Source organism: Leucopleurus acutus (assembly GCF_964270905.1).
Source record: "Leucopleurus acutus genome assembly, chromosome: 20".
In the NCBI taxonomy this organism is placed as follows: domain Eukaryota; kingdom Metazoa; phylum Chordata; class Mammalia; order Artiodactyla; family Delphinidae; genus Leucopleurus; species Leucopleurus acutus.
In genome coordinates this window covers 28,042,326-28,186,504 of record NC_139162.1, presented here as the reverse complement: position 1 = coordinate 28,186,504, position 144,179 = coordinate 28,042,326, and the positions used below count along the sequence as shown (strand labels likewise).

The 144,179-nt window shown below is 42.3% G+C and overlaps 1 protein-coding gene across 1 annotated transcript; it reads left to right on the top strand.

Annotated features, from left to right (window-relative positions):
* Nucleotides 1–32,372: 32,372 nt before the first annotated feature.
* Nucleotides 32,373–134,916, top strand: NUP93 (nucleoporin 93). The gene is made up of 22 exons (XM_082861848.1): nucleotides 32,373–32,436; nucleotides 46,593–46,785; nucleotides 58,709–58,826; nucleotides 95,841–95,903; nucleotides 101,536–101,664; nucleotides 112,594–112,668; nucleotides 115,328–115,417; nucleotides 117,149–117,288; nucleotides 120,794–120,926; nucleotides 122,354–122,511; nucleotides 123,596–123,761; nucleotides 124,032–124,125; nucleotides 124,936–125,127; nucleotides 125,849–125,975; nucleotides 126,088–126,160; nucleotides 126,454–126,498; nucleotides 128,052–128,168; nucleotides 128,924–129,042; nucleotides 129,809–129,926; nucleotides 130,368–130,451; nucleotides 131,910–132,038; nucleotides 134,640–134,916. Exons 2-22 carry the CDS (start codon nucleotides 46,607–46,609, stop codon nucleotides 134,748–134,750), a joined length of 2,460 nt encoding a protein of 819 aa, XP_082717974.1. The 5' UTR covers nucleotides 32,373–32,436; nucleotides 46,593–46,606; the 3' UTR covers nucleotides 134,751–134,916.
* The last annotated feature ends 9,263 nt before the right edge of the window (nucleotides 134,917–144,179 follow it).

Sequence of the window (144,179 nt, the reverse complement as noted above, 5' to 3'; positions counted from 1 at the left end):
ATCCACCTCACTACAAATAACTCAATTTTGGTTTTTTTTATGGCTGAGTAATATTCCATTGTATATGTGTGCCACATCTTCTTTAGCCATTCATCTGTTGATGGATAGTTAGGTTGCTTCCATGTCCTGGCTATTGTAAATAGAGCTGCAATGAACATTTTGGTACATGACTCTTTTTGAATTATGGTTTTTCTCTGGGTATATGCCCAGTAGTGGGATTGCTGTGTCATATGGTAGTCCTATTTTTAGTTTTTTAAGGAACCTCCATACTGTTCTCCATAGTGGCTGTATCAATTTACATTCCCACCAACAGTGTAGGAGGGCTCCCTTTTCTCTGCACCCTCTCCAGCATTTGTTGTTTGCAGATTTTCTGATGATGCCCATTCTAACTGGTGTGAGGTGATACCTCATTGTAGTTTTGATTTGCATTTCTCTAATAATTAGTGATGTTGAGCAGCTTTTCATGTGCTTCTTGGCCATCTGTATGTCTTCTTTGGAGAAATGTCTATTTAGGTCTTCTGCCCAATTTTTGATTGGGTTGTTTGCTTTTATGGTGTTGAACTGCATGAGCTGCTTGTATATTTTGGACATTAATCCTTTGTCAGTTGCTTCATTTGCAAATATAGTACCATTTTAAAAGCCATTTTTCTATTAATAGACACTTAGGCTGTTTACCCATTTCCTTTCTCATGTGTGTTTCTCTACCCAGAAGTGGAATTGCTGGGTCATTGGGTATGTACATTTCAATATCTTTTTTAAATATAATTCTCTTAATTATCAATTTCTTAATATTTCAAAATGTATGTATAGATTTATCGTTTTAAATAGTTGGATTAGCAGTTGTAGCCAGTTTTTTTTTCACTTAACTACATAGTGAATAATTTCCAAGTACAACAGCATTTTCTTTATCCACCTTTTTATAAGCGTTTTATTATGGAAAATTTCAAACATACATAAAAGTAGAGAGTATAGTAAAATGAAATGTACCCATCCCCCAGCTTCAACAAATGTCAGCATTTTGCCAGACTCTGTATGACACTGCTAACGACGGCGTAATATGCATTGTAAGTGTGTGCTGTAATTTATCAAGCCTAGTCTCTATTGTTGGACAATTAAGACTGTTTTTTCACCATGATAATGGGATTTTAGTATCTTGAATTTAGTGCTGGGAGTAGAGGGGTTTCTTGTCATCCTGTTTTAGGCATTGCCCTGCTCTTTGCTCAGTCCAGCACTGACCCTCTTCTGCCCACAGGCTTCTCTGATTAAAAGCTGGGGACAAGAATTCTGTGCCCGTGACTTTTTGAAGGCGAGAGGGAAACAGAACAGGGAAGGAGGGGGCCCAGCACTGATGTGTTGTCAGGGACTCTCTATCCTTGACCTCTCCTCCTGGGGTGCTCTGGAGCAAAGCTCATACCACTGAATTGTCCTGCTGTGAGCAAGGAGATGGGCTTTTTCCCCTCACATCTGCCCAGGGGTGGGGTGCAATGTGCCAGGCATCTTAGGGGGAGGCAGAGGCCCCAGGGTCAGGTGGAGGATGGTGACAGCCTGTAGGGGGGTCTGGAACACCCACACGCCCACATCCTGCATCGTGAGACCCCGGCTCACACCTGCTGATGAGCGAGGTTTTATAAGAAGCATGTGTGAGGTTAAAGCAAATCTAACCCCCAGTACCTCAGAAGGTGATTATATTTGGAGATAGTCTTCAAAGAGATAATTCAGAGGGAGGGAGGGAGACGCAAGAGGGAAGAGCTATGGGAACATATGTATATGTATAACTGATTCACTTTGTTATAAAGCAGAAACTAACACACCATTGTAAAGCAATTATACCCCAATAAAGATGTTAAAAAAAAAAAAAGAGATAATTCAGTTAACATGAAGTCATGAAGGTGGGCCCTCATCCAATATGACCGGTGTCCTTATAAGACAAGATTAGGACACAGACACGCCCAGAGGAGAAGACAGCCATCGACAAACGAAGGAGAAAGGAGTCAGAAAAAAATCAACCCTGCCAACACCTTGATTTTGGACTTGTGGCCTCCAGAACAGTGAGAAAATAAATTTCTGTTGTTTACGCCAGAAAGAAAAAAGTCTCCAGAGCTCTTGGATTAAACTGGAAGACTTGGGGTTGGAGAGGCAGGGGGGAGGAAATGTATGTGGAGATGCAGAGACCTGGTTTTCTTTAAGTTAGTATATAATCTAAACTGCTACTAAACTCTCCTCTTTTCATATCTGGCTGCAAAGCCCACAGACGCCCAAGCTCAGGCTGCAGCTAGATATGGAACGAGGTGAAAGATTGGGCCACGCGATGGCGCAAATGGAATTTAAGAAAGGAACGAAAAAAAGTATCAGCCAATAAATGGAGCAGGAGGCAGCGGAGGACATGGGGGGACAAAGTGGGAGGCAGATAATCCTAAGATTTGGCAGACGTGCGGGCCTTTGGAAAAGCTGGCGGGGGGCAAAGGAGTACTGAGGAGGGGGTGGTTAGATCCTGGGATGGAGCTACTGACTGTCAGGAAGGAAGGGTGCACGCAGACAGGAGGGCAGTGTGGGACTCTCCTGGCTGCCTCAGAAAGTTCAGGTTCAGTATGCAGGCGAGGGTGGGCTTTTAGGGAGTTAAATATCCTCATCCTTAGAAGACCAAGGCCTGACCTTCTGAAGGTCACTGGCCTGCCATCCACCCTGCTCCAGGAGACCCAGGAGGCAGGGGAGAGCAGACGTTGCAGTCCTCACCCCCGGGGCTGCATCACACCCACACACATTTCACTTGACTGGAATGTGAATGATCAAAATCTTTAAAACTCTGGGTCTCCAGGGACCAGTGCTCCTGCATGGCCCCGATGGGACCATCTCAGTAATGGCTGCCCCCTTTAAAGTGGTCGTGCCACCATCCCCACCACTCCCTAATGTGTCAACCTGCCCCTTTCACTCATTTGCAAGACCTGCCTGGCCCTACAGCAGCTTGTGGCTTCCCACTCACCAAGGCTTTGAGGAGTCCAACCTCAGTTATCTTTTTCTTTTCCTCAGTCATTTTTTGAGGCTCCATATTTCTACCTATGACTACAGCAATTTATCTGATGCCCAGGAAAGCAATGATACAGAGGTGGGGTGGGGGTGGGGGTCAGTGGAAGGCGGAGACCAGCACGGAGGGTCAAGATGTGAGCCCTGGAACCAGGTTATCTGGGTTCAAATCCTGACTCCCCTGATGTCTCAGTTTTCTCATCTATAATATGGGGAAAACAAAATGAATAGATGCATATAAAGCTCTTAGCACTTGTAAAGCGCTCAGTATATCTTAACTATTACTGTGATTCCTAGTGAAACGGAGTCTCCCTAAAACTGAGTTCCTCTGCCGAGTTTATGATTAACCTCTCTATTATTTATTTATTTAAAACGTTATTCCCCTTCTTAATCCACACCTGTTCCTCCTCAGGATTGAGGAGTAATTTTTCCTCCTCAATTGAGGAAACTGTAACCAAGCAGGACTCTATGGGGCCTTCCTGGGACAGAACCCCCATGTCCTCTACCTGCCTCCTGTTTGTAGAAAAACTTTAGCCTCCTTGGCCTCCCCCGAGCTCCAAAGAATAATTTTTTTTTTTTTTTTCGGTACGCGGGCCTCTCACTGTTGTGGCCTCTCCGGTTGTGGAGCACAGGCTCCAGACGCGCAGGCTCAGCGGCCATGGCTCACGGGCCCAGCCGCTCCGCGGCATGTGGGATCCTCCCGGACCGGGGCACGAACCCGCGTCCCCTGCATCGGCAGGCGGACTCCCAACCACTGCGCCACCAGGGAAGCCCCAAAGAATAAATTTAATCAGAGAAGTGAGAAAATGCAGAAACAAAGCAAGCAAGACAAAATAATCGTTTAGCCATTAAAGTCAAGGACCTTCAATTCCTCTTCAAGGGCTATAGATAATCTTCTGAGCCAAATCCTTTGAGCTGTTTTGTAGATACTGAAACCCCCCATCAGGTGGAAATAGTTAACTGCGTGCTGCCCACAAGCACGTAGACCCCAGACCAGCTGGAACCAGAAGATTGATGATGTTGACTCCTGATTACCTCACCACCAACCAATCAGAAGAATGCTGATCACACACCCCACAACTCCCTCTCCTTCACCCTGTCTTTAAACACCTTTCCCTGAAAGCCATGGGGAGTTTGGGTCTTTTAAGCACTTGCTGCCCTGGACTCCTTGCTTGACCCTGAAATAAACGCTGCAGTTTCCTTCACCACAGCCTGGTGTCAGTAGATGGGCTTTACTGCGTGCAGGTGAGCAGACCCAAGTTTGGTTTGGTAACACTAGCCCTGGGTTGTGTTTCCACTGGCCATCAGCTACAAAGATATTCTCCCAGCTACCCTCACCCCTGACCACAGGCCTCTGTGATGGGGCCCTGCCTGTTCCCCCAGAGCCCCTGCAGTAGGCACCAACGTCCCGAGCATTCTTGCACCTACCCACCCGAGGGCCCCCCCCCCGGCAGGGCACTGTGTGCAGTGGACCCAGGCCTCTCTTCCCACCTCCACCCCACACCTTATGGTCCTCTGGAACTCAGGGAGCCAATCCCTTCCAAGCCACACGGCCTTCATGCCTCCCTCTCGAATTCCAGAACTCACATCTATCCTGTCCACCGGCATCAGGACACCCTGAGGAAGGGGGGTGATAAAAATGCCAATTCCTAAGCTGAAAAGTGTCAATTTCCTAGATCCCATGAATCAAAATCTCTGAGACTAGGGCTGGCAATTCATAAACACACTCAGTTTTTGAGATTAAATTACATTTATATTCAGTAAAATGAGCAAAACCTCAACTGCAGAGTTTGATGAGTTTTGACAGATGTACAACAGTCAAGACACAGAACATGTACATCACCCTAGCAGTTCCCGGCCCCCCCAAGTCCGTACCTCTCATCCACCCACAACCACTGTTTGATTTCTATCCCATGTTGGTTTCATCTATTCATGAACTTCGTTTAAATGGAATCCTATAGTAAATATCAATACTTTGTTCTGGCTTCTTTTACTCAGCCCACTGTTTCTGAAATTCATTCGTATTGTTGTGTATATCAATAGTTTATTCCTTCACATCTCTGACTAGTATTCCATTGTATGCATGCCCCACAGTTGGGTTATCCATTCTTCTTGGATGGACATTCAGGTTGTTCCCAGTCTGGGGCTGCTATGGGCATTCTTACATAAGTCTTTCTGTGGACAATATGCTTTCATTTCTCTTGGGTAGATACCTAGCAGTGGAATTGCTGGGTCTTTATTAGAGTCCGCCAAACTTTTCTGAAATGGTTGTAGCCTTTAAGATTCCATCCAGCAGAATACGAGAGTTCCAGTTGCTTCACATTTCTGTCAACACTTGGTATTATCAGGCTTTTAAACTGTAGTCATTCTAGTGGGTATGAAGAAGTGGATCATTGTGGTTTAAATTTAGATTTCCCTGATGACTAAGGATATTGACTATTTTTTCATGTTTATTGGTATTTTTATATGCTCTTTCATGAAGTGCCTATTGAAGTCTTTTGACCATTTAGAAACATTGGATTATCTTTTTAATTATTATTCATAATTATTAATTTTCAGAAGTTCTTTTATATATTCTTGTAGTGTAAGCCCTGACAATTTTTTCTTTTTTGTAACACAGTGCCTGACAAACTTTGATCGCTGAGGCATCCGTTTCAAAGAGGTATCCTCGGCTTCCCTGGTGGTGCAGTGGTTAAGAAGCCAGCTGCCAATGCAGGGGACACGGGTTCAAGCCCTGGTCCAGGAAGATCCCACATGCCACGGAGCAACTAAGCCCGTGCACCACAACTACTGAGCCTGCGCTTTAGAGCCTGCAAGCCACAACTACTGACCCACGTGCCACAACTACTGAAGCCCGCATGCCTAGAGTCCGCGCTCCGCAAACAAAAGAAGCCAACTCAGTGAGAAGCCCGCACAGCACAATGAAGAGTAGCCCCCGCTCACCACAACCAGAGAAAAGCCCGTGCGCAGCAACGAAGACCCAACACAGCCAAAAAAAAAAAAAAAAAAAAAAATTAAATTAAATAAATAAATTTAAAAAAAGAGGCAACCTCTTCGAAGGCAACTATTTAGAGTAAACACACTGCCAGCCCCACGGCAAGATAAACTGCCAGGCTGCCTCCCCCCACCAAGGTGCCTTTATATTTAGAGATCTTGGTTGATTTCAACAACTGACCTTTGGGTTACTTGTTTTTTTTCTCTTCTTGTGCTTTAAAATTCCCGCCTGCATATTTTAAATTCACCAATAAAGAGTGAGTTCAAGAAAACCTAGATCCCCCAACCCCCAAGCCCAGTAAAAGCAGAACCCCAGGCCCATGCATGCTCTCTCTCTCTCTAACCTTGATCTTAGATGTGCTATGTAATTTCTGTGTGGCCCCAGATGTGCTGTGTAATTTCTAGATCTTGTAAGTAAAAAAACCCTCTTTTTTTCAAAGTTTTCTGACGCTTATAGCTGAAGGGTATCTTCAATCATAATAAGAACCATAAGGGCTGGTCCATCCACAGCACTGGTTATTGATAGTCTGAGACCAGTGCACAATTCTGCACATATGTCCTTTGTCCTAAATAACTATTAGGAAAATTTCCTTTCAGTCTATGGCTTGCCTTTTCATTTTCTTATGGTATCTTTTGATGATCAGAAATTTTAATTTTTGATGAAAACCAGTTTGTTTTGTCCTTTTTGATCAGTGCTAGTTTTCTGCCCGAGAATCTTTGCCTACTGACTAGTTTTAGCAAGTTTCTCAGGTGGTTCTGTTTTGCACTAAAATTTGAGGTCCACTGGTCTCAGATAATGGTACACTGTTGGGTATTTTCCCCTGCTGGCACCCTTCCTCCTAATACATGCATGCATGTACACACACACACACACACACACACACACACACACACACACACACACACCTGACACCTGGACAAGGAATCTGGAACTTAAGAACCCAAGATATGATGGGTCAGAGACAATGGGTTTGCCCCCAATATCCACCCTCTTCCTCTTAGTAATAAGAACCCAGCAATTATCTGGGACATGGACATCCAGCTAAGACATTTCCCAGCCTACTTTGCAGCCAGTGATGGCCAGGTAACCAAATTTTGTCCAATGACTGTAAGTGGAAGTGGATATAAAACTGTAGGAATGGGGGCTTCCCTGGTGGTGCAGTGGTTGAGAGTCCGCCTGCCGATGCAGGGGACACGGGTTCGTGCCCCAGTCTGGGAAGAGCCCACGTGCCGCGGAGCGGCTGAGCCCGTGAGCCATGGCCTCTGGGCCTGCGCGTCCGGAGCCTGTGCTCCGCAACGGGAGAGGCCACAACAGTGAGAGGCCTGTGTACCGCTAAAAAAAAAAAAAAAAAAAAAAAACTGTAGGAATATATCTTTAAAGGGAATGAGGAGCTGCTTCAGGTCCCTGACTTCCTTTCTGCTAGCTGCAACCTGGGCATAACAGCTGGATCTTAAGCAACCACCTTGAACAGTGAGGCAGGGTGCTAAGGATGGTGGAGCAACAGTGTAGAAGTGTAGAAGGAGCCTGGGTCCTTGATGACTCAGGAACCACTACCTTGTCTGGATGGGCTCCCTTCAGACTTCTCTTACGTGACAGAGAAATAATGTCTTAGCTTGTTCAGGCCACTAGGTGTTGGTGTTGTTATCATTATTGGCTTTTGTTTGTTTTATGCAGCTGAATTGAACACAAACTTCTACACGTCGCTGTTTTCCTTTGAGGGAGAAGGAACAAATCATCTTTTCATCCTTTGTTAGTGGATGCTGACAAATTTAAAGAAAAAAAGCAAAGCAAAACAAACAAAAAAAACAGACACGAATTAATTTCTCAGGAACTCACCCTATCACATCTTGTTTGGAAAGAAGTTGAGGGATCTGGAACATTTCTACGGCCTCTGATGTTTTCGAAGCACTTCCATGCACATCTTTCCATGGAGTCTCATCGCATCCTGCCAGGTGGGTTGGACTTACACAAGCATTATTGACTGCCCTGACGCATGATGGGGCTCAGATTCAGAAGGCAAGTGATTTGCCCACCCCCCTCCATGACCCAAACAGGCCACAGGCAGCATTGGGATCCCCTGACTTTTTGCCCAGGGCACTGTGGGAATGTCTGAGAACCATGATGGTACAGGGAGGCCACGACATGAAGCGTCTCAGAGGGCAGGGTGAAATCCTGTTCCCCCAATGACAGTGGGGTATGCCAGGGCTAGGGCTCAGGTGAGGCAAGGGGGTGCCCACTTCAGGTGCCACAGGCATGACGCTCCATCCCTCTCTTGCCTCCTCTGAGTCCCTGCTGTGGGATGTGCAGCTCAATTCTTTCTCTCTAAACAGCAGCCCCTTGTTCCTCTACAAAGAGAATGGTACAGTGGCAAGACCCTGGGCTGTGGCATTAGACCAACCTGGGTTCAAATCCTTTTCTGGTTCCTTAGCTACATGACCTTAGACAATTTCCTCTGCTCAGCTTCCTGTCTGCTCTAAAACACGAGGATACTTTGAAAGAGTTGTTGGAAGGATTAAATTAAACAGCATAACTCAAGTGTCTGTCATATGAGTTCCTTTCCCCTAAACTTCCCCTTATGATAATTGGGTTCCCCGGCTTCATAGTCCCAGAGAATCGAGAAACTGTTAATTCATTATAATGATAATTGATATCATTATCAATTACATACCTTCTGGCTATAAAGTATGGTGCTAAGATTATTCATCAGGTAGAGATAAAGCAACCCTGATCCAGCTATCAAGTAAGGAGTTTTCCGGTTGTCAAACACCCATTCCTGGCTTGCTGAATGGAAGACAGAGAACAAAGAGCCCTCTTTGCCAACAGATCCTGATAGATCTTTGTGGGTAAAATGAAACAATGTCCTGAGTCCTGCCCAGTCAAATCCACAACACAGAAGTTATCCCGCTTCTTCTCAGGTCATTGTATTTCTTTCATTCACTTGACACATTTATTACGTACTTATTCTATACAAAGCCTTGCATTGAAATGAACATATTTTAATTTTACTTGCAGGAATTAATTTCAGAAAAAACCAAACAGAAACGTTGATTCTTGCCAGGATAGATTTTTACAAAAACATCATAGAAATTGATGGATGATTTTAAAAACTGAGACCATATTGGATAAAAACTCTCCCTTCAAATCTTCCAGTTTAAACTGAACCGTGAAACTGAAAAGCAGCCTTCTCATCATTTAAAATCAAATGTATTACAAAAAGTAAATGCTGTGAAGACACTTACAGATTAAAAAGGTAAACAAACATATTTTCCATTAAAATTACATTATCAACCAGATGGATAAAGAAAGTTTTGTTCTTCCCTAAATGCCCTCTTCCCTGACTTTTTGAGAACTAATTTTTATTTTCTGCTTTAAAAAAGAATGAGACATCTAAGACAGACTTCAGTCAGGGGCTGTAGCCTGGTGAGTGTGTGTGAAATGGTTTTCATAAGGGTAAACTCTAGCATTGCTTCACTGAAGTCTAAGCGTTCAGCACTCTTCTGTCTCAAGGCAAGATAAGGTCTGGCCACGCCGCTGCTTCAGGAAATGCTTCCAGTGCCCAAGAATGTTACAGAACCACAGACCACCAAGATAGGCCCACAGGTAGGAGCTGGCTCTGCCTCACTATGCCACAGATGCCACTGTTAGCCCTAGTTTGGACCAAATGCTGAGGATGCCCGTTCTATTTGAGAAATTCAGATTCTGTGAGTTCCAGCCGAGTTGATCCGTTGTGAGTGCTGGAGCCTCCATTCTGAGGGTCCGGACTCTGGGGGGTCAGGCTGGTCCTTTTTCAACTAACATTCACTGAGCGCCCCCTGGTGGACATAAAGAGGAACATGTCATGCCGCTGCCCTTGGTGAAAGTTATGGACAGTTGCTATGTCCTGTGATGCGTAGCATGGGGTGAGGGCAGAGGGTAGCTTTGTTCTGGTGAGTCGGAGAAACCTCTACTCAATTGTAGAGCATTGTGGCAACAGGCCCTGCCAGAAATAAAAACAGTTAACCTTTATTGAGCACTTACTCTATGTAAGACTCTGCTCTAAACCCTTAACATGTATTAACGAATTTAATCCTTAGAACAACCCTTCACGGTAGATTGTTATTATCCCTATGAGAATAGTCACAATGTGAAAAAGGTAATTCCCCCCAAAGTTAACCTGCACGTTCTTGGGTATAGTTACCAAAGAAGGGAGAAGGTGTGGTGGAAAGCCCCAATGCCACCCAATATCCACTATTGTCCACCATGCTCGTTTGCTGATGTTAATTTACTCCTGGGTTTTCAAAGAAGGATTAAGTCTTCTAATGTCTAGGAGTGGTAATAGTTAGAAGTCTGTTTCTGTTTTCTAGTTCATTCTTGGGGACAATTTTCTTTTGTCATTTAAGGCTTTTTTTCTCCTGAACCTCCATCTGCAAATGCACTTAATAATCAACCACAACAGAGCCCCTGACAGATGGGCCTCAAAGCAGATGGCTTCATTGAAAGGCAGCAATTGAAAATGGGGGGTAATTTGAACCAATCAAGAAGATGGGGTCTCTAGGAGGCAAAGTTTCTACAGAAACTGTAACCATATCCCCCAAGTTCCTTTGGTGCATTTTTCACCCGCAGATGAGCTTTCCTGGGGGTGGATCCAACTTTTTTTTTTTTTTGACATCTGGAACGTTGAAAAGGAAGAGAGAGAAGCCCTGGGGACTTGTCAATCAAATTCACTTTTCTTTTGGCAAATTCAGCATCAGTGACAAATTGCGCAGTTTGATATAAACAAAGTTGATAGATGTCGGCAAAGCTGTTTTGAAACAGCAGCAACAAAGAGATGTGTAGGATTTTTTTTTCACTCAACAGTTTGTTTAATAACAAATAAAACAACCAGGTGTTTAAAAAATGCTACCACCTTCACAATGTCATCGGAGTGTTAGCTGTTGATTAATGAGAATGTGGGATTTATTCCCTTCCCACTTCAGAAACTTGGCAGGAAAGTCCATTTAATAGTCCAGTGGATAGCTCTTATAGTTCACAAAGTCTTCTAAGTTCACCTCTGAGTCTTTTGTGGACTAGAAAACACTGGCCGTGATATCAGAAGACTTGAGTGTAGGCTCTGGTCTGCCACTACCTCCCTCTGTAACCTTGGATAAATCATTTAATTCTCCCAGAGTTTAGGTTCCCACAGGATGCACAATGATAATCAGCCCTGCCCTGCCCTGCCCTGGATTGTTGCAAGGTTCAAGGCCGATATTAGATGTGAATCACATTTTCTGTAATTTGAAAATTATTAATCTTTTCATTGAGAGATCATTTCATCTGGTAAAGTACACAAATCTTAAATGTACAGCTCAATAAATTTTTACATGTGTGTACACCTGTATTGCCACTCAGATCAAGATAGGATATTCTGGGGCTTCCCTGGTGGCGCAGTGGTTGAGAGTCCACCTGCCAATGCAGGGGACACGGGTTCGTGCCCCGGTCCGGGAAGATCCCACATGCAATGGAGCGGCTGGGCCCGTGAGCCATGGCCGCTGTGCCTGCGCATCCGGAGCCTGTGCTCCGCAATGGGAGAGGCCACAACGGTGAGAGACCCACATATCGAGAAAAAAAAAAAAAAAGATAGTATATTCTGGCACCCCGAAAAGTTCTCTGTGCCTTTGCCAGTCAATACTTCCAAGGAAAAATTACTGTCACCTCTATCACCATAGATTAGCTTTACCTGTTCTTGAACTTAATACAAGTAGAATGGCATAGTATGTATTCTTTTATATCTGGCTTTTAGCTGGCAACGGTTTCTGAGATCCATTTATATCAATTCAGGAATCATAGTTTCTTCCCTTTTTATGCTGAATAGTATCCCATTCTACAGCCATACCCCAGGTGTGTCATTCACTGATGGACACATGGCTGGTTTCCAGTTTGGGGTTATTATGAATAAAGCCACTATGAGCATTTTTGTAAAAGTGTTTTTGTGTAAATGTTTCCATTTTTCTTGGGTAAATACCTAGGAGTAGCATGCCTGGGTCATAGGGTAGGTGTGTGTTTAACTTTTTTAAGAAATTGTTAGTTTTACAAAGTGGTTGTATAGTTTATATTCCCTCTAACAATGTATGAGAACTCTGGTTGCTTTACATCTTCCCCATGCTTGTCACCTTTAAACTATGGTGTCTTTTACAGGGATGGGGGTGTTATTACTATGAGAGAAGAGATAAGTGTAGGAGTTAATATGGAATATAGAGTCTGGAGTCATGTTTGAATCATTGTTCTGTGCTGGGCTGACCATATGGCCTTGAGTAAGCCACTTAACTCTAGCCTCATTTTCTGCATCTTAAATGAGGCTGTCAATAGCATCTCTCTCAAAGGGTTGCTGTGAGGATTAACTGAGAAAAGTCTTGCAGAGACCCTTAGCACAGTTATTGCATACAGCTCAGTTAATGATTGCTGTGGTCTTAAGTTCCTTTGTTTACTCTTTAACAGATCCCAGTTGTAGAGAACGTCTTTCAATGTCCTGTGTCTCTCAGGAGCTCTGACAGAGCCCAAGGATTATGAGCCATCTTATAGGGTAAGAACTGTCTATCCTGTCTGATCAGCAACTCCAAGATGGAGTTCACACCGAGAGGATGACACAGCAGAGAGATGGAAAGTCCCTGGAGACTGTGAGCTGCTGAATCAACCAATCTACCGCCAAACTTCCGATTAGATTAATAACACATTTCCTTATTGTTCAGGCCAAATTCAATTGGTTATTTGGAGCTCAAACATCTTGACTGATACACCAAATGATCTCAACGTTCCTCCACTGAGCCTGGACCTGCTCTCAGCACCCTTAGCACAGGATTTCTGGATAGACCCAACCAATTGTGAACACACAGGAGCTAGTGTTCTAGTCAAAGCCTGTTTGCCATGTCTGATGTCAGGTCACCTTTTGTGCAGCTGAAATTAAATTCATCTGAAGAGCAAAGTAAGAAGCTTCCCTTTTAAGCTTTTAATGACTTTTAAAGAATACTGCTAATCACTCAGCCACAGATCACAAAGCATTATGCAATTTGCTGCCACCCACTAAGAACCCATCTCTGGCAGCAACAGCTCAAGATAGGGGGCAATTGTGGAGCTGAATTCTGTCATTTAAGAAATATTTCTAGCTTTCTTTCCATGAACCGCATGCTAGGGATTGTGGGGGAATACCAAAGAAGTAAAACAAGGTTCTAAACTGCAAATAGTTGAGGGAAGGGAAAGTGATATGAATTCTGGGTAGCAAAACTATCGAATATTCTACAGTGGAGAGAATATTTTACTTTTTTTTTTTTACTTTTTTATAGTATAATGGATAATATATGTGCGGTAAAGTACACAAATCTTAAATGTTCAGCTCAATGAATTTTTAAAAGTGAATATATCCATCCACTCAGCATCCAGATTGAGAAACAGAATATTAACAGACCTCAGAAGATTGTCTCATTTCCCTTCCTAGTCAACAATCCTTCCTCCCTTCAAAATAACTACTGATCTGACAATGTGTCACCATAGATTAGTTTTGTCACATTTGAACTTTATATAAATGGAGTCATACATTTGGGTCTGGCTTCTTTTTCTTACCATGATGGCTGTGAAATTCATTCATGTTGCTTTATGTGGTTGTAGTTCATTCTTTTATTTACTGCAGTATTTTCTTCTGTGACCACACCATAATTTATTTATCTATTATTCTTTTAATGGACATTTGGGTAGTTTCCACTTCTGGGCTAGTACAAATAATGCTGCTATGAACATTGATGTGCATGGCCTTGATGAAAATATGTATACATTTATGCAAAAGATAGATAAAACGTACATACATACATATATACATACATAGAACTGTTGAATCACAGAGTATGTGTATATTTAGCTTTAATATATTTTGCCAGTTTTCCAAAGTGTGTGTTCCTATTTACAATTCCTCTGCAGTATATGATGGTCTCAGTTGCTCCACAACCTTAAAAACTTTTTTTTTTTTTTTTTTTTTTTTGCGGTACGCGGGCCTCTCACTGTTGTGGCCTCTCCCGTTGCGGAGCACAGGCTCTGGACGTGCAGGCTCAGCGGCCATGGCTCACGAGCCCAGCCGCTCCGCGGCATGTGGGATCCTCCCGGACCGGGGCACGAACCCGTGTCCCCTGCATCGGCAGGCGGACTCTCAACCACTGCGCCACCAGGGAAGCCCAAAAACTTTTTTTTTTAAATTTTGGTAATATAGACATAACGTAAAATTAACCATCTTAATTTTCAAGTGTATAGTTCAGTGGTGCTAAATACTTTCATAGTGTGCAATCAACATTACCATCCATCTCCATAACACTTTTCACCTTGTGAAACTGAAATTCTGTACCCATTAAAAAATAACTCCATTACCACCCCCACTCCCCAGCTCCTGGCAACTACCATTCTACTTTATGTCTCTATGATTTTGGCTACTCTAAGTGAAATCATACAGTATTTGTCTTTTTGTTACTGGCTTATTTCATTTAGTAAATGTCCTCAAGGTTCATCCATGTTGTAGTATATGTCATAATTTCCTTCCTTTTTAAAATTTTTTTAATTTTTAATTAATTTATTTTTCTTATTAGTCATCCACTTTATACACATCAGTGTATACATGTCAATCCCAATCTCCCAGTTCATCCCGCCACCACCATCAACCCCCGCCGCTTTCCCCACTTGGTGTCCATACGTTCTTTCTCTACTTGTTTGTCTCAATTTCTGCTCTGCAAACTGGTTCATCTCTACCATTTTCTAGGTTCCACATATATGCGTTAATATCTGATATTTGTTTTCCTCTTTCTGACTTACTTCACTCTGTATGACAGTCTCTAGATGCAGCCACGTCTCTACAAATGACCCGATTTCGTTCCTTTCTATGGCTGAGTAATATTCCATTGTATATATGTACCACATCTTCTTTATCTATTCGTCTGTCGATGGACATTTAGGTTGCTTCCATGATGTGGCTATTGTAAATAGTGCTACAATGAACATTGGGGTGCAGGTGTCTTTTTGAATTATGGTTTACTCTGGGTATATGCCCAGTAGTGGGATTGCTGGGTCATAGGGTAATTCTATTTTTAGTTTTTGAGGGAACCTCCATACTGTTCTCCATAGTGGCTGTATCAATTTACATTCCCACCAACAGTGCAAGAGGGTTCCCTTTTCTCCACACCCTCTCCAGTATTTGTTGTTTGTAGATTTTCTGATGATGCCCATTCTGACCGGTGTGAGGTGATACCTCATTTTAGTTTTGATTTACATTTCTCTAATAATTAGTGATGTTGAGCAGCTTTTCATGTGCCTCTTGCCCACCTGCATGTCTTCTTTGGAGAAATGTCTGTTTAGATCTTCTGCCCATTTTTTGATTGGGTTGTTTGTTTTTATAATATTGAGCTACCTGAGCGGTTTATATATTTTGGAGAGTAATCCTTTGTCAGATACTTCATCATTAGTGTATAGGAATGCAAGAGATTTCTGTGCATTAATTTTGTATCCTGCAAGTTTACCAAATTCATTGATTAGCTCTAGTAGTTTTCTGGTGGCATTTTTAGGATTCTCTATGTATAGTATCATGTCATCTGCAAACAGTGACAGTTTTACTTCTTCTTTTCCAATTTGTATTCCTTTTATATCTTTTTCTTCTCTGATTGCCGTGGCTAGGACTTCCAATACTATGTTAAATAATAGTGGTGAGAGTGGACATCCTTGTCTTGTTCCTGATCTTAGAGGAAATGCTTTCAGTTTTTCACCATTGAGAATGATGTTTACTGTGGGTTTGTCATACATGGCCTTTATTATGTTGAAGTAGATTCCCTCTATGCCCACTTTCTGGAGAGTTTTTATCATAAATGGGTGTTGAATTTTGTCAAAAGATTTTTCTGCATTAATTGAGATGATCATATGGTTTTTATTCTTCAATTTGTTAATATGGTGTACCACGTTGATCAATTTGCATATATTGAAGAATCCTTGCATCCCTGGGATAAATCCCACTTGATCATGGTATATGATCCTTTTAATGTGTTGTTGGATTCTGTTTGCTAGTATTCTGTTGAGGATTTTTGCATCTATATTCATCAGTGATATTGTTCTGTAATTTTCTTTTTTGTATTATCTTTGTCTGGTTTTGGTATCAGGGTGATGGTGGCCTCATAGAATGAGTTTGGGAGTTTTCCTTCCTCTACAATTTTTTGGAAGAGTTTGAGAACGATGGGTGTTAGCTCTTCTCTAAATGTTTGATAGAATTCACCTGTGAAGCCATCTGGTCCTGGGCTTTTGTTTGTTGGAAGATTTTTAGTCACAGTTTCAATTTCATGACTTGTGATTGGTCTGTTCATATCTTCTATTTCTTCCTGGTTCAGTCTTGGAAGGTTATACCTTTCTAAGAATTTGTCCATTTCTTCCAGGTTGTCCATTTTATTGGCATAGAGTTGCTTGTAGTAGTCTCTTAGGATGCTTTGTATTTCTGCGGTGTCTGTTGTAACTTCTCCTTTTTCATTTCTAATTTTATTGATTTGAGTCCTCTCCCTCTTTTTCTTGATGAGTCTGGCTAATGGTTTATCAATTTTGTTTATCTTCTCAGAGAACCAGCTTTTAGTTTTATTGATCTTTGCTATTGTTTTCTTTGTTTCTATTTCATTTATTTCTGCTCTGATCTTTATGATTTCTTTCCTTCTGCTAACTTTGGGTTTTGTTTGTTCTTCTTTCTCTAGTTCCTTTAGGTGTAAGGTTAGATTGTTTATTTGAGATTTTTCTTGTTTCTTGAGGTAGGCTTGTATAGCTATAAACTTCCCTCTTAGAACGTCTTTTGCTGCATCCCATAGGTTTTGAATCGTCGTGTTTTCATTGTCATTTGTCTCTAGGTATTTTTTTATTTCCTCTTTGATTTCTTCAGTGATCTCTTGGCTATTTAGTAACGTATTGTTTAGCCTCCATGTGTTTGTGTTTTTTATGTTTTTTTCCCCTGTAATTGATTTCTAATCTCATAGCGTTGTGGTCAGAAAAGATGCATGATATGATTTCAATTTTCTTAAATTTACTGAGGCTTGATTTGTGACCCAAGACATGATCTATCCTGGAGAATGTTCTGTGCGCACTTGAGAGGAAAGTGTAATCTGCTGTTTTTGGATGGAATGTCCTATAAATATCAATAAATCTATCTGGTCTGTTGTGTCATTTAAAGCTTGTGTTTCCTTATTAATTTTCTGTTCGGTTGATCTGCCCATTGGTGTAAGTGAGGTGTTAAAGCCCCCCACTATTAATGTGTTACTGTCAATTTCCTCTTTTAGAGCTGTTAGCAGTTGCCTTATGTGTTGAGGTGCTCCTATGTTGGGTGCATATATATTTGTAATTGTTATATCTTCTTCTTGGATTGATCCCTTGATCATTATGTAGTGTCCTTCCTTGTCTCTTGTAACATTCTTTATTTAAAAGTCTATTTTATCTGATATGAGTATTGCTACTCCAACTTTCTTTTGCTTTCCATTTGCATGGAATATCTTTTTCCATCCCCTCACTTTCAGTCTGTATGTGTCCCTAGGTCTGAAGTGGGTCTCTTGTAGACTGCATATATATGGGTCTTCTTTTTGTATCCATTCAGCGAGCCTGTGTCTTTTGGTTGGAGCATTTAATCCATTCACGCTTAAGGTAATTATCAATATGTATGTTTTTATTACCATTTTCTTAATTGTTTTGGGTTTGCTTTTGTAGGTCCTTTTCTCCTCTTGTGTTTCCCACTTAGAGAAGTTCCTTTAGCATTTGTTGTAGAGCTGTTTTGGTGGTGCTGAGTTCTCTTAGGTTTTGCTTGTCTCTAAAGCTTTTGATTTCTCCATCGAATCTGAATGAGATCCTTGCTGGGTAGAGTAATCTTGGTTGTAGGTTCTTCCCTTTCATCACTTTAAGTATATCATGCCACTCCCTTCTGGCTTGTAGAGTTTCTGCTGAGAAATCAGCTGTTAACCTTATGGGAGTTCCCTTGTATGTTGTCATTTTTTCCTTGCTGCTTTCAATAATTTTTCTTTGTCTTTAATTTTTGCCAGTTTGATTACTATGTGTCTCGGCATGTTTCTCCTTGGGTTTACCCTGTATGGAACTCTCTGCGCTTCCTGGACTTGGGTGGCTATTTCCTTTCCCACGTTAGGGAAGTTTTTGACTATAATCTCTTCAAATATTTTTCAGGTCCTTTCTCTCTCTCTTCTCCTTCTGGGACCTCTGTAATGCGAATGTTGTTGCATTTAATGTTGTCCCAGAGGTCTCTTAGGCTGTCTTCATTTCTTTTCATTCTTTTTTCTTTATTCTGTTCCACAGCAGTGAATTCCACCATTCTGTCTTCCAGGTCACTTATCCGTTCTTCTGCGTCAGTTATTCTGCTACTGATTCCTTCTAGTGTATTTTTCATTTCAGTTATTGTATTCTTCATCTCTGTTTGTTTGTTCCTTAATTCTTCTATATCTTTGTTAAACATTTCTTGCATCTTCTCAATCTTTGCCTCCATTCTTTTTCTGTGGTCCTGGATCATCTTCACTATCATTATTCTGAATTCTTTTTCTGGAAGGTTGCCTATCTCCACTTCATTTAGCTGTTTTTCTGGTGTTTTATCTTGTTCTTCATCTGGTACATAGCCCTCTGCCTTTTCATCTTGTCTACCTGTGAATGTGGTTTTTGTTCCACGGGCTGCAGGATTGTCCTCTTATTCTTAACTTCTACCCCCTAATCACTCTTATTTCTCCTTGATAGGAGCTTGATGTATCTTCTTGTATCTGTAGCTGCTGATTGATTTTGTAAGCAGATAGGGTAGGGGGAGTCTTCAGAGAAAGAGAACCAGACATGGCTTTCTTGACATCATAATTTCCTTCCTTTTTAAGGCTGAATAATATTCCATTGTCTTTATATACCACATTTGCTTATCCATTCATCTATCATTGGACACTTGGATTGCTTCCATGGTTTGGGTATTGTAAATAATGCTATGTACATGGGTGTACAAATGTCACTTTGTGACCCTGCTTTCAATTCTTCAGAGTATGTATCCAGGAGTGGAATTGATGGATCATACAGAAATTCTATTTTTAGTTTTTGTGGCTCCTCCATAAAGGATGGGTTTTTCTACTTCTGCAAAAATGTCGTAAGGATTTTTATAGGGATTGCATTGAATCTGTAGATCTCTTTGAGAAATGTTGACATCTTAACAATATTGTCTTCTAATCCATGAACATGGGATGTGTTTCCTTTTATTTATGTCTTCTTTAAATTGTTTCAGCTATGTTTTGTAGTTTTAATTGTGCAAGTTTTTCACCTCCTTGGTTAAGTTAATTTCTAAATTATTTTTTCATGCTATTGTAAATGGAGTTGTTTTTGTATTTTCTTTTCAGATTTTTCATTGTTAGTGTATAGAAACGTGACTGATTTTTGTGTGTTGACTTTGTATCCTGCTACTTTGTTGAATACATTTGTTCATTCTAACAGGTTTTTTTGGTGTGGAATCTTTAGGATTTTCTACATATAAGATCCTATCATCTGTGAACAGAGATAATTTACTTCTTCCTTTTTTATTTGAATGACTTTTTTTTTTTTTTTTTTTTTTTGGCGGTATGCGGGCATCTCACTGTTGTGCCTTCTCCCTTTGCGGAGCGCAGGCTCCGGACACGCAGGCTGAGTGGCCATGGCTCATGGGCCCAGCCACTCCACAGCATGTGGGATCTTCCCGGACTGGGGCACAAACCTGCGTCCCCTGCATCGGCAGGCTGACTCCCAACCACTGCGCCACCAGGGAAGCCCTTGAATGCCTTTTATTTCTCTTTCTTGACTAATTGCTCTTCCAGTACTATGTTGAAAAGAGGTAGCAAAAGCAGGCATCCCTGCCTTGTTTCTAATCTTAGAGGAAAAGCTTTCAGCTCTTTGCCTTTGAGTATGATGTTTGCTGTGGGGTTTTCATATATGGCTTGTATTATGTTGAAGTACTTTCCTTCTGTTCCTAGTTTGTAAAGTGTTTTTATAATGACAGGGTGTTGAATTTTGTCAAATGTATTTATGCATCAATTCAGATGATCATGTGATTTTTCTCCTTCATTCTGTTAATGTGGTGTATTACCTTGATCAATTTTCATATGTTGAACCATCCTTGCATTCCAGAAATAAATCCATCTTGGTCATGGTGTGTAATCTTTTAAATATGCTGCTGCAGCTGGTTTGCTAGTATTTTGTTGAGAACTTTTACTTGTGGTATCTTTGGCTGGCTTTGGTGTCAGGGTAATACTGGCCTCATAGAATGACTTGGAAAGTATTCCCTCTCCTTCAATTTTTTGGAAAAGTTTGAGAAGGATTGGTAGTAGTTCTTTAAATGTTTGGTGGAATTTACCAGTGAAGCCGTTGGATCCAAAGCTTTTATTTGTTGAGAGATTTTCTGTTACTGATTCGATCTCATTAGTAATTACAGGTCTACTCAAATTTTCTATTTTTCTTGATTTAGTCTTTGTAGGTTTTATATTTCTAAGAATTTGTCCATTTCATCCATCATTTTTGGGGGTACAGTTGTTCATAGTACTGTTATCTTTATTTCTGTAGATCAGTAGTAATGTCCCCACTTTCATATCTGACTTTAGTAATTTGATATTTCTCTCTTTTTTTCTTAGCATATATAGCTAAAGTTTTGTCAATTTTGTTGATCTTTTCAATCAATCAGTTTCTGGTTTCATAGATTTTTCTCTATTTTTTTTCTATTCTCTATTTTATTTACTCTCTGCTCTAATATTTATCATTTCTTTCCTTCTGCTAATTTTTTTTTTTTTTTTTGCGGTACGCTGGCCTCTCACTGTTGTGGCCTCTCCCTTTGCGGAGCACAGGCTCCAGACGCACAGGCTCAGTGGCTATGGCTCACGGGCCCAGCTGCTCTGCGGCATGTGGGATCTTCCTGGACCAGGGCACGAACCCGTGTCCCCTGCATTGGCAGGCGGACTCTCAACCACTGCGCCACCAGGGAAGCCCCCTTCTGCTAATTTTTGATTCTTCCTTTTCTAGTTTCTTAACATATACAGTTAAGTTGTTGATTTGAGATATCACTTGTTTTGTTTGTTTGTTTGTTTGTTTTAAGCAAGGTCTTCTTAGAAGCCCATATGATTTAAATTTATTTATTTATTTATCGCACCACTCTTCATCGCAGTGCGCGGGACTCTCACTATCGCAGCCTCTCTTGTTGCGGAGCACAGGCTCCAGATGCACAGGCTCAGTAATTGTGGCTCACGGGCCTAGCTGCTCCACGGCATGTGAGATCTTCCCAGACCAGGGCTCGAACCCGTGTCCCCTGCATTGGCAGGCAGACTCTCAACCACTGCGCCACCAGGGAAGCCCCACTTGTTTTTTTAATATAAGTATTTATAGCTATAAATTTCCCCTTTACTGCTTTCACTACATCCCATATGTTTTGGTATGTTGTGTTTTCATTTTCATTCATCTCTAGAAAATTCAAGTATTTTAAAATTTTCCTTGTAATTTCTTCTTTGATCCATTAGTTGTTCAATAGTGTGTTGTTTAATTTCCACAAACTAAAAAAATTTTTTTAATTTTTGTGTTGTTGATTTCTAATTTCATCCTGCTTTGTTTAGAGAAGACACTTTGTATAATATCTATCCCTTAAAATCTACTGAGACTTAATCTGTGGCCTAACATGTAGTCTATCCTAGGAAACGTCCCATGGACACTAGAGAAGAATTCTGTTGTTGTTCTGTACATGTCTGTTATATCTAGTTGATCTATTGTGTTAAGTCCTCTGTTTCCTTACTTATCTTCTGTCTTGTTGTACTATCCTTTATTGAGAGTGGGACATTGAAGTCTTCAACTATTATTGTAGAGCTATTTATTTCTCCCTTCATTCTGTCAGTTTTTGTTTCATGTATTTCGCTGGTTTGTTATTATGTATGCAAATGTTTGTAATTGTTGTATATTCTTGCTATGTTGAAACTTTTATTAATATGTAATGTCCTTCTTTGTCTCTTGTCATCTTTCTTGATTTGAAGTCAATTGTGTCTGCTAATAGTATAGCCATGCCCACTCTTTTTTGGTTACTATTTACATGGAATGTTTTTTTCCATCTTTTCACTTTCAATCTATTTCTGCTTTTGGGTCTAAAGTGAATCTCTTTTAGATGGTATATACTTGGATCCATTCTGCAAATCTCTGTCTTTTGATTGGAGAATTTAATCCATTTCTGTTTAAAGTAATTGCTGGTAAGGAGAGACTTCTGTCACTTTACCATCTGTTTTCTGTATGACTTACACTTTTTTTTGTCCCTCATTTCTTACATTACTGTCTTCTTTTGTGTTTAGTTGAATTTCTGTAGTCAAATATTAAAATTCCTTTCTCATTTCCTTTTGTGTATATTCTATGGCAATCTTCTCTGTGGTTACCATGGGGATTGCATTTAACATCCTACAGTTATAATACTGTAATTTAAATTTACACCAGCTTAATTTGAATAGCATACAAAAGCTCTGCTCCTTTATAGCTCCATCCTCACCCCTTTCTGTTGTTGATGTCACAGAATTACTCTTTATGTACTGTGGGCCCCAAAAACTAATAATTCTTTTAAATGCATTAGTCTCTTAAATTATGTAGAAAACAACATGTGGAGTTATAAATCAAAGCTACCATAATGGTAAATTTTAGACTAATAATTTAAAAATATATATTAGTCTCTTAAATCATGTAGAAGACAAAATGTGGAGTTACATTGTTACAATAATATTTGTTTTTATAAGTGCACGTGTATTTACCTTTTGTGATCTTTATTTCTTTACACAACTTCAAGTTACTGTCGATTGTCTTTTCATTTCACCCTGCAGGGCTCCCTTGAGCTTTTCTTGCAGGGCATGTCTAGTGGTAGCAAATTTCCTCGGCTTTTAACCTGGAAATGTCTGAATTTCTCCCTCATTCTTTTGGGTTTTTTTGCGGTACGCGGGCCTCTCACCGTTTTGGCCTCTCCTGTTGCGGAGCACAGGCTCCGGATGCGCAGGCTCAGCAGCCATGGCTCATGGGCCCAGCTGCTCCATGGCATGTGGGATCTTCCCAGACCAGGGCACAAACCCGTGTCCCCTGCATTGGCAGGCAGACTCTCAACCACTGCGCCACCAGGGAAGCCCTCTCCCTCATTCTTGAAGGACAGTTTGCCAGACATAGTATTCTTGGTCGATTTTTTTTTTGTCCTTTTAGCATTTTGAATATATTGGCCTACTGCTTTCTGGCCTCCAAAGCTCCTAATGAGAAATCTACTGATAATTTTATTGAGGATCCTTTGTGTGTGACAAGTTGCTTCTCTCTTGCTGCTCTCAAGATTCTCTCTTTGTCTTTTGAAAGTTTGATTATAATGTACCATGTTGTGTGTCTCTAACTTCATCTTACTTGGAGTTCATTTAACTTCTTGGATGTTTTTCATACCTTCATCAAATTTGAAAAGTTTTCAGTCATTATTTCTTCAAATAGTCTTTCACCCCTTTCTTTCTTTCTCTTCTCCTTCTGGAATTCCTACAATGCATATGTTGGTCCACTTACTCATGTCCCACAGGTACCTTAGGCTCTGCTCACTTTTCTTCAGTTTTTTTTTTCCTCTTCCTCAGACTCCATAATTTCCATTGTCCTAGGTTCAACCTCACTGATTCTTTCTTCTGCTTCCTCAAATCTGCCTTTGAATCCCTCTAGTGAATTTTTCATTTCAGTTATTGTACTTTTCAGAATTTCTGGATTCAGAGCTTCAGAGTAAGCACCAGGATTTCTTTTTGGTTTCTTATAGGTTTTCTGTGTCTTTACCGATATTTCCATTTTGTTCATACATCATTTTTTTGACTTTTCTCACATCTTCCTTTAGTTCTTTGAGTATCTTTAAGGCTTTTGTTTTAAAGTCTTTGTCTAGTAGATCTGCCATTAAGTTTTTTTCAGGGGCATTTTCTGTTGGCCTATTTGTTCCTTTGAATGGGCCCTACTTTACTGTTTCATTTGTTTGTATGCTTTATGATTTTTCTTGTGAAAACTGGACACTTGAATCTAGTAAGGTAGTAACTCCGGAAATCAGATTCTCTCCCTTCCCAAAGGTTTGCTAGGTTTTTGTTTTTATGATTGTTGTAGACTATCTTTGTGCCAAGGGTCAGCCTGAGGTGTGAACTTAAGGTCTTCTCAGGTCTTATCTGAGCCTATGCTTTTCCTTGGGTACAGGTGGTCATTTTCTAATTTCACCCATGTATGTAGTTGTTTTTGAATACTCTAGTCTTTAATGTCTGAGGAAAAGAGAAAAATGAAGGGGGGAAATAGGGCACTGCCCTTCAAATAAGCTGGGACTGACCTCTGCTGGAGTGGAGGGGGAGGGACTTGCAACGATGGGAGAAGGTGTTAACAACAATGACTGCCTTCTCTTTGTCTGCACCTCTGAGATCAGAAGCAGCAATCAGTGATCAGAGCACAGATACCCAAGATTTGGAGGATCTTGGAGGACAGGGCCTTTTTTACCCACGCCGGCTCCTGCAACTGTGTGCAAGCTGCCCCAGGAATATGTGCACAGCTGTCTGTCACATGGCTGGGGGTGGGGGATGGGTGTCTGAGCTTAAATACACGGAAATTAACTTCAATTTACCACCCAAGCCTTCCCCTGGAAGTTGCAAGCTTCAATAGATCCATAGTTCCAAAACAGTTACATCAAACAGATTCTGCCAGTGCAATTGTTGTCCAGGTGTGGACAGATTCCTGATGCTTCTTAGAATCCTCACTTTTCAACCTTTTTAACACTTGGTTTTGTCAATTTTTTAATTTAGCCATTTTCTCAACATTATCAGTAGTCAGAGAAATAAAAATTAAAACTATAATCATATATTCTATACATCTATTAAAGGGGCTCAAATAAAGAAAAATATCTGATAATACCAAGTGTTAGTCAAGTTTGGAGCAACAGGAACTCTTATACGGTGCTAGTGGGAAGGTAACATGGTACAACCATTTGGAAAACATTTTGGCAGCTTCTTATAAAGTTAAACGTATAAATACCATACAACCCAGAAATTCCATTTTTAGGTATTTACAGAAGAGAAATGAAAGCATATGTTCACACAAAAACATGTACAGGAATGTTCCTAGCCAAAAACTGGAAAAAAATCCAAACATTTATCAGAATGAATGGATAAATAAAATGGAGTATATCTACGTAGTAAATACTTATCAATTAAAATGAATGAACTACTGATACAGGTATCAACATGGATGAATATAAAAAAACATTATGCTGAGCTAAAGAAGCTAGACACAAAAGATATGGCATGATTCTATTTACACACAGTTCTAGAACAGGCAAAAATAAGTTATAGTGACAGGAAGCAGATCAGTAGTTTCCTGGGATGTGTGTTAGGGGATATAGAGGAGGTTGACTGTAAAGGGACAGAAAGAAACTTTTTAGAATGATGGAAGTCTTCTATACCTTGATTGTAGTGATGGTCATGCATTTATTAAATACACCTAACTATACTTTTAAAACAGGTCCATTTTTTGGAAGGAGACTGTACTTCATGAAAAATGTAATCATTCTGGCCTGGTGGTTGTTTAACGGTTATTCATTGCAGATTTAATTTGCATTACCCTATGACTAATTATGTTGAGTACCTTCCATATACTTACTGCTATTTTGATATTTTACTAGTCAGGTTTCTCCACAGAAGGCAAACTAGAGACCCAGGAGAGTCTGTAGTAGTTCCAGTCCAGTCCAACAGGCTCAAGGCCCAGGAAAAGTCAATGTTTCAGTTCATGTCTGAAAGCAAGAGGAAAAAACAGTTGAAAGCAGTCACGCAGAAGGAATTCTCTCTTACTCAGCATTTTTGTACTATTTAAGCCTTCAACTGATTGGATGGGGCCCACCCACATTGGGAAGGGCAATCTTCTTTACTCAGTCTACTGATTCAAATGTTAGTCTCTCCAAAAACACCCTCACAGACACACCCAGAATAATATTTGACCAAATATCTGGGCATCCTGTGGCCCAGTCAAGTTGATACATAAAATTAACCATTATAAATATCCTCTTTTGTAAAATACTTATTCAAGTCTTTTGCCCATTTCTAATTGGGTTATCTGTCTTTTCCTTATTGATTTATAGGAGTTCTTTATATATTCTGGATATGTCATAGTTCGAGAAATGTATTGCAAATTTCTTCAGTCTCTCAGTGGGGTCAAATTTATCAGTCTTTTCCTTGTAGTAAATGATTGTTGTGTGTTATTTAAGAAATGCTTGCCAACCCCAGGTCATGAATTCTACTACCTTATCTTTTAGAAGATTTATTGTGCTTTCTTTTCACATTCAGGTCTATAATCCATGTGAAATTTATTTTGGGTATACGGTGTAATGTAGGGATACATTTTTTTTTCCCTATAGCTAATAGGCTCATACTACTTACTGAAAGCCCTATCTTTTCCCCCTCTGAGTCACTTTTGCCATAAATCAGGTAACCATATCAGGTCCACTTCTGGACTCTCTGTTTCATTGGTTTATTTATTTATTCTTGTGCCAATTCTTTTAAAATTATTATAGCTTTAAATAAGTCTTGATATTTGACAGTATAAGTTTCCCTCCCACTTTGTTTATCTTCTTTAAGAAAGTCTAGGGACTTCTCTGGTAGCACAGTGGTTAAGAATTCTCCTGCCAATGCAGGGGACACAGGTTTGATCCCTGGTCCAGGAAGATCCCACATGCCAAGGAGCAGCTAAGCCTGTGTGTCACAACTACTGAGCCTGCACCCTAGAGCCCGTGAGCTACAACTACAACTACAACTACTGAGCCCACGTGCCACAACTACTGAAGCCCACGTGCCTAGAGCCTGTACTCCACAACAAGAGAAGCCCCCACTCGCCACAACTAGGGAAAGCCCGTGCGCAGGCTTGGGGACCCAAAACAGCCAAAAATAAATAAATTAATTAATTTTTTTTGTGTGTGTGCATTTTTTTTTTTAACATCTTTATTGGAGTATAATTGCTTTACAATGGTATGTTAGTTTCAGCTTCACAACAAAATGAATCAGTTATATATATACATATATTCCCATATCTCTTCCCGCTTGCGTCTCCCTCCCTCCCACCCTCCCTATCCCACCCCTCCAGGCGGTCACAAAGCACCGAGCTGATCTCCCTGTGCTATGCGGCTGCTTCCCACTAGCTATCTACCTTACGTTTGGTAGTGTATATATGTCCATGTCTCTTTATCGCTTTGTCACCGTTTACCCTTCCCCCTCCCCATAGCCTCAAGTCCATTCTCTAGTAAGTCTGTGTCTTTATTCCTGTTTCACCCCTAGGTTTTTAAGAATAAAAGAATGTCTAGAAGGAACATTCTTGGCCTTTTACATTTTCAGGTAAAATTTACAATCAGCTTGTTAATTTCCTTTAAAATTTTTTCTGGGATTATAACTTGAGGTATTTGAACCTAAATCACCTTGGGGAGAATTGACATCTTTATAATACTGTCTTCAATCCAAAAACATGGCATATTCCTATGTTTATTTAGGTCTTCTTTTGTTGCTCTCAGCAATGCTGCGTAGTTTTTAGTGTCAAGATCTTGCACATTTTTTGGTAAAGTTTACTCCTCATTGTATTATTTTTATGCTAATGTAATTTATATCATTAAAATTTTTAATTTTCTATTTATTTTTGCTAATATATAGAAATACAATTAGTGTTTTTTGTTTTCGGTACGCGGGTCTCTCACTGTTGTGGCCTCTCCCGTTGCGGAGCACAGGCTCCGGACGCGCAGGCTCAGCGGCCATGGCTCACGGGCCCAGCCGCTCCACGGCACATGGGATCTTCCCAGACCGGGGCACGAACCCGTGTCTCCTGTATCGGCAGGCGGACTCTCAACCACTGCGCCAACAGGGAAGCCCCTCCAATTTTTATACTTAGTATTTCTCTTTCCTGTCATAATGCACTGGTTAAGCCTTCCTGTACAATGTCAAATATAAATGGTAACAACTGACATCTTTTTCTCAGGGGAAATATTTATATTTCATCATTAAGTGTGATGTTTGAGGAAGGCTTTTTAAAACCAAATTAAGTTCCCATCTATTCCTAGTTTGGTAAAAAAAATTTTTATCATAAATGAGTGTTGTATAAAATGCTTTTTTAATGTGTTTATTAAGATACACATTTTTTTCCATACACATTTATGCTGTTAGTGTGGAGAATTACATTATTTTCTAATGCTAAATTAACCTTGCATTTTTGGCAAAAAAAAATCCTTTTTAATTATGGTGTATTATCTTTTGCTGTATTGCTGTATTCGGTTTTCTAATATTTTATTTTGAATTTTTGCCTTATGTTTACTCAGGCTGTTGTCCTATTTCTTTTCTTGTAAGGTTTCTGCCAGGTTTTGAATTCAAGGTTATAAAGTTCTCATTTAACAATTGTAAAGTGTTCTTATTTTTTCTATTCTCTGGAAGAGTTTGTGTAAGACTAGTGTTATTTCATCCATAAATATTTGAAACAATTTGCCAGTGAAGTCATCTGGACTTGGAATTTTTTGTTTTGGGGTGTGTTTATTTTATTTCAGTGGAAGTAAAGGGTGTGTTTTGAAATCCTGTCTGTCCCAGAGACCATGACACTTGCTTGTCCTTCATGTCTCCACATGGCTGCTCCTTCAGCGATTCAGTTCTTTGCTCAAATACCACCTCCTCAGAGATGTCCTCCATGACTGCCCCAGCTAAAGTAGCACCCACTCCTTTCAGCTACAATTTCCATTTTTTTGTAGACTTGTGTTCCCTAAAATTAACCTTTCCAAAAAATTGTTTATTTACTCTCTTGCTCTCCTGTTAGATTTTGAGCTCTGTGGGGCAGGAACCTTGTCAATCTCGTTCCCCTCTGAATCTTTACACTCAGAACATAGCAGTTGCCCAACAAATATTTTTCAAGTGACTAAATGAATAAAAGGAAGCCAGATAGAGATCCTTTCCCCACAAAATTGCCAGAAGACAAGAGCAATGATGAGGATGTTCATCATCAAGTCTTACATTTTTAACAATAAATATCGCCTAGGGTCTCCATCAGACTTAATACAGAAACAAAAATCTGCTATATAATTCTGTCATCTCTGCCAAATTATGATGTCATTTTGAAACAAAATGTAATGAACATAAAAATAAGACTTCTTGGCCTTCCCTGGTGGCGCGGTGGTTGAGAGTCCGCCTGCCGATTCAGGGGACACAGGTTCGTGCCCTGGTCCGGGAAGATCCCACATGCCGCGGAGCGGCTGGGCCCGTGAGCCATGGCCGCTGAGCCTGCACATCCGGAGCCTGTGCTCCGCAACGGGAGAGGCCACAACAGTGAGAGGCCCGCGTACAGCAAAAAAAAAAAAAAAAGACTTCTTCAGTTTCTTTCTTTGAAAATGGAGCTGTTTAATATTTTTTTTGTTTAATGTTATTTTTTAAATGTATAGAACAAAATGGAACATGATGGTGAAAACATTCTTCTTAACATTGTTGAAAGCACCTCCTTACATAGCATGTGAGGGACAACCACATTCAGTTGGGAAAAGCTTTCTGAATTCTGGCCTGCTGACTTTGTAACAAGCATGTTAGATGAGCTGCTGCAAGGGTTCAAGTAATCTTGCATCCTTCAGGATTATTTTGATTATAAGTGACAGAAAACCCAACTGAAAGTGAATTTTTTTTTCTCATGCAACAGAACATTCCAGGGGTAGGGTTAGCTTTAGTTTGATCTAGAAGCTCACATAATGTCATTGGATTCTGCCTCTCTCTCCATCACTACATTGTTCTCTTTTGTAATGGCTTCATTCCTAGGTAGGTTCTTCCCTCATGGCTAATAACTAAAGTTCTAAAAGCTTAATTTCAGGGAGTGAGGACTTCTATGAAAACTCCTTCACAGTTCCAATTCCAGTGGTAAAGAGAGCAACTGTGTGAGCAGAACATCTTGAGAATGAATTTTTTTGACTCTGTTGAGTCATAGGCCCATCCCTGAACCAGCCACTCTAGCCAGGGTAGAGCTCATACTATACTAGTAGTCTTCTGCTACTTGTTTTTCACACTTAAAATTATGTTTCCAAGATCCACCTGTGTTGTGTTTGTAGCTATAGCACACTCATTTTCACTGCTGAATAATATTCCATTGTTATAATACCCACAATTTATTTATTTATTTAGTTAATGGACATTTGTTTTTTGTTTTTGTTTTTTCCTGTTATGAACTGTGCTGCTGTGAAGATTCTTGCAAATATCTCCTGGTGCACATGTGTAAGAGTTTTTCCTGGGCATGTATCAAGGAGTAGAATTGCTGGGTTTTACAATATGGAAGTATTCAGCTCCAAAAGGTAAACGTCCTGATTTTCCGTTTGGCAATGTTTCATGAGTATTTGTCTATGGTATTAAAAATTCTTCTTTACATAATAGAAAAAAGCAAGGTAAAAGGATAAAACATTATTCAGATGCAAGATGCTGTTATATTTGTGGATATCGTCTGACCACAGCAGGATCTGGTTATATTTAATAGCTTTAAGACAAAGGCCACACCCATATATATTGCCAATCAGCATCAATTATTTATATAGAACCCACAATATGCTTGTGTGAGCTGTTAAAGACAAACGAAGCTGGACACTAGTTAAAGTGGTAAGGACATATTTTAATCAGCAATATTCTATTGCAGTAAAGAACAGAGTCCAGCATGAATGGAACTCAACTTTGATTTGTACAGAGGTGACTGGGCGTTTCAAAGGGAGAATCAGAGAATAGGGAGGGGGTTGAGCTCTGCTGAGTTAGGGAAAAATTACCAAAAATGGGAAGGAGGTGTCAGTCCATGTGAAACTCATCTGGATTTGCTAACTGGTGCTCACTGAAGTTAGGCTGCTGCCCTCGCACAGAGGCTGGGAGACAGGGACCCTATCTTCAGGTGTTGGCTGGAAAAAATGGTAAATTCTTTTGGCAGCCTTGAGTTTTCTCTGGCAGGTACTTTAAGAGGGGCTAGGGTCACCTAAGGATGTGGCCCTGAGCTGTTGGAAACTATGTTGGTTGTTTTGCTCAAGTTGTTACAGGCTGAGGTTGAGGCCCTAGAAGAGAACAGGGCTCAGAGGAGCCTGGCTAGAGTTCTGTCAAGGAGAGAATCTGTCAGAAGTGAGAGGAAAGGTGTGGTGAGGGTGGGAATAGCACTCTTTCTCTCCTCTTTACCTTTGCTTACACCATTCCCTAGGCCAGGAAAAACCTCCTCTCTCTCTGCCATTCTAAGCCCTATTCATCCTTATGGCTCAGTTAAGGTGTCACTTCCCCTGAGAAGGCCTCCTTGACTTTCAACCCACCAGACCGGGTTAAACACCCTTAGCATCCTTATATAGCTTTGTCATGCACTTAGCACATTACATTGACATACACTCTGCTTCCTCACCAGATCGTAAGGACTGGGTCTCATTCATTTTGGGCATATTGTGGGCACTAATGTATGTTGCATGAGTGGGCACTGTGACAATCAAAGGTCCACTCTCCTTATGTCTTGGACACAGAAATAGCCTCCCAGCTCCTCTCTGCTTCCCTCTTCTCTACCCAGAGGGCTAGAGAGATCGTCTATAAAGGTAAGTCAGCTCATGTCACAGTTTGGCTTCAGATCCTCCGGTGGCTGCCATTTGCATGAGGAATAATTTCAACTTTCTTGCTGTGGCCTGAAGGACCTGCAAAGTCTGGCCCCAGCCAACTGTGAGTCTTATCCCACCTGAGCTGGATCATCCTCTAGCAGTCATACTCCCCTTCTTTCTATGCTTCAAACACCAGGCTTGTTTCCCGGTGGAGCCTTCAGATTTGTTCCCTCTACTTAGAATGTTCTGCAGCCAAGACTCTGCAAGGCTGACCCTTTCTCATCATTCATGTTTCAGCTCAGCCAGCACCTCCTCAGAGTGGCCCTCCCTGACCACATTCTCTTTCCCATCACACTGCTTTTCTCGTCATTGCCCTCCTTACAAACTGGAGGTGATTTATTATATTTTGTTTCCCCCACCAGCTTGAGAACTCATTAGGGCAGGGATCTTGTCTGCCGTGGCTGCCACTATGCCCCCAGTACCTAGAATAGTGCCTGGCACTCGGATGGTGTTCAATGAAGGGTAAGAAATCCGCGCAGGCAATTGTGGGATCGCTTTCTCCGGCAGGAGCCGACTCTAACCACGTGGGAGGGGTGAGGGCGGTGGCTGGGTGCGTGTGGGGAGGGACAGCTCAGTCGAAGGCCCCGCCCAAGCCCCGCCCAAGCCCCGCCCATGTCCGTGTCCTCCTCCTCGGGTCTCCATAAAGTTCATTTGGCGGCGCGCCGCGCGGGGTCTTCTGGGAAGGCCGGTCTCGGCCAATCAGGAAGCGCGGGCGAGCGGCGGGAGACGCGGCCGCCGCGTTTTCTAACCCGGACCTGAGCGGCTGACGCGGCTGCAACGCCAGGTAAGGGTGTTTGTGGCTCCGTCCTTTCGACACGGGGCAGGTCCTTGAACCTAAGGTCTAGAGGCTGGGCGGAGCCCGGTCCCCGTGCTCGGAGCCGTGCTGCTCACACTTCCCGTTCGCCTCATGGCAGCCGGCACGCCTGACGCCTGCGACACAGCGCCCTGTCGAACCGCCCCCCATTATAGCGTCGGGCTGCGCTCCGGGAGTGCTTGCTATCTGCTCTCTTTCTGAATGCGGAGCCTCGGCCCCCTGGCGACCCTCCTGTCCCACTACAGCGCTCTGCCGGCGCGCCACGCCCACCCCTGCCCTGCGAGTCCACCCTTGGCTGTACCGGTACCCCTCCCCGCCATCACACTCCGCCTGGTATCTTCCTGACCGCGCCCTGTCAGCTCCCTCGCTCGCTCCTCGGGGATACTCTATCGGGAGGCGTTTTCCTCCCGGGAAAGGGACTACCCTGTGAGCCTTGGCCTATCTCCTCTGTCTGCATCCAGCGGAAGGCGCCGTCCCATGCAGGGAGATGCTAGTGATTAGAACCTGGAGGTGGCCCGCACTTTTCTCTGGGCCCACAGCACCCCATCCTCTGCAAAGGCAATGCCTGCATTTATTGGGTCTCTTTTTTAAAAATTACGGGGCCGACCGCAGGAGTCTTTGTTCCAAGTTTGGACGACCCATTGACAGAGTTGCTGGTCCAGGTTTGCCCTTCTGTCGGGTGTGAGAAGAGGTTATGATTTGTTTAGACCAAAATGTTTTTCAGCAAGGGTCACCTTTCTGTTCTGTTTGGGGGCTGTGAGAGGGTGCCCTTGGGCATCGTATCCTTCCTTCTTTCTTTCAGTTATTCTTCTTTGTGAATTTGTGTTTGGGACATTTTCATTTTTTATTCGTGGTGATCTCACTCGAGGCTCATCGTTCTTAATGCCTGTTTATTAGGTTAACAGATCCCACATGAATATCTCCAGCCTGGGCCTCTCCCTTGACCTATATCCAGCTGCCTACTTTAATATCTCCACTGTGATGATTTGTAGGGAACTCAACCTGAACATTTCAAGATAGGGCTAGCAAGGTTCCCTCCACTTCTCTTCCCAGACTGCTTTTCTTGCTGTTTTTTTTTTTTTTCTCAGTAATGTAAAAGGCTCTGACCGTTAACCTTTGAGTCATCCTTAACTGCTCTCTTTCTTTCTTTCTTCACATCCAATGCTTGGCATCCTGGACCAGGTCACCATCACCTCTCCTGGATTATTGAAATAGTCTCCCACCTGGTCTCCTGGCTTCTGCCCTGGCCCCTATTTTCAGCACAGCAGATAGAAGGACCCTCCAGTGGGTCCCCATCTTGTTTAAAGATGAACTCCTTACAGTGAGTTATATGGCTTTACATAATCTGACCCACTGTTATTTTCCCACTTTCGTTTTCTGCTACCCTCTCCTTCCACATGGCAGACATGCTCCGACCTCAGGACCTTTGTGCTTGCGATTCAATATTCATATGGTTCGCTCCCTCACTTCTTTCAGGTTTTTATTCAAGGGTCACCTAGTGAGACATTCCCCACTTCCTATCTTCCTTTATTGCTTTAGTCGTTCTTATATTTTACTCATTTATCTGTGTATTGTTTGTTTTCCCCCTCTAGAACATTATCTGTTTTGTTCCCTGATGTATCTCCAGCACCTAGACCTGGCACACAGTAGGTGCTCAACAAATAGAAAATAAATCCATGTTCCTGACACTGTTAGAGGCTTGGGGATCCAGTGGTGACTGAGATAGGCCTGTGCTCACTGAGCTGCTGTTTCTGTGGAGCACATCATCAGCAATAAGCCCGCAGGGGTAGCATGTAGTGGCAGGGCCTTTTTAAAAAGAGGGCAAGGATGTCTGAACAGAGACCTGTTTGAAATCAGAGAGGGGAGTATCTCGGGCAAGAGCATTCCTGGAGTGGGAACAGCAAGTGCAAATACCCTGAGGTGGGAACATTAGAGATGTGGCGAACTTGAGTGTCTAAACCTGCTTCCTGATGGGCTGAGGTAGAAAATAAGGTAGAGAAAGATAGATATGCCAAGGAGAAGGAGGGGTCAGAGCAAAGACCTGGAGGTGAGGACCTGAGGTATGTTCAGGGAACAGGTCACTTTAATTCAGCAGACATTTTATTCGGTAACTTTTTTAAGTTTGTACCAAACTTAGCAGCTGAGAATTCAAAGCTGAGCAGTCAGTGGACCTCACCCTACAGGAATTCTCCATGTAGAGAGAGAAACAGACTTGGGAATAAAATCATCACAACTCTTCACCTGGCCAGGGAAGAACAGTAATAGATGGTTGAGAATAGTGTGGGAGGGGTTTGAGGTAGGTAGGACTGTCCCAGCTGACTTTGCAAGGTCCACAGGAGTTCCCATGTGCCAGGGTATGTTTGTGTTCTAGCAGAGTGTACACCTGTATGTGCCAGTGTGTGAAGGGAGGAAACAGCATGAGGCATCCCAAGGAGTAGAGAATTGCTAGAGTATCTTTGCTGGGAGGCAGTAAGAGATGAGGATGGTAAGGGTGGCAGTGCCCATTCTTTGGAGGGTGCCCCTATTGGCCGTGTCAACGCATGAGCACTTCCTTCTGTAGGAGATGGAAGGTGTTCCTGAGGGTATAAAGCCAGGGGAACGTTTCAGAAAGACCTCTCTAGCCAAGGGGAGTGTAGGTTAGAGGAACAAGAAGGCTTAGACTGTTGAGGTAATCAGGAGAAGAGCGTGAGGTTAGAGTGGGGGCAAAAGAGATGAGGGTTCGACTTTCCGAAAGGTTTGGGAGATAGACCTGGAGATTGGATGTTTGGAGAGGAAAGGGAGCCTGAGGTGGTTTCTGGATGAATTGACTGGTGCTAATTGTTTTATCAAGAGAGACTGGAAATGCAGGAGGAGGAAGTGGTGCTGGTGGTGGTGGCAGTGGCAGCTAAGAGGGGAGAGAAGTGAAGCGTTTGGGATAATATGTAGTTTGAGGCATCCACTGGTCAGCCAGCTGTAGATGTCAGGTGAACAGTTGGAAATATTGACCCTGGGAGAGAGCTGGGCTGGACATAGAGATACGGAAGTCACCTTTGTTTTGATAGGTCAGTGTCCTTGCCTGGGCCCAGATAGGCGTCCGAGGTCCATGGAAAGGCAGCCTTGAGCCTCCTGGCACTGCCTGCTTAGGAGTGTGTGTGTGGTTCTCTTGGATGCACATGTGTATGTGAACGGATTCAGAGAGGTCTGTAGCCATCTGGGAGATGAATGGCTGTGGTAGGAATTGTAGTTGAAGTTCAAGTGGATGTTATCCAGAGAAATACATAGTGTGAGAAGAGGAGGTCCAGGGATAGAAGCTTGGCATTTGAGGGGTGGGTAGGTGAAGGAGGCATAGCAGAGGAGGCTGAGAGAGGGAGGAGGAGGAGGAGACCCAGGAGAAGGTGGAGTCTCCACGTCTTGGGAAGAGAGAGTTTCAGGAAGGAAGGAGTGGTTAGGATGTCAAAGGCTGTGAGAAAGGAAGGATTGAAGAGTCCATTGGATTTGGCAGTTGGGTCAGTGGTGACTGCCGGGGAGTTCAGGAAATGGGAGGCAGGCAAGCAAAAGTTAGATGGCAGTGGTGATGAATGAATGACGCGTGACGGGATGGCCGTCTCTTTATGAAGGGAGTGGAAGCCAGAGGAGGACACGGGGTCGAGGAAGTTTTTAAAAATAAACTTCTTATTTTAGATTTGTTTTAGATTTATAGAACACATGCAGGATAGTACGGAGTTCTCTGTACCCCTCACCCAGTTTCCCCTACTGATGAGGAATTATTTTAGGGAAGGAGAGACCTAAATCCTAGAAGGAACCAATGACAGTGGAAAAAAAGGACAACCATCACTTCCTGAGCTCTGGCTGTGCGCAGGTCTCTGCCATGGGCTTTACTTCTATAATCTAATGCCATCCTCACGGCAACCCTGTGATGTCAGGCTTACTCCCTTCCCTGTCTCCCTCGTTTCAGTAAATGGCACCTTCATGGTCTGAGTTACTCAGGCTTAAAACCTTGGCATTGTCCTTGACTTCTTTTCTCCTCTCACACTCTACATCAGCAATTCATGTCTACACTAAATCTACTCTTAAAATATAGTATCCATGAATCAGACCCACTTTTTGTCTCTTCCACCACTATCACCCTGGTCCGCGCGGGTCTCAGGTATCACATCTGGGTGATGGAGTAGCCTCCTGACTGGTCTCCCTGTTCTTACTTTGTCCCCTCAAGCCCCCTGTCTGTTCTCCACACAGCAGTGGGAATGAGCCTTAGAGAAGGCTCAACCCTTCACTGGCTCCTGTCATAAGTAGGCTGAAATCCAGAGTCCTTGGTGCTGGGAAGCCGACATGATCTGACCCTGTCCCAACCCCTTCTCCCACCACCCTTACCCATGATTATGTGCTTCAGCCACGTGGCCTCCTGCTCTTCAACTATGCAAACTACACTTCTGCCTTGTTTCCTTGGCAAGAACATTCTTCCCCCAAATATCTACATAGCTCACCCCCTTACTTCAATCAGGTCTCTGCTCAAAGGTTTCCTTTTAAAAGAAGCTTCTCAGAACACCCCAGCTAAAGCAGTCCTACCATCCACTCTGCTGCATTTCCCTGTTTTACCTCCCTCATAGCATTTATCAATACTTGGCATCATGTGTCTATATGTTTATGCATTTTTATTGTCTGTCTCCTAATAGACATAAGCTCCCTGAGGCTGGGGAACTTTGTCTGGTTTTTCCATAGCTCCATCCCCATTGCTTTGAACAAACAGTACCTAGCATGTGGTAGATGCTCAATAAGTATTTGTTAAATGAATGAAGGAAAGCTGCCTTATAAATCACCATGACCTGAGTGGCTTAAACAACAGAAGTTTGTTTTTCTGCAGTTCTGGAGGCTAGAAGTCCAAGACCAGGGTGCCACATGGTTGGGTTCTGGTGAAGACCCTCTCTCTTTTTGGCTCGTAGGTGGCCACCATCTCAAGTGTGTTCACATGTACTTTCCTGGGTGAATGTGTGTGTGGAGTAGGGGTGGGAGATAGAGGAAGCAGTTTTCTGGTGTCTCTTTTTAGGAGGGTACTGATCCTGTCATGAGGGCCCCCTCTTCATGACCTCATCTAAACCTAATTACCTCCCAAAGGTCCCTTCTCCAAATGCCTTCACATTGGGGGTTAGGACTTCAACATATGAATTTTAGAGGGACACATTTCAGTCTGTAGTACCAGAAAAGTTCTGTTGTGCTTCCTCCCAGTCATTCCCCATCCCCACCAACCCCCCGGATAACCAGTGTTCTGATTTCTAGCACCACAGATTAGTTTTTTCTCTTCTTAAAATCCATATAAATCGAATCATGCAGTGTCTTTTTTTGGTGTCTGGTGCTTTAGTTCATTCTTATGTCTGTGAAATTTATCCCTATTGTTCCATGTAGCTTTAGTTTGATCTTTTCCATTGCTGTGTGGTATACCGGGGAATGACTACCACCATTAAAAACTCAAATGATATAATTCTGTATATACAGTGTTTGAAGATTATTTGGGGTCGGTGGGGGGGCAGGGGACTCAGACTTTAGAATCTGATAACAACTATAGTGCTTCTCTTATATTTTTAAAAAAATGTATGCATATATTTCCTGGGGTTCCTGGTGCCTGTGATGCTGGTGTCATGGCTTTCAGGACAAGAAGCCTTCCTTAGTTTACAGCAGGGTTTCTCAACCTTGACACAATTGATGTTTTAGGCTGAATAATTCTTTGTTGTGGAGGTTGTGCTGTGCATCATAGGATGTTTAGCAGCATCCCTGGCCTCTGCCATCTAGATGTCAGTAGCACGTCACCTCTCTCTCTCAGTTGTGACAACCAAAAATGCCTCTATATATTGCCAGTGCTCCCTGGGGAGCAAAGCTGCCCCCAGCTGAGAACCGTTGGTTTCGAGAGATGAGCCAGAGCCTTTTGGAGGTAGACTTGGTGATCTGCCCCCGATTATGCCAGCTGTAATATGGGGCCTGTATCATTCCTCAGTTTCTTTATACAGATACTTTTCATCACTGCTAAAATGGGGCTGCTCCTTCCAAGGACACATTCATTAAGTGAGTTTAAAGACTGAATTAAAATATCCCACGTCTGTAGATTCTTCACGGCGGGCAGGACCTTAGAAATCACCTGAGCCAACCCCTTCCTCTCACCGGTGGTGAAACTGGGATCCAGAGATGAGGAAGGGCCGGTCCCAGGGTCAGAGAGATGATGCAGGGCAAAGCCAGGAAGGGGTGCACAGTTCTACTCCAAGAATTTGTCAGAAGGTAGGCTGTGTGGTTACTTTATGTTTCTGTGTGATGCCAGATTGCTTCTCTTTGCTCATTGAAGATGAAATAATACAAGTGTTATGTATCAAGAAAGCTGATACTACACACTCCTTACTGCAAACACTGAGTCATCCAGGCCCATACTTGTACTGAATCACTCAGGTCTTTAATTTCTCTTCTGTCTAGGGTAATTTATTTTAATTCTTTGTTTTTTTGTGTTTTTTTTAGATTTATTTTATTTTATTTATTTATTTTATTTTTTTCAGCCAGTAGCATTTATTTACAACATGTTTACAAATAAATCTATTACTTAAAATAGAGAACAGCTATTAAGAAAATTTTTTCACACACACACACACACACACACACACACACACACACTGTATTTTATTTTTACAAGAGATAAATAAACTGACACCAAGCATTGTAAATGGATGACCACAACAAAAGCAATAATGACTGCATTTACCAAACACGAAACACACTCATACTATGTCATAATATTGACATTCAGTCCAGTAATCCTCCACTGTAACAGCTCCTTTATTTTTCAGTAAAAATTGATTTGTATATTTTTCGCCTCTGAGTCCTTGTGGGATTTTTTATTTTTTTATTCAAACAGAAAGTCACAAAAATTATAATCATCCTCATCAGTTCACTCAGTCCCATGTAATTAATTTTTTTTTCATCTTGATCTTTTGTTAGCACTTTTATGAATTCATGAGTTTTCCATTAGAGTTCTGAAACTCCTTTTTCATTCAGTTCAGCAGTATAGTCAGTTACCAGAAACGTGTACTTGTCAGAGTCTTTTCCATGAATTCCTTGAAGATGAAACCCTTTTATAGGAACATATTTGCAAAAGTAGTTCTTTGTTTTCTCCAGAAGTCTACCTTCTGAATAATGATTAGGTCTAACTCTTTTACTTAGTTTCACAGGACTATGAAGAGTTAATCCAACAGCACTTTTTTTGTTGTTGTTAATCATTGTTTTTGTCTTCTAGAGGCATCTGAAACAATAGTATCTGTTAGGATGTAATTTTCTTTTGGTTGTTGTAATTGACAGCTGACAGATATAGTACAAAGTAGAATGATGCTGTCATTTAACCATAGTTTATGTATTCAGAAGAAGAGAGGAGAGCAGAACCAGTCTTCAGCTTTTGACACCTCCTGTGAGGCTTTCCTCATTAATCTTGGTGTTGGACATTGAACACTGTTCTTGTGTTTTAATCCTGTTGCAGTCTAATTAATAATAAGTTTGAGGGCAAGATTTCCACTTGAAATTCAATGCTAAATTTCTTTTGAATTACACCTTCATTGTGGAAATTTGTATTTATAATTAAAACCATATTTGATGGTGGGGAATGTAAAAATTGTACATTTAAAAATTGCAGGTGTCTCCCAGAAGTTCTTACTGAATGATATGAAGCTGTGATTAAATGTCATAATTTAGTATCATATATTTGCTAGAAGATTTTTTTGAAACAGAGACATTTATAATTGACAAAGTGTTGCCAAGTTGGCAACTTTGGGAAAAAGCTAAAATAGCATTTTACAGTGATATAAATCAGGAGAGTTAATAATACCTTCTGTGTATCATCAACCCCTTGAAGGAGGTAAGCATTATCATCTCCTCTTTAGAGATGAGGAAATTATTTGGGTTTTATCCCCGAGGTAAATCAACTGATTTATTATGAAGGATGAATGGCCAGGTAAAGAGGTACATAGGACGGGGTCCGGAAGAGTCCTTAGCACAGGTGCTTCTGTCTTTGTGGAACCGGGGTGCACCATTCTTGCAGCGTGTGGATGCATTCATCAACTGAGAAACTCAACAAATCTCATTGTTCAAGAGTTTTTTTTTTAAAGAGAAAGGTGAATATATGATCCAATTTTTTAAAAATTTTATTTATTTATTTATGGCTGTGTTGGGTCTTCGTTTCTGTGAGAGGGCTTCCTCTAGTTGCGGTGAGCGGGGGCCAGTCTTCATTGCAGTGTGCAGGTCTCTCACTGTTGCAGCCTCTCTTGTTGCGGAGCACAAGCTCGAGACGCGCAGGCTCAGTACTTGTGGCTCACGGGCCTAGTTGCTCCGCGGCATGTGGGATCTTCCCAGACCAGGGCTCGAACCCGTATCCCCTGCATTGGCAGGCAGATTCTCAACCACTGCGCCACCAGGGAAGCCCCCAAGAGTTTTTATAGAGCTTAATCTGCAGCCCTTGCTTTCCCCAGAGGTTGGTGGGTGAGGCTGAAAGTTCCAACTCTCTAATCACTTGGTCTTTCTGGTGACCAGCCCCATCCTGAGGCCACCTAGCTTAGCCTTTCCAATTTACCTCAATTGCATACATTCAGGTGTGCTTAAAAGGGGTTCCTTGTGAGTTACAAAAGACTCAGAACTTCAGGACATTCCAAGGGTTTTAGAAGCTGTGTGCCAGGAACTTGGGGACAAAGACCAGATATATTTCTTATTATACTACACTACTCTTTTTTGGCTTGATTAAATATTTAACATGGTTATATTGGGAATGTGGAAATGACCATATTTTTCATAATTAAGACACATGTTAATAGCAAGTGAACCAAAATTATTTGATGCATTTTTGCTCTGCCCTTTTTTTAAGTTCATTTCATCCTATATGCCATTTGGAGATTTTTTTTTTTCTCTTTGTTAAGAATGTTTATGTGCCTGGAAGGGACATTTTTTTGGACACTGAATGACAGGTGAGTGCTGACTAATTTGAAGAAATGGAAGTCTGCCCAGTCCTTGGTTTTAGCTCTAGGTGAGAGCTCTGTCTAAAGCCGTGGCTTTAATTTTTTCCCCTAGTTAATTTCTCATCATCCTCTAGGTGTGGTGAAGAGGTCTGGATCTTGGGAACTTCCCACTAAGAGCATTCGCCATTTCTGTTTATATATTATTATTATTTATATATATTTAAAATTTATTTATTTATTTTTGGCTGTGTTGGGTCTTCGTTTCTGTGGGAGGGCTTTCTCCAGTTGCGGCGAGCAGGGGCCACTCTTAATCGCGGCGCGCAGGCCTCTCACTATCGTGGCCTCTCGTTGCGGAGCACAGGCTCCAGACGCACAGGTTCAGTAGTTGTGGCTCACGGGCCCAGTTGCTCCGTGGCATGTGGGATCCTCCCAGACCAGGGCTCGAACCCGTGTGCCCTGCATTGGCAGGCAGACTGTCAACCACTGCGCCACCAGGGAAGCCCTATTATTTATTTTTAATTTTTAAAAATTTTTTGGCTATACCGTGGAGCATGTGGGATCTTAGTTCCCAGACCAGGGATCGAACCTGCACCCCCTGCATTGGAAGCACAGTCTTAACCACTGGACCGCCAGGGAAGTCCCACCATTTCTAATATAGCAGGGTGTCTGCAACCTCTGAAAAACAGTGGGTCATTGTCCTTCATTTTGATGGGGTACTTTTTATTGAAGTGCAATACACAGTCAGAAAAGTACATAAATCACGAGTCTATCTCAGTGAATGTTCTCAAAATGAACACACTATTAAGCAGCACCCAGAATAAAAAAACAAAGTTACCAGCCCCCCAGAAGCCTCCTTTCTGCCTCCTCCTGTTCCCCCCCACCACACCACCCCACCACCAAAGGATAACCAGTCTTGCCTTCTAACAGCAGTGATAAGTTTGCCCTTCATTTTAAGGCTTACCCGGGTGTTTGAGGAGGTCTGTGGAGGCTCAGTAGGACTTCTTCCAAGAGGCATGGAGAGCAGTTTGTTGCTCAGGGCCCTCGTACCCTGCCATGCTCTCTGAAGCACCTTTCGGTGTTTCCAGAGGCCACTCAACAATCAGGCTCAGAGTCATGCTGACAGAGAGGAGCTTTAGTGCTGTCTGTCCTTGCTGGCCTTTTCCGGTCGAGCCCCAGTTTTGCTGCATTGACTGTTCCACATCCCACTTCTGTGGATTCTTAGTGTGGCTTCTTCCTGGCTCCCTCCTCCATAGCTCCCCAGGGGTGCAGCTGGCATCCAGTCTCTGCGTGTGTCTTGGCCAGATTTTTTTCCCAACACAGAGCTTGGACTTCACCCTCTCACCTCCGCTCCGGCTAATCATTCTGGTTCTCACTATTGGACAAAGCCAGTGAGGTTATTTTCATGATCAGTTTTCAGTATCTTGGGTCAAAATTGATATTCAGTTTGTTTAACCCCTATATTTTGTGGCTAAATTGATATTTATTTTGCAGAAGGGTTAAAAATCATCTTTAAATGTGTAAAATAAACCATATGTTTAAAAATTTTAATGAGATGGTGACTACATCAAAGTATACATTTGGAAACTTTGATAACTTTTTTGTAAATCAGTTTCCACTGGTTGAGTTATAATGCAGGACAGATCCAGTTTTTCCCAAATATGGTATCATATACATTTCTCTCTTCTCTCAGACAGACATGGAACAAGCTTATTTTCTACTCTAAACTTATATAGCACAGTTCTTCCTGTATGTATATTTGTTCTTTTAGTTTGGAATTTGTTCACCTGAAAACTGGGCTGTTTCTTCTAAAATATCACTGGGTTTTTGTCTGGGTATTTAGAGGGAAAGCACTAGTCTGGACCAAGTGTGATCTGAATTCATGCCATTTATACTGTCTCTGCCTTATGCTGTGCAGCCTCAGAAATGTTAAGTATCAGTTGGTAGTCGGAAGGGAATGTTTTTGCTTTGGTCTCTGCTTGCCAGTGGGTGCTGATTTGGCAAGAGTGTGTAGGAAGCCTTCAAGAAGAACAGTCTCCACAAACGGAAGAATAAAACTCCCATTCATTCAACAGATGAGAACCTACTATGTGCCAGGCACTGTTCTAAGAACCTGGGGTACCTCAGTGAACAAAACAGGCAAAAAACCCTATCCTTGTGCAGTTTACATTCTAGCTGGGGGTGGGGGGGAGTGCTGAGGGTGGTTGCAGGTTGCACTCGTAAATATTTTGTTATAGGTCGGCATCAGAGGCAAGCTGACAGTTTAGCTGAGAGAGATAGGGAATCAGCCATGAGCATATCTGGGAGAAGTGCGTTCCAGGTAGAGGAAGTAAGGAGTACAAAGAAAGCCTCTACGGCAGGAATGTGCTTGACCCACTGGGGGACCAGCAAGGAGGCCCCAAGGGTGGCTGGAGCCCAGGAAAGGAAGCGGGACAGGACTGGAGATGAGTCTAGGAGGTAAGAAGAGATGGCTTGCTTCTGTAGGACTTCACTCTGTACAAGAAGTTTAAACAGAGGATGGGTGTGATCAGACTTTCAAAGGATCACTGATCGCTGGATTGAGAAGACACTGTAGGAGACAAGGGCTGAAACCGGGAAGCCAGGAAGAGGTGAGAGTGACTTGGGTGGGGGAATGTGGTGGGAAGAGGTAGATTCTGGGTGCATTTTGACGGTAGATTTGAAAGGCTTTTTTGGCCTATTTGAATGTGGGATGTGAGTCAGGGAGGCCCTTAAGGATTTTGGCCCAAGCAACTGGCTGGAGCAGGCCAAGGAGCAGGTTTTGTAGATGAAAGGTTAAAGCTCAGTTTGGGGCATATTAAGTTTAGGATGTTGTTTAGAGATTCAGCCTTTATTTTACTATGGTCAAAATAATTCTATTTAGTTAACTTTTAAAAATCATATTTATTGGACCATATTAAAGTAAATCATGACTTTTATTTTGCATTTATTACCCTCAGATCCATCACTTTAAATCTTTGTATGGGCAAGTCATTTGAGAAGTTGAGCATTTCCTTTGTCTGAATTTGTCTGACATGGAAATGTTACGTGAAATGATAGATATATTTTTTTCCTTTATTTTTCTTCTTTTTTTGAACATAAAAAAGTTTTGTTTTATTCAGGGAGTTCCAGAATTTTCCTTATGAAGGAAAAAAAGTATTTCCTTCTCCTTGGCTCTGTTAGACAAACTATTTTTATCTTAGAGTAAAAAAAAAAAGTGTGGGGAGGGCTTCCCTGGTGGCGCAGTGGTTGAGAGTCCACCTGCTGATGCAGGGGATGCGGGTTCGTGCCCCGGTCCGGGAAGGTCCCACATGCCGTGGAGCGGCTGGGCCCCTGAGCCATGGCCGCTTAGCCTGTGCGTCCGGAGCCTGTGCTCCGCAATGGGAGAGGCCACAACAGTGAGAGGCCCATGTACCGCAAAAAAAAAAAAAAAAAAAAAAAAAAGTGTGGTGGTAAGAGGCAGCATATTTCTTTTTTTTTTCCTCTTTCTGGTGAGTGACCATGTTTCTGGTAGTTCATAGAACATCACTGGCCCTATAGGTTTCTGAGGAAAAACATATCTCCATCAAGCAGGAGCCATCATTTAATTATACTCTCTGCTTCTTTCTTCTTCTGTCCCTGAGAATACCTTCTCAATCTGTGATCCACATTTTCTCACAGGTAGAGGTGGCCAGTTACAGCTTGATTCTATTAGGTAAAAAAAAAAAAAAAAATGACAATGATTATCTAGAAACTTTAGGTAAAGAGTTGTAGTGTATATGACTTTTTGTCTAAAGATTAAAGTCAGCTTGGCACTTCATAAAGAATACCAAAATGTCTTCATGTTTACTCCAGCTGAGCTATTTTTGTTTTAACCTTGTGCCCTTGCCTTTAAAGTTAATGTCCTTTAATGTTCATTTTTAAAAGTCCTTATTATGCTGCTGTGGATTTATGGTGGAAACCATGCTCTTTTAACATTAACCTGAGCTTCATAGCTGAGATATAATTATATATTACATTAACATTGTAACTACAATTCTAGACCACAGGGATTTCTAAAGTACAATAGAAGCCATGGGTTTAAAACAAAGGGGAAAAATATAATCAAGAGCTACTATTTAAAGAATATTGTTCTTTTTTTAATAAATAATAATTTTGTTAACCTTTTAGCAATGTAACTTTTTAAAATGATGTTGATACTATTTATCTTCTATTGACTTAAATAGTGGTAGGAGTTAAAAACTCCTTCTCTTAGTTGTGAACCTTATACAAGGATGGTACAGTATATAGAAGATTCATAAATGCATTAAATATCATATATGCATTAAATATCAACATTGTTCACAGAGCTTTTCTCAGTTGTTGGAGAAACAGGTGATCTTGCTAATATTCATGGTCTAGAAGCCAGCTGCTACTTAAATTAATATAATTATTAGTTGCAACAGCATCTCTAAAAGTAGTAGGTATATTAAGTCATATTCTGAATGTCATATATAATAAGCAGACATGGATCTCTGCTCTCAGAGATAAAGCTGAAGAATGAGTGAATGGAGACTTGGACATGAATTTAAAAAGACTGTCTTTTATGTTAGCGAAGGAGACTAATGGGATTAGTCAGAAGACCTGTGTTCTTCTGGTTTCAGTTCAGCCTCATTGCAGCAGAGAGTATTCTAGGCACAGAACTGAGCTCTGTGGACTGGAGTTCCTTCTCTGTCTTCTCAGGGTCCTCATGGAGTTCTTTGGGAATCATATGAGATGAGATGGCCATATAAATTGCCAGCCGTCTGCAGGTGGAGGTGTTTTTCTGTCTAAGACAGGTGGAGGGAGAGGAAGTTTGAGGGTTCTTTACGCCTCCCAGAGGTTGCCACCATGGCTTCTGTTGCCTTGTCGGCTTTGAGTCTGAAGTGAGGCAGGAATTCTGATCTGTGCTTTAATATCTTTGCGTTTGTTCTGGTGGCAGAAATCAATCTTGGGGCTGTCAGTATGGACAGAAATGATCTATTTCTTCTCAGTCTGACTCATTTTCTCTGTCAGGACTGTTGTTCTTGGGCTATGTTCAGGAACAAATCCTGCTTGTTGACGAGCTGTCTCCTTGTCTGTTTACAAAAAGTCCTAGTGTTTGTTAAGCTTGTGACAGGTTCAGGCAGTGTTTGAAGCCTATCTTTCCTCTTGATTTGGGTCTCTTCCTTTTTCTCCCCCACCTAGGATCTGCATCTCCAATGGATACTGAGGGGTTTGGTGAGCTCCTTCAGCAAGCTGAACAGCTTGCCGCTGAGACCGAGGGCATCTCAGAGCTTCCCCATGTGGAACGGAACCTACAGGAGATCCAGCAGGCAGGCGAGCGCCTGCGTTCCCGTACCCTCACACGCACATCCCAGGAGACAGCAGATGTCAAGGCGTGAGTACTGGTGGGGAGGCAGCACTGGTGCTGGGTGGCTCGGGGGCAGGATCTGCTTCTTTCCTGCCTTGAATTTGGATGTAGTCTGTAAAAGACAGATACAAGCCAGAGTCTCAGGAATTCAAGAGAGGTTTTATAAACAGGTCAGCAGCCTTGCTTTGTCTCCCTGCCTCCTGGGTTTTCCAGCCTGTCTGCCTGACCAAGCTGCAAGTCCCTATCACAGGCAGAGATGATGAGGGTGAGAAAGGGCGAAGGGCTTTGTCATACAGAAACCGTCCCAGTCGTTCCTGCTTGGGTTCACTGACTGTTGGTGATAAATGGCTCACGTAGTATATTGGTAAATGTGGGTCACACAGATAAATGTTACCTTCCAAGCCAGAGAGGGCCCAGTGATGAGCAGAGTTTTTAAGAGTACTTGGAAGAAACTGATGAGCAGTTAGTGATGAGAAGCCATCCAAGTGAGGAGTGATCCTGTCTGCTTACTGTCAGCGACCCCAGAGGCTGCTTCTAAAAGGCCTTGGAAATGCAGTGGCTGCCAGTTGATTGTAGAAGAGGAAAGTGGGTGAGCCTCAAGAGAGTGCAGCAGGAGAAAAGTGCAGGTTGACTGGCCAGTGGCTGCTGCTGCCTCACAACATGCTTTGGGTTGTTGATTCCACAGACATGTGTTTGGGATCCCCACTGTGCCAGGCCTGGGCTGTCTCTGGGACTACAACCATGAATTAGACATGGTCCTTGCCCTCAAGAAGCTTATTATTTGGTGAGGCAGGAAAAAATCTCGCCTCTTTCCATAAGAAATGTGATTTACTGGTTACTTACTCTGCATCAGTAAGATTTTGCTTAATCCTCACAACAAATAGTAGGACTGTGGTCCCTGTATTACAGATGAGCAGCTAAGGCTCAGAAAGGGCAAGTAACTCTCTCAGATCACACAGCTGGTGAGTAGTGAGTCAGGATTCAAACCCAGTGAGGTTGACTCCAGAGTGTATGCTCCTTTAGCCCTGATGGAAGGGTCATGGGAGGATGCAGAGGTGCTGTTACTGGTGACCTTGCTGGGTCTGGAAAGTGGCTGAGATTCTCTGTGGGAAATACTGTATGGGAAATCGTCAGTCATCTGCTCAGTCTTCATTCCTTAAACTTGATAAGACCTAAGTGCTGGTGTTAAGGTGGGGACATTGTTTTGGATACATAGTAAATGTCACAGGGGGTGAGTATAAGGGCTACATTTTTTTTTCCCAACTAATCTTGAGAGCTGAATGTTTTGGCTGCTCTGCTGAGTCAGTAAGGATGTTGTAGAAATTCTTACGTAGGCCTCCCCAGAATTTTATTTATTAAAATACTAGTTAGTTTGTGTTCTGTTGGTATTGGTAAAGGCAAATCAGGGGAACCCTGGCAGGGGTTTTTCACTATCCAGCCTTGTAGCTAAATGCAGCCAACTGCTCCACTACACTTTTCCTCAGCACCCCATCCAGCCTTTAGACATTTCTGCTAACTTGCCCTCCGTGCAGGCTCCTACTGCTGCTGCTGCTGGTTGCCTGCAGTTACCCCGGGTCTTTAGCGTGCAGGCTTTTGCTTGTGTGAAAGGATGCTGCTGGAGCGAAAGGACTGTGATGCCAGCTGAGTTGCTATAGTTATAATTTAATTGCATTAGCTTTACAGCCTATTAAGTGCAAAAAGGGAAAATGTTTTCTTGGGAACAATTATCAGTCATGCTCTCTTTCTTGTAAATTTCCATTCTTCCTCATATCTTTCTACCTTAAATTCATCATTTTAGGGAGGAGGAAGTTGGAACATTGAAAGAATGGGTATAGGGTGGGGCAGGTGCTCAAAAAGAAACCAAAGGGCTGATGACTGTATTTTTCCATCTCCTTGATAGGCAGAGACATAAAGTGTGATGTGAATATTTCAGTACAGGATGAGGGCAGAGGAGAGAAGTGAATAGGGAAAATTTTCTTACACGAAATAAATTTTGAAAAAAATTTCTGTCTTCAAGATTTTATTTAAGATTAGCTTGTAGACCTAAGAGTGAATTGTTCTGTGTTGAAATTCATTTGTTTAAATAGACTTTGTTGGATTTTTCATTTTAGGGAACAGATTTGCTGGCTTTTTTGCATGTGTGATATTCTTAAATTGTAAAATACCTTCACACATAAAGAAGCATATGTATAACATATATAAAGGTATAAATCAGGGGTTGGCCGACTAAGACCCAGGAGCCAAATCCAACCTGCTGCCTGTTAAAGTTTTATTGGAACACAGGCACACTTACTTGTTTATGTATTGTCTATGCTGCTTTTGTGCTACAGTAGCAGAGTTGAGTAGTGATGACAGAGACTGTATGGCCGGCAAAGCCTGAGGCACTTAACTGTCTGCCTTTTACAGAATAAGTTTGCTGACTCCTGGTGTAAATAATAGGAAAATGAATGAATACTCCTGTGCACATGTCACAGTTAAGACATGGAATATTATCACTAGCTGTGAAGCCCTCCCTGGGTACACATCGTCAATTGCATCCCCCCTTTTTCTCATTGGAGATGCCTCATTGGATTTTTCCATTCAGCTCAGAAGCCAAACAACCTAGAGGTGTACAAAGAAAAATGCAGCAATCATTCTCTCTCCCTAACTTTACCCTCCAAGGTAATCAGTGTTATTAATTTACTTATTCTTTCACACTTTTCTTCATGTTCAAGCAAAGCATGTATAAACATTTATTTACCCAAAGTTAAACAGCAGATTATAACTTTACTATGCTCGTACTAACTTACCTTTTAAAGCACTTACTGTCAGACATTGTGCCAAGTACTTTACATGCACTTTATACTTTCCTCTTAAAATAACCCTGTGAAATAAGTGTTACTGTCTCTGTTTTATAATTGAGGAGAGTCAGATAGCAAGTGGTCGGTCACACCAGAACTCAAATCCAGCTTGGGCAGTGAGAATCCCTCACGTTTGTAAGGCACTTTCAGTTCCCCTAGGCTTATAATAGGTGCTCTCTTGACTGGTCTTCACAAGCCTGAGAGGTGAGAGGGGCAGGGTTTTCCTTCACATGTTAGCAGGGGAAAAAGGAAGCTTGGAAAAGTGATGCACCCAGGATTTTCAGTCAGTAAGTGACTGGTGGGACTAACTCAAGCCTCTTGACTTTTTTTCTGCTCCCCATGTATACTGACTGAGAACAGCTTTTGTCCTTCTGTTCTCCTGGGACTGGACTGTTTGACTCCAGCCTCTCTGGCTCTGTGCTCAAGAGAAGCTGCCTGGCGTACAAAAATTGGGGCAGGTTGGGGGCAGGGAACCTTTGGGTTTTTCCACCCTTAGAAGCTGAAAGTTTCTGGTACAGCCTTTATTTGTAAAACCATCCCTACCCTAGATTCCCTGCCTCCCCCATCAGAACTTCTGCATATGCACTGCACAGGCCCACAGTTCCTCCAGGCACCAGCCACTTGGATGACCTTTCTCTTCTCATAATTCTAATAGTTAATTTTTTTTTTCTTTCTAATAGTTAATTTTTAAATGCCAAGGTTCCCAGTCCTGGTATGCCTTAAAATCACTAGGCACTGGATACGTTCTCATGTATCTCTGGTGGAGATAGAGTGCCTGCGGCACAGAATTTGGCAATAGCTAGTGCATTTACTCTTGACCCAGCAGTCCCGCTTCCAGGGAATCTCTCCCAAAGATACACTGGCAAAAGTACGAAAAGATGTGTGCACAAGGTTATTCTTTGCAGCATTATTTGTAATAGCAAAAGTTGGAAACAACTCTGACATCCATCAATATGGGACTGGTTTAAAATTGGTACATGTGCATAGCTTTTCAGTAGCACAAAGGAACAAGAATATACACTGCCATGGATGGAGCGACTCCAGGCCATATCGTTAAGTAAAATAAACATGCAAGGTGGAGGAAAGGGTATAGTACTTTATCATTTATTTAAGAAAGCAGGTGAAAGAAAGTCCATATTCATGGATTGGAAGACTTTATATTATTAAGATGGTAACACTCCCCAAATTGATCTATAGATTACATGCAATTCGTATCAAAATCCCAGCTGGCTTTTTTGCAGCAATTTGTAAATTGATCCTAAAATTCATATGGAAATTCAAGGAACCTAGAATGACCGAAACAATTCCTTTTTTTTTGTTGTTGTTGTTAGTTGAGTATAATTGACCTTCAACACTATGTTAGTTTCAGGTGCACAGCATAGTGACTCGATATTTCTGTACATTACAAAATGGTCACCACAATAAGTCTAGTTACCATCTGTCACCGTACAACTTTATTACAATATTATTGACTATATTCCCCATGCTGTGCATTTCATTCCAGTGACGCATTTATTTCGTAATTAGAAGTTTGTACCTCTTAATCTCCCTCACCTATTTCACTCATTCCCCCCACCTCCCTCCCCTTTGGCAACCACCTGTTTGTTCTTTGAATCTATAAGTCTGTTTTGTTATGTTTGTTCATTTGATTTGGTTTTTAGATTCTACGTATAAGTGAAATCATATGGTATTTGTCTTTAAAGCTTTAAAACTCTTAAAAGTAGGTGTAAATCTTCTGACCTTCTTGGATGTGAAACCAAAAGCATAAGTGACAGAATCAAAAATAGATAAACTGAACTTCATCAAAATTAAAAAACTTTTGTGCTTTAAAGGACACTATCAGGAGAGAAAACAACCCACAGAATGGGGAGAAAATATTTGCATATTACAATATATGTTGAATAAGGGGCTTATACCCAGAACATATTAAAACTCTTACAACTCAATAATAAAAAGACAACCCAATTTATTTTGAAGTATAGTTGATTTACAATATTATATTAGTTTCAGGTGTACAGCATTGTGATTCAATATTTTTACAGATTATAGTCCGTTAAAAGTTGTCATAAGATAATGGATATAATAATTCCCTGTGCTATACAATATATCCTCGTTGCTTATCTATTTTATATATAGTAGTTTGTATCTTTTAATCCCATACCCCTAATTTGCCCCTCCCCCTTTCCCTCCCCCTTTTGGTAACCATTAGTTTGTTTTCTATATCTGTGAATCTGTTTCTGTTTTGCGTATACGTTGGTTTGCATTATTTTTTAGATTCCACATGTAAGTGATATCATACAGTATCAGACTCTGTCTGACTTATTTCATTAAGTGTAATGTTCTCTCAGCCCATCCACATTGCTGCAAATGGCAGATTTTCATTCTTTTTTGTTTGTTTTTTGTTTTTGGCTGCATTGGGTCTTCGTTGCTGCACGGGCTTTCTCTACCTGTTGTGAGCGGGTGCTACTCTTCGTTGCAGTGCGTGGGCTTCTAATTTTGGTGGCTTCTCTTATTGTGGAGCACGAGCTCTAGGCACACGGGCTTCAGTAGTTGTGGCGTGTGGGCTCTAGGGCATGCGGGCTTCAGTAGTTGTGGCGTGTGGGCTCAGTAGTTGTGGCGTGTGGGCTCTAGAGCACAGGCTCAGTAGTTGCAGTGCATGGGCTTAGTTGCTCTGTGGCATGTGGGATCTTCCTGGACCAGGGATCAAACCTGTGTCCCCTGCATTGGCAGGTGGATTCTTAACCACTGCGCCACCAGGGAAGTCCCTCATTCTTTTTTATGGCTGAGTAACAGTCCACCATATGTGTGTATCACATCTTCTTTATCATCTGTGGCTGGGCACTTGGGTTGTTTTCATATCTTGGCTATTGTAAATAGTGCTGCTGTGAACATTGGATGCATGTATCTTTTTGGTTTAGTGTTTTCATTTTTGCCAAGTACATACCCTGGAGTGGAATTGCTGGATTATATAGTAGTTCTATTTTTAGTTTTTTGAGAAGCCTCCATATTGTTTTACTTAGTGGCTGGACCAAAAGACAACCCAATTTTAAAATGAGCAAAAGATCTGAACAGGCATTTCTCCAAAGGAGGTATATTAATGTCCAATAAGCAAATGAAAATACGCTCAACATCACTAACCATCAGGGAAATGCAAATCAAAACCGCAATAAGATACCACTTCACCCCCACTAGGATGGCTGTAATCAAAAAAGACGGATAATAACAAATGTTGGTGAGAATGTGGAAAATATTGAAACCCTCGTAAACTGTCAGTAGGAATGTAAAGTGGTGCAGCCACTTTGGAAAACATCCAGCAGTTTCTCAAAAGGTTAAATATAGAGTTAACATGTGACTGAGCAGTTCCACTCCCAGGTTTATAGCCAGGAGGAATGAAAACGGTTGTCCACACAAAAACCTGTACATGAGCGTTCATAGCAGCATTACTCATAATCACCAAAAAGTAGAAACAATCGAAATGTCTAACAGCTGATGAATTGGTAAATAAAAGTGGCATATCCATATAATGGAATACTATTTGGCAATAAAGAAGAATGAACTACTAATACATGCTCCAACATGGATGAACCTTGAAAACATTATGCTAAGTGAAAGAAGCCAGTCACAGAAGACTACATATTGTATAGTTCCATTTATAGAAAATGTCCAGAATAGGCAAATCTGTAGAAACAGAAAGTAGATTAGAGGTTGCCAAGGGAGTGGGTAGATTAGGGGACATAGGGAGTGACTGCTGGTGGGTAGGGTGGTTTCTTTTCTGGGTGATGAAAATATTCTAAAATCGATTGTAGTGGTGGTTGCACAAATCTGTGGCTATACTAAAACCCACTGAATTATACTTTTTTTTTTGAGATTCTTTTTTCCCCTCTTATTGCACTTACTTTTAACACTTTTATTATGGAAATATTAAAACATACACAATAGTAGAGAAAACAGTATAATAAACTCCCAGGTACCCATCACCTATCATATCAACATTCTGCCATTTTTTAAAATTCTTTTTAATTTTTATTTTATATTGGAGTATAGTTGATTAACAATGTTGTGTTAGTTTCAGGTGTACAACAAAGTGATTCATTTATAAATGTATCTATGAATTATACATTTTAAGTGGGTGATTGTATAGTATGTGAATTATAGCTCAATAAAGCTGTTTTTAAAAAGTACGTAACACAAACATATACATAACTGCTAATAAAAAAAGAAGGAAGGTGTTTAAAAATAGCTGAGCTTTACTATAATCAGGTATGGTAAGACATGCAAACATGGATATGACATGACTGTCATGAAGGAAGAAGTTTCTACTCACATTTCTTTTTTTTCTGTGTGCGGGCTTCCTCTAGCTGATGCAAGCGGGGGCTGTGTGCGGGCTTCCTCTAGCTGATGCAAGCGGGGGCTACTCTTCGTTGCGGTGCACATGCTTCTCATTGCTGTGGCTACTCTTATTGCAGAGCTCGGGCTCTAGAGCGCAGGCTCAGTAGTTGTGGTGCACGGGCTTAGTTGCTCCGCGGCATGTGGGATCTTCCCGGACCAGGGCTCGAACCCGTGTCTCCTGCATTGGCAGGCTGATTCTTAACCACTGCGCCACCAGGGAAGCCCTCTACTCACATTTCTCTGGAAACAGGAGGCAGGGCATGCCATGCAGGGCCACTGAGGGAGCACTGAGGTCAGCCAGGGGGCAGAGGAAGCAAGGGGAAAACCTGGGCGAGAGCCTTTACTGAGGTTTCTCTGGGAAGGCAGAGTGAGCAGGCTTAGGATTGGCTAGTTTGAATAGCCTCAGTGAGCTCTAGGGTAAAGTTGTCTGGTACCTCACCCTGAGATGATTAGAGCAGGGGATAGTGACCCATTGAAGGAGGTGGTTGAGGTATGGGCTCTGGATTGATTAGGGTGCGTATGTTCTTATATGTGCTTACAGGCCTCTAGGAATTAGCTAACTCTGGGAGAGGCAGTCGCTCCAGTGCCAGCAAGGCCCGAGATGTCAAAGCAACAAATACAGGAAATTAAAAGGTGTGATTAGGGCTTCCCTGGTGGCGCAGTGGTTGAGAGTCTGCCTGCTGACGCAGGGGACGTGGGTTCGTGCCCCAGTCCGGGAGGATCCCACAGGCCGCGGAGCAGCTGGGCCCGTGAGCCATGGCTGCTGAGCCTGCGCGTCCGGAGCCTGTGCTCTGCAACGGGAGAGGCCACAACAGTGAGAGGCTTGCGTACCACAAAAAAAAAAAAAAAAAAGTTGTGATTAATATAAATGGTGTAAAGAAACAAAGGGTTACCTATAGGAAAAGGGAAAAAATAAGGTGAAGATGGACTTTTTTATAGATTTGACTTTGGAATTGTATAAATATTTTGTGTAATTATAAAACAAAACTAAATTTCAAAAAAGGAATTCCTAAAGAAGGAAAATAAATGCTCATTCAGTTGGTGACATAATCATTCAGAGAGGAACATTTCCAAGTAATATCTTAATCGGTCTTCAATAATGATATCGTTGGTAGAGGGATTGATACTGCTGTTTTGAGACTATTGTGTGTATAGTGTAGGATAAAGCAAATAAGTAGTTAAGGTGGTGATGCTGAGAACTAGGACTTTGGGTATGAGAGGAAGGAGATACAGATAGAAAATCTATGAGGTTAACCCCAAACTTTACGTTTTTAATTTTGAATTGGAAGTGTCAGTATGAACTCATGATGTAATTTATCTTAAGGAAACTGAAACAAAAGTAAAAACTCTATTTCTAGCTCTGCCTACTGAAAGGCTTAGAAACAGTGTAGCAATGAGCACATCTTAGTGCCCAGATAGTGGTCTCTAAAAATCCATTTCTTAATAAAAAGTAACTGGGGCTCTTTGGAGAGTTGACCGATTCCAGGTCTGGGGCAAGATGAACTTGTCTTGTCATACCAGATGGCAAGGAAGTTATGTAGGTCAACTTGAGTCATGTCAAAAGAACTGAGAAACCAACTTGAAAAGGCTTCTACTGGCCAAAGATGAGATGATTTTGAGCATGATAAGGATAATAACTGCAGTGGATTGAAATACATCAAATATGTTTAAATTCATGAGTTCATAATGACACAAAACTCATCAGTCACCTTTGGAGAATGCTAGAGAATCAACTCATTATTCAGAGTAACCATGTAGTTGATGAAGAGTGTCTCTGAGGGGAAATATTCCAGCTAATAGAGACAGAATACCACCATTTTGCAACCTCTAAGGAATTAATGCATCTAAGCAATGATCATCAGTGTCTGGTAACATTCCAAAAAGAGGTAATCAGATATTACATACCTCTTGATAAAAGTCTGAAGTAATTGAACCAAAAAAATGCCACCTGAATCTGATCAAACCATTAGCACTTACTTTCAATTTACAGGAAATTGGATAGGAGAGGCAGGAGGAACATGTTAAATTACATCATGGAGATGCAATCAGTAAAACCTGTTATGTGGGAAACTACATCCTTGCTACTTTGAGTCTGGTCTATAGATCAACAGCATAAGCATCAGCTGTGAGCTTTTTAGAAATGGAGACCCTCAGGCCCTATCCCAGACCTGCTGAAACAGAATATGCTTATTAACAAGCTTCCCAGGTGATTCACATGCACATTTCAAGTTTGAGTAGCACTGCTCTATGGAACAAATAATCTAGAGTCTCCAACAAAGAAATTGTAAGGAAAAAAAATGAGATGGAGGGACAACTCAAAGATTAAAAGACATTTGGAGGCATATCAATTATTTGCAGGTAGAGAACTTACTTGTATTCCATTCAAACAAACACATTTTAATGTTATGAAATAATTAAGAGAATATTTTGGATTTACTTCGAAATAATCTGGGTGGTAGAGAGAGGAAAGTAGGTAGGGATGTAGGTGAAAATAGAGTTTGCTACGACATGCTAGTTTTTGAAGCTGGGTGATAGGTACAGGGTTTATTATTTTAATTTCATATTAAGATTTTTTTCTATAATAGTTTAAAAAGGAGTTGGCTAAAATGGCTATAATCAAAAAGGTAGTAACAGGTATTGGCAAGAGTGTGGAAAAAATTAGAACCCTTGTACATTGCTCATGGGAATGTAAAATAGTGTAGCTGCTTTGGAAAATAGTCTGGCAGTTCTTCAGAAGGTTAAACAGGGAGTCAATATATAATCTAGCAGTTCCACTCCGAGGTGTATACCCAAGAGAAATGAAAACATAGTTCACTCAAAAACTTACACATGAATGTTCATGGCAGCATTTTTTATAATAACCAAAAGTGGAAACAACCCAAATGTCCTTCAAATGATGATATGTTCATTAATATAAAATATAACATATCCATATGATGGAGTACTATTCAGTAATAAAAAGAAATGAAGTACTGATACATACTACAACATGGATGAACCTTGAAAACATTATTCTCAGTGAGAGAAACCAGTCATGGAAGACAACATATTGTATGATTCCATTTATAGAAAATGTCCAGAGTAGGCAAATTTATAGAGACAGAAAATAAATGAGTGGTTAGGGGGAGATTTGTGGAGACATGAGCATTTTATTGATACATTCCCATGACTGCTTATGGAGTGGGGGAAACTTTGGCAGGGAGGGGTGATGAAAATATTCTAAAATAGATTGTGGCGATGATTGTACAACTCTGTGAATATACTAAAACCCATGGAATTCTACACTTTAAATGGGTGAATTGTATGATATGTTAATAATATCTCAGTAAAGCTGTTATAAAAAAGGGAAGGAGAGCCTAATACTGATACCCGTGCTCCAGGCTTACCCAACACTAAGCAGAATCATTGGGAGGAAAGTTGTCTAGACGATTCTAATGTGCAACCAGGACTGGGAACCACTGTACTAGAAAGTTAGCCATCAAGGATTGTTAGAAGAGAGAGGCAAGATTATCTATTTGAAATGATAGCCTGGAGGGGAAGCCTCAGGGATGGCATCATAGCTGACCAGTCTGCACGGAAGAGACAAAAATCTACAGTGTGGAGCCCTCTGGGTGCACATTATCTATTCCTGTGGTACTAAGTAGAATGGAAATAAGCATGAGAAGTCTTTTCTTTTTTCCAGTAAGTGTGTTAGTTCAGAATTGGTCATCTTCAGTGTAACACCCATAGGTGTTAGGGTTATTTGTGCCACCAGGTGGTCTAGCTTCTTCTAAGTTAATAAGAATGAGCACAGACTTTGTCGATGGGATTTGGAGGTACTAAATCATAATCCAAAAGCAACAGTCTAAACAATTAATTTCCTTAAGTTTCTTTCTTCCAGAGAGTGTTCTAGATATTAGTGAGAATCTATAATTTTTTTTTTGCTCTCCCATTGTTACATTGCTCCAGATGAGTAGACATAAAGCCAGCTGTAGTGTTCCCATCTCTCTTCAAAAGCATTTATTAGTCAGGTGACAGCTTCCTCTACTGTTGGACTGGGCAGCAGAGAGGGAATTTGAAGATGTACTGCACATGGTGTTTGGCTTTTGAAGAGAAGCTTTGGAGAACTGGCCTTGGATTCTGGTTTCCCTGCCCTTTGCAAGTTATTGATTGCCCTGGACTTTCAGTTTCCTTAATTAATGAATGAAGTTTAGACTAGGTTCTCCTGAAGCTTCTAAAATTTTGTGGTTTACTACATCTGTCTTTATAGAGGCTGTAAATATAGGATGGTGGTTAAGAGTTCGTGCTGTGGAGCTTGGTGACCTGGCTCTGCTGTTTCCTGGCTCTGTGACTTTTGATAAGTTGGTTAACCTCTTTGCACATTGGTTCCCCCATCTGTAAAACGGGGATTGAGAATAATATCTACCTCACAATTTTCTTCACTATAAAGTGTTTGGAACAGTCTAGCCTGTAATTTTATTGATATGCTATCAATTTATCTAGACAGGTCCCTCACTCTAATTTAGGCATGATCAGAACTCTCTCTCACTACCAAATGCAACGTTGTGTCTGTTATCCCAGGTGGTAGATCTTTTTGGAAAGGTATGAAACAACCATACAAAAGTGTTTGGGCAGTATATAAGAAGTTTTAGTTTCATACTAAAAATACTCTCTAGTATTTTAGGAAGCATATTAGATGTTCTAATTCTACTTTTTTCTCCCTGCCCTATATCCTCATATAGGTCAGTTCTCCTCGGGTCTCGGGGACTTGACATATCCCACATCTCCCAGCGATTGGAGAGTCTGAGTGCAGCCACCACCTTTGAGCCTCTTGAGCCTGTGAAGGACACAGACATTCAGGTAAGGGCTGCCAGGTACCAGGACTGGTGCAGGTGCAAACCTGAGCATGCAACCCAGGCTGAAGGCCCTGGCCTTTTGTTCACCAGCTGGTTTAGGAATACCACATTTCTTTGTTAATTCTCTTCTTCCTCAGGTATTAAGAGAATGGGAGGCTCAGCTTTGAAGGAACATTGGATTATTTTCAGAGTGCTCTGTAAGGCTGAATTTAGGAAAGCATTTCCAACCTGCACTTTTTAAATTATTGTAATTATGAGCACAGATTTCTCTTCCTTCTTTGGGCTTAATCCAAGGCACGGAGACATTAGTTGTAAGTTTCTCTTGCTTTCTTTGCTAGATCTCAAATAATTTTACTATTCGTCTTCCACATTTCTTTTCTACATCTTGCTTGTGTGGCTTGGCAAAGAGCTGGGGAAACTAAATAGCTTTACTATTTACTGAAACCTACTCATCGATTTCTAGGAAGTATTTGGCTCCATTAGTGGCACCAGGAAATGGTCTAGTAGAGCACTCCTGTCTCATTTAACCTAGCATGCCACTGGCACAATTGATTGCTATTTTAATCTAATCAGAAACTGGGTTTGTGTGTGTGTGTGTGTGTGTGTGTGTGTGTGTGTGTGTGTTCAAAATTGTTAAGGAAAAATCTTGTGATCCATTTAGTTGTTTGGGTTTTTTTATATCTGTTTATTCATTTATTCATTCATTCATTCCTTCAGGCTGCACCAGGCCTTAATTATGGCATGCAGATTCTTTAGTTGTGGCACATGGACTCTTAGTTGCGGCATGCATGTGGGATCTAGTACCCCAACCGGGGATTAAACCCAGGCCCCCTGCATTAGGAGCACAGAGTCTTAACCGCTGGACCACCAGGGAAGTCCCGTGATCCATTTAGTTCTGAGGAATTGGAACACTGACTTGTGTTAGAGTGAAGGGATAGTGGGATACCATTTTTATCATCGATTTACCTTTGAGATGAAAGGATGCAGGTCCTACAAAGGCAAATCCTAGTACAGATGAATCTGTTATTTATTATTTGGGCTCAATTTGAATGAATACTCTTTACCCCACCCTTCCGAGAACTGTTTTAATCCATCTACAGTAATGGCCATAATTCTACTGCATTTATTCCACTTGAGAAACCTAAAACCCTCAACTTTGAGTTGAGAGTTCAGTAACTATAGATATTCATTATTTTCCCTGTTATTGATATGTTCCCAGAGTATGAAAATCCAGTTTTTTCCAGTTTTATATACTAAATTATATTTGCCTGTCACCTTATAGATGCCTTCTTATTTCCGTGCAATCTTCTTTTTAAAAAATTAATTAATTTATTTTTAGCTGCATTGGGTCTTCGTTACTGTGCGTGGGTTTTCTCTAGTTGCTGCGAGCAGGAGCTACTCGTCGTTGCAGTGCGCGGGCTTCTCATTGTGGTGGGTTCTCTTGTTGCGGAGCACGGACTCTAGGCACGCTGGCTTCAGTAGTTGCAGCACGCAGGCTCAGTAGTTGTGGCTCATGGGCTCTAGAGCGCAGGCTCAGTAGTTGTGGTGCACGGGCTTAGTTGCTCCACGGCACGTGGGATCTTCCCAGACCAGGGCTGGAACCCGTGTCCCCTGCATTGGCAAGCGGATGATTCTCAACCACTGTGCCACCAGGGAAGCCCTTTCCATGTAATCTTAAAATGGCATGTATACTTGCCTCTTTTTTTTTTTTTTTTGAAGTTTTAGCTGTTGCTCTCCCCACCTTCTATTTCAACTGCTTGATGCCCTAGAAACAAATACTTACTCCCATAACAGGTGAGTGAATGAGATACAGCTCAGATAATTTGAATAATCACCATATACGGTGCAGAAGTATTCCTAATAGTGTGGAAAGAAATGACATTTGCTGAAAGGTTATTTGTTTGTTTGTGTTGTTTTTAATGTTTAAAATGCCAAATAAGTTGTTTATTTTAAAAACTGCTTTTTAGATTTTCTTTGGCATATTGGTAATACATATTTGGAATACCCAGCAACATTTAGTGATGCACTTCATGAATTCCAGCTGATGTGGTACAACATTTTTTGCTTTGAGATATTAATGACAGGTTTATAAATGTATTGAGTCATAATGATCATTTATTCTAAACTTCTACTTTATGCATGAACACTGTCCTTCAATAGCCCCATTAGGTGGCTTCCTAGCAATGCATGCTTGGTCACATCAAAGAGAGTTTCTTAATTTGGAATGAGCACGGCTAAGAGTTTTGGTCCTGCACCACTGGGAAGTCTTTGAACTTTGAGAAGAAGGATGCCTCCATTTCAAAATTTTACCTCTCAGTTGAGCTTTTCTGGAATAGCTTAAAAAATGTGAAATGGTCACTCCAAGGTAAGTTTTGATTAATTTGGAATGGATCATCTAGACCTGAAGTAAAGATTTAAGACTAACTAGTTTCAAAATAAAATCCTCTATTGACTTCATCTTCTTGCCAGCAAAGGCTTAAAGGAGAAAATTTAACTTGTAAAGGGCTGAGTCTTTGGCCTAATCTGAGATAGCTCTAGTGATTGTATTGTGTGGCTCAGCTGATCTATGCCTAAACTTCCTGTACACATAGTAGTATCATGTCCTTCCCTGACTTCCTGTGTAGTAGTGAAATATAGGAGCCAAGCCAGCTTTCGCCCTTAGCATGGAGTGGTCCTCCTTTTAATTCTTCTCTTAACGTGTTAGTTGTCCAGGAAGAGTTAATTGGGATATTTTCAATTTTTTGCTTTTAAAAAGGCCAGATATACTTTTTTTTTTTTTTTCTTCCAGTACACGGGCCTCTCACTGTTGTGGCCTCTCCCACTGCGGAGTACAAGCTCCGGATGCGCAGGCTCAGCAGCCATGACTCAACGGGCCCAGCCGCTCTGTGGCATGTGGTATCTTCCCGGACTGGGGCACAAACCCGCGTCCCCTGCATCGGCAGGTGGACTCTGAACCACTGCACCACCAGGGAAGCCCCAGATATACTTTTTGATGGACTTTTTTTCTCATTTATTTTTACCAGCTTTACTGAAATATAATTCACATACCATAAATCTGATAGATTTTTGTGTATGAGCTTTTGTTTTCCAATCAGTGCAGTTTTTGAGATGAGAACGTACCCTAATCCCACTGAGTATCAGTCAGAGTGAATTTATGTCAGCTTATAAATTCATAAAAGGAAATGCTGAAGGATCCTTTGACAGGTGCTGTCCAAGACTTTGTACCATCCATTGTTTGCATTACCTATAAGCTTGGAAAGGCATTTTCCCATGAATAGGTTGTCCTTTTCTGTTTGGTAAACATTGATTGTATTTGCTTCTTTTTCTAATGGAGCTTGAAATTAATACAGGTTTTTTGTTGTTTGTCATAAACAGTGATGTTGGCATGCATTGATAATGCATTTTTGAAAGACTGCTGTGGCCAGCAAAGGTAACATATTTAAATAAACCCACTTAAATATATGTATGGCTGATGCTAGTGGAATTTTTTTTAATGTTTATTGATTTAATTTTTGGAAGTGGTCATGAAGAAGGCCTGCACATTTTTGTAATGGAACTGAAGAGCCATAACTGTTAAGAGGACATGGTACTAAAACAACTGTACTGCTCTATTCTGAGTGACTTTGTGGTGCTTGCAAGTATGGTTCCTCTCACAGAGATCCACTTGCTCACTTCTGTCTTTGGAAAAAAATATAGAGGGCAGACTGCACATTTTTACTGTGGTCTGAACAGACCTAATGTACCATGGATGATGTGTATTATATAGTAATAAAGTGCACAGTTACACAGCTTAGTTATATCCTGGGCTTTTTCACTAGATTACATGTATTTTTCAAGAAGGCTCTGCAGAAATAGCCTGGGTTGGCCATAAAAAATGGGAGCTGCAGTTTCTCGGCATTAGGCTGTAATATTTCCAAATGGCATTAAACCAAAATATAATAATATTATTGCTGAACTTACTGTATTAGATTCTTATGGCTGCCACAGCAAATTGCCACAAACTTAGTGGCCTAAAGCATTAGAAATGCATTCTCTCACAGTCTGGAGCTCAGAACTTTGAAATCAGGGTGTTGGCAGTGCCCTCCGAAGGCACGAGAGGAGACTTTGTCCTCTTTTAGCTTCTGGTGGCTCCTGACATTCCTTGATCTGTGGCAGCATAAGTCCAGTCTGCCTCCATCTTCATAGGTTTTGTTGTCAGGTGTGTCAAATCCACTTCTCCCTTCTCTTATAAGGACACCAGCCATTGGATTTAGGGCCCACTCTAACTCCAAGGTGGTCTCATCTTGAGATGCTTACCTTAATTACATTTGCAGAGACCCCATTTCCAAATAAGATCACATTCACTGGTACCAGGAGTTAGGACTTAGACATATATTTTTGGCAGTACCCACTTCAACCCACTATACTTACAGTGCCAGAAAATTTAAAACTGTCAATTAACTGTAATAAATGAAACATCTTCAAATCTAACTCTGTTTCATGGAGGAGTTTCAGGATAAGACATCTATTTCTAGTTGTTCCAGGGACTGCAAACCTCAACCAAGTATCTGATCTCATCCTCAGCACTCTCTTTCAGGCCTTGGAAAGTGAGGCTGACTACCCTTGTCGGATTCCAGAGTTTAGTCATAGTCATTTTCTCCAAACAGGTTAATGTTCTATAATATGTTTAAGAGATTTCTCAAGAGACATTTTCCAACTAGAAACAGTCTGATTTTTTTTTAAAGTATTTTTAAGTACTCTAGTTTACAGGGTAAGTATAGGTAGGATTAAATTGTGGGGGGGTGGGGGCGTGTGAGAAAGAGATTTCTACTTCAGCTAACCAGGTTACCAAACTCTTTGATTTTCCTTTTATACTTTAGGCCTTTGCTCACCCCCTTCCTTTAGCGTGGAGTAGCACCTCTGAAAATGCCTGAGCCATAATTTCAGTCTGACCCTCTTAAAGGCTTTCCTAGATGCCACCTCTTTCATAGTCTCAGATCTCTCTTGCCATGGCCTCCAAATATAGCATGTTGGCTTTACTGCTTAGGAAAAAACAAAACTTTCTGAATGTTCCCCCACAAAGTAAACAACTTTAGATTATGTTGTTGGAATTGACTTAGCAACCAATTTAAATCATGATAAATGAAAATGTAGCCCCTTCTACACACAAAAAAACTCTATATGGAACTAAACATCTTCATAATATGCTCAATTTCCAGATGGAAATCTGTCCTGTATGAATAAAGAGAAAAAGAAGTCTTAAAAAGAGGATAAAATATAAGAAAATGGTGCAATAATAATTGACTTGTTAAAAACTCGTTCTACTTACCACACTATATCTATAATAAAATTTTCATTATTTCCTTCCTTTTTCTGTCCTTGGAAATGTAGAATATACTCAAACCACTCTTAGCTTATCTTTTAAATAATCAGAAGAAACTAAATGGCTTTGGTAAGCATAAAAATGAATCACCGGTGGTATAATCCCATATCACCTAAATTGTTATTTTCATGGTTTATCTTTTAATTTTATACCTTCAGAATTAAGGTACTGCTGATTAAATGCAGCTGTGTATTACAGCTAAGAGGAAAAGTAGTTGTCTTGAGTGCTAATTGTGTGTGTGTAGTACTGGCAAGTTGTTGGTAGGGAATTGGTTCCAGAAATCCTGTGGCAGTTTGTTGAAAAGAAGTTCAGACTTTCTTAGAATGATTAGTATGCTAATAGCAGCTCTTCAGGATTAGTACTGGCAAAGTATTAATATTGAGGGAAAGGTGCAGTAAGCTTTCCCTAGCTCAAATTAGTTGAGGGAGGGTGCATTCTGAATGGGTGAACAATATCTTAATTCTGGAATTATTTTTAAAGAAATGTAGTTGTCATTTTCATCTGTTCCTAGAAACTGAAACTGCTAAGTGTGTGTACCAAGGAGAGGTCTTACCAAAGCTGCTTTAGTAAATTAAGGAAGAGATGAGGTTCTTTCATAAGAGTTGCATCTATTTGCATACTGATAATTTGTATAGCAATTCTGAGAAATGGTTTAAGTAGGCAAAACATACTTATCTTCCTTATTGTTTCTGCTCTTAATATGCTTGAGCAGTCTTTTCTGCAAATAATAGTGATCTAGCCCAAATTGGATGATTAGAAATTTTGAATTGATGGACTCTGAAGGAATAAAACTTTGCTCTTCAAATGTTTTCACATAATATAAAAATGTAAGAGACTTGCATGGAATCTTAACAGTGTGAAGATTTTTAGTTAAGCATTTGATTTATTGACCTCCTTTGTTATATTCCTCTTGCTCCTAAGAGAGTCAGTGGGAAGTTCATGGTAACCTTTCCTATGAATTTTTAGAGGACTTTAATGGATATTTGAATCTTGCCCTTTCCCAGCTTATAACAGCTGCCTATCCTGGACTTGAAACAACCTATAGGTAATGCTCTTGGGTTCACTAGCAAATGAATCCAATTCCCACTGGATCCAAAGCCCGTTAGTTAGAGAGAAACCCTTTTCTAGAACAAATACCAGGTACGTTTTAGGCCAGAATTCAGTTGTAGTGGCTGAGGTGCATGTGGAAAAGACACACATCACACTGTGTCCTGTGTTCTTGTTCAGGGCAGTAGCTGTGCTAGGCTTCGTCTGCTGTGTAAACACTGCGGTGCCCACATCACCCCCACTTAATGAGTATATTTGCTGTTCCTTGTCATTAAACCCTGACCCAGAGTAAATCTCAGAACTGGTAAAAACCAGTAAACATGTAAAAAGGAAAAAATAGTGTCTTCACAGAGGCAGGTTAATGTGCCATCCTATTTTGTGTTTATAATTAGGTAGTCTAATGCTGATTGCTGTGGTAAGTACTGAAATGATTTAATTTTTCTGCCTGTTTGTGATAAGAGGAAAGGTAGACATTATGGTATGGTGGCAAAGTATGCAGTTGCATTAAAGTGTCCTCTGAATGGAATTAGAAATGGTAACTTTGGAATAAAAATTGTTGTTAAAGGCATCGTCTGTGGAAAATGTGAAAAACTGCTTTTATGTGAGCCAAGGATATAAGATTTCAGCTTTTTTACTTAACCATTCACACTTACTCCTGAATGCAGGGCTTTCAGAACAAGTAAGGAAATGGATGCTGAATGCATTCTGTGCAGGCAGGAAATGACAGGCTTTTTTGTCTTCTCAGAGGTTTCTTATATCCTGTAGTGAGCAGGGGAATATCAATTACCAACTTAAGAAAGAAGTGGGAATGGTTCTGTAAGAGTATTTTGGAAGAAGCCCACGGCTAAAATATTTATCTAACAATTTAATAGAGCACTTCAAGTATTGGCCAGGCCCTGGTGCCTTTGAACTGGAGTTGAGTCATCCCCTCCCTCTTCACCAGCTTCTCTTAACCTGCCGATATCTATTGATGCCCCAGTACTCCGGAGATGGGGAACATATATTGTTATCTTCACTCTGGTATCTTTAAATTGCTTGGTTTCAGGAATCAGAAATGGGCTAAACTGTTTGATTTAAATGGGGGTTAAAACCTTGTCAAATATTGAATGCACTACTGTAGACCAGTCTGTCATTCTCAGATGGCAGCCCTTGACCCTGTGCGCCACTTTGATCTGCTTGCCACAGCGCCCTGTGATCTCTTATTTCTGTTTCGGAGTGTTCAGTCCAAGGCTTTCCAGGCCAGCAGCCTGATGCGGCTCCTTCCATTGGTGGTGGTTACAAAGTGTGGCTCCGTAGTCATAAAACTTTGGGACCCAGGTTCTCCTTGTCTCCACTAAAAATCCACATTCTGTGAAGGAACTGAGAGAGGGGCTCAGACAGGAGATACTCTTGGTTTTGCTTTTTTCTGTTTGTTGTTTGGCAGGGACCAGGAAAAGAAGCTGGGAGGTAGGATGAACAACATCCTCTACTGACAAGACCAGTACTATAATTTCTTTTGCTGCAGGGCTCCCAGAACCAGTGTGTATAGCTTCCTTTTTGAGCATTTTCCTGTCTCGCAAATGGTTGGCTTCCATCTTGCACATCAGATATGGAGAGGTTGAATGAGTCCCATGCTCAGGGTGAAGGCAGCTCCTGGTCTCCAACACTAATGATGAGCAGCGGTGCACGCGCTGCTTCAGTTATCCTGGAGGGCAGAAGGGCTAGTCCCCGCTTCTCACCATGGAGTGGCTGTGAGGCCGAGATGCCATCAGCAAAATCCCACCTGTGCTTTTCAGAAAACCACAGCACTTGAAGCACTGCAGCAGAATCTGCTGAGCAGGGCTGGGCGTGACACAGCTTCCAAGAAACTGTACAGAAAGAACCTTTGTCTTATAAAACACATTTACAACTAGAGCCAGGCTATTCGTTTAGTTCATAACACAAACGGGAGGATTAGGTCAGCAGAACATAAGTGGGAGTGTGGATTCACTGGCTGATTTTTATTACTACCTGATTTGATTTATTTCTTTAAATGACACGAGCACAAGGATGTGGGGCAGAGTTTTCTCCATTCCTCCTTTATCTATTAAAAAAATATTGTCTAATTAAAAAAAGCTGTTACTATCTTAGGGACAGGTACACACAGCCATGGAAGGTTATAATATGCTTGATTTGCTCAAGGTACCAAAGTATACTTGTATGATATTATCTGGGAGTGCTTTCTCATTTCTTACTCGGTTCTCTGTTATCCACAGTGCATATGAGCCTGTCTCAGCAGAAGCAGTCTCTAAATGAGCAGGGCCTGGTGAATCCTTGAAGGTTTAAGGCATTCACAGTAGCACTTGGCTCTGTGATGAGGCCCCACACTGCCCCACATGTCTTCCTGTTGAAGGAATATGGTGATGGGTGTTGTATTCAGAAGGTGCTTACATAATCCGTGCTTCTCAAATTTCTTTTTTCCCAATTTATCTCAGACTGAGAGATACTTTTATAAAATACAGCAAAAAAGAATTACTAGAAAAAAATGAAATAAAAGACATGCAGAATATAAGCCTTAGGTTTTGTTTTTTGTTTGTTTGTTTGTTTTTGGCCATGCCATGAGGCTTGTGGGATCTTAGTTCCCCAACCAGGGATTGATCCTGGGCCCCAGCGGTGAAAGCATGGATCCTAACGACTGCCAGGGCCAGGGATTCCTGTAAGCCTTAGTTTTTTAAATTAAATTCAGTGGACATAAAATTACTCTGTCAGATTGCTATAAAAGTTTCTAAATGCTGATTCTCAGATTTTGTACTTACCTGCTGCAGACTGGGAACAAACTACTTGTGGATGGGTGCTTCTTCAGCTGTACTTTGGGTAGTACTAGTTTCAGTAGCTATGTTTTCTTCCTTTCTCCTCCCCCCCCCTTCTTCCCTCCCCTCCTCCCCTCCACTTTCCCTCCTCATCTCTCTCTCCTTCCTTTCCTGTCTCCCTTCCTTTCTTTTGTTTAGTTTACTTGTTGGTACAGTGAAACATGGCACCAAAGACAATTTTGAATTCCGGTTTTCTGTTTTACCCCAGCTAGAATAGGGAAGGCAAAGCTAAGGTTTACTGAACATTTATTGTGTCCAGACACTGTACTGAGCAGTTTGTGGGTTTCCTCATTCAGTCCTTCCAGTAACCCTCTGAGGCAGTTACTACTGTTAACTCCATTTCACCAAGGAGGAGCCTAAGGCCTTAAAGGCTATTATGCCAGACTTGAAGTCCCTTCTGTGGGTTTGAGTTCAGTACTGTGCCCTTATTCCCCTAGGTTTTAAATTTCATTGTAGACTAATTTTCAGGTTATATTTGAAGGAGAAAGATGGTAGAAATAGGAAATAGAAGTATAATTGATCACTCATTTAGAGCAAAATAAAGAGTATAAAGCCCACAGAGAATGGATGTGGTGGGCATCGCTCTTATTTATATAAGCTTAGTAGTAAAATAATGTTGATTGAGGGAGAAGCTGGAATGTGCTTTCTAAACCTTAATACAAACACTGCTGGTTTGGGGGGAAGATGAGTTTTGCAGGAAGGCCAAATGTGCTTCCTCCGTTTATCTCCAGGTGCTGGTTTTTTTGCCATAGTTTTCTGCTTGCTGAGCTGTCAGTTTAATTTACTGTCTAAAGCCCAGCCTATTATTTCTCAGTTTTGCTGCCCTACAGGTACACTGTAAAGGATTTCTGTGAAATCCTGGAGCAGCTTTTAGTTTTGAAATGCCAAGGCTTTGTGCTTGTAAAAATAGGTTGGGTTCAGCTTCTTGCTTGATCATCTTTGTTTTGTTTTGCTTCTGAAGCTGAGCTGGAGTTAGAAGGATGATGCTAGAAGCAATTTAAAGGGCATATCAAATTTTTACTGTAATCCTGAACTATTGATTGTTGACTTATTTGTAGGTTTAATGCAGACCCATTTCCTTACTTATTAGTGTCTCACTGGCCATTAAGCTCTGGCAGTGTGCCGGAATGTTGAAATCTTGCATCTTATAATATGATTTGGCTGCCTATGGGTATTATTGTGTTTGGCTTTTAAAGACACAGGCAGAGCCCTCAACTTGGTGTGTGCTCCAGAATACAGGAAAGAATTTCTGCACAGCAAAATTACTCACTTCTAGGAGACAGCACAAAAGTGAGGAGTTGACATTCAGCAGAACATTAATACCTGAAGTCATGCAAATTGGTACTCTTTGGTCTAACTGGCTCTTAGAAATAAATGCAAACTAACATAACAGAATCTTGAAGAGAAGACCAGCAGGGAACTAACTGGGCAGGGGTGATGGTGTGCAAAGAGTAGGTCCCAGCTAAGCAAGCACTCCCACGTAAGTGGTCCTCAGCGTGTGCCTGGTGCCACTCTCCCAGTGTGAAGTTGAAATTAGAATCTAGTTGAGGGGCAGGTACAGTGGCCTGCTTATGGAGGGAGCTGGGCTCAGAGTGATTGGAAGGGAAGCAGTCACTGCCTATGAAAGACTTTTACCCTCCTTTTCACAACCTGGACACCTCTTGACTGGAATTGAGGGTAAGTGAGGGCTGAGGGAGTTAGATGACAAGAAAACATTAAATTTGGGATTTTAAGGGTGTGAATGAGGGAAAATTCACTTTTCCCTCTAATTACAAAAGCAAGATGTCCTTAGTTCACAGAACTTGGAAAATGGCTCCACAGTGTACTTTCTTGACTGCCACCATTTGGGGAGTGTTGAATTGTTTGGACCAGGTACTTGAAGCTGTAGAACATCTTTGAAATGACAAGGGAAATTGATTTATTTTAACAGGGCAGTGAGGAATTAGTCCATGAAGCATGTGTTAGAGGTAGACTGTAAGAATGGCCCTCATAGTTCAGAATTGGTCAATTCCTATAAAGTAATATACAGTCTTTTCCTTTATTTTGTAATGGAAAAAACTTCCTAATGTGTGAAAAGGGATCTGAGATGTGCAGATTTCATGAGCAACCATTATGTCATTTCACTCTCCCCCTCAAACCGTTGGGAAAGGACTTCCCTGGTGGCACACTGATTAAGAATCCGCCTGCCAATGCAGGGAACACGGGTTTGATCCCTGGTCCGGGAAGATCCCACATGCCGCAGAGCAGCTAAGCCCGTGTGCTACAACTACTGAGCCTGTGCTCTAGACCCCGCGAGCCACAACTACTGAGCCCACGCGCCTCAGCTACTGAAGCCGATGCGCCTAGAGCCCGTGCTCTGCAACAGGAAAAGCTACCGCAATGAGAAGCCCTCGCACCGCAATGAAAAGTAGTCCCCATTCACCACAACTGGAGAAAGCATGTGCGCAGCAACAAAGACCCAACGCAGTCAAAAAATAATAAATAAAAATTTAAAAAATTATTTTAAAAAAACTGTTGGGAAAAATAGTTATTGAGAAGCTCTATGACTTTGTCCTAATTTAGAAGTTTTAGGGGAGAAGTAACAGGTTAGTAATTTTATGTGAACTTTGAAGGACACACCATAGTAATCTTTCCATTCATATAATACTTTGCAGTGGGCTTTGTCCATCACCGTCTTGTTCCTTACTGCAGTGTTTGAGGTGAGGTGAATGGGTGTTAGCATCATCTTTATTTAGAAGCAGAAGAAACCAAAATCAAGATAGATTAGTTATTATCAAAGGTGGAACTTGAACCCAGATGCTTCTTAATACCTTGCCCTGTATCCTTATTATCATGCCTTGCTGAGGAAGGCATCAAGGGGTGGACTGCTTGGATAAATTCCTCCTCCTCCTCCTCATCACCACCACCACAAAGATGCTAAGCTAGTTCTTTTGCCACTGGTCAAATTTCTTGATGTTTTGGTTCTGTCTTTCCCCTTAGACCTTTTCTTACTTGTTTTCTTTGAAATGACATTTCCATTTATTCCTTTCCATGTGAAAGATTTGCTGGTTAACTAAATCAGTCGTAGGTATGAAAATGCTACTTAGAAGGGTAATACTGTAGTCTGAATGGGGACAAACCTCACTTTTTCCATCAGGGATATACTTTGGAACAAAAAGTGATACTGAACAAAAGTGCTGCTGCTGCTGATATATTTTACAGATGCCCTTTATGTGAAGGGGCCCAGGGTTTCTTGAGATTTGTCACACTAGAGCCTATCAGCCTTGTTTGTGCTGAGTAGGTCACTGGTGCCAAGCAAATGCAAAGTGGCAAACCAGAACAAATATCATATTTGAAACTTTAGGTGGACTAGGCTGTCAGGGTTCAGAGCAGGTTAGGGGGAAGATTTTTTGTTTTTGTTTTTGCCAGTTTTTTGCTTTCTGTTTCACTCTCCCTGATTCCTTTCTTCCTTTGGACTATCCTCCCTTCTTTCATTCTTTTCGTCTGTTCTTTTTGTCTTTTCTCCTTTTCCTTTCATTCTTGCTTTCCTTCTGTCTTTTGCATCCCTCTTTCTTCCCCCACGCCCCCAGTCCCTCCCAGCCTTTTAGACTGGCTGGCATCCAGAGCAGCCATTGCTAATGGGAGTGTACCTCCTTTTTTGCAATCAAGTGGCAGCTGTGAAATCATGGCTGGCTTCAAGAATTGGCTTCAGAAGCCAATCAAGAATGGCTTCTGCAGCCTGGCAGCGTGCAGCCACCAGCGCTGTCTTGCTCTGTAGAATGAGTCTAGATGTGGGGTTGGGGCTGGGCCTGGTGGAGAGGCTGGATCTACTGGCTGCCAGAGGTGGGCCTCTTCCTCACGTGCTCTTGTTACTTGTGTTTTCTGCTTTTGCAAACCCCTAAGAGGTGGAATTTAGTTTATCCATCTGGCTAACCTGCTCATGCTTTGCTCTTTTGATGGGTACTCTGAAGTGCATTTCCTTATTTTTGGCCCTTGCCTAAAGCCTCTGCTAATATTCTACTTTTTTGGTGCCTGACTCAGCTTGATATTGAGGGTGTATAAGACTTTTCTGTTATATAGTACATAGCTGTTTTGGGTGAGGCTGTTTCAACTTATTTGTTTTTTGAGGATTGATCATACATTAAAGCCAAATCCTAAGTAGAGAAGATGATGGGGAAGAAAATGACCAAGGAACAGGGCACATTTGATTTTGTTTTTCATGTTTTAGGAATGAAGTTATAAATTAATCTAGCTCTCAACTTCATATATGTTCTTCACCATTTGTTAACTATTCATCCTACTAGCTCATATTTTGGGGAAGGGGGGAGTGTTATGGAATAGGGTTTGTTTTGGAGCAGCAAACATTGCAGAGCCCTTGAGGCCTCCAGGATTTTCTTTGGGGGTTAGGAGGGGAAAGGAGCTACAAATCTCACCTTTGTCTTTGTATTAACTTTCTACTTCAGGTTGGTTTTAATTTCCTTCTCCATTCCTCTCATGCCCTGAATGCATTTGACAACAGGAAAGAAGCTCTTTATCAGTGATTCTAAAGTGTGGTGCACAGATCAGCAGCATCAATATCACCTGGGAGTTTGTTAGAAATGCAAATTCTCAGGCCCCACCCCAAAACTACGGAATCCAAATCTCTGGAGGTGGGGCCCAGAATGTGTGTTTGAACAAGCCCTCCAGCATGAGGTCCACTGGGTTAAGTTATTACAGAAGTTTAGTTAGTATAAGTAAACCCTTTTCTAGCCATCTCTGCCAACTTTTATACTTAGTCCACCTGTGGACCAACCCTGAACTTTCAGCCTGCAAAGCAGTGTATTTATCTTCTAAGTGTTTGAGTCCATAAAGAATTTGTAACCACTCATGAAGGACACAATGGTCAATAAAATATGTTAAAAAGTTACATATATTAAAAACCTATGACTTATAATTGGTCATTGATTATTTTTTTTTACCATGGAGGTATTGACTCTGATACCGAGGCTGTAGCTTAAAATACACTGCCTAAAAAGCAGTCAGAGCCCAGTGGGGAATGAAGAAGAGAGGGGGACGGAGGAAAGGGAAGTGGAGGGATTAATAATCCCATTTTAGTTAATCATCACTTTCCTCTCTGATCACTGTGAGCGGATGTGCTATTGCTTCTGCAAATGTTAATAATTCATGGATGGACTGTGCCAAAAGAAGGCCTTAAATCTGGTCTCTCAGCAGATTAAATACACCGTCTGCCATCATTAGGAGCCAGGAGAGATGAAAGATGGACTTATTGTTTTTATTCATTAACCTGATTTTCTCTGCCTTTCTCCTCAGCTCCTCTCATCCTCATTTTGTTTACCTTTTCATTTGCTTCTCTCTGTAACTCCCTCCTGCATTGAGTGAGCGCTAAAGATCTTGGGTCTTACTGTTAATGACATTAGATTTTACTTTTCCTTACCTGCTAGTAACAACAGATGCCATGAGAGAAAGCAGAGAGGCAGAATAAGTATTTCCTTGGAAATGTCTAAATCAGTCTGAATATTTTAAAAATGTATTAAAATGTGCAGCCTGTGTGTCTTAGAAATCATTTGAAATGGCTTCTCTTTGCTTTGAAGAGTAATCCTGTTAAATAGGCAGTTGAAGATATACATAGTGTTCTTCATATAGGTGTAGCATTTTCCCATTTTACAGATGAGGAAACTGAGGCATGGTGTGAATAACTTGGGTAGGGTTACCTAGAACCCAGTTCTTTTGACTCCCAACTTCAGCATGCTTTCCACTAGGTTTAATAACCTCTTGCCTTTAGAAATCATACGTAGGTGGCTTTACATGGTTTTTCACCCATAAGGCTTAAATAGAACTTAATTAGATTAAGTGTGACTAATATATAGGTAGCTTCACAGGAACACTTCAGGTTAAATTCTAAATGTGAGTTTGCCCAGAAGCACCACAGTTGGAGAAGGCTGACAGCAAGCTGCAGTTCTGTAGACATTTCTCGAGCATCTGCATAATAACCTTCAACAACTCATAGGTTAATCAATAAATATATTTGAGCACTTAACCCTGTGCATGATGCTTTGTTAAGCACTGTAAGTGGATATAATATAGTCCCCATCTTTATTAGATCTTCAGTGTTTTAGGTCTACCGAAGGGGATTCAGCTACTTGAAATGTCCCAGTACCGACTTAAGGATGTGAGATGGCAAAATAGTAGAACTGGAAATGTTTTAATCACCTCAGTAGTTTGCTGGAGGATTTAGTATGTAAGAAGCATGTTAGTAAAACTGGACCATTGTTTTTTAAATGATTTTCACCTGTGTCACTGCTGGAAGGATGGTGGAGAGAATGGTGTGGGAAGAGCAGATTTTAAAATCAGCCTAGTTTTCAAAAAACTGTCTTAGAATTGCAGATCGTCATGTTCCTGTTGTAGAGATGCGGAGGGTACAGTACTGAGATGGAAACCTGAGCCGAGGTTCTTACAGGGAAGCATAAGCTCCTGGGGCCTAGACCAGGCCATCTGTCCAACTTGCCTTGGTTGTCTGTCCTGACCTGAAAGTGGTGGGTGATGAAAGGCAGGGCCTTCTCTCACCTCTCCCACCCCATCATGTAGGACCAACATCCCATGGGACCTCAGTCACCATGTTTTCTGTTGCAAATTCATTTTGTTGTTATTTTGCATATAATTTTTAACTCTTTTTTTTCTTATAAAATTTTTCTTAGAAAAATTTCAGGAACTTATATTTTATATGTCAGTGAATTTGAAATTCTGACCAGATAATGAAATATATACAGGTTTTCCCTTGTTTAAATTACATTGAGGATTGAGTAATTTTAGTAATCCTTTTCTATTGAGGAGTCTTTTTTTTTTTAATCAATTTCTGGCCTCATCAGTGTTTTCTAGTTAATAACAGAAATGGTAAATAATATGCAGCAAAAAAATTGCATGAAAATTGGGGTTTTAGTGTCTTTTCTCTAAAATAATAGTAATAATATGACAGACCTTGCTTTAGGAAGCAAATCCAAACTCTGAATATCTGCATTTATTAAAGAAATCGTGGGGCGATATTTAGCTTTAGTATTCCTTCAAATAACAGCTTCCCTACTGAATTTAAAATAGAAGTTGTTTAAAAGAGTTCTATTTACAATCAACCTGGTAAGAAATACATCTGTTGTGTAAAGTACATTGGTAACAAAACTAGCAAGCCAGAAGCTGTTCTTTTCTATCCACCATCATCCTCCATGTAAGAACTTCAGATTCCATGAAATAGAGTCCATCAAGCACACACCCGGCCGGGTTTTGTTGGTACAGTGTCCTATAGTGCTGTGCAGAGAACTCAGGCCCTGAACCCAGGACCTGGAGCTGTGAGAATCTGAGTTTCTCTGTGCCTTATTTTCTTAATCTATGCCACAAGGGAAATGAGTCACCCCTGAAATTTTATGGCTACAATGAAAATGAGTCTGTATTTACTGTATTATTTCATTTATTATTATTGAGGTAGAAGTTCTTCATATAGTCTACACGTTCTTGCCAAAATCTCTTGTTCCCTTTATCTAAATACTAAGGCTTGATTAGATGCTGTGAGTGTGTGTGTGTGAGAGAGAGAGAGAGAGAGAGACTCAGACCCAGACCCAGACCCAGACCCAGACCCAGACCCAGACTGACAGAGAGCTCTCATTCTGAATTTCTGAAACTTGGGATTGCAGTAAATTGCCCTGGAGGAATATTTGAGGAGAGCTGCTTCCTCCTCCCATTTTAGCCCATTCCCATTAGTAACTGCACTTACTTAGGAACTACTTCCCAAAAACATGTTTAAAGTGGAAATCTTACTTCTGAAATTACCTTCACCTACCTGCCTTAAAGTTTCTGGCCCACTTCTAAACTGTGTTCCCACCCCTTTTGGCTTATAGGCTTACAAAGCAGAACCCTGCGCTGGGCAGCAGGAACTCATCAGCTTCTCAGGCAGAGAGCTTTCTTTTTCCCTGTTGTTTCTTGACCCCTGAGCAGACAAGTTTGCATGTGAGCAACAGAGAGTGGACCTTAATTTGTTTTACTGCTAAAAAAGATGTGCAGACATCCTCTGACTCTTTAGTGACTGCGTAAATCTAGTGGTCCTCACTTAATACTCAAGGCGAAATGTCATTGATAAAATTAGCAGGTTGCTTTTTCATTCTCAGCTGATTTGTCAAGACAAATCAGCTGTGAATGCCACACCACTGACTTTGGCTAGGACCATCTCATTTTCCCGGAACCTCCTTGGCTCTAGATGCAACTGAGAAGGAAGCCGACTTTGGGAATTGAATACTGTTGGTAATATTGCTTAGTCACAAAGAAGAATTTGGTGCCTCTGCACATTGGCCAAGAACCACCTCAGCATTTGTCTTAGTACCTAAGGTTGCAGTCATCTCAAGGAGCTGAAGAGATTTGAAAGAACAAACAATAAGCGAAAGTAATATTTAGCTCCCCTTTAAGTAGATGCTTCCATCTCCCTGGGTGGGGCCTAGTGAACACTAATGAAAATCAATGAAGTGGTTTTGTTGCATGCGCATTAAGGACAGCACTATGGTAGGCACTGATGACAATTAGAATAAACATAAATTCTGGATACTGCCCCCTAGAAGCTCATTGTTTTCTACCTGGAGAGCCCAGACTAACATTCCTATATAATAGGGTCAAACTGTCCAAAACAGTGTAAAGTGACTGGCAAAACTGAATGGGAATGACATGAGATTCTACATGCCATACGGAGTTCAGAGGAGAGGAAGGGGGTAATGACGAATGACTTCAAGGGTGATTGGGGAAGATCCCCTGGAATAGTCAGGATCCCAATAGGCCTTGAAAGATTAAATGGGCTTAGCTTGCAGGAAGTGAAAGAAGATATGAGAGTAATAACCTGAACAAGGTCAGGGAGATGAGAATAGAAGTTATGTGCTAAGAAATAAAGTCTGTCAGTGAGGGGGGGATCAAATGTGAAAGGAGTGACTGCCAAGCAGTGAGTGTAGGCAGTACATGCTGTTAAAAGTTTTGGAGTAGGTAAATGTCAACACGGAAGGAGGGAGGGTGTGGAAACACTTATGGAAGTTATTAGCATGGCCAGTGGAAGGATACCTGCTGCGGTGTTGTTCAGAGGCAATTGCAGTAATCCAGGCACAGTGATGATGGCCAGGACCAGGTTGGTGGCCGAGAAAACGGAGAGGAAAAGATGTGTGAGAGACATTTGGAATAAAACATCTGCCGCACTTGGTGCCTGATGGGCTTAAGAAGGATGTTCAGAAATAACTCAAGGTTTGTGGCAAGAGAAGGATTGGTGCTGTTGGTCGAAGCTGAGGAATTAGGAAGGTTAACTAGATTGAGAGTTGAGATTTTGTTTTAGTTTCTGATGTTCTGGCAAGACATCACCATGGAAATGCCCCTCAAACACTTAAAAGTAGGATAAGAAACACTGCTCAGAAAATAGCTCCAGACAGAATTTTCCAGAGCCACTGGTCTAGAGGTAAGAGTTGTGGCAGTGCAAATGACTGTACAGGACAGGAAACATATAGCATGGGGCAAGGGACCAAGGTCTCAGCAAGGAGAGAGGAGCCAGGAGGAGGTTGGTGATGGAGGCTGGGAAGGGAACTGGGAGCCAGCTGTGCCTCAGAAGACTAGCAAGTAGGGGACAGTGACTGCCCGACCTCATGTGGCCTCTCATTTTTAACTCTTAAAAGCACTTAACCACCAGTGATATTACTTGATCTTCCCAGCAGCCCAGTGAGCCTGGCAGAAGGCAGAACACAGGTAACCAGCGTTCTGTAAAAGCTTGATTTCTGGGTAGAGCCCTGCATATTGTTAATGTACTTTAGAGCTTTACAGTTGTGCACTTGAACTTCACCTAGTGATTTTTTATTTATTTTATTTTATTTAGTTAGTTTTGGCCGCACTGCGCAGTATGCGGGATCTTAAGTTTCCTGACCAGGGATTGACCCTGTGCTCCCTGCAGTGGAAGCATGGATTCTTAACCATTGGACTGCCAGGGAAGTCCCCACCTAGTGATTATTACAAGAACCATAGAATTTCAGTGGCTTCCTTTTTCTACTCTATAATCTTATTTGTTAATGGTAACAGGTTTGTTTGTTTTTTTAAAGGAGTACTAATGCCACCCCTTAAAAAATGTCTCCTCATCCTTGGTGTGTTTCAAGCATGGGCCTTAGGAAATTGGAACTGTTTTCCCCCCTCCTTTTTTTTTTTTTACCTTCTCAGATCTTTCAAACCAGTTAACTACATGAGGGAGGAAGTCTGAGAGTCTTTGGAACCTGGATATCTTAAATTGGAGGAAGTGTTCCTACTATTTTTGGAATATTTTTTCTTTCTTTCTTGGTCCTATACCTGTACTTTGCTAAGAAGTTCTTTAATGGACTAACTGGGAGAATCTGTAGAGAGATGGAAATAAAAACAACAAACTTGAAACTTCTATTAAAGATTCTCATTACAGTGAATTCTAAGGAACTATCTAAAGGCATACTTTGTTGGAATTTTATATGGAATACTGTTTAAAAATTCAAGCCCTCACCTGAAATTTGGAGATCTTTCAAATACACAAAGACCTAATACACTTTGGTCATTGTGATAGTAAGATCCATCTGTCTTTACACTTGGGTGTCTACGTTTTTTACATAGAGTGTGTGTGTATCTGATGTACAAATTAGCTGCCGTTGTAGTTCAGAATGGTGCAGTGTACAGAGGATTTTGAAAAGATTGTATCGATCCCCTTTGGTAGAAAGAATCAGACATCATCTTTGCATTTGTATAAGCAGGCACATTTATGTCCCTTATATTAATAAGTGCTGAGTCCACTACTTGTCCTTTTCTCTTTGTTTTAGTTTTTGGTGATTAGGGCTATATAAAGGCAAAACACAGAATTAAACAATGGACTACCAAATAGGCATTTAGGAATGGATTAACTCATCTAGTAATAAATCAATTGGAAAAGTACCTCCTTTGTAAGGTGGCTTCTGTCCAGCGTTTTAATGATCTCCACATACTTATTCGGGCTTGGAGTCTGAGGCAGGTTAGTTAACACTTCTCAGTAGTCTCTGCTCCGAGGTCCTTTGCAATCAGAATATTCTCCAGTTCATCTGGTCTCCTTGGGATATTCATAGATTAGGGAAGACTGAGGCTGAGCTTGTTTATGGTTTATTCTAGCATAAAGATCTATCCTCTGAATGTATTTCTTTGGCCATAGTGGCATGGAAAAATGTGGTTCCATGACATGGGTTTTTTAAGTAATTGAAGGGGGTTTTCTCAGTCCCCTGTAGTGAACTTCAGATGTCTCCCTCAGGAATAGGTTTTAATAGTCAGTGAAGTGGTTTGACTGTAACCAGACTGAGGTCTTTGAGTTCTTTTTTTTCTTGCCCCTTCCATCCCCAGGCAGAGACTCCTATTGCTGCATATCCGCTGTGTTCCAATGTTGTATTTATTTGATCAGAAACAAAAGAGTTTGCTTCTTGCACTGGTTCAGAGAGAGGTCCCCCAGGATTGTCTTTTGTTCAGTAATTGGAGCATAAGCTAAGCCTGGTTAATTTCAAAGCTACCCCCAACACGATCCCCTCTCCCTCCTTGTGCGGTTTTGAGTGCTAGTGCTATCTTGTATTGGGTCTGGAACAAAAAAGCTTGAGTTGTTGAATGTTAGCTACAACTACTGTGACATCTGCTGTGGCACCAAATAGCACTGTTGGTGCAGTTAATTTTAAGTTAGGAGAAGAAACAAAACTAGAAAGCTCTTCAGCCTTACAGCTCTTGTTAACACATGCACCTCCAAATTATGCATTTGGTGCTATCACAATGAATTAAACAAAGGAAATCATGGGTTGATTTTTATGTTTGTAACATAAGTTCTTTCATTGTTATTCACTGTTCAGACACCAGTGTGTTCTTATGTTCATTCTTTTTCCCTTTAGTTTTATTTTTTCAGGGCAGAAACGTCTGAAACATCTCAACTATGAACATTTAATTGGCAAAAGTTCTGATATAAGAAATACAAGTTGATTATATTAGTTATTTATCTTTTAAAGCAGCAAGGCCTGTAACCTGGTTCTGCTTCTTTGCATAGCAGAATGATTATTATAGATGAATAAGAACCTTAAGTAGCCAAATTCTAGATACTAAGTAGCCAAGTTAATATTTGTATAAAAATGTGTTGTGAAATTGGCAAATCATGTGTCCTTCAGGTTCCGCAGTATAGGTATTGGTTTTGCAGCCAACACATTGCATCGTAGGGTTTGTGGGTTTTGTTTTTGAAGATGGAAGGGTCTTTTTCTCGATTTTTCTTTTGCAATCTGCACCATAATGACCGTCCACTACCTTACTGGCCTGACTTTAATCATCTGGTGCCTGGTTCTCAGTGCAGTTTCATCTCTGCTTTTGCACAAGCTTTCCTGTAATTGCACAGTTGTTTGCTGCATTGAATTTCTTTTAGTGACAATAAAAAACACATGTTAGTATTTTGATGTAGTCTTTAATTTTCAGGTTATACATTAAAACACGGAGGGAAAAAAATCCTTTCTGAGGAACATTTTAAAAAACCATTACGGTAGTATGGGAATATTCATTATTTACACATCATATATTTTTCCCTAAATGTTATACAGAGAAGTGACAGTTGAGCTGAGCATATGTTAATAAAAGGTCTGCATTTTCCTGTGTCACTGACAGTTTCATTGGCTGTATATTCCTGAAATGCAAATAACCTCGGTTCTGTTCAAAGCTGTAATTAATCTGAATAGTTATTTAAACAGTATCGAAATATTTTAACTACTGAGAGGCCAAACATATAAGATGGTGAATTTACTGTTCTGTTTGAAGGACAGTGCACTTGATGAGGGTACAGTGATCTGAGATGCTTGTGGATGTTGGATCTACAAATTCTGTAGGCTAAAATGGCAGAATCTGCCTGCTGCTGTATAAAATCTTTTAACCACCATTTATTTTAGCATCATGGCATGTGCAAATTCCTGCTGCTCAGTTAAGGGACCAGCTTCACAACTGGTGTTAAAATCTGTGGCCACAGCACTGCATCACAATGCAGCAAATGCATTTTCCACATTAACCAAACATGACAGCTGAAGCGATTATTAACCATGCAAGATGTCGGAAGTCATCAAAAATTCACATCAGAGTAATTGCAGTGGCTTGGGTCAAAAAAAAAAAGTATCATAGCATTCCTTGCCTACATGTTGTCTCTCCCCCTCTTAAATCTTAACTTGGTACAGTCCGTTAACAATAAAATACCCTTCTGTAACCTATAAACTGTTACTCCCATCAGTTTGTGCTTTCAAACTGATGGCTGACTTCTCTGAATTTGTGTGGAGCAGCACAAATAATGATGCTGCACCCAGGGGCTGTGTGCACCCTTTTTAAGGGGACCCTGCAATCTCATTGTCTAATTAGACTCTTTAGTGCTTCAGTCATATCAGCATTTGCAGGGTGTTCTCTTTTCCTTTTTCTTCTTTCTCTCTCTTCTTTCTCTCTTTCCTCTCTCTCCTCTCCCCTCCTCCCCCCTTTCAATTCTGGCTGTTCGAAGTGGGAAAAACTTGAGCTCTGGTTCCAACAGAGCTCATCCCACACAGAAGGTATGGAAGAGCTGCGTGACCAACAGCGTCGACCGGTCTGTAACTCCTTAAATTTGAGAGCTGCAGGTAGGATTGCCTATGTTTCGTAAAGAAATTAAGATTATTGCGCCCTAGTAAATACATTGATAGCATGTAGTTGCAGTACCTCTGAAAGACAAAGTCTCGGTTTGCCTAAAATTTTGAGATGAATTCAGAAGCATTTAACTCATTCAGTAGAAAAAGTACTTGATTCTTCTGATAATTATTCAGATTTGTGCCCTGTCATTCTACATTTTTCTTTAAAAAAAAAATCTGTTGGGTGGGGCAGAGAAGCATTTGCTTAAAGATTTAAATAGTTGGTTATTTAGGATTTTTGCAGGGTTCATCTTTAAGTAGTAAGTAGTGTGGTCTTTCTTTAGGATTTTTTTGAAAAGATGCATACGAAGTGCAGAATTCTTACAAGAGGTAAAATATTAAAATAGAATTTTCCTTTGCTAAAATTAGAATCTTCTTTGGGATTGTAGGTGAGTGTGTGTGTGTGCGTAGATGCTTTACCAAGGAATTCAGTCATTTATATTTTGTTATAGGGAAAAATTACTATCTGATATATCTGGAATTATTTCACAAGAAATGCTTTAGCACAAGGCTTTAAAATGTGGATTCTTAAGTATTATCAAATGTAGGTGATTTGAATTAAGATAGTTACTTTTCCTATCCTAAATTCATCCTCAAAAGAGTATGATATGAATGCTTTAAGTATACTTCCAGTTTTTGGTGCAGAGAATGTGATTTGTGTAAGTGAAATGAAAAACTTCCCAAGTCACGTAAGCATTATCTGGAGGGTGGTAAAATTATAAATGTTGCCTATACCACTTTTAATACCTTGATTAATATCAGAGATAAAATACTTTTAATTCAGCATTAAAAAGCAGCTTGATAGTTGTCTTCCCTTAAAAACAAGCCCCCCCCCCCAAAAAAAAGACAATGATGTATATAGCTTTTTACCCCAAGGAATGTATTTGTATCATGGGACCTGTAGGGTCTGGACTTCTTTCCAAAGCGTGTACTTGGAAACTGCTCACCTAGTTGAGAGATTTAGCTCCCTTCAGAGGTGTGGGACTTTCTGTACTCTTAACAATAGGAAGACTTGAGGAGCTGTCAAGTGGGGAATAGAAGAGAGCTGCTCAGGGAAGGGAGAGGAACTGAGAATTTCACTTGTCTCGGCGTTGGAGGTCTGGATTTACCCATGACTAAGATTCCTTTAAAACTCTGACCCAGTGCAGCATTACAGAGAATTGATTTCTGGGATGAGACAATGAGCTGTGGTTTGCATTTTGTAAAGATGGAGGAAACCTCTAACACTGACCCTGTATGGGAGATGACTCAGTTATCCGTGCCTTGGTACAGTCGCAAATTATTTTCCTTTGTCTGAAGTGGGAGGATGCCAGTGCCTTCATCAGAGCTCCTTAATTTAATGTATGGAAAATGTCTCAGCCACCATTTTTAACAATTAGCTGTATCATGGTTGAGGTGAGCTGGGTTCTGAAGGCAGCTGCAGGGCCATTTCATTTACATTAGATTCTGTGGCACGAGAGCTTTGTTACTGTAAAACTCAGAAAATGAAATTGCACACTGCATAAAAGAGTTCTGTAGGAGGGTGGAGAGCATTCCCAGAAAGAAAATGGAATCCTTTTGTCTACAGTAAGTATTTCTCATACTCATAAAGTGGTGGGAGGTTGAAAATTTGTCTTTGGTTGAATGGGCAAAATAGACTTTAAAATGAACGCTGCAAATATTAAAGGTATAATACGAGATTGTTAGATGTATTTTTTTAATGTATGTGTTAGAAAGCAGGTGTGATATATATTGGTGTGTGTGTATATATATATGTATATATACTTGAAATATAGGTTTTGTGAGTGGTTTTAATACATGCTTTTAATTAAATATTCATTGGTAATTTAAGTTAATGAGAGGTATGAATTTATCAGTAGTCAAAGATGAAAATGACACTTGAGAGAAAAAAGAAATCTAAATATGGTATATTTAAGAGAGTCCAGGCTTCTTTTCACTGTCTTTTATAGTTTATTTTCCATTTATGAAGAAAATTGCTGGATTTTATTGTTTTTGTTTTTTTTAAGAAAATGCTTCCATGTTAATGATCTATAATAGCTGATTAAAATATATAAGAAAAATGTTTTAACAAAAGAAGATTTTATCTTAAAAGATCAGTAGATTGAGAGCTTTCACTCTCATTAATGGGGATAATTTTTAGTGCCTTCTGTTTAATTAATAGTTGTGACTTCAAAGCTACTTGTGGAAAACTCTTGTTTGTGATTGTAAGCTTAGAAAATCTTGATTCTTAAAATTAATTGGATTTGACTCAGCTTATTCCTTTGTTCCTTTATGCTGTTACTAAGAGGAAACAAGTGGATTTTAACTTTGATTTGTGTGTTTATCTTTTTAAAGGCACTTAACCCTGAGGAATTTATAGTAAGTGTATTTTACAGTAAACTGTACCATGAAGAATTTGCTCAAAATGCTCTAGTAGCTGTTTCAGGAGTTGAATCTTCACAGAACTAGATACCTTTTAACTTGATATCAAATTGATAAAGCCAGCTGTTCTTCCAAGTCTTGTTGCACTAGCTGTTGTTCATCCTGCTCACTGAATGCTGTTTTCTCTAATTAGGAGATGTCTTTGAAACTAGGGGAGAGGAGGATTTTCACATCAGTCTTTTCATTGAAATAAGAAGGCTCAGTTTTCCTAAGCCCTGTTTAGAATCCCACAAAGATTCCGTAAATCTTGCATTAATCTTATGCTTGTAGCATAAGAGCCTAGATCTCCATATAATTTTGTTAATCCTGAGAAGGACATTTAATATATTAATTGTTTACTATATAATGGAATGCAAAGGGATTCTTTTCCTTTGGTTTTTTACAAGGCTTGCACTTTGAAATAAGACTTTTAGGGCAGCAAATTAGAACTCCATTTTAACTGCATCTTTGCTTGCATAAATGTTTGGTTGGATGACATAAAGGGTATCACAGAGGCTTCCTTTGAAATTTTTAAAGTAAAACTTGGTTGAAGATTCTGGTCTTATTTTCTTTCTCTGGCTTTCTGTAAGCTGTGTACCAGGTACTCTGAGGACATAGCAGAGACCCAGTTGCTTCCCATTTTCTTTGCCCCCATCATGGTCTACTCAAGTTTGGCTACTCGGAAGAGGCTCTCCTTTCTGGTATTTGTAGGGGATTCCTAAACCTCTTCAATCTGAAATTTTAGCCTGGCTGGTAGTAAAGAGTCAGAGGTTGGTTCTTTTTGCTGCAAAAAATATATTCATACCAAACCTTTGAATGCTCTGGCAGTGCCAAAATGTAGATAAGCAAGCCTGTTGGCCAGCCCGCTAGGAGACGTTCGTGGCACTAAGATGGCAGTGAGGAAGGAGTAAAATGGCGTCACCAGGAACACTGTGATAAGAGGTGGACCGCACGGGTCATTTTCCTTCAATCAAATTTGAAGATACCTCTAGCAGCACTGCCTGCCAATTTACAATTACTTTTTATTCTGTTAGAAGATAGAAATTTTGAGGTTTTCCTGAACTAAAGACTTAATTAGCACTTATATCTAGATAGCTTCTGATTGTTGCTTTCAAGAACTTGGTGAAAAATATGGATAAAATAAAATTTTAAATAGCTATTTTCTATTAATACTTCTGAATTTCCTTGCTTTGTGCTGTCTTTTTTTAATTGTGAAAATGTACTCCTTTCAATATAGGATGAATTTTCAGAAAACAGGACAGTATGCTTCTGCTTTATGGCAAGATGAAACTAGCATTCCTATAAAAATACTTTGTCTTTGATTCTGATTTTTGTTCTAGCTCTCTGTGGGCTTTGGTTATTTTAAATATTAAATATATGTTGGCTGCCTTCAAAAACAAAGTTTATTGTATTTCTTGTGTGGTTTTAAGGTATGGATTATTTCAGAAGTGAACTATATAGTCATGACAATGCTAATTTCTTACCCGTTCCCACTTCTCATGGAGTTGGAATTTCTGGAGATGGCCTTAGAGTTTATGTAGTGCAGTCAACTCATCTTACAGTCAAGTAAAGCAAGGTTTACTGTCATTAAACAGCTTTCTCAAGGTCATACATCTGGAAAGCAGTCAATTTTGCCTAAATCTAGGCCATCAGACTCGTAATCTGTGCTGTGCCTCTGCTTGCATTTGACTCTTTCTCTTTGTGGGCTTACTGGTTGGTGATGGATCTAATGGATTGAGCTTACAGCAAAGTCTGTCTTTGCTTTAGCAACCTACTCACAGAGATAGATGTTCCTTCGCAGTCTTACCGGAAATGGCTTATTGAGCTGTGCTTGGAGTCCTCCTGGTCCTTTGTTGTAGATGATATGCATTTATAACCAAACAATTAAAACAAGATATATCCTGCAAGTCAAGCTTTTTAGGTTCACTGTGTTGCTCCACATGAAGGGCGAAGTGCTTGTCTTCCGGGATGGGCACAGGCATTCTGACATGTCCTCCCAGCAGATCACTCCTTTATCTCTCGGTCCCACAGTGCAGGGTTGCCCCTTCTCCTCCGAGTGTGCATGAGCTGGGTGAAAGGTTTTAGCTCCCTGTAAGTTTGGGGCAATTTGTGTTTGAAAAGTGGTCTTGCCCTCTCCTTTCCTGTTGCTTGTATTTGCCATTTTAGCTAAGCAGTGTTTTATGTTTTCTGTACCCGTGGTGACAGTGGTAGTGCATCCTGCAGTATTCCCTCAGCTCTGACAAGGCAAAGTCAAAACGCTTCCAAACTTAATTAAGAGAGTGTGAAATCCCAAGTACTGTTAGCAAAGGGGTACCATGACAGATTCCATTTAAGGCAACGGGAAGTTATAAAAGAGAAAGTCTGTTGTTTTAGTGGTCTCCAGACAAATGAATTTTTGAAAAACAATTTCTGAATAAGAAGAAACTGCAGCAAAACCAAAGCTCCGTTTTCTGTGACAGCCATGATGATCAGTGCTCCAATCCCATCAGCATAAGCAGTGCTGCATAGCGGGAGGAGCTGTGATTTTCGACTGCAGTGTAAATGACTGACACCGTGTACCAGCAGGGAATTAATATGACACGTGGTTCCCAAACATTGTCTTGACTAACCGCGTTCCTTATGCTTGCTAAGTAGAACTCAGGCTTAATCTGAGTGCTGTGGAAACCAGCCTGGCAAAAACCACTCAGCTCCCACCTGAGTGCCTCAGAGACACACACTCTGCTGTCTTTCTTTCTCATGGCCCCCAAATCTTGCTTTTGTCTCCTGTTTCCAAAGGGAAAAGACACTAGATCTGACAAAGCAGGCAACCTATATATTTTTTTAAATAACATGGGGTTCTTTTAATAAGTTCTTTTAGAGTGGTTTTTGGGGGCAGTGGGAGGGGGCTTTGGCCATGATAAGGGCCGTGATTGATGCATTCCCATTTTATATTGCAGTGTGGTTTTAGTACTCAAAGTTCTTTGAATGTGGACTAATTCATCTCCAAGATGGAAATCAGTTCCCCAAAGACATACTAAAACATTTTATCATCCCTTAATGTATCCTCCTTATCTTTCCATCACCTAAGAGTGGCTATGGGTTTAATATTTTTTAGATCTGTTCATACCTTTGGGTAAGGACAGGGTTCTTCAGCTGATTTTTGAAGCCACACATACTTTGGCACACTGTTTATTCCATTTGCAAAGCTAGATTGAAAAGTTTTCTCTTCAGAATCCTCCCTGTTCTTGTGTCCCCAAAGGGTGGCTCTAGCAAGTATGCTAGTTTGGGGCAGGGTGGGCAGGGGTACGGGTTTGGGGGGCAGGGAGAGGAGATAAAATGCTCAGAGTTGCTGTCCTTGCTTTCTCCTGTGGGGCCACCTCAGCATTCTGAGAGCAGTTAGCTGGCTGCTCTCCCTCCCTCTCTCGGTTTCTAGTTTTCTTGCTCCTCTGCCCCCCCTTCCCAGGAGTGGAGAGAGAGGATGGCCAGCAGAGGTCCAGCGACTGCAGCATGGCACATCCTGCTGCATCACTAGGGTGCAGGCTCTGGCTAGTTTTCTGGAAGTGGTGAGGTATCAGTGCTGAGCAAGTCACATCCTCCCCAGACCTCTTGTGACCAGCAGGGAAAAGTTGCTTACACAACCCTGAAAGGTTATTGAAGGGCTCTGCTGGATTTGAGAGGAGGGGGCATTTCTGCTGAAAAGCATTTTCCCTCCCTAGTTGACTAAATGGCCATCATTTTTTATTTTACTCATTTATATTATGCCCTTACTACTTGCTCCCCCTCTCCATAGAGTCTCCCAATAACTGAGCTGGACAGATGCTTTCCTTTCTTTGATGGCCAGAGATAGATAGCAGGGATGCCCTGGGCCCTCTAAAAGAGACAGAACTGGCTTTGCAGTACAAGAGACTTAAATGGCCCTCACAGGATTGCAGACCTTAACCTTGGCCTTATTCTCCAAGTGCAGCAACCAGATGTGCTAAGCAGCCCCAGTTTGATGCCTTGGTGTAGGAGTAGGAAGAGGCATCTAGTAGTTATATGCCTACATTGTGTTGGCAGGGGAGGTGTGCTGCACATCCTTGCACCCCTCACCAGTGCCCTACAGAAATGACATGTCCCCATTCTCAAAGCTGACCTTCTCCTTCTGGGTCATAGTGAGTCCTACTTCTTATATTCTTTCTTTACCCAGTGATGAAAATCTTGGAAGTTTGGGTGTTTGTTATATGATAGTTATTTCCTCCTCCCCCTCCCTCCCCCTCCTCCTCCTTCCCTTCCCCTTTCTTTCCTCCCCCACCTCCCCTTCTCTTCCTCCCCTTCCTCCTCTTTCCCCTCCTCCATCTTCCCTCCTCCCCCATCTCCCCCTCTCCCTCTCCTAAGATGGGAAGGCTAATTCTTGAAGCTGTAGGCCTGAGGTCCTTGCTCCTTTTCCTCTCCCAACTCCCCTTCCTCTTCTCTCTCCCTCTCCACTCCCCCCCCTTCCTTTTGTTCTTTTGTGGGATGGAGAGGATAATAGGTAGGGATCCACAAAGGCTATTAGACGAACTTACATGAGTGGCTCTCTCGAAGGCTTGTGGCTTTTCCAGAAGGCACAGGGGAGATGGAATTGTGTCACAGTTGTGTTGGCATGGCTGCAAGAGATCAGGCAAGCCAGTACACTTTAGTCAGAATGCTGCCGGTAAGGTCCTAGGTGGGCCCAGGAGGAAGCACTGCTCAGAGCTCTGTATTCTTGGGTTTAGAATCTCTTTGCACACGTTGAGTTCTCTTCAGCCTGTGAGAATTTGTAGACCATCTTGTAAACCAGTTTGGATTATATGGGAGCAAGTGATTTGCTTTGCCTTAATGGGCCCAAATCCATCATGTAATTGTGTGACCCTTTGTTTAGGCCAGTAGCAGAAACCATGTATGAAATGGGACCCTGCAGCCTAACAGTGACAGATGGCCTGGTGTTCACACAGCACCAAGGTCTGCCACCTGTGACTCCAGAGCTGCCTGTAGGCCAGTGGGTCTGCTGAACTGGCAAATGATGGGACAAACTCCACAGCCACTCTTGCAAGGTCTGCTGCCACCTGCTGAATGAGGGTGGCTAGGCTTTTGCATAAATGCACAGTGAGAAATCATACAACAGCATTAAAAATGTATTACAATTGACAATGTCAGATCTACCAGCTTAGCACTGCTTTCTGCAGGGGTATTTTTTGAAGAGATATATATATATATGTGTATATGTATATATATATATATATATATATATATAAATTAAATTTTAAAGAGATATATATTTTTTAATTTAATGCAGTCTGAAAAAATATTTTATTTAATGCAATCTGTGAACAATTTAAAATATTAAAATTTTGGTAGAAAACAAGCAGTAGAACTTATTCTGAATATTTGAGTTGGAGAATAAAGCTTGGATTTGCTATTTAGTCTGTATTTCTTACAAAGGGAGATTCAGTCTCTCTTGGGCCTTTTAAGCTGACGTTTTATATACTCTTATTTTAATGCATTAAATATTGATCTAATAAAATAACCAGGCATGCTATAAAACCATTTGAATGTTCCCCAAATTTTGAAAATGCCCCAAATTTTAAATTTCTCTGTTCATCTTTTGGGCTTTCAGTAAAGAATATCTCTTTGCACCTGAAAAATTCCTTGAGGGTTCTCTGTAGGCACCACAAAGGGAGCTAATGAAAAGCATGTCCACACCATCTGATAAGCCCAGCAGCTCAAGTGCTGGCAGGATTTCTGTTGTGCTCATCTGAAAACAGTATCTTGCTTTGTCCTTCCTCACTTTCTCCTTTAGTAGTAGTTTTACCTTTGTAAAAATTTTACCCAAGAGAAGACTTCAGAAGAGGTCATTCGTTCAGAAATTGGGAAGAAGGTTTGGGAGAGGTTAAGGGAGTGGTATTTTATTCAGAATGAGCTCGAGCAAAATAATGGCTACAGCTCATATTCCTGTCTTGACAGAAAGCGGACACGTCTCCATTTCACTATCTAAAGTTCTAAGGAATACTTGTAATGCTTATTGGAATTCTTGTTTCATCTTGGAACAGACCCTCTTGATTATTCTGTTTTTTAAGTTTATTTTTTGCCCTGCTTATTTTTCTTTCCTTTTTCATTGCCCTCCTAGCTCCTGCTTGTGTCTTGGCAATGTTTTTTCAAACCACAGTGACCATTAACTACGGTCACTGCTTGCTTGTGTTAATATTATTTGGATTTGGAATGTTGGTTATTGACTGCCTATAAATTTGTATATATTTTATGTATTAAATGAGAGAAGAGACAAGATTTTTTATAGCACTCACCATGTGTTTTTGTCTCATGTCAGATACCTTATGATAGAAAGTCAGGCCTGCTATGGCTGCCTCACTTTAAATTTTGACAGGGTGGATTGCCAGTTGGTCTGTTGAAGGGGAAGAGACCTAGAACGGTCTTTTGTGTTTTGAGGGCCATGTAAAATATGGCTTTTGTTTTGTGGGGACAACTTAGACTAATTATTTTATCTTTTTTGTTTTATTTTTTAATGGTTAGGAAGTCTGTATGCTTCAATTCAAACTGTTTACGTAACTGTTCAATAAATCACTTATTTGTTGTTGGTGGAAAGCAAAGAACTGTGAAAGAATCAATGCAGGCTCTTTTTGCCATCATACTTTCCTAGCTAAAGTGGATACTAAAATTTTTCTCACAGAGACCCTTCTTTCTTACAGCTTTCACTTTTGGAAGGCAAATAAGTGAAGAGAATTTGGCCATTTGACAAAAACAAACATCCTTTGCCCACTCACTTTTTCTACAGTCATTTATATTCTGAAACCCAGAGTCTTCATGGTGATTAAAATAAGGCAGTTTTTCATACTTGTCTTTCTAAACCCGAGCCATTTAAAAGCCAGTTTGGCTGCCAGGTCCCTGAGATGTGACTACAGTTTTGATAGGAGACTTGGCTTACCTTGCAGTTACATTCTGGGTTATTCTCAGACTGCATACATTGCAAGGCAGCCCACTTCCTCTGTTAAAGATGGAACATGTGGCTGGAGATATTGCTTGTGCAGGAGTACAGTGTTTATTGTTCCACAGCAATAAATAATAATAATATTTTGGAACACTATAGAGTTGGCAGGCTAGAACAGTGATTTCTCCAGCTTTTTTGTCTGTGATCCATAGTAAGAAATACATTTAACACCATGACCCACTTCATACATACAAATAAGTATATATAATTGAAAGAAAGTTTCACAAAACAGTATTTACCCATACCACATATCTGTATTACATTTTATTTCATTTAAAAAATGCTGGTTGATTTCATAACCCAATTATGGGTTCTGGCACACATTTTGAAAAACACCATTCTAAAGGAATGCCCCAAACTTGTTTCATTCCTCACCTATGTGAAGTAGGGGAGGAAAGGAATAAATATGCAAGCGTAAAATAGCTGTCTGGCTCATCTTGACTTGCACGGTAGAGTGGAAAAAGGTAGAAAAGGGGTCAGAAAATTTGTATTCTAAGTCTGAACTTGGCTACTTACGAACCAGGTGGTCTTAATATGAAACCACAGTGTTTTAGGGTTGATAGAAGCTCTGGAAACCATCTCACACAGACCTTTAAGAACATACTTTAAAGGATCATCCAGTTAAGTACTATTGAGAGACAGTTTAGCATTGGGTTAAAAGCAAGCCAATGAACCAAATGTGTGTAATACACTTAGCACAAAGTAATCACCATATCCATATAAGTGTTAGCTCTTACTAGTACTGATATAAGAATTAGTATTCTCTGAGCCTTCAACTTCATCATAAACTAATAACTAAAGGGGAACTAATAACTGATGAAGAAAACAAATTTAAGGATATTTTGCTCCCCTCCTGGACTCCCATCCTTTTAGAGATAAAAGGAAATTTATGTTTATTTTCTAAATTTAGAAGTTTACTATTCCCTAAGTATTTCAGAAACAGTTGGTCTTTTGAGAGTTAGAGCTGAATTCTGCCTCTGCCTCTTCCTGGTCAGAAACTCTTGTCATGTTAGTTGAATGCTGAAATCTGTTTCTTACCTGTAAAGTGGGATTGGCGGGGGAGGGAGGAGAATGGAGTGATCATGTCTACTCTTTCATATTGTTAAAAGATTAGCAATAATGTCTTTGAATTGCTTGGAGCAATGTCTGGCCCTTAATTGCTTCTCGAATGGGAGCTATTATATGTTACAGAGAGCTTGAAACCAAAACCCATTCAAGGAGTCAGTTAGAAGAGGGTCTGTTTCCAGGACTCTGGCAGAGAGGAGCGGTATACAGATGGTAAGTCAGGGGTAGTTATCTTACTTAGCAGGCCTGCAGATGTTTATGGAATGTTCTTTATTGAGTGGGCCAGCAGTAGAAGGGCTGGGTGGGAGCACTTGTTGGCAAAAAGAGGAGATATTAATGATGAGTGTCTCTGAGGGTCAGTTAGATGACTGGCATCTCCAAGTAGGAAGTGAGCTGTTGGGCCTTTGCTTTGACCAAGAGTCTTCAGTGTGGCAGGGAGCCCCACCCAATGAGTGAGGGCACCTACTAGTAGACTGTTCACACCCCAGCTCACCGCTGTAGAAAACCCATTTTCTGATAAAGTATAAAAATATATCTCTGAGATGAGGGGCCTGAGAGGTGCCTCACAGGAGGAGCTGGAAGGAAAGGAAACACACACATGGAAAAGGGAAGTAGAAGAGATCCATGGGAAACTTGGGCTGAGGCAGGTATTTTCTTGCCCAACTTATTAGTTCTTTAATTTGTTGTTCTTCCTTAAGGTATATATTCTTTACAAGAAACTAACTGCCACTAGATGGCACACGGATCCCAGCACTATTCTGACTGTATATTATTTAAGATTCTTTTCAAAAGATAGGTCACTAATACGTTGTTTTTAAAAACAAAATATGATAGGAGGGGACTATTTTACATAGGTTACATAAGCAATAAATGATGAAAGAAGGAACAAAGGATGAAAAATTAAAATTCAAAATCTATATATTTTGTGGGCTTGGTTTGTGCTATAGAGAAAGCCCAGTTGTAGAGGTGCATAGTGGCTCATGATCTTTGTTCATATGTAGGTGATGTCTGTAATTTGATTCTCATGCACAAATGCTTCATTTAATTTATTAAGTGAGATTTTTGGAAGGTAGGTTTATAAAGAAGAGAGTAATCTGCCCCCCAAAGCAGTGCCTTTTTTCCTTCTTTTTCTTTCTTAACCACTACTTGAAATTTCATTTCTTAGAAATTTTGAAATTGTGTTTCTTACAGAATATTATGTTGCTTTTAAACAAATGTGTCTGATTATTGCTTTGCATTTGTGTTTGAATTGTGTTTATGTGTATATGGGTTATACGCAGACACGGATGCAGTTAAAAGAATGGGATGGGCTGGTCACTGGCACGAGCAGAGAAGCCCAGAGAGGGGGTGGGGCACTTGGCACACTCCTTGCCACCCCAGCCAAAAAGAAAAAAATGAGACCAGGCCTTGTCAGGCAGTGGTTATTACCACCACTCTGGCCATCAGCAGCAGCCATGAAAGGGTGCAACAAAGCACAATCTATGCCCTTTGTTCAGGAACAGCAGTCGAAGATAAAAGTTCTAGAGCTTTGTTTATAAACTGTGACACTGTAAACTGCCTTTAGCTTTAGCCACTGAAGACCCGCTCAGAAAAAGGGAAATCATAATAAAGATTTGTTGACTTGATGTAATCATTTGCTGAGAAGAGTATGAACGAGGTCCATTAAAATCCTTCCCATGATTTTGTGTCTGGCTCCCTTGCAATGGCCAGAAACAGGCACGTGGTGAGAAGCTGCCCCCTTCTGATTGGATTACGTGGGGTCCTAGCTTTATGTGCTCTGGTTTATTGAGGCCATTATTTTAGAAGCAAGTGGCCGATGCTTCCCTCCACCCCCGCGTCCCCACCACCAAATATCAGTAGAGGTGTTTGGAGCAGCCTCTGAGTCGTGTCCTCAGAGCTGCCTGAGAGCTGCCTCAGGGACTGCCCTGGAGGAGCCGATGAGGGAACTGTTCCCCGAGCTGCTGGCCATTGTCTCTGTCCATTCCAGTGCACTGCCCAGGTTGGGATGTAACAACAGATGTGGAGAATCCTGTGAAGATTAGTAATATTTTATTTAAATATATGTCCCCACTCTTATCCAGCCCCCTACCCCTGTTTTGTTTTGTTTTGTTTTGTTTTAAGAATCACAGACTTATATCTGCGACTGTTTGAACAAAATACACTAAAATTTACAATTGTTGAAATATAAATAAGTGATCCATAAATTAATCAATTAACCATGAAAGTAAGCTTTCAAGAAAACTGTCAGATGTTTTAAAATTTAGCATGTCACTTTAAAAACTTTAGCTTAGGGGCTTCCCTGGTGGCGCAGTGGTTGAGAGTCCGCCTTCCGATGCAGGGGACACGGGTTCGTGCCCCGGTCCAGGAGGATCCCACATGCCGCGGAGCAGCTGGGCCCGTGAGCCATGGCGGCTGAGCCTGCGTGTCCGGAGCCTGTGCTCCACAACGGGAGAGGCCACAACAGTGAGAGGCCTGCGTACCGCAAAAAAAAACCAAAGAAAACAAACAAAAAAAACACTTTAGCTTAATTCTACTTTGTATTATATTCCCCCAAAGAGTTCCTAAAAGAAAAAGAGCAAAAACATGATTCTGAAAAAACAGATGATTTGGGACATGTATAAATACACCCATAGTGTGCTTGACACGCAGGTACCTTGCATTCCATAGTGTAGGTGGATCTAATGTATAGGGTGACTCAGAATCTTTTGTATTACAACCAAGAGTTTGATCTCTACTTATTAGTTAATGGATCATCTTCCTTTCCTACTTGGCCCCCACATCCCAGGCTGTGGGGAGAAAGCTTCACCCCTGTGTGAATGGCAAGGCATCAGCATGGAAGCCCACTCTGTCTGCATCTGTCCCTTGTCCTCCTCCCCAGGATCTCAGGTTGAGCAATGAGGACAATGAATAGCAACTAGGAAGTCACCCTGGGCATCTTTCTTTAATGTCGCCAACAGATCTAGATCTAATCAATACTAATGCTAGAGCTACATGTATTGAGCCTTGGGCCAAGCACTTGATTACATTGTCTCATTTAATATTCATTTTACATATGAATAAACTAAGGTTTAGAGAATCTGGGTGACTTGTCTAAAATCGTCACCCATGCAAGTAGTAAATGGGGGACCATGATGTAAAACTAGGTCTGTTGTGTTATCATGAAGTTGCATTTTGCAGACATTTAACCCTGTGTGTATTAAACCAGCCTTGTGGGCCAGTTCCTCTTCACCCCACCTGTATTAAATAAGCAGCAGGTGTCATCAGGCCTGAAATAGAGAGTGCACATAGCACAACCCCAGAAGAAAAGCATAAATAAATGATTTTTCGGGTATCCCAGCCATTGACAAACAAGTGAAAAACACCCAAACAAAGGGATGGCTGATGCCTTCCTCAGTGTTAGTAAGAAATTGAAGAATTAACTGAAAACAACAGAGAAATATAGACTGAGGAACAGTTACAGGCACTGTGACTGGCTGCATAGCCAAAGGTGTATCTATAACATGGGCCATATTCAACTTGAGAGAGTTTTGTGAGGGTGAAGGTAGGCAGGGTAGCAGTTATCCTTATGGGTGTTTTCTTCTTTTTCCTAGTGTGTTTTTGATTATTTGAAGGTTAATTTTGTTAATTTTAACCTAAATTGTATCATTTCTCTCCTCCTCCCTAGGGCTTCCTAAAGAATGAAAAGGACAATGCCCTGCTGTCTGCCATCGAAGAGTCCCGGAAGAGGGTAAGAAATGAACCCAAATGTATATGTATACTGTTGTGAGAGCAGCAGTGTATACTGGGGCGTGGAGGTTCTAGAAACTGTATTCTGTGTTCCAGGCCCAGCTCTCTTGATAGTTCACCAGAAGGAGTTCTACAGGAACCATTTTTGAGGAAAATACCATGCTCGTAACTCTACGTGTATTTAGTGACTGCATCTGAAACACTGGGCTGGTCAGTTAATTATTAAGTTAATCATAAAATGGAAGGGCCAGACAATTCTTTGGTTTCATTGTGACAGTATAAATGGTATTTTGGTTTCTACTGAATCAGCAGTTCAGAAAAGCAATTATGATATTGATAATTTTCCTCAATTTCTTTTCCTTTTATCACACAATTTGACTTTCTACACCACCTTTTAAATTAACAATTTCTCCAAGCTCTTTGAAACAAACAAACAAAAAACATCTTGATATTTGAGAGGATAGTAAATAAGTCAGCCAGAACAGCCATTATATGTGCAGCAATATTTCACAGCAAGCATTCCCTCAAGATAGTCAAAGATCATTTACTTTACTAACATGAGTTATCTCCATTTGTTTGACAAGGACTAAAAGATCAAAACCTTTAGAATACATTCCATTATGGAGTAAGATTTTCAGGCCCCGGGGGTCTTTTGGGGAGGGAGGGAGGAGGAAGGTTAGTGGTCATGTGGAGTTGGTTCTAAAAATGCAGCTTTTCCCAGGAAGGAGGCTAGAGGGTTCACATTAGTCTGGAAGCAGTAGCTGTCTCTGCAAGGGAGTAGGGGTGAAGGGAATCTCTGTTTTGCTGTTTACTTATGTAAGCCTTAGATCAAGTGAAATGTATTTGTGTATTATTTAAGTGGTTCAAAAAATAAGAAAGTAAAAAAAAAAAAAAAATGCTGCTTCTCAGTGTGCTTTATTAAAATATTCCATACAGGTGGAAGTGTCTAAGTAGGGCTGATATGAGTGAGATAGGGCCTCAGGGGGGCTTGCCAGCTCTAATTTATAAGAATATGTTTCAGAGACATTATTTAAATGACTGATATGTTTAATTATCAGAGTAAAATTCCCTAAAATTTAATTAATTATATTTTTGGCAATAGTACTTATTCCTAGAAATAGAGAAATTCACTTGATCCAGATCTGAAAATATTTTTTTTAAGGTTTTTTTTGGTTCACACTTGGAGTGAGTTACTCACCAACATTGATTCTCCTGCTGTAAAGGACTGATGAAATTAAATTAGGATTGTCGAATGCCACCGAGCCTTATTAATCCATTTACCCTGCGGAATGTGTTTCTGAAATTGGCAGTCTCTGAACGTTTTGCCATATTGAGGCTAAATGTGCAGCCAGCCAAAACATTTAAGTGACATATCACAGTGCAAAATGTGTGCATATGTGTTTGTGAGGGAGATGTTCCGGTGTTGGGAGCTGGCCCTGGTGGGGAACCTTTCACCTGTCTGGACACCAGAGGCTGCTGCTGAACAAGAATCATTTTCAAACAAAAAGGTGAGCAGCTTTTTGGCATTATTGGTGGTAATTTCACGTTTGAATAACTTGCCAATATCCTGCTGAAATGCCAAGAAAACAAGCTACAAAACCACAAATGTGTACTATCTTTTCCCATTTGGTGCATCCTAGCAAAAACAGAACAACATTATCAGAACATATGTAGAGTTTCTAAACGCCAGCAACAGCTCAATAATAAGTGGGTGTGAAGTGAAAGCAGGTTGCCCTCTTCCCTTTATGAAAATGGGGTTCGAGTGCTCCCCACCTGTTCTTAATTCAGTTGCCCAGTTCTTTCCCTGCCTTCCTTTCTTAACTATGTTCAAAGAGATATAGTTCCCCACATAACTTGAAAGATTCGGATTTAATTTTTTTTTTTAATATATCTGAGGTCTGCCTGTCTTGACAATGACAATTTTTTTTTTTTTTTTTGGTTGCACTGGGTCTTAGTTATGGTATGCAAACTCTTAGTTGCAGCATGCCTGTGGGATCTAGTTCCCTGACCAGGGATCGAACCGGGACCCCCTGAATTGGGAGCACAGAGTCTTTACCACTGTGCCACCAGGGAAGTCCCCAGATTTAATTTATAATAGTTTCTCCACTGCTTTGTCATTTTCTGTGGTTTGTCTTTCCTTATCCCTGCTATTCCTGTCTCTCACCTTGTCTCAGACCCTCACTGTCCTCCTTTTCTCTTAGTTCTTAGCTCTTTTGAGTAGCTCTGTTGATTCTCTCTCATTAGCTCCTCTGGTTGACATTCTTCTTTGCACCTGATCTGGTGGTTCAGATGTGGGTCTAAAGGGAATAGACTGGAAGAGGGCAGATGGGTGGCTGATTAGCCCACAAATTGGATGTTCCATTATCTCTAATGTAATTAAGATAAGCTGGGGGTGGCATGGTGATGGGAAGAGAATTTTAATGTTGGGTCATCTATTTTTATTTGAAGCTCCTTATCACACTAATGATGAATGGAACGACAGTGCCATTTGTTCAGGTTGTGGAGCCGTTTCTAAATGAGTAGCCTGGCATATTTCTCAGATACATCTGAGGATTTGAGCCCAGAACGCTGCCAGTTTTCAGAGTATTTCCTGTGTTCTTGAAGCAGGAGCTCTTGGCACACAGGTGGGCAGCTTGATTAACAGGGGATGGTTAATTCCCACTGTTGTCGCCCTGACCCTTACGTGATGCTGGAAGTCTGCCCCTGCCATCCTCATCAACAGTGTCTCTGAGACAGATTGTGTTTTCTTCAATTGCCTTTAGTGCTCTGCTATTCTTTATCAGCCAGAGGACTTACCCTTAAGAAAAATTCTTGTGACACTGTGGTGTCCTGGGTCAGTGGCAGCGCTTAGTCAGTGCCTCACTTCCTATTACAAGTTTGCAAAGCTGTATGGTATGCCAGCCCTCCACCTCCTTATTTCAGCCCTCCCTGGTCCTCCTGCCCCATGACCCTCTTATTTTCCCTTTCTGGGACAGGTTCAAGGTTAAGGAGGTGGATGCCCACTAAATGGAAGAGTTTTAGAAGAAATGTGGTTTAACATGTGCACTATTTCTGGATAGCTTCTAGGGAAATTACCTTTTCCCCTCACCTCTACCCCACCTCTCTATTCCAGCATACTTTTCTCTGTTCAAAATGCATAGCTTTCATGTTTAAGGTCACTAATGTAGCAAGAGAAAATGATTTTTCTCCGGGTATATTTTTCAATCCAGGCGACTTGGAGTGGTCCATTCTGCCTGACCTTCAGTGGGAAGAAAACCAGATGCAAGACTGTTTTTAAAGTTTTTGATAGCCATTTCTTTTTTTGTCTTTACAATACATGTTAGAAAAGAGATCCATTGATAGATGGACCAAATCAAATTTGCAAGATGTGCCAACCTTCTTCCTAATCATTTTTGTGGGTTTCTGTTCTCTTTTTCACATTTTAATAAATATTGGTCCACACTCAAACATCCCATTTGTAGAAAGGGTATATGATTTTTCTGATAGTTTCACAGAGCTCATATATATGAATATTATCAGTATAAATTATCTGCATTGCCAAAATAAAGCAGGCATTACTAATACTCATACTCTTGGTGCTGCCTAATTAGATGCCAATCTGATTGTAAATGAAATGGCTTTTTGAGAAGTGGGCTTAAGCTGATGGGAAACCTGGTCTGCCAATTGAAGAATCATAGGCTAAGAATGGTTATGATTCAGTATGTCTCTATAAGTTGCTTTAATCTCCTCCTCAGAGGGGTTTTGGTTTTGCTTTTGTTTGGGGTTTTTTTTTTTTCCTGTTTTTTTGGTGTGTGTGTGTGTGTGTGTGTGTGTGTGTGTGTGTGTGTGTGTGTGTGTATTTTCTGCCTTCCTTCTTCCTTTCCTCTTTAACCACTCTCCTAGATTTTTTTTTTTTTTTTAGTTATTTTTGGCTGTGTTGGGTCTTTGTTGCTGCGTGCAATGGAGGGCTTTCTCTAGTTGTGGTGAGCGGGGCTACTCTTCGTTGCGGTGCACGGGCTTCTCACTGCAGTGGCTTCTCTTGTTATGGAGCATGGGCTCTAGGCACATGGGCTTCAGTAGTTGTGGCACGCAGGCTCTAGAGTACAGGCTCAGTAGTTGTGGTGCACAGGCTTAGTTGCTCCTAGGCATGGGAGATCTTCCCGGACCAGCGCTTGAACCCATATCCCCTGCATTGGCAGGCAGATTCCTAACCACTGCACCACCAGGGAAGCCCCCCTTCCTCTTTTCTTTGTTTTCCTTCTTTCTCTTTTTTTCTTTTCCTTCTGAGTGCCTTTGTTTTGGCAACCTGCTGTGTCACCAGCAGATAGAAGTGAGGTTTGCCAGACATTTCAGTAGTGACTTTGAGAAGACTGATAGGAAACCTAATTGCAAAAGGCTCTGTTTTTTCTTTTACTGATTTGCTTCCTCATATGAAGATATTACTGTTTCTTAAAAAAATAGACACTGGGAGAATCTTACTTTTTGTCTTATCTTAGAGGCTCGTTAAATCTTAAGATACCATTGACTTTATAATCCGTCATTATTTTATGTACTACAAAGAAAAAGTACTTCAATTTAAGCTTTTGACATGCTATCAATTGTAATATGTAGCCTAATTTCAGAGGTTTTAAGAAGATATTTATCTTAATAAGCACATGAAAAGATGTTCAGCATCACTACTTATTAGAGAAATGCAAATCAAAACCATGAGTTATCACCTCACACCCATTAGCATGGCTGCAATCAAAAAAACCCAGAGAATAGTGAGTATTGGAGAGGATGTAGAGAAATTGGAACCTTTGTGCACTGTTGATGAGAATGAAAAATGGTACAGCCTCTTTGGAAACATTATGCAATCGCTCAAAAAGTTAAACAGTATGACCATCTGATCCAGCAATTCCATTTCTGGGTATGTATCCCAAAGAATTGAAAGCAGGAATTTGAAGAGATATTTGTACACCCATGTTCACAGTAGCACGATTCACAATTACCAGAAATTGGAAGCAGCTCAAGTGTCCATGGATAGATGAATGGATAAACAAAATGTGGTGTGTACATATGGTGGAGTATTATTCAGCCTGAAAAAGGAACGAGACTGTATATGCTATAACATGGATGAATCTTGAGGACATTTTGCTAAGTGAAATAAGCCAGACATAAGAAGACAAATACTGTATGATTGCACTTCCATGAGGTACCTAGAAGTGGTCAAAATCATAGAGACAGAAGTAGAATGGTGGTTGCCTGTTACTGGGGGAGGGTGGGAATGAAGATATTGTTTAATGGGTGCAGAATTTCATTTTTGCACGATGAAAAGAGTTCTGGAGATGTATGGTGGTGATGTTTGCACAGCCGTGTGAATGAACTTAATACCACTGAACTGTACACTTAAAAAGGGTTAACATGGTAAGTTTTATTGTTAAGTGCATTTTGCCACAATTAAAAAAAAATGTAATGTGTTAGACTTGATGAAATAGGGCATGTTGCAAACAGTTGTCAGTAAATTCTTTAAGGATAATTTAAAATAGATTGCTTTTGCTCCACTTATGGAAAGATGGCAGATCTGGAGGGCTTTGGATTTCTGTTGCGCTTCAAGGGAAACCGTGTTCTTTGTCTTCTCATTTGGGTCATCTCTCTCTGCTCCTCTCCAACAGACCTTTGGCATGGCTGAGGAGTACCATCGAGAGTCAATGCTGGTTGAGTGGGAGCAAGTGAAACAGCGGATTCTCCACACCCTGCTGGCATCGGGAGAAGATGCCCTTGACTTTACTCAAGAAAGCGAGGTAGGTTGAGTCCAGAAGGTAAACCACGATGAAAACTGTGAGGTCAGAGAATGCTTGTCTGCTTGACTACTGACAGTCCTGGCACGGTTGATCACTGTCTCCTCCTTGAAACCCTCTTTTCATTGCCTTCCAGATGCCCACATTTGCCTGGATTTCCTCCAACATGTCTGGCTGCTTCTGCTCAGCCTCTTTTGCTGAATTTTCCTCAAATTCCTTGACTCCTAGGTGTTTGTGTGTCCCAGGACTCAGTCCTTGACCCGTTCTTGTTTCTTCCTCAGTCACTGCCCCATTGATCTCATCTGGGCTTGTGATATTAAATACCATCTATGTACTTGAAGACTTAAATTTATATCACAGCCCCAAACACCCCCAGACTCATTTTTCTAGTGGCCTTCTTGGCTGTACTCAGATGTCTCAGAGCCATCAAGCTAAACATGTTTAGAATTGAGTCATGGTAGCAACTGCCCTCAACTCCCTCCTGGCATCAACCTTCTTTTCTCAGAGTTTATCCTCTTCATAAAGGGCAGTTGCAGTTTTTCACTTGCTCAGATCAAACACCTCAGATTCATTTTTGTCCTCCCTTTCTCTCACCTAGACTCTCTTACGTGTTGGCAAATTTACTTAACCCTGCTCTCAAAATATACCCAGAATCCAACCACTTCTTACCACCTCTGCTGTTAGCACTCTGGTCCAAGTCACCATCATCTCTTGTTCACATTATTGGACTAACCTCCTAACTGGTTTTTCCATTATCTATTGCTATGTAACCAATCACTCCAAACCATAGTGGCTGAAAACAATCATTTAGCTTAGCTGCATTTACCAGAAATAGTTCAGGGTCTCTTGAGGCTGTGGTCAAGGTGTTGGCTGAGGCAACACTCATTGCAGGGCTAAACTCGGGGAGGATCCACTCCCAGGCTCACTCACATGCCTCTTGGCAAGCCTCAGGTCCCCTCTGGCTCTTGGCTAGGGACGTCAGTTCTTTGTCATGTGGGTCTCTCTTGTGTTGCTCACAGCATGGTAGTTTGCTTCCCCTGGAGCAAGAGTGAGGGATCCAAGGAAGAGCTAAAGGGCCCCCAAGACAGAAACCACGGTCTTTCCGTGACTTAATCTTGAAAGTAATATCCTGTCGCTTTGCTTTGATCAAGGTAAGTCACTAAATTCAGCCTGTGCTCAAGGAGAGAGGATTAAACGAGGGCTCGGATCCCAGGAAGTGGGGATTATTGGGAGCCATCTTAGAGGTTGTCAGCCACACTGGTCTCCCTGCTTTTGCCCTTGTACAGTCTTTTCAACACAACAGCCAGAGTGACGCTATTAAGACACAGGCTAGATCGTGTCACTCCTCCGTTCGGGATCCTCCAGTGACACCCATCTCACTTGCAGTGAAAGCCAGAGTCTTTACCATGATCTCTAAGTCCCTACCTGACCTGGTCTTGTTGCCTCTCGCAGCTCAAGTTATTCTGCTCTCCCTGTTGCTCTTGCTGCTCCAGCCAAAGAAGCTTGTTGCAGGTTCCTTGAACGAACCGGGTAGGCTTGCTCCTGCCTCAGGTCCTCTGGGCTTCCTGTTGCTTGTGCCTAGAAGGCTCTTCCCCCAAATAACTGCATGGCTGTCTCCCTCACTTTCTTCACATATTACCCAGTGCCATCTCAGTGAGGCCTTCCAGGGCCTTGATATCTGAAATCCAAACCAACCTTTCCCCATTCAGCACTTTCTATATCCCCTTTTCTTGCTATATTTTTCTTTTTTCTTTTTTTTTTTTTTGCGGTACGCGGGCCTCTCACTGCTGTGGCCTCTCCTGTTGCGGAGCACAGGCTCCACATGCGCAGGCTCAGCGGCCATGGCTCATGGGCCCAGCTGCTTCGCGGCAGGTGCGATCTTCCCAGACCGGGGCACGAACCCGCGTCCCCTGCATCGGCAGGCGGACTCTCAACCAGTGCGCCACCAGGGAAGCCCTATATTTTTCTTTTTAACACTTCTTCACTTTAAACCATTGTATGTGTTTTATGTCTTTGTATTGCTTACTGTCTGTTTCTCACAGTAGAATGTAAGCTCCATGAAGGTAAGGATTTTTGTTTGTTGTGTTTACTCATATCTCCAGTGCCTAGAAGAGTCCCTGGAACATATTAGATGCTCTAGAAATATTTGTTGAATAAATCATTTGGCCTTAGCTAACTTTGTGCTAACCAGAGTATTAGGGATATGTTGAAACAGTGTGATTTTAGAGTGGGTATGTTTAATAGGGTTTATTTTAATTGCCAGTGTTCATTGATTGGTGGTGGTGCTAAGTTGAGGGGTTTCTCCTCTTTAAAATCTAATTCTGTTTTTAAAAAATAACTTTATTTATTTATTTATTTTTTGGCTGTGTTGGGTGTTCATTTCTGTGCGAGGGCTTTCTCCAGTTGCGGTGAGCAGGACCCACTCTTCATCGCGGTGCGTGGGCCTCTCACTGTCGTGGCTTCTCCTGTTGCAGAGCACAGGCTCCAGATGTGCAGGCTCAGTAGTTGTGGCTCAGTAGTTGGGCTTAAGCCCAACTAAGTAGGGCTTAGTTGCTCCACGGCATGTGGGATCTTCCCAGACCAGGGCTCGAACCTGTGTTCCCTGCATTGGCAGGCAGATTCTTAACCACTGCGCCACCAGGGAAGCCCTAAAATCTCATTTTTTTAAAGGCAATGTATTCATATGACTCAAGAACTAAAGAACCCTGTCCCCAGAAGCTCATTCCCTCCCCACTTTGCCTCTCCCTGGAAGTAATCACTATTACTACTTTCTTGTGTAATATTTCGAGTCTCTTTATATGAATACAAGGCAATATATTATCTTCCCTCCTTCTTACACAAAAGTTATTTTACTATATGCTCTGTTCTATATCATGTTTTTTTCACTTATTTATCCTGGAGATCTTTCCTGAGAGGGATTTGAGGCTGCATCTTGGGATCAGCAGGAAAGTGTGTCGTGCTTGATTAGTGATGTCGGCCCTTGTGCCAGTGGGAGCTGTGACTTAACCACACATTTACCACGCTGGTGCTGGGGAGAGAACAGCCCTGGGGTTCAGATCCTAGCTTCACCACTGACTAGTTCTGAGACCTCATCCAAGTTATTTAATCCTGCAGACATTTAATGTCTTCATTGGTGAAATGGGATTATTGGGAAGATTAGTGATAACATAAAGCACCTGACTCATAATGGGCGTCCCTTACTATTGTTTTAAAGTAAGTAGTTTCAGATAATTTGGGGGTGCAAGTTAAAAATTATAATGTCACAAAAATTATAGCGTTAGACATTTCAAGTAATATTGCCAGTGCTTCCTGATAAATCTTTTTACCAGAAGTTGTTTCTTAACTAGCTAGCATTCTTTTCTCATGGGAGATAGGACAACTAAGGCTCAGAGAGATGTGTAATATGCTGGTGAGATCCAGGACTGTTGGCTTCTAGGCCATCGTTCTGTTGAAGTCTGGGTCAAAGGTGGGTAGCTTGGCAGTGTGTCATGCCTGCAGGGTAACTTCACACATCCTGTATCTACAAATTTGCTCCTGATTTAAAAACCCAGTTTTTCTATTAAATTAGCCCCCCAAATAAATAGATGCTAAAGTCATTTATCTTAGGAAATTACTCATTAATGACCCTGTTCCACATTTCTTAGACTCAAAGATTTCAAAGAAGAGTAGAGTCTTTGGGAACAAAGAGCTAATGTATAAAATCCTTGGCTAGCCTAATGTTTCTTTCTCAATTTCTTGTGAGTCTGGGCAGATAAGTAGAACAGCTCATGGTTTTATAAACTTCATTTTTTAAAATTGTGTTAATAGGTTGTAGTCTGTATTGGGATTTGGAAGTAATTATAAGCTGCTAATGAGATATTCTTTCTTGATTGCTCTTGTCTTAAAATAGACTAATCTATTTAGTAGACTCTGCTTCCTTGACCTCGAGTCCTCCCTCTTGGAAGGGAGTTATTGATACTTTTGCTGTTGTCTGTTGTGACACCTAGCGGAGTGGATAGCTTTGCTGAAAAAGCTGGCAAATGATGCAGATGGTTCTTCAGATAATCCAGGGAACTGCCATTTCTGGAACCTTGTAGCTTTTGTTGTTTGTTGCTGTTTTGAACTTTTTTCCTGAAGTATAACATATATACAGAAAAGTATGCACTTCTTAAGTATACAGCTCAATGAACATACCAAAAGGGAACACACCCAGATGAAGAAACAACATTGTTGGCATCCCAGCATCCCCTGTTCTGTGCCTTTTCATTCACCACCCCTCACCACCACCACCAAAAGAAACACTGTCCTAACTTCTGATGTCATAGATTTTTGCCTGTTTTTAAACTCTGTGTAAATGGAGTCATATGGTATGTACTCTTGTTTCTGGCTTTTGCTTAACATTCTGTATTTTGTTACATGTAGTTGAAGACTATTCATTTTCATGGCCGAATAGTATGACTGCAATCTGTTTATCCATTCTGATGTTGATGGACATTTGGATAGTTACCAGTTCTTAGCTTTTATAAAGAGTGCTATTGAGAGCATTCTTGTACCTGTCTTTTGGTGAACATACGTTTGCACATCCATTGGGCACATCTAAGCGGGCAATTGCTGGGACAGAGGGTACACATATGTTCAACACTGTTCCAAAACAGTTTCTTAGTGTACCCTCCCACCAGCACTATGAGAATTTTCTTTGTTCCATACCTTTGCCACACTTGGTATTTTTTGTCTTTTTCAGTTCAACCGTTCTGGTGGATATGTGGAAGAACCATGTTTTTACAGGTTTTTTCCATGTAATTTTCTTCAAAATGATGGAAAGGTGGTATTATCTCCACTTGGGCAGGCACCTTCTCTGCCCTCTTTGTAAGAAACCGCAGAGTGTGAAGGCCTGAGACAGGCTTTGGAATTCTGCAGGCCTAAGTTCCCGGGGCTCTCCCGGGAACCTCCCTGTTCTCATCCTCATTGTAAAAGGCCTCTCTTGAAGAACCGTTGGAAGGAACGTAGAACGTGTGTAAGGTGCCTGGCCCAGAGCTGATATAGAGTGCACGCTCAGCATATCGCAGCACTCTTTATGGTGGTGGCTGGTATTTGGTAAGCTACACACTATTAAGTTTATTTTTATCATTTTAATATGGATCTATCCCTTTTTAAGTGTCCCTTGACCTATAAAGTCACTAGGAATGAAAAAAAATCTCAGGACATAAGTAGAAGAAATAATTAAAGTATGACTTGCCATCTAAACCATTCTTTCCTGGGCACTTTATTGTCAAGAATAAGGTTGTTGGAATCCAAAGAGTCATTAGCTAGGAAAGAGGCTTCCAGTCATTTTGAGCTGACCTTATATTTGAAGGAAAATGTCCAAATTTGGTTAATTTAATATGAAGAGAGGCTTGAGGCTTTTATTTTTAAGCAAAAATGAAGTAGGAGATGGTGGTTCCTGAATCATTTTTCCCCCAAGCCTTCCAATAACAGAAGAGCAACAACACATTAGTAATATCTATTCCTGGCAAGTTTTAATAAGGGAAATGATGCTTCAGTAGCATAAATTCAATTTGGGAAGTTAATTTCCTTAGGATATCATTGAAGAAAAAGGTATAATTTTTAAAGAAAGGTAGGAATCGAAAGATTGTTAATAACTTTCCAGGTTGTAGTCTGAATAAAAATGATGTGCTTTGAAGCAAGAAAGAGACTCCTGGCTAAGAACTCCCATACCCTAGTCCTTGCGTCTGGCCTGTGGGGAAGAACACCCCCCGTCTGCGCTCCTTGCATGACACTACGGGCTTTGAGCATCGTTGAGAATCCTTGATATATCTTAGGCAACATTTAAAAGTAAATTTTTACCTAGCCTCAGTGTGTCGTGGCTGTATTGATATTAGACATAGTCAGTGGACGTTGCTTTAATGCATTGCTTTAATGTATTGTCTGGAAAATGGCTCAGCCTAGCAAGCAGTAGGCTCAGTAGAGAAGCTAAATTGTAGCTTAGTCATTACAGATAATGATGTGATGTGTGAACAGTGTGTGTTGAATGTAGTCTCTAATTTTGATCACTGACTTAATACTATATTTCACCAATTCCCAGTTACACATCTTTTCTATATTTTAACATCTCTGAAATCAGGATACGCCTTAAATTCAGTGGTGTGTCATAGTTTGTCCGCATTTTTCTTTCCTAATGGTACATAAATAACATGATGCCTTGCAGTTGGTGGTGTATTAGATGTGATGGAATACAGTAAAAATATAGACTGACAGTATGAGTTTGAAAACCCCAGACTAGATGATTCCAAGCTGTATTTTATGGCTCCCTGGTAGTTTCCTAGTTTGTTTCATGTATTGGAATTTGAGTAGGATTTCAAGTATAGAAAGTGCTCAGCTGCTCTTTCAAAAAGAAGTTTAAAGAACCCAACTCAACGGGCCCTTCATTTTGACATCAGGATATATCACATGAACACCTTCTTCTTGCACAGCGTTCTACTGGTAGAGATAGAGATAGAGATTGTGAAAATTCAGCTGCTCTCCTCTACCCCCAACCCAAACATAACCTCTGACATTCTATCCTTCCAATTCCCTCTCAGGTATTTATGTGCACATTTATACGTATATGTCCATCTGATCAGTTTATTATCAATTTACTCCATAAACGGCACCATTTTATATAATAAATGATACTACTTAGCATTATGTTTTGATATTTTTTAACTTATTTTGGAGCTTTTTCTAGGTTAGTACATGTAGGTGTCTGTCATTTTTTAGTGGCCGTAATAGATTTCATTGTATAAATGACCCAAGTATTCTTCCCGTTTTATCCATGGAGAATGATGCTCCAGAAAAGTTAGATGTCATTACCCAAGGTCACACAGTTGGGTTGCGTTTAGAACCTGGGTCTTCTGGTGCCCAGTCAGTGTTTTTTCTGGTAGTACTGGGCTTCTGTGTACAGATACTGTAGCCAACTATTGTACATTAATTACTTTGGTTCTGTTTTGCTTACATAAAGCCAAAACATTCCACTTGGAAATTAAAAACTCTCTTCCTTCTGTAGTATCATCACATTTTCTTTTTACTCTGTACTTGTTTTGCTAGAAGTGAGTGCTACATTCCTTTTTCCCTGCCTAGAATGTGCTCTCCTTGGGAAAAGAGATTTATTCATCCCTGGATATGTTATGTACAAAAGTAGTTGCTTGATAAAAGCTTGCAGTTCCCTCCTGCCACTCTCCAACCACATCCTGCCTGTTCAGGAATGTTCACTTAGAAAATGGCTGTTTGGGGAACACCAGGTACACTGAGAAGACCCTTCTCATGTCTGTGCTCCCAGAGACTGCTGTTTCTTCACATTATCTCCAGACTCCTGGGTGAGTCCCTTGTTGTTCTCTCTGGCCCTGCCTACCCATCTTCCCTGCCTTTCTGGTCTCTGATTCTGTGCTTCTGTTATCCCCACTGTGCTCCGATCAGGCCCCAATACAGAGAAAACCTGAAGAGTTTGGAACGTTATTCCCACACAGCATACCGGCATCTCCTTTCCCAGCCCTCTAGCAGCTCCTGGCTTTGAAATTCCATTGAATGTTTGCTGGTTCCTCTGCTCAGGAATGTGCATGTACACATCCTGTTGATGGATAACTGACTTTGTGTGTGGTGAAATAGAGGCTCAGCCAAGGGCAAATGAAGGAAAGGTACGTTTGAAAACAAGGGCATTAGGCAAAATTAATTTAAATGGAAATTTGAAGGCCAAAAAACCAACTACTTTTTAAAATTAGGTTTTTAGTAGTACTGGAAAATATTTCTCAAGGCTGTTTATGTATGTTTAGCTGGAACAACTGTGTCCTTGCAGAAGTGTTTAGTGCCGTTCCCCCTCTCCTCCCCATTTATTCCCCCCAGTTAGGTTACTGGAATTAACAGGCTTAGTGCTCTGTTCTTTCAAGAGACTCGGGGATCATCAACTTTCAGAGAGTTCTGTTCCAGAAAGATGGCCACATTATAGAACAGTCCTCAAATGCAGTGTTACTAGGAACACTCAGAATTAGTCCAGAAATAGAAAATGAGCTGGTGGGGGATTCTTTTCCTACAAGGAATGTGTTTTCATTGTAGAGGAGTGAGATGAGAATTTCCAGCCAGCACAAAGAAAATATCTTAGATTATGTTTCTGTAGTGTCTATATCTATCCACTGTTCAACACCTGATTTAGTCCCATGTTCATTATGGTTTATTTTTTATTTAAAAAGTGGTAACAGCTAGTGTTTACTGGTCAAATGTTGGACAGTGAGCTCTTTCTACTTATTCCTACTTACTCCTTGTGAAATAAGTACTGTTTTCTTCCCATTTAATTTAAGATTATTTCACAAATCTATGAGGGAGATACCATTGCTGCACCTGTGTTACAGCTAAAGAAACCCAGGCTCAAAAGAAGCAATATACTCAATCAAGATCACATAGCGAGTGAGTAGTGGAGCCAGGATTTCTAACAGCTACTCTCTCTTGTTCTTCGATGGCCATCCTTGGACAGTTGCCCCAGGCTGCCCTGGCTGGCAGTGTGGCCCCAGGCTGTGGGCACAAACCACGGCTCCACTACTTCCTATTAGAGTGACCTCTGGCAAGGTGCTTTCTGTGCGCTTTGGTGTCTTCATCTGTAAAATTGTTATAATAAAAGTATGTATCTCATAGGGTTGTGGAGTTAATACACAGAAATTAAGACAGTGCTTGGCATATAGTAGTTGCTCAGTAAGCGTGTCTGTTGTTACTATAACCTGATAGTTTTCAATCATTTCAGATAGGAATGCTTTCAGCTGTGAGTAACAGAAAACTTGAGTTTCTGTAGGTTGAATAGCGATTTATTTTTCTCACCTAACAAGTCTGCAGGTGTGGAGAGTATAGGCCTTAATTCAGTAGCTCTGCAGTGCCATCAGAGGCACCTCCTTGTCTCTGTATACCACCATTTTTAGCACGGACACTTACTTTGGGCTCACAAGCTGATTGCTGCAGCTCTAGACAGCCTGTTTGCATTCAGGGGAGAAAGCTGAAAGGCCATGCCAGGCTCTTTTTTCTCCCTTTATCAGGAAAAGCAGAAACTGCACTAAGCCAGAATGTACTACCAGGCTTGTGCTTTCATCCGGTTGGCTAGAACCAGGGTTCATGGCCACTCCTAGCTGCAGTAGAGGCTGGGAAAGGGTAGTGTGTAGGGGTCAGCTCATGAGGACCTATTGTTAGAGTTTCAGGAAATTTGCCATCTAGTTGATACTACTTGGAATAGCTTGATTTCTGCCATGGTGGGAATATTTACACCAGAAACCAGCAAACGCTACAAGTCAAGTTCCCTTTCCCAAGCCAGTTGTTAAACATTTACCAGCACACCATTGGATATATTTAACTCCCTATGCCAGAGTGGGAAGTGGCAGTGAGTAGAAGTGAGAGGTAGGGATGTGAAATGGTCATTGGGTCAGCCAAGCAGCAGCATCTTCCAAGCTTACCATTTGATGGAGAGAGTAAGATGCCAACATATGGAAAAGTTTATTAGTCCATTTTTTAGAAAGACTAAAGTTAACCTTTAGCTAAGCTTATTCCCTACTATAAACAGGTATGGATCCAAATTAGGTGTATTCTACTAGGTATATTAGTTACATTCTTAAATTTCCAATACATTGGTTTTTACTGTACTGTAGTGAGATCAAATTCGATATTTTGAACAGTAAACTGTTTAAAGCTCTTTTAATACCAATGATTGCAGAAAATCAGAGCTGGGGAGGACCTCTCGAGATTGTCTAGGACAGCCCCTTCATCAACCAAAGGGAACCTGAGGCTCCAAGGATATGTGCTTTGCCCAGACGCCAAAGCAAGGGAGTGGAGCAGTCCTCCTGGAACCCAGGTGTCCTGACAGTCCAGTGTTCATTCCAGAACCTGAGGGTTTACAACCCACCTTTCTGCTTCCTGCTTCTTCCTATTCTCTGTCCTGCCCCAGTGCATGCTCATGTTGGTATCCCTTTTACCAGCTTTGGTGGTGCTAGGAAGTTTTGCTGCTATCTGTCATGTGTCTCCCAGGAAACCTACTTTAAACTGCTTTGTTTTAGATTTTAGAGAATAGAGCATTGCTTTTTTTTTTTTTTTTTAAATGAGAGAAGCTTGAAGAATTTGATCTTTGCTGCAGTACAGTACAAACTAATATTGGAAATTTAAGAATATGCCTAATATACCTAATTGGAACATACCTGATTTTGGTCCATATTTTTTTTTACAGTAGGGAATAAACTTAGCTAAAAATTACCTTTAGTCTTTCTTAAAAAAGAGTAATAATTTTTTCCATATGTTGGTGTCTAACTCTCCCCATCAGATGGTAAGCTCTTTGGGAACAGCCTCTGTGGGCTGTCTTGTCATCCTGTGGGGATGGATGTGTACACACTGTGCATGTGGCAGGCAGGCACTTGGCAGATGTTTGCTGAATGAATGAATGCCCAACTTAGGCTGGCTTCATATCTTCAGATGCATAAAGTTCATCAGTAGCTGTTGTCTTAATGTGGACTCTAGATAGGAAATGTCTGAATCCTGGTATTGTGACCCTATAAACTCCATTTCGTCAGCTATCTGATATGAGTGATGGAAACAGGAGACCCACATACACCACAGCCTCACTGGTGTAAAGACATGGAGGGGGAAGATGAGGTGGACTGGGGGATTGAAACCGAATGTTACAAAGAGGTGCCTTTCCAGAAACAGTTACTGAGATATCCTTACAGCTTCTCCAGCCTCCTGTTATTTTTGAGTTGAGTCCCATGCCTGCTCCCTTCTCATGTGATCATGGTAAGAGAGTTGCCTTCTATTGAAGCCCCTAAAAATCATCGTTTTGAGGAAGTCTGACTAGGAAACAGAAACAGCTTTGTTAAAGACAAACATATGTTTATAGTTTTTTTTTTCTTTACATGACTGAATGCTGTTCTGAACCAATTCTGAATGTGTATTTCTGTACAGCCAAGTTACATCAGTGATGCGGGACCCCCTGGTCGAAGCTCTCTGGACAGCATTGAGATGGCCTATGCCCGGCAGGTGAGTGTGTTCTCAAGGAAGATCGAATCCAGGAAAATCCTCTGTGAGCCCGCTGGGAAGTAAAAGAGAACACAGACTTCATGTGAAAGTCCAACCCTGAAAACAAGTTGGGTTTTCATTCAGAGGATGCGTTAATATTTTACCATCTAGGTCCCTGGAGAAGTCTATCAAATTGGGTAATAGAATGACTCAGGTTTGATTTAAGGAAATTGAAATCTGCCTCACACACTGACCAAGGCATCTCATTTTGCATTTGGCAACAGCCCATGTACAGTAAAGCTTTGAGTAACTGCACTGCTAAGTAAATGGAGTTCTGTATTAACTATCACCTGGTCGGTGAATGGTATTATCAGAAATGCTTCTTCACCCCGTTGTAGAGAGAAATTTTCTGAATGCTTTTCTGCCTTGGTAAGCATAATGTACTCACCATTACCTGATATTACTGTCCTGGAGAAGCTTATGATATTTGGGGGGTTGTGGTATATCATGACCATGCGATAGTTTGAGTATGGATTGAGACACTTTGTGGTAAAGCTCTGGGACTCTGTTGACTGAAACTGCCCTTAGGACAGTACATACCTGGAATTGACTTTTTGAATAAAGCAGTGCTGGCCACCTGTGTATTTTATTCTAATTTGCTGCTTTGCTGCACAAAGTATCAAGAAGGGGAAACAGTCTTGTTTCTTGAATTGAGGGTGGTGGGCTTCCATCCCCTTTAAATTGTCCTGCACCAGCAGTGACCAAGGAACATCTGTTCTGTCGTGACCAACTCCCGCGATTCTTTTTCTTTTTTAATAAATTTATTTATTCATTTGTTTTTTATTTTTTTATTTTGGCTGTGTTGGGTCTTCATTGCTGTGCATGGCTTTCTCTAGTTGAGGCAAGCAGGGGCTACTCTTCTTGCAGTGCACGGGCTTCTCATTGCGGTGGCTTCTCTTGTTGCGGAGCACAAGCTCTAGAGCGCAGGCTCAGTAGTTGTGACGCACAAGCTTAGCTGCTCCACAGCATGTGGAATCTTCCCGGGCCAGGGATCAAACCCTTGTCCCCTGCGCTGGCAGGTGGATTCTTAACCACTGCGCCACCAGGGAAGCCCTCCCGCAATCGGTGCCACTGTGACCCTCAGCATCACCCAATTCCTTTCTTCCGTCCAACCTGGGCTGGGGTGGGGTGGGGTAGGTGGAGACAAAAACACGTGGTGGCTATAGAGGTGAACAGGGGGAGGGGAGAAACTGCTAGACCCTGTGCCTTTGACAGAGGGATGCCGTAACTGAATTATTTGGTGAGCTGACGGTATTATCAGAGATCCTTCTTGTACCCCTTGTTGAGAAAAATGTTCTAAATGCTCTTTTTAAGCCTCTCTCCTTCAGCGTACCACTGCCAGTTCTAACTCTAGGCATCTGAAACCAGCCACATCAGCTTCCCTCACATAAGTCCCCCTCCTTCCAACTCCCTCATGTTTTACTACTGGGCCTTCATTTATTTTTTTCTTCAGTTTTTAGATCTCTCTTTTTCTCCCACACTACATCTACATTTTTTAAAATTTCACTTTCATTATGTGACTGACTTCCATTGCCACAGGCACCGTCAGAATTCAGGCCTAATGAAATTACAAGCTTTTGAGGAGAGAAACCATGTATCTTCTGTGTCTGTGAAGACTAAAACTTCATAAAACTAAGGTTTACTAGCACTCAGGACACTGGAATGTCATGTATCTGTTTACATGGCTATCCCTTCCAGTGGAGAGCGAATCTTTATATCCCATGTTGAACACAGTACCCCAGGGAAGGCTCCTCATAAATGCTCATGAGTGAATAAACACCACGTTCTGGTTTAAAAACCGTTTCATTTAATCTTTATAACACTCCTGGAGGCTGCATGATGCTCTCCCCCATTTAGAGTAGAGGGAGGTAAGGTTTGACAGGGTCCTGACTTGTCTAACATCACTACCTTGTTCAGTCCTCGGTAGAGCAAGGACTTCAGATGCAAAGAGTAGAACTTAATAGTTTTTACCATCATTATGTTGGTTTTTAAAAAATAAAATCCAAAGTAATATTGACTTTTCCATTTGTTGACCGTCACATAGTTCCTTTTTCTTGAGAAAATTTTACTAAGGAGCTGGGATTCTTTCCCGAGAAACGGGTACTGCAGATGGGCAGCAACTGCTCTTATAAAACACGTGGAGGGCTGCGACCTGACAGTCCTTACTAAGTCCACAAGCCCTGGGCCTGGGGCCATTCAGTCCTTTTGCCAGAAAGATTACCAAATGTTTCCCTGGGTTCCTAGGAAGCAGCAGCAGGAGACCTTCCACTTTGGTCCTTGCTCTCTGGGACTGATGGTCTGCTGGGCAGAGCAATGCAGACCTGCCCGTGGGACACCCCCCCCACCCCCGGGACCACCCTGCTCCCACTCCGCAGATGTTAGGAAGGCTGGGCTAGCGGCTAGCTTTCGTGGGTGTCGATGCTGCTGTCCGAAGCTTAGGCACAGAACTGGGAAGCTGGCCGGAGGCCTTGCCCTCCAGGCAGTGTGGATAGCTCAGCCACTCTGAGGAAGGAAAGCTTCTGACCATTGGGCAGAAGCTGGTTTCAGAACTGCTTCAAGGGGTTCTAAAAAGAAAAGGTGAAAATAGAATTTGTGCGATTTACTTTGCTTTTCCTTTCAGATTTATATCTATAACGAGAAGATTGTCAACGGACACCTGCAGCCTAACCTTGTGGACCTCTGTGCTTCCGTCACAGAGCTGGATGATAAGGTAGCACCCAGAGCTGACCCGAGGAGACATGTGGGGTCTGGTGTTCCAATGGGATTAGCAGCTTGCTGACTTGGCAGAAATGTGCTGAAGAGAAACTCTATGCCCTGGAAGAAGATGTTAACTGTTCTTCAGAGTTTTATTTTAAATAATTTTGGGGTGGTGTTTTTGTTTTTGTTTTTGTTTTTTGCGGTACGCAGGCCTCTCACTGCCGTGGCCTCCCCCGTTGCTGGGCACAGGCTCCGGACGCACAGCCTCAGCCGCCATGGCTCACGGGCCCAGCCGCTCCGTGGCCTGTGGGATCCTCCCGGACCGGGGCACGAACCCGCGTCCCCTGCATCGGCAGGCAGACTCCCAACCACTGCACCACCAGGGAAGCCCTTGGGGTGGTTTTTTGATGATGATCCTATATATATATATAGATATATGTATCTTTATGCATCTGCAAAAGGCCCAGCAAAGCTGTGTTTGCTTTGAAGTTCTGTCAGGCTCCAGCTCCTCCCTGCCAGTTTCCCTCCTTAGACAGACTAACAGGCTCTTTCATGAGATGTGAATTGTAAAGGTGATGCGGTTTTCACACCAGTGAGCCCCTTGAACTTGACTCAGGTGGGGTCTTTAAAAGCCACTTGGTTCTGTTCCTCTCTGACTCCCCATCTTTATTCCTGTCCCTCAGTTCTTATCCTTGGCCAATTTTCTCCCGCGGGGGGAAAAAAATTAAAAAAGGGATGGATAGATTGGTAGGTGGCCAGGAGGAGGGGAGAAAGGAAGAAAGGCTGTAATGGAAGCAAGCACTCGTACACACTTTTTTTTTCCTTCAAAAATGCTTTATTTTTTTTAATAGTAAATATAAGGCAATACAAACCAATCTAAAGAAAATAAGAATTTATCTACCATCTCACCACCTAAAAAGGGTCACATTTAGGGTGGATTTTCTACAGTTTTTAATTTTTGAGGGAAACAGTGAAAACAGGATTTTCTCTTTTCCTTTGGAAAAGGTGTAAACCTGCTTTTTCTCTAATCGCTACTGTCTTCCAAGGATTCTTTATATTTTGCAAAGCATTCAGGGAACACATTTTTAGGAGAGGTTTACAGCCAGGAGGATTCTGGGAAGAGGGAGTCCAGCTGTGTGGTGGTAACACACAGGAGAGATCACCAGTGCCTTTCCTGGGAGGCCACAGGAAGCCATCTTTTGAAGGGAGTGAATAGGCAGGAGAAAAGGAGGCTGTGCCACTCACACGGTGGGGTAAGAGCAGTGGACCCTGGAGAGCCTCTGGGAGGACAGAACCTGTATTATTTAGGTTAAACTCTTATTTTAAGCCTTAAAAAACTCCAGTGACCTTGTAAGGACTGAAATGCAGCTACTTGAGTTTAAACTCCTAGAGCTTTGGATGATTATAAATGTATTCACTCTCTCTTAAGGGATAACCTACTGAGATTCAGTGTTCTTGTTAGTTTTATGTGGTCTTAGTTATGTAGGTGGTTATGTCAGACCTGGAATAGTAATTGATCTGAAAACCAGCTCAAGACGGGGGCTGCTCGCAGGGAAGACGGGAGCTGGCAGCTGGCTGGGAAGAGGTGCGTCTTCTGTACTGGGCTTGAGCCTGAGGACCTCAGACAGGACGTTAACCTCTTCCCGCTCCATGTCCCGCCTGCCTTTGAGTCAGATTGCCGTGAAGAACGAGGCAATTTCCCCGGCCCCACAGCATTGTCACATGCAGTCTCATTTATGTGCAGAACATCTCTGACATGTGGACCATGGTAAAACAAATGACAGACGTGTTGTTGACACCTGCGACTGATGCCCTGAAGAGCCGCAACAGCGTGGAAGTGCGCATGGAGTTCGTCAGGCAGGCCTTGGGATACCTCGAGCAGAGGTAAGGCAACGGCAGCACAGAGGCTGGCTTTAAAATCCCCCGAAGGCAGCCATTCTTGGGTTTCAAGTAGTCCTCAAGCTAAGTGCTGTGTAGCTGGTATAATTTAAACAAGGTTGAGCAAGTCTGAGAGGTGTTAGGCTGTTTTCAGAAACACTTCTCTACCAGAACTATTTATGCACCGGTATAAAATCATTTTGAGTGGGAGCATTGAGCACTGTTAGGCTTTTCTTTTTCTCTTTGTCCACTCTCTGTCCCTCAGTACAGAGTCATGATTATTAGAGCACGATGCCTTGGGTCAGGATCCTTGTCCCTCCTGTGGTTCAGCCATTACTGCTTAGGCTCTTTGTTTTCTCTAGGCATTTTAATTTTCCCACCCAGCATTACCACCTTCAAACCTTAGGAAGGCCCCTTGATCCTTTGTTTTCCTTCTGGCTCTACTTGGTTAATCCTTGTGAGTCCAGATCCTTCCCGGCTGCTAATGCCTCTGATTTGTGCCTGGGGTTTTTTTGCCATCTCCTCACTAATTGGAGTTGGTCACCAAGGGGTTTGTGGCTGTGCCCTTGTGCCCTAACTATTGTCCCCCTCGTTGGTAGGGCCCGTGCCATTCATCCACTCCCTGTGGACACCACTTCTTCTGAATTGGCCAGCAGGGGTTGTCGTGAGCGTGCAACAGACCCTCTTTATTTCAGAGACAGGGTGCTGGGCCTCTCTCTGTTAGCTCGAGAAGAGAAAGCCAAGCTGAATATACTTGCTCAATTGCAGTTCTTTGCTGCTGAGCCCATGCAGCTGCCAATGGCCTTGTGGTGTGGTCACCCTCTGTCAACAAAATAATAGTTCATTAGGAAGTCAAGGTAATTCAGACCTGGTACAGCAGTGAGAGAACAGGTTTTTCTACCGAATACTAAATTAATTATATAATGGCTACACGAGATGAACACCATCAGACATATTAAACTCGCTAGCCTCCATTCTGTTGTTAAGAAAAATCTGGAACTCCAAATGGTTTTTTATTGCTTCTAGCACAGGGCACAAAGAGTTCATAAAGTATTATATCAGGCTTTCACTAAATTTTTGTAATGTAAATTTCTAAGTCTTCAGCCATAAAGAACCTAATGTATATAGTGGTATTTATTTGCTACAAGTCAGCAAAATATGAGTCAGAAGTTATTACAGTATATAAAAAACATGAGGATTTTAGTTTTTAACGTGTGTACATATATGACTGCTCGTGACTGCTTTTTCTTCAGTAAACTTCATCCTTAACGTTGTTGCTTGACTTCACCAGTCGTACCAGGCTGCAGTTTTTGGTTTTATATATGTAAGCTATCCCATTTCTTTTATGATTCTTTTCATTTAGTTTTTTTGGAATTATGTTGTTCCATTAATTCCTTTAGCAGCACTTGGAGCTATTTGGGAGTTTCCTGTGAACAACTATTGTATGCTTATTTTCTTTTTCACTCTAGTAGCATCACTCTCGGATGGCATCCTTTTTAAGATTTGTTGTCCCTTTTGATAAAGGGAATATTTCAGATAATTGTACTCACTAAAAAAAATATTTTTTCTAATGCTAATCCACCGACAGTGTAACGTACATACAGTATTTCAAGTGATATAATACACCAAGTGGCAAAGTAGACCTGGTCCCAAATTATTTTTGGGGTATAAGGCTGAAAATGTTGAGAAAACATAGCATTGTTTTGTTTCCTGCCACATTCCAAATTTGAAGCGAGGTACACATTTCTTAGCTCTCAAGGAATTTAGGCTCTGAGGCCCTTTCCAGCATGTGAGTTGTCTTCATTCGAGTTTGAAGAGACCATAGTGGGCATCTGTTTGTCCTGGTTGCTACAGGACTGTTCTGTAATCTCTTTTCCAACCTCTGCTTTTAACTACTTCCAGTGATGGCGAACTCATTACATTTGCTAAATTGAATTGTGTTCATTTTTCATTATGAAAATACTACATGACTGTTACAGAAATTTTGGAAGATGCCAAAAAGAGGACCTGAAAAAGGGAGCAGTCCCCTCTCCCCCGCCCAGAGGCCCCTGGCACCTTGTTGTATTTCCTTACCCCCACACCACCCCTGCCGCCTTTTTGGACATATGAATATTTTGTTTGATATGTATCTTTTACACAGCTTATGATCCAAATGTGTACAATATATGGTTTTATATAGTTTGCTTTTAAAATTTTTTGTCAGTATCATTTTTTATGACTACATCAATTTCCATTGAGTCTGTTTTCTGTAATTGACAGGTGTTTTTCTCTGTGTGTGTCTCTCTCTTTTTCTCTCTCTCACTCTCACCCTGTCTCTCTCAGTTGGTTATTATACTTAATGTGGTATAATATTAATATTATTATGTGGTTGAACATATGAAGCACCTGACTTTTTGAGGCAGTCTGTTTTGTTTTGGACAAGAAACATATTTAGAAAGTTCTTCAATGTATTAACCCCATGTTTGGGTATCTATAACTTGAACCATTTAATCTTAATATAAAAGCAATTTTAAAACACTGTAAAGGATTTTAAGAAACCTGCTAGCAAATAAATAAACAGGAAATGATAGAAAATCATTTGCAACCACCAGTGTGACAATGGGTTCAGCAAGGACCACCAGTGGAAACTATTGGGTGAAAGATTATTGGTGAACAGATTATTCACATGACCTCCAAGTATTACCCCATAGAGTACTTATTAATTACAAAGGGGGAAGGAGGTGCTTTTACAGTGGTGAAATCTGGTGGACAACACCTTTAACCAAGTGATCAAATTAAATGTTACCAAGAAGGGCAAAATGGTATTACCTGCCTCATTGTGGCAGTACCAGCAGCAGCTGTGTAGGTAGGGTTCTTGGCAAAAAAGTTGAACCTGAATCAATTCATGAGAAACTATTCAGCTTGTGGGACATTTTACCAGGTAGCTAGTAGCCTGGATTCTTTTTAAAAGGTCAGTGAAGTATTTACAGATGAGGTAGCCCCTGATTTCTATATTTCTATAACATTTTCAAATGGTTCAGAAAAAAAGTATGTGTGTTTGTATATGTGTGTATATCTACGTATATATATAGAGAAAAAAAATCATACAAATATTAACAATTGGCGAATCTAAGTAAAGGATATATGAGCATTCTTTGGACTATTCATTTTTTTAGGTTTAAAATTTTTTGAAATGAAAAATTTGAAAAGATCCCACTAGAGCATTAGGCTGTGAGCTGGAGCAGTTATTATTCTGCACATTAGCCCTTAATGCATTTGAAGTCCACTGTTATATTGCTCAAGGGATTCTTTTGAGTATCCGCAGTGATGAGAAATCTTCACAGTGGTCCACTGCCCAATGAATAAATAATGTAGTTTGCTTCATTAAGCATGCACTGTTTCCTCTTCTATGTTAGGTTGAAATCCAGGCCCTTCCCTGTGGAGTTCACAGTCTAATGTTTGTGGGTATGGACATAGATACATGTAATATGTGTTTTCAACCTCCCTTTTTTTGCCTTTAAATTTTTTCCAGTTATAAGAATTATACCCTTGTGACTGTCTTTGGCAACTTGCATCAGGCCCAGCTGGGCGGGGTGCCTGGGACTTACCAGTTGGTTCGAAGTTTCCTGAACATTAAACTTCCGGCTCCCTTGCCTGGACTTCAGGTATTGGCATCTTTCTCTATGTGATGAGTTACCTTCCCAGAGCAGTCTCTCTCGAATAGGCGTTTTCAGTTTAAATGAGGTTATGTGTGGGACCTACTATATGGAGAAGAGACCAGAGGGGGCAGGGAGAGAAGCTAGGAGACCTTGGGAGACTGGTGGTGCAGGAGTCCAGGTGATAATGGTGGTCGCTCAGCTTAGGGTGGAGGAGGGTGCAGAGGGATGATGTCATTGGGTTCTGGACATGTTTTGAAAGTAGACCCAATAGGACTGTGGAAGAACTTGGATGTGGCAGAGGCAGGGCTGACTTCTGAGATTGTTGGCTCAAACAGCTGGAAGAACAGAGTTAGATATGGGTCCTAGAACGTGCCTTTCTTCTCAGCTCACAGTCTAGTTACAGTCAGATACAGACCCTGTGCAAAGTGCTGAACCGAAGCTGTGTACCAAGGGTGGTGGGCTGCAGGCTCCTGGCTTCATACAGGAGGTGAGGCCCACATTTGTGCTTAAAGAGTAGGGGCTTGCCAGCCAGGGGTCTGGGAAAAGGGTATTCCAGGAGGAGGGAGGAGCGTGAACAAACGCGTGGAGGCAGGAAAGAGTATCTGGTGTATCGGGTGTGTGGTAGGGCTGGACCAGCTTGGGGCCAGCTGGTGACGGCCTTGAGCACCAGGCTAAGCACTTAGGATGTAAATTGCTCAAAGGGGTTTAAGTGAGGAAGTGACACGATCAGATCTGGACTTAAGAAAGAGTCCTGCCGAGGGAAGGGTGGAGGGGCCAAGAAAGGAAGTCTGAGGTCCACTTTTCTGGAGGAGTTGGGGACAAGGAGAGAGAGGAGTAACCACAGGGCTGCTGTGCAGGTGATGACAAAGCCACTTTTAGGAGAGAGAAGCTCTAGTGCTGGGAGAGTGGGAACAGAGCTGCTTTCTTAGATTCCCCAGTGCATAACGTAGCATGGTGTCCAAAACAAAGATACTAAGTGAGTGAACAACTAACAGGTGAATGGAAGTGCCAGAATCCATTTAGCTGATCATTAATGGTTAACATTTTATAAACTCAAATATGATGATAGTCTCTTATTGGTCAGTGAACGTCCTTAGCCTGAGTGCACATCTGTAAATTATTACAGAAGAACATGTCACCTGATTGCTGTGGGTACTGGGGTTCCACGGAGAACCCACTGGCTGTCTTTGAAGCCTGTGTACACAGTGCTGTAGAGGAAAGGCTCTTGAGCCAGACTGCCGCTTACCAGCTTACCTTGGAAAAATTATTTAACATCCCCATGCCTCAGGTTCCTAGTTTGTAAAACAGAGAGGAGGAGGCCATTCATGGTCCCTGCCTAGTGGAGTTGTGAGATTAAGTGACTTAATACAAGAAGAGGGCTTAGCTGAGGGCCAGCACATCAAAAGTCGTCAGTTAAACCTTTCCTCTTTTAGGATGGAGAGGTGGAAGGCCATCCTGTGTGGGCGTTAATTTATTACTGCCTGCGCTGTGGAGACCTGCTTGCCGCTTCACAGGTGGTCAACCGAGCCCAGCACCAGCTGGGAGAGTTTAAAACTTGGTTCCAGGAGTACATGAACAGCAAGGACAGAAGGTACAGTGAATGAGATGGTGCATCCAGAAGAAGCCACGTGGAATCAGCAGGGTGGCCCCCACTGGCGTTGCTCTCTTTTCCTTGTGCATGGCTCCAAATAAGTTTCTGCTTGGGAGAAAAATGAAGTTTAGAAAGCAAGTAGAACTCTGTAGAATAACAGTTGAGAACATTAAAAGAGCCCCATTCTGACACCATGTGTACACTTACAAAGTCCCAGGCACATCAAGGATGCTTTAGTAAATGAAACTTTGTTGTATTACACTTCACTTGTTCACATTTAGTGCTTTTCCGGTTGACCCAAATGACAATATACGCTTCATACTCAAAGGCCAGAGTTAGAAGTTAGCAAACTTGAGATATAATCATTGAATTAATTCAGTAAGTTTTTTTTTTTTTAGTTCTCTTGCATTAAGGAACTACTAAGCATTCATTTTTCTCTGGTTTTTGTTAATGTAATAGGACTTAAGTTCATATTCAAACCCAGTTTCAATATACATACATGTATGTAGAAGAAATAATGGTGGTTACCCCAGTTATACATGTGGAAAACCAGGGTTACTTTTTTGGCAGTGTCAATAATGCCATGTCCAGAGATTGTCTTAAACCATAAGCCCTGTCTTGCTCATGTTAGAGAGTGTAAAGTAGGGACAGTGTTTTAGGGTTCCCCCAGATGCAGACTCTTCCCCCAGATGCAAGGGTTTGAGTGCATGGAGTTTATTTGGGAGGTGATCTCACAGGGATAAGGGAGTGGAGAAGCCAGAGCGGGGCTGAGGCACTTAAGGGACTGACTCTCTCTTGCCCATCACTGCTTGAGGGCTGCCAGGGAGGTGGGTGGAGGATTAATTCCCCAGACCTTCTCACGTGCCTCTGACAGCCACTACTTGAGGAAGCCAGTGGGTGGAGACGCAGGTGTTGGTAGCTGCAAGTCTGGTTAAAGTGATGGTGCCCGTGGGTATGGGTGGGACAGTGTTACCCTCCATGAAGGAAGGCTTTGTGACTTTGCTGTGTGGTTGGGACCCGGGTACTTTCAGATGCCCGTGAGGGTCTTTAGCATATGTGTCTGTGTGTTCCCTTGTGTCTCTAGATTGTCCCCAGCTACGGAGAACAAGCTCCGACTGCATTACCGCAGGGCCCTCAGGAACAACACGGACCCCTACAAACGGGCTGTGTACTGTATCATTGGCAGATGTGACATCACTGACAACCAGAGCGAGGTGGCCGACAAAACTGAGGACTACCTGTGGCTGAAGGCAGGCACTGCTTCCCTTGCCCAGTAGGGCATTCTCCCCTTCCCCCTGCTCACACACTGCACACAGATGTTACTGCTTAATGTATAATGCCAATAGGGTGACTGGACTAGTGGATTTCCTGTCTCCTGGCCCATTTTTTATTATGTAATATTCGCAACCAGTAACACAGCCATTAGCGTAGCCTTGAGCATGGCAGCTAATCAGCTACAAGTCCGCACCCGGCACAGGAAGTAGCTTGTACCAATGCCTGTATTTCTCTTGGGCGTTTAGTTGAACCAGGTGTGTTTCGATGATGACGGCACCAGCTCCCCACAAGACAGGCTCACTCTCTCTCAGTTCCAGAAACAGTTGTTGGAAGACTACGGTAAGATACCCAGAACATAACTACCTTTCCTCTCTTCTCCACCTAAGGTCACTGCTTAGCTTTTTTCTGGGAAAATCCATCTCTGAACTCTGTCTCTCCTTCAGAACCCTCTGGATCTTCAAAACACAACAAAACAATGAGTTCAAATTTGGGTAGAGGCCACGCACGTGGCCGTAAACAGAGTATGTGACTTACATGGTCGTTGACAGTAAACTCCACTAGTTCTTTGAACTGCTCTGGCAGACACTGGCTCAGGGAGAGACATAAGAGGACTTGGTTACTGCTTCCTCAGAGACCTCGCAGTGACTATATCTGAGCACAAACAAGGGAGAAATAGCTTTTAATTTTTTCTTTCTCTCACTGTTTAAAAATTGGGGGAAGAAAAGGAGATTCCAACTAGTGGTCCGCAGTGTTGAACGCAGATATCTGTGAATCTGAGTATACCGAAGCTTTGAAATCATTCCTGTCCTTATTGAGTGACTTTTATCAGGATAAAGGAGAGAAACAGCCCCTTTTGTATTCCGTTTTAAGGTCCTGTGCTCTGTTTCTCTCCCAACTAATGCAAGCAGTTTGGGTTTTACAACACAGCCCCCGCTCGCCAGTTGTTTTGTGAGGTCCGGAGGCTGTGGAAACAGGCCACGGCTGGAGTGGCGTCCACTGTGTCCAGAGCCCCCGCATCCGTTCAGGCTCAGGCTGGTGCTTTTGTCCCGCCCAGCAAGTCCTTTGAGCACATAGGGCTTCTTCTGGGCTCGGGGCTGCCGGCAGAGGCCGGCTCCTTCTGAGTCAGCTTGACCTCCTCTTCCTGGACAGGCGAGTCCCACTTCACGGTGAACCATCAGCCCTTCCTCTACTTCCAAGTGCTGTTCCTGACCGCGCAGTTCGAAGCTGCCATTGCCTTTCTCTTCCGCATGGAGCGGCTGCGCTGCCATGCTGTCCACGTGGCGCTAGTGCTCTTTGAGCTAAAGCTGCTTTTAAAATCCTCGGGACAGAGCGCTCAGCTCCGTGAGTATTTGTTGGCAGCGGCACATCCATAACACATCCCCCCATCAGATGGCAGTGGACACATAGCTGCAGCCAGCAGGGATTTGGGCAAGTGGTACCAATCATTTTAGAGTGTTGTAGGCGGTTGGGCTTATGAGATGATTAGTATGAGGGTTCTTGCCTTTCCCGCCTCCATTAGTATTCCCTGAGGTGTTTAATAGATAAAATGCTGTGCTAAGTGCTAGTTTTGTGGCCAGTGAGTCAGGTCGCCTGGAGGGTGGTGCAGGAGAAACAGTCCCTAGAGTCGTGAGACTGGTTCCCATTAGGGCTCTAACTGGAGACATTGGAAGGCACAGCCAGCCATCTTGTGTGCCTACCTGCATCGGGTGGGAGTCCGGGGAGGGAGAGAAGATACCTGTGCATGAATGGCTGCAGCTTCCTTAGTAGCACAGCAGACTCACTCCAGAGCACATGCCGTAATGGTCAGTTGTCACCATCTTTTCACTCAGAGACCAGCATACCTAGTGATTTACTAAAACTGCCACTTTCTCCAATCTGTACTTGGGACGAAATTGAGGACAGGGTGGTGAAGGGGATTGGCCTAAGCTCACAGTGGCAAACATTGGCTGGGCTGCAGGAGTAGGTGCCACCACTGGGTCTTTGGACTCAGTTCCCATAGCTCTCCGTTGCATGGGTCAGAAGGGCAGTGTGGTTGTGACCAGTTCTGTCCCCGTCGGTGCAGTCAGCCATGAGCCTGGCGACCCTCCCTGCATGCGGAGGCTGAACTTCGTGCGGCTACTCATTCTCTACACCCGGAAGTTTGAATCCACGGACCCGAGAGAGGCCCTCCAATACTTCTACTTCCTCAGGTTAGACTGGCTTTTGACCATTTACTTCATCTGGTTTTGATTTCTGCCACTGTGAGAATGACAGAGACCTTGGGGCCACACCAGAAACCAGGTTGATTTTGTCCCCTTCTAGAGACGAGAAAGACAGTCAAGGAGAAAACATGTTTCTGCGTTGTGTGAGCGAGCTGGTGATAGAAAGTCGAGAGGTATGTCTGTTAACTTTTCTCCATGCCCCCATGATTTCCAGTGTACAAGTTCTCATGCTGATGTGATACTGGATGGTCACCTCAATATGAGTTTGGTGGATGTGGCTGGGGGCAGGGGGGTGTTAGAGTTTTCTTTGGTTTCTGACAATGAAAACGTTGATTCAGTCTCACTGTTCTCTAGTTTGTGCAAGACTTCTCCCACCTCCCCTATTCCTCTCTTGTCTTCAAAGAATTGTGGATTATGTATATATCCTCGTCCAATCAACTGAGTAAACCTTTTTTTGTCTCTGCAGTTCGATATGATTCTTGGGAAACTAGAGAACGATGGAAGTAGAAAGGTGGGTTAAGTGCACCCCAGAGGTGTGTTAGTTTGCAGTTGGGGATTTATAATTGTCCAAAGAATACAGTTAGATTTTAGGATTCAAGGTACTGAAGATGCAAATCTGAATGAAGTTGCTTAGTTTTAAAAACAAAGAATGAAAATTACAGGCCCCAAATGATGACCTTGATTTTACATACATTTACATTTCTCCTTAAAATATGTAAATTTGTGGTTAGATAGTTTTTTTATTATGTTCAGAATACTCATCTGTTCACACCTGCCATATTTTCAGCTGAGAAGGCTACATTTCTGCCATTCTTGGCTCAGAAAATATGCAAGAAAGAAATTGGTTACTGCACTTACTCTCCCCAGAGGGGAAAATTACAAATGCACTTGACCTCTCTCAAAAGATAGTTTTTGAGGGCTCAGAACTCTACACTGACCCCAGAGATGCAGCTGCTCCCGTGAGCCTTAGCAGTTCCCTAAGACCCATCATGGCTATTGGGCAATGTAGAAGGGGCAGAGGCCCTAGTGTCAGAGACCCCTCCTGACCCACTCGGGCACTCTCCACATGCCTCTCTTAGGGACTCACTTTCCTCATCTGTAAAAATGGGTGGTTTAGAGACAGCAGTCTCAAGATGACCTCCCACTGCTCACACCATCCAGAAGAAGAACAGTGGCAGTGCTGGTGACAGTGGCCATGCTTATGGAGCAGTGACAACTGCCAGGCCCCTGTGCTGAATGCTTGACATGTATTTTCTCACTTAATCATCACAAGAACCCAACACAGTGGGAACCGTCATCTGTTTTTCAAGGGAGGAAGTGGAGACAAGAGAGGTTATTTTCCTCAAGATCACACAGCTAGTAAGGAAGTGAGCTGGAATTTGAGCCCAGTCCTTCTTGACCCCAGAGCCCATGCTCTTCACTGATCTCCTGTGCTGCCAGGGTGGCGGAGCAGGTCACCCGACTTGGTCCAGGGCTGATGGAGAATCAGATGGCCAGTCAGATGTCACATAGTCTGCCCTCTCTCTTCACGGTACCTCAGGCCTCTCCCATACTTTCTTGACCATTTGGTTGCTGTTGAGTGATGATGCAGATTTTTTTTGTTTGTTTTTAGTATCCTGACACCACTTGCCATATATTTTTTCAGGACTGGATTTCTTTTGCCATCTGTCTTAGAAAACAAATTCAGAATCTTTCAGATACTTTCTCTGAGCCTCCTGGTTTTTTTCCCCCTAGTGCCTACTCATCAGCAAAATTAAAATCATTGATGATTTCACCGATTCTCTAGGTCATTTTGGAAAATTAGAAAGCACAGTCTTACTGGTGACTCCTGTGCTGCCTTTGAGTCTGCCTCTTCATGGGTAGTTTCCTTGGTCCTTTTCATATGTTTAGTACGACCTTATATCTTCAAGAAAGCCAGAGTCTAGCTGATGAAATATGTGCATTGCCCAGGGCAAGTATTTTCAGTTAAAGTAGTTTTCGGATCTCAGTTGCTTCTCTGTGTTTAAAATAACAGCTCTGTCCCCCCATTTCTCTCTTCCTCCCCTCCATGATTTGTCTTGTCAGCCTGGAGTCATAGATAAGTTTACTAGTGACACAAAGCCTATTATCAACAAAGTTGCTTCCGTGGCAGAAAATAAAGGACTGTTTGAAGAAGCAGCAAAGCTTTATGACCTTGCCAAGGTAAAATGTGCTCTTTTCTTTCTTCTGCACTTAATAGATCTGACATCGGCCTTTTGGCATTAAATGCACAAACATTTCGATGGTGCCATTGTTGTACCCCTCTCCCTGCTGAGGCATTTTCTCCTAGTGCTTAGGCAGTTAATAGTCCAGTCAGGGCGAAATTCCCATTTTACAGAATTATTTCTGCCCATAAGGTCTTTCTGGCCAAACAAGAGTGACATATTGAAAGGCTGTCCCACGGGCACTGAGCAAAGCCTCCCTTGGCAGCAGAGGAAGCGCCCATCACGCTTGGGTGGTGAAGCTGCTGGTGAAGATGCCTGGTGCTCACCCTCCGGGCAGCCGCACAAACACTGACCGGTGTGTGTCAGGGAACAAAACCACAGCTGAGGGGTTCTGAGAGAACTGGAGGTAGTAGCTCGTTGTGAGAACATGCGGGGAATACCGATGACTGTTAGGGCCTGAAGAAGAGTACATTCTCTCCTTTTATCAGCTGACCAACGTGGGCAAAAAGAGGGTTATAATTCATTTTTCCTTTCATTTAAAAGTGTTCTGATTGAGGTCTAATTAAAAAGTAGAAAAATGTACACATATTCAGTGAACAGCTTGATGAGTTTCCCACAGGTATGTATCTGTGTCATCACCACCCAGATCAAGATACAGAACAAAAGTTCCCTCTTTGGTTTCGGTTATTTAGTTTTTTTCCTCTTATTGATTATTTTTAATTGATTCCTTTCTTAATTTAAAAAACCGAACAGAATGCTGACAAGGTGCTGGAGCTGATGAACAAACTGCTCAGCCCTGTCGTCCCCCAGATCAGTGCCCCGCAGTCCAACAAGGAGAGGCTGAAGAACATGGCGCTCTCCGTCGCGGAGCGGTAAGGCCGGGGCTGGCTCCGGGGGGTCCCGGGGCTCCCAGCGCCCACCCAGACGCATCTTCAGCTTTACCGTAGCATCAAAGAGTTCCCCAGCATGGCTCTACTCACTCACCCTCCCACCAGCACTGACAGTTTGACAGTTCCTGTTCCCCCACGTCATAACCAACTGTCACTTGGCACTGTCACTTGGTAAACATTCTTGCGAAAAGGAAGGGTATGAAAGGGTATCTCAACATTTTAATCCTGTACATGAGGTTTAATTCTAGGCATTATACTCATCTATATGTCATTAGCAGCCATCTCAAAGACATTTTGGAACAAAGCTAGTGATGGATGGATGGATGGGGAAATTCTTAGAGATGTAGTGGCCAGTGTTTCAGAAGCTACCTTCCTCCCCATGAGTTCGAGGAGTTATCATACTTTAACCAGTGTAACTCCCAGGCTGGGGCAATAGTTGTCACTTTCTGTGCCCTCTGCAGATACGCCCAATAAAGTGACCCAGTGAAAACTGGGTTGGAGATGCTTGCTGAGATGGGGGCTGAGGCAAGAGAACTGTGCTTCACACAGAACATTTATAGGTGGATTTCTGTCAAACCCGCCATCAAATGCTTGGCCATTTCAAAAGAAACACTATTTTCCACTCCTTAGTTCACTTCATCTAGAGAGTTTAAGAGGTTTTGTTTGACATTTTTTAGATGCTATCCTCAAGTTATAGATTGCACAGAAATTCCTAATATACCCCCCTTACTTCTTTTTTGTCCTTCAGGTATAGGGCTCAGGGAATCAGTGCAAATAAATTTGTGGACTCCACGTTCTATCTTCTGTTGGACTTGATCACCTTTTTTGACGAGTATCACAGTGGGCATATTGACAGAGCCTTTGATGTAAGTTTCAGGAGGGGTGTTTGAAGTGCAGGTTAATGTATGCCCTTGAAAAATCAAAACACTTCGTGAGATTCATTTAAAACAAAGGAAATGTCACCCGTATGCCTGTTAAGTGAAGAAGGGACAAGTATGATCCTGTGAATATAAAAGGGATTTCTGTGTTGCTCTTTTTTTCCTTTTTCTCTTCCTTTCTTCTTTAGTCTAAAAACAGAGAGGTTTCTCAGAGTAATTTGAAATCTCTGAATTGTAAAACTGCCTCAGAAAACGAGGATAGGAATTGAGTCAGTCAGCAAGTTAGAATCAAAGCCTTTGAATGAGGGGATTAGCATTTCCTATTAAGAAGCCCACTATGAATGTGTTAGATGCTGACTATGTGTTTGAGGAGATGAAATGACTGTGATAGTTGTATCATATGGGACCGATGGGTTTTGTTTTAAATAGATAATTGATCGGTTGAAGCTGGTGCCCCTGAATCAGGAAAGTGTGGAAGAGAGAGTGGCTGCCTTCAGAAATTTCAGTGATGAGGTGAGTCCTTTTCTTCCTGAATTATAAAATTCTTTTTTCCCCCACTTCTAACTGAAAGCTTTTGTTTTAACATAGCCAATAACTTTAACAGTCCTACTACAGTCACCATCCAGACTGAGTTTTCTAAGACAAGTCCAATTTCAGGTATCCTGGGCTGGTTTTTCTGTGAGTACACATATCCCCATCAGATTATAGTCTGAGTTCCTGACTCAGAAAATACACTCGCTTTAGAGACCAGACATATTCTTGGGAGAAACAGGTTTCTTGTTGATCCTGTGGGATCTGGTTTGATTCTTTATTATGCACTTGTTCTAGAGGGTATGTCAGTGCTTATTAACTCTGATCTTGTCTAAGTAGTTCCATTGGGTACATGAAATATGCATCATGATTCACGTCCTTCTTTCCCTTCTCTGAACCATTTTGTCTCAAGAAGCAGGTGCAGTGACCACGGACTCAGTTATCAGCCCAAGAGCCCCAGAGCTACTGTCTCTCTGCAGGGTTTCTAGCATGTTGCCACTGCTTAGCCCAAGGGTGCTCAACGGGGCTGCACACTGGAATTGCTAGGAGACCTTTAAAAAAATCTGTGTGCCCAGGCCCAGAAATTCTGGTTTCCCTGATCTGAGCTGCAGCCCAGAACTCCCCTGGTTATTCCCATGTGCAGCTAAGGGTAAGACTCTTCTCTAGAACCACAGGCACTGAGGGCCAGCTGCCTGGTTCCAGGATGTTCCTAACAGTGTTTCAATTTAAAACCATTAGTAAGCACATTCCTTTTATGAAAGCATGTTTCTGTTCTAGAGGAAGAAGAAAGGCTGGCTTCTGCACATGTGGTGAGGCAGCTGCCTGCTGTGGTACACACGGTTCAGGAGGTCTTACCTCTTGCCGACCATCCCTTCACACCTGCTGCAGTTCTACCCCTAGCCACTCCTTCTGTTGATTCTTGCCCTCCCCTGGTTACATCATTCAGTGTTTCATGGACTGAAGTGTTGTACCAGGGCCTGTCCTCATAGACACTCCCAAGGACTCTGCTCGGGCTGTGCTGGTCCCATGGAGACAGTCTGGTGGGTCTGAGACAGTGGGGAGTGGTAGGGACTGGAGAACCAGTGTATGCGTCCCTGCCTGCTGACATTCAAATGCAGGCTTTTGCTAATCACTCTTGCTGGCCAGACGTAGTGGGCACGCGTTTTGCTCACTGCCCCTGCCTAGGAGGACTGGCATAAACAAGGGATCAGAAGAGTGACCTACCTGACCTTCTGAGTAGCATTGCCTGAGCTTTGCTTTCACGCTTGACATTTCAATGCCATCAGCTCCTTTTTGGTGGCTGTGTGGCGCTCCACCTGGCAGCTGTGGAGATGTGATGTGACCAGGCCTTCCTGGAGCACTGCTCCCCCCTCCCCCAACCTGTGGTTGGCCCCAGGGCTTGGTTCTTTCTCCTTACTTCATGTGTGTCCCTCTGTGCAGGTCAGGCACAACCTCTCAGAAGTGCTTCTCGCCACCATGAACATCTTGTTCACACAGTTTAAGAGGCTCAAGGGGACAAGTCCATCATCGGCATCCAGGCCCCAGCGAGTCATCGAGGACCGTGATTCTGTAAGATCCCAGCCAGATGGTTGGCCAGAGCCATCGCTGAGAACCACCTTTCTGGTTTGCTGTCCATTGCACCTCATGAGACCACTGCTCATGACCCTAAATTGCTCGTTTCTTTACTACCTGGCAGCTGGGTAAAGTTTGTGTCGGGGGCTCCCGGAAGAAATCGAACATTAATGGGGTTGCTACTCTTCTCAAGCTAAAAAACAAAGATGTGCTAAGTCAACGAATATCACCTTTTAAAAAATCAAAATGCTAATTTATACTGATTCCACAAGAATTCTAGCCCTTTTTTTTTAAATATATTTTTATTTTAAATATTTTTAAATAGAAGGTCATTTTATGAGTCTCAGTTCAGCACTTTCATGAAAACCATACTTAGTTTTGGTCAACAATTTGATGCAAACCTTGTTTCTGCTGTCATCTCACAGTGACTCCAGAGAGGTACCTAGGACAGTCGTTATCCCCATTTTACAGTTGAGGGATCTGAGGCCTGGGTCAGGAGGTGTCTTGCTTTTGTGGGCCCCTCAGGTGGTAGGTGAAGGAGCCACGTCTGGAAGCCGGGTCTGTCTGATACCAAGGCCAGTGCCCTTTCCATTGCCTGTGGGGCCTCCGGCATTGCTTGGGTCACGCAGAGTCCAGGTAGATAGAACCCTGGGATTCCAACAGTGTATGGTGTACAGTTGATTTGACAAAAGGGGAAAGAAAGGTGTTTGACCCAATTAAACCATTAATTCCGTCGCGCAATGGATAGCGCATTGGACTTCCAATTAAACCATTAAAACAGGCAGTGTTTTAGAATTACCTTTCCCTTAACATTTCCACTTAATGTTTGGTGAGTCTCTCAGTATGGTGTACAACAGCCATACCTGATTTTGGCAATCAAGAAACTAGAGCCTTGAAAATCTATCTCCCGCCTCCATGGATATCTGAGGGCTCTCTCTGCTATGACCCCTACAGGCATTGTCACTGTCAGAACCTCTGCCTCGTGAGTGACGGTGGGAATTTTCACCTTTAGCAGCATACATAGCAGTGCTCAGAAGTGGTCCTCTGACGTGGTAGGCCCATCCGTGTGTGCATGAGAGGCAGCTGCAGGTCTGCCATCTGCCCTTGGACAGGCAAGAGCCTACATAGGAGATGTGCCAGCAGTGGGCTCGCTGTGCTGGGGCCTTGGCAGCAGTGCTGTTGTGAATACAACTACTGAAGTGGTGGGCGTTTCTGATACTCTCTGTACTGCTTACAGCTCAGAGCAGGGCTTGCTCACAGAGAGCAGAGCTGGTGGCCTGGCAGGTCCATTTTCCACATCTGAAGGGAACTGATTTAAGACTAGCTGGACTCACACGCTGTGTGTTTTAGTCTCTCTTTTTTAGGCACTTAGTTTTTACATATGATGGATAAAGCCATTCTCCTGTCTTCCTTTTACCCACCGCTCTCCTTTGTAATGAAAGGAAGGGATGGGTGGAGTCGAGGAAAGACTTATGTGTAAAAGCTGCCTGCCCAAGAATTGGCCTCATGGTTTAAGCTGCAGTGTTGCCAGGGAGTGGATGGGTCCCTTGGCCTGCATACCCCTAGAGCTTACGTAAAGTAGCTGCAAGTTAGGCAGGAGAACCCATGCACATTTTTGCACTTTTAAAGAAAATCTGATGGATACTCTCATCATAAAGTAAATTTCTTTTGGTTTGGACATTAATTAGGACCTTTACTTGCCAATTTACTTCACATATCAGGTAAAAAGGCACTTACCTTTCAGTTTTCTTCTTGAATGGTCCTTAAGAAGCCTAGTAAGTGACCCTTGAATTTTTCTTAAAAATCTCATTACTGATCCAAAAGATGTGTGTAGACCCTCCTTTTCTATTCCAGATATGGTTTCCTTTCCTGCTGGTATAAGCATCCAACACATCTCAATGTGGGGCAACCTGAAGCTGTTCTCTTACGTTTCTTTATTCAGTAATTTATCAGTTGGAAATTGGAGTGAAGGTTCCTATTTTTGTTGTTGGAAACACCTGAGTTTAAATCTTTTTCCTTCCTGGAGCAATCCAGGAATCTCATAAATATTGTTGCCTGAGAAAAGAGGACCAAGCACTTCTGTCAGGAAGGAAGGAATGTAAGGAGTGAAAGGAAGGAAAGGGGAAGATGCAGGAGAGGAAAGAGCTGGAATGGGCCTCACTTATGCACGACTGTTGCCTCTGGTAGTGCAGGTGCTTCACGAGGGTCCTAGAAAGAAACTCAGGACCCCATGGTAACAGTTGGACAGAAACCAGCTGGGAGAGAGAGAGAGGCTCAGAGAAGTAGAGCAGGCAGTCTGAAGCACAGGGCCGTGTCAGCAGCTGGTCAGACGTGTCAGGTGAGGCAGCTTGCCCGGCATACCCGTCCATCTTTTGTTAAGCAGAAGGGCTTTGGAACTGAGGCCCCAGCAGCCGAGCTTTGCTAACTCTGCACCATGCTGGAGGAACATGATGGTGGAGGGTGAGACTGTCATCCACCCACCGGGAATCTGCCCTGACCCCAAGGGGTAGAAAATGGAAGGCCGGGGTGGTGGTTCTCAGGACAGTGCCCTGACCCGGAAGTTAACTGGATTTCTTCTCTTCTTCCCCTTTCTCTCAGCAACTCCGCAGCCAAGCCCGAGCCCTGATTACCTTTGCTGGGATGATACCCTACCGGACATCTGGGGACACCAACGCGAGGCTGGTGCAGATGGAGGTCCTCATGAATTAAGTGCGATGCTCCAAGGGGCTCCTGGGGCTGCTCGCTGTCAGTACCTCAGGCCTGTGGGCCTGCTAGGGTGGGGGGAGTTTCTGGTTTTGTTTCTGTTGTGTTAGTTTTGTTTTGTTTTTTTGTATTATGTATATTTGTCAACACCAATAAATTTCTTTGATTTGTATTTCTTTTCACATTCTTTTATTTTCATTGTTTCGTTTTGTTTTTCCTTTGAAATTTTGTTCAAATTTTTATTTGTGTGGGAGGAAATGTCTTCACTAGTGCTTGGGCCAGAAAATTATAGGCTTATATAGGCATCTGTGATTTGGTTAAAGTTGACCTTAAATGATTAAAAATTCACCCAAAATGAGCAAGGAAATGAAGCCTTTGGGAGTTGCTTTTATTTAGATATAACATTCCCTGTAGCAGGGTCACAGTTTGCTTTTCACATTTTTATTTGAATGTGAAAGCCAGTCTCAGCCTTGGTAAGTTAAGATTTGTGTGTGAAATACCAAGCACTCCATGTCCTCTTCCCTCTTACCTCACCAACGTGGGCCTTGGCGTCCGGGGGTCCAAGACCATCCTCCAAATTATTTGGTTTGCTGTTCTGTTGAAATCCCACTGGAGATGAAAATATAGGCCTAGGAAACGATAGCCTAGTAAATGAACCTTGTCGGGGTCTCAGCTGGAGCTTGAGGGAGGACAAACCTGGGAGCCCTCTGTAGCTGCAGCACTGCGAGGCGACTGCTTGGCCTTGTGTACTCTCCTCTTCAAGAGGACTTCTAAGCCCCTCTTTTCCCTTCTCTGGTGCTTGGTTCTTCTGCTTGGACAGCTTCCCCTCTCCTTCCCTTTCCCACTCATGAAGCCAGTTGGCCGGGCCGGCTCATGGGTCTCATTACATTGGGCATCAGCACCGTGGATGTGTGGTCCCTGAGCAGAGGTTGTCCCCCATCATTGGCCCTGTTTCTCCCGAAGCCTTGGACTAAACTAGAGAGGACGTGAGGACGAGTGTTTGTTCCTGAATGGACCAGCTGGGGCTACGAGAAATTGGGTATGGTCGGCTCTACCGGTTTTATGGACTGCTCCTGAGGCGGGCTCTCCCAGGAGGATGTTAAGATCCCCAGAGTCTCCAAAGGTACTTTTTTGCTTCTAGGGAGGAAACTCTCTCTTGTCACAGGGCATGGTTACCCTCACAATCCTCTGGTTATAAAAATACTAATTGTTGCCTTTCCTTGTAGTAAAGAGCTAATAGATAATGGGGCCATCTGCTGTTCATCAGTTGGGTCCCCTTATATCTATCAAGGATGTAGCCTAAGGGGCTGTCTCCCTCCTCTAGTCCCGTCTATTCACCTTCGATTGGGCTTTACTAAGAAAGTCTCAGAACGCAAGCACTGCAGGGGACTTGATTTAGCAAGTTGTGCCCAATTTATATGTGTTGATTATATTTTAAACAAAGCAAACAATTTGCTTTAACAGTGCCTTAAAAAGAGTATTCTGAGGACTTTTCATAAAGTTTGATTTAGGGTTCTTTTCTTTTTTGATACTAGATCTTGTAGATAGAAATATAACAGTGTCATAAAGGAGAGAAGGCGCAAGGTGTTTAAATATGTATTTGCTCCCTGGCTCACCTCTTGTTCATCATTCTTATTGTGAGAATTAATTGTGAATTTGCCTTTCCTTGTGTCATGCAGTTCTGCCAGCTCCAAATAGGAGAGCTGCACGTGAGCCCTGCAGAGGGGGATGAGGTCCTCTACCCTTGGACAGAAGGGAGAGGAAAGGTGCCCTGAAGGGGGAGCTGGGTAGAGTTGAGAGGAACGCAGTCCCTGGTTGGCATTTGAGAACTTGCGTAGCGAGGGACATTTATAGGAGAAATAAGGTAACTTGGTTCATACCAGAAGGGCTGGGCCAGGCTCATGGAGCAAACCCAGGGCTTGTCCTTTCGACGGATTCTGTGGTAAAGCAAGGCCTGCTGGGTGCAGAGATGCAGGAGACATGAGGCCGAGTTTAGAAGGCCACAGCATCTAACAGGTTCCCGTGTACTCATGGTTACAGCTTGTGGCCAGAAATCATGGTCCTGTGATAGATTATTAGGTTAAAAGTCATCCTTAGCTCACTCGGTCAGGGAGCTAAATCCTTTCCCTTGATACTGGTCCATGATTTCACCATTTACCCGGAGAAACTGAGAGAAAGTGGTCCTGGTAGTCTTTCATCTTCCCAGGATGAGATTCCAATCTTTCTAACAAAATCAAGGGTACTTGGAGGCTGACAGGGTCAGTGCCTGCCTCCGAGTGGCTCATAATAAACTCACTGAGACACTCAGAGGGATGTACTGACTTGATCTGAGTCCCTTTCAGAGGCCTAGGGATGTGATTGCATGGACTCTGTTCCTTTGATTTTTTTTTTTTTTTTTTTTTTAAAACAACCGTGGCCGCCTAACTTCTAAGGGAAAACAAGTGGAACTAGTGAGCTCTCAGAGTGCGAATCCTTTGGTTTTATCACTCCTGAGCTGGACGCGTTCATCAAAGAGCAGGAGATGCCCACGCACACTGAAGCCAGAATGTAGGCCCTGCTCCTGCCCTCCAATAACTTACAGTCTAATTAGGGACTTGTAATGGCAGTAGAGCAGCCACTATTGTTATTCTTTTGATGAATCATTTAAATTCTAGGGTTTAGGTTACTTGAAGAACAGTACTATAGACTTTCCCACAGAATCCCGCACTTGCTGATATAGAGGGGAAAAAAATTGAGGAGCATTTACTCTTTGGATTCTCACCCCTGCCCGCTCTGTTTGAGTGAACTGTTTTGGCCAAAGCTTTAATACTTAATTTAACTATAACGTGCAGATGTGCCAACGTCCTACTGCTTTACACTGATCCCCACAATCATTGTTTCTCCATTAGGCATCTGAACCTTTGTCTAGCTCATTAGGTAGTTCACATCACTGCCACATTTCCATTATGTCACTCAGAAAGTGACTCAGGCATGCCAAACGCTGAATAAAACCCCAAGCTGGGGCATTGTCCCAGGCCCACCAGAGTGCTGGCAGGCCCCAGCCTGCCTGGACTCTCACTTAGCCTCAGTCAGTCATAGAGATTGACTGAGCCCTGTGTCCAGCAAATTGGGAGAAAACGTTATAAAATTCCTAATGGAGATGTGCACTTTATGGTATTGTTCAAGATGCTCATTTTATATCAGTAAAAAAAAGGCTTTTGTGCCTGCATTTCAGGAATATCAGGAGGAAGTCAGCAACTCATTAAGGGGAAATTGTGTAGCTCCCTGCAGGAAAATGAGGCTGTTTTGAGGTCCTGGATGGTCCCCTGTTCTTCATTCTTTGTAGGTTGAATTCAGAAGTCACCTATCTCCGGCCCATCTTTTGACAGCTTCATAGTATACTAGTATCCCTCACAGGACAGGGACAGGAGGGAAATAAATGTCTTGCCACTTGTTTCTAACTAAAAAGGTTGGTGGAAAAAAGCTTAAAACCACTAACTAAAATGTTTCCAAAATTATTTTCAAGTGATCTGTGCTGCTCCTTGCCTTGTTATACATGTAACTGTTGTGACTGGCTATAGCTCAGGGAGGGCCTGCCTAAACAGGCCTGTGTGTTGATGTGTCAGCCTAAGTTCAGTTCAGCAGTTACAGTCCTGCATGTGCTGGGCTGTGCTAGGTAGCTGGGGATAGCCAGGTCATCAAGCCCCCATCCCAGAGTTGTTCAGAAGTCTAAGTGGGCTCTTTCTTTCCTTTTTTTGCCAGGATCATCTAAGTGGAAATACTGTTGGTTATAAGTGGCTAACCCAGGAAGGGAGGAAAATTCTTTGTCCTAATCTCGATTTTTGAAATAGCTTCTGTGTGCCCTCTCCTAGGTATTTAGCCCACGATGGCTCGCTCAGCAAAGGTTTGAATGAGCAGATTCTTTGCTTCGGCCTCCTGTGCCAGCCCCCTCCCCACATCCTCTGTACCAGCTCCACATGCCTGGATTCAGACTTAGGGGCCTTTAACAGGCATTCAGTCTGAAAGAAGGTAGAGGGGAGTGTCTCCTGGGGTTAGATAAAACAGGGCTGATCCTTCAAAGAAGGAAACTTGCAGAGCTGCACAGTCTGTAGGGAAACATTGAGAAGAAGGGGTGGACATTTGATTTACTGTTAACAATGATAAAGGCCAGATCTTTAAAAAAATAAAAGGTTGAGGGGCTGGCAGAAGCCCAGCATTGCATATTGGCATACTCTATATGCCCTGTTGCCTTTGCCCTTGGGGTCCTTGAGAATCTCTTTCTTAGGATGGGGAGGGCAAAAGAGTTTGCCTCAGACAGTAGCTTCTGTTTGAACAGGAAAGAGGGGAGCCCGTGATCCCAGAGGCGACTTCTAACAGAGAAACAGACATACTGTAGCCTCTTGGCTGGCCGCAGCAGAGCTGACCTAGGCAGGCTCTCAGGTGGCATCCAGGGCTGGCACGGCCTGCAGCTAAGGCCCCTTCATCTGCCCCAGATTTAGCAAATAAAAGTACAGGACACCTGGTTAAATTTGAATTTCAGATAAACAGTGAATAAGTTCTTAGTATAAGTTTGTCCCAGTTTTTTCTCACTGCCTTATTCAGGCTGGCCTCTGCTGGCATCTGCTGCGTAGAGGCTTCCAGGCTTGGTACAGGCTGCCAGTAGCTCTCCAGCTACATTGGATTACCCTGATTTGTTGCACTGTTTGTGCCTCTGTGGGCAGCGGAAATGACAGTGAGATATGAAGTCACTGGAGAGAGGGCAGTAAGGGGAATTCAGTTCTGAAGAGCCAGGCAGGCTGACTGAGTTGGATGAGTGTGGGCCCCCGTTGACCTCAGCTGCTAGCTTCTACTGGGTATTTTTCCGTCAGGAATTTCAAATGTGTATCTTATAAAGAGAGCAAGGAAGCAAAGTACAGCCTTTTCTCACTTGATCAGTAACTTTGATTAGAGATGTGTGGGGGGGAGTTCTTTGCTTTGTTTGGTTGACTGATTATTTTCCTTTCATCTTTGCTTTGCTGACGTTGTCGCTCTGTGTGCTATTTGTGGGGAGAAGGGGCAGGGTGGGAGAGAGTCGGTATATGTTTTCTCACGTTCCTTCCTGTACAGTAACTTCTGCATTTACTCTGTTTAGGATGGTTCCTTCACCACCACCCCTGTCCGTAGCCAGTAAATTTCCGGAATGTTCTCCCTAAGTGTCATGTGCCCCCTTTGTTCATTCCTTCAGTGGAGCAGAAACCTCTCTCAGGCCTCCTTTCCTGGGAATGTCCTTAACTGAGGCACAGACTGGGGCTCCTTGGAAGGCAGCAGAAGTGCCTCTTCCCAGCCTCTGGGGGTGACTAGGCCTGGCCCCTTCTCCACTCCCTGCAAGGAAGGCTAAGGCCTGCCGGACCCCTGGGTCCTCGAAGTCCCCACAGGTTTCTGTAAGTACAAGACTCCCATCCCAGCTCCGAAGTCTTGCTCTCCCCTCACCAGCCTCAGAGTTCAGTCCCCTGGCTAGGGATCTGAGGGAGGTCGGTCTGGCTGGAGGTGTGGTGGGACAATAGATCCAGAGTATTTTGATGGTGACCCAGCATGTGGCATACATTCTGGGGCTAGGAGCTGTTGGAGCTCTGACCATTGACACTGGGCTCTCAGTGGAAAGCATTTTAAATGGGGGTCAATAGCCAGTTATTGGCCTTGGGAAGGGGATGCAAGATTGTTTCAATGGTGGGAGAGACTTGGGCCTGGTCACAGGACAGTTGTCCCCTGCTCTCTTGGGCAGTATCTGCCTGTGTTTCTGACCAGGAAGGGTTTTCAGGGTCTGGGGTTTGGGCTTCTGCCTGGGGATGTGCAAATGGCTGAGGAGGTAGGGGGTCTTCATTTCTCTCCACCTGGGAGACCTGGCCCTAACGAAGAGACAGGCTCTAGCTGCCTGGTGGCAGGATACTCTTTCCTTGAAGGAGCTACAAGGAAGAGCTTCAGCCCATTCCCTTTGCCTGGGGGCCCTCAGCTTGTTTTGGCCCCTGCGACCTATGTGAGGCCACTTCCTGATGAATCACCTGGAAATCTGGGCCTCAGACAAGTGCCCATGTAGGGCCCACCCCATGTAGGGCTTAGTGGTCTCTTCCACGCTCTGCAGCACCTCCTGGAGCAGGGGCTGGCAAGAGCCGGTGGCTGGAGAGGGGAATCTGTCAAGGGGCTGGGGGCAGGTGGAGAGCTGGCTGCTGCAGTAAAGCGTAGCCCCGTTTACCCAGATCTCAGAGCTAGAAGCTTTTCAGCGGAGTCCTAGTTAAAACCTTTAAAATGCCACCCACGAGGAAAGAGGACAAGGTTAGGGCCACTGGTCACCCCAAATGAGGGGTGCTTTAGCCATTCCCTTGGAACAGCCAGATTTCCATAGAAGCCCCGGGAAGCACACAGCCACAGAGAAGTATGAGGACTGATGGTGGGCAGTGAGGCCCCAGAGCCCAGGAGAGCTGCATGCCGGCGGTGCTGTTGCTGGGGTAAGACATTTTCCTCAGGGAGGTCGGCTGGAGAGCCCCTCTGCCCAGTTGCTGCAAATGCCTCCCCCCAAACAGTGCCGGCCCAGAGGCATCACCCTCACCACCCGGCTGACCCTCTTGCACTCAGAGTGGGTCCCTGGGTGAGCTTTCATACTGGTCAGCCACACACATCAGCTGGCTTGTATTTTTAGGAAAATTAAACCAAACCCAAAAGGGCATTTTGATTCCCTAAATATGAATGTTTGGGATGTGGCCCTCTGGTGGCTGGCAGCGATTATTAGCTTTAGAAAGCACAAAAGGCCTAAGAAAGATTTCGAGACTTCTTTTTTTTTTTTTTTGCGGTATGTGGGCCTCTCACTGTTGTGGCCTCTCCTGTTGCGGAGCACAGGCTCCGGACGCGCAGGCTCAGCGGCCGTGGCTCACGGGCCCAGCCAGTCCGCGGCATGTGGGATCTTCCCGGACCGGGGCACGAACCCGTGTCCCCTGCATCGGCAGGCGGACTCTCAACCACTGCACCATCAGGGAAGCCCCATTCGAGACTTCTTTGAAAACTAAATTCTGAAAGGAAAGAGCTCAGCAACAGTGGGGGTCGGGGGGAGGAAAAGGAAATGAATATTGAGGGACCAGCCCAAGACTGAAGGCTCTCCAAGCACAGAGCCCTGAATGGAACAAGCCCACCAGGCCTCAGGGCCTGGCATTTTCAAGAGACGCCACAAGCCTTGGAGCTGGCCTGAAAGTTGGGCTAAAATCCCTATTTCACCATCTGGTAATCATGTGACTGAGGGCAAGTCGTTTGACTGCTTAGAACTAGATTGCTCAGATGTAAAGCAGGGATACCAATCATATTCCATCAGGTTAATGGGAATATGAGGTTAATTTATAGAAATCACCTACCTATTGCCTGACATACTGTGGGCCCTCAATAAAGGTTAATTTTGGCCACCCTACTCCCAGCGTTGTTTAGATGGGTCTCTAGGGCTATAGGTATGTCCTCTACCATTTGGCTTCTGCACTTCACAACAGGTTTTTCACATGGGTGCAGGGTGGACTCAATTACCCCCACCCCAGGGATGGCAATCTTTTTGTTTTTTGCAAGAAACAAATTTAGGTTAAAATTAGTAAGGCAAAAATTTGCTACAAGGGGACCAACGTTGCCATGTCAAGTTCGAGTTGTGATTCCTGTTGATTCAGTGACCGCTGATTGAAGAATGCAGTTCAACAAATGTTTGAGCATCTATCCTGTGCCAGGCATTGTTCTAGGACACAGTGGTGAAATGAATTGACATCCCTGCCTTCAAGAAGCTTACCTTTTACTGAGGTGAGACCAACAGCAAAGGGCTTCTTCCTAGGTGAGACCGAGTTGCATTTCCTGCTTTTGTAAGCTCATGGTGTGGTGTGGTAGGCGGGGAGAAGAGATAAGCAGGTGTGTGCGTGCGCACAGACACTATAATAAAATAGGAAGCCTTAGGAAATGTCACAAGAAAGGGCTAGATAAAGAAGATCAGATTTCCTGTGGCTGGGGGATGCAGGAGCCATCTGCACTTGACCAGGATCCAGACCGCAGAGGGGTGGGTGGGGTGGGGGGCCAGCGTGGTTTGGGTGTGGCCACCCAGCCATCCCAGAATGATACAGTGAGCTCCACTCCAGCTCCCCACTCGACCCCAGCAGTCTCATGCAGCTGTTAATCTCTCCTATGACCTTGAAGCTGGGGAAGCAGCAGGACTCAGGTGAGTTGAGGGGCCTTGGAACCAGGTGGAGAACTGCCGGAGGTCACAGGCCTCATGTGCAGCCCTTCCTGGCTGAGCAGAAACCTGATTGTGGGGCATCCACCTTGTCCAAGAGGTGAGTATGTGGGGTTTGCACCTGGGGTGTGTGGTCCATCAGGCAGAGTGACGAGGGGTGGTCTCATTTGGGGACACACACTTGTCTTACAAATCAATAACTGTAAAGCTGTCTGTTGGCCTTAGGCAGTGAATTCAAGCAAAGGGCTGATAACCTGCTTATATATTCATGAGTCTACCCAGGATAAAAAAGCTCTTTAAAATCCTTTTACAACATGAAAGATTATTTTTAAGAACCCTAAATCATCATTACCTTTATCAAGAAAAGCCAGATTTTGTGCTGTGCACAGCCTTAATCAACACATCTTTCTCAAGCTTATAGCCCCAGCTCTGCCATTCTCAACCCTGGATACCGATTAGGATCACCTGGGGAGCTCTTAAAAATACTGGCTTCCAAGCCCCTGCCCCCTGAGTTTCTGACTTAATTGGTCTGGGGAGGGGCCTAGGCGCTGACTGGTTTTTTAAAGTTCCCCAGGTGATTTTCATGTCCTGGGTCAAGAACAGGGTCAAGACCATTGTTCTGAAGAAGCAGGGAGTGAAGTAGGCCCCTCTAAATGTGGACTCCCCCCACCTTCCTCAACAGGGACTTTCAATAAATCATAGATTGTCAGAGATGCACTAAATAGGAAGATGAAAATTCTAACTACTTAGGGCCCATTGGGTCAACTTGCCCATTGTGTACCCACCAAGGTCAAAGCTAGTTGTCTAGGATGGTTTTTGATGTTGATGGTTAATCAGTAAAAATGACACCAGTTGAAATGTATTACTGTGGGGGCGGGGGGGGTGGTGGCAGGGACCACAGTGTCCATTTCCCAGGAAATCACAAGTGAATGACCATCTGACAACTCTGGCCGAATCCCTGGGCCCTCATCAGGGGTGTTCTTTCCTAGTGTCCACCTGCCCCCAGCCTTCCCGCATCCACCTTTGGCAGGTACAGGCCTTGCCGGGCTTGTCCTGAGCCTCTCAGTGCTGCTGCTAACGAAGCTCGCTGGGAGTGAGGACTCGATTCCCGCTCCATGTGAAGCCCCTCGGACTTCCTGCTGTAGGGCTCCATACCCTGGGGACTCGCACCCAGCCAGAGGGACCGCGTCTGGAGGGCAGACTCCCTTTGGATCCAGCCCCTTCCCCACTTT

Excerpts from the sequence above, each read along its gene's own strand:
- NUP93 (XM_082861848.1), top strand. The coding sequence starts at position 46,607 with ATGGATACTGAGGGGTTTGGTGAGCTCCTTCAGCAAGCTGAACAGCTT. Across the intron at positions 58,827-95,840 it reads TGAAGGACACAGACATTCAG|GGCTTCCTAAAGAATGAAAA; the intron begins GTAAGGGCTGCC and ends CCTCCTCCCTAG. Across the intron at positions 95,904-101,535 it reads TCGAAGAGTCCCGGAAGAGG|ACCTTTGGCATGGCTGAGGA; the intron begins GTAAGAAATGAA and ends CCTCTCCAACAG.